The 144,179-nt window shown below is 40.2% G+C and overlaps 4 protein-coding genes across 6 annotated transcripts; 2 read left to right on the top strand and 2 right to left on the bottom strand.

The window, feature by feature from the left end:
* Positions 1-847: 847 nt before the first annotated feature.
* Positions 848-25,049, top strand: LOC310961444 (E3 ubiquitin-protein ligase RNF19A). 3 transcript variants are annotated; one of them, XM_083933502.1, is made up of 10 exons: positions 848-963; positions 10,228-10,899; positions 11,619-12,091; positions 16,072-16,277; positions 16,435-16,582; positions 19,826-19,988; positions 20,978-21,092; positions 22,622-22,753; positions 23,235-23,505; positions 24,332-25,049. In XM_083933502.1, exons 2-10 carry the CDS (start codon positions 10,747-10,749, stop codon positions 24,612-24,614), a joined length of 1,944 nt encoding a protein of 647 aa, XP_083789628.1. In that variant the 5' UTR covers positions 848-963; positions 10,228-10,746; the 3' UTR covers positions 24,615-25,049. The 3 variants fall into 3 exon arrangements, with proteins under 3 accessions (XP_083789628.1, XP_083789630.1, XP_083789629.1); XM_083933504.1 differs by having other exon boundaries at positions 23,256-23,505; XM_083933503.1 differs by having other exon boundaries at positions 16,441-16,582.
* A 2,313-nt stretch (positions 25,050-27,362) lies between these two features.
* Positions 27,363-68,472, top strand: LOC310961785 (low density lipoprotein receptor adapter protein 1; the record flags this gene model as incomplete). The annotated part of the gene is made up of 10 exons (XM_083934015.1): positions 27,363-27,478; positions 46,631-46,773; positions 48,863-48,975; positions 59,262-59,376; positions 59,814-59,886; positions 60,246-60,332; positions 62,783-62,910; positions 64,380-64,414; positions 67,611-67,639; positions 68,426-68,472. The coding sequence occupies exons 1-10, from the start codon at positions 27,394-27,396 to the stop codon at positions 68,470-68,472; spliced, it is 855 nt and encodes a 284-aa protein (XP_083790141.1). The 5' UTR covers positions 27,363-27,393.
* An 8,785-nt stretch (positions 68,473-77,257) lies between these two features.
* Positions 77,258-98,147, bottom strand: fndc4a (fibronectin type III domain containing 4a; the record flags this gene model as incomplete). The annotated part of the gene is made up of 6 exons (XM_083934700.1): positions 98,062-98,147; positions 89,658-89,773; positions 88,054-88,258; positions 82,696-82,785; positions 79,813-79,946; positions 77,258-77,299 (listed from the first exon to the last, which is right to left on the bottom strand). Exons 1-6 carry the CDS (start codon positions 98,135-98,137, stop codon positions 77,258-77,260), a joined length of 663 nt encoding a protein of 220 aa, XP_083790826.1. The 5' UTR covers positions 98,138-98,147.
* A 10,947-nt stretch (positions 98,148-109,094) lies between these two features.
* On the bottom strand, positions 109,095-118,433 carry blk (BLK proto-oncogene, Src family tyrosine kinase). Its single transcript, XM_083934554.1, has 14 exons — positions 118,396-118,433; positions 116,635-116,725; positions 116,399-116,471; positions 116,211-116,241; positions 115,694-115,784; positions 115,509-115,607; positions 115,289-115,392; positions 114,965-115,114; positions 114,360-114,512; positions 114,084-114,263; positions 112,931-113,007; positions 111,953-112,103; positions 109,918-110,049; positions 109,095-109,765 (listed from the first exon to the last, which is right to left on the bottom strand). The coding sequence occupies exons 3-14, from the start codon at positions 116,468-116,470 to the stop codon at positions 109,563-109,565; spliced, it is 1,443 nt and encodes a 480-aa protein (XP_083790680.1). The 5' UTR covers position 116,471; positions 116,635-116,725; positions 118,396-118,433; the 3' UTR covers positions 109,095-109,562.
* Positions 118,434-144,179: the final 25,746 nt, after the last annotated feature.

The raw sequence follows: 144,179 nt of genomic DNA on the forward strand, positions 1-144,179 counted from the left end.
TGTCATTCATGTAACTAATTATGATTTCTATTTTGTGAAACATCGTTATTTCCTGTGACAATTTCTGTTTTATTCTTCTGTTTTTTACATGTTCGAAATAGAGGTTTTCATCAATCTATCAATCTATCTATCTATCTATCTATCTATCTATCTATCTATCTATCTATCTATCTATCTATCTATCTATCTATCTATCTATCTATCTATCTATCTATCTATCTATCTATCTACATCTATAGGCTTCTGGACTTAACTGGGACTTTGTAGACAACCTCACATCTTTAATGTGTGTCATATTCAACATAAACAATGCTGTGTTTTTTGTTTTGTTTTGACAACTGATGCAACAGGCCCCTGAAGTTGCTTAATATGGATCTTTTAGGAATACTTGGCTTTTATTTTTACTGGAATTAAACTTATTATACAGCTGCAGAATATAAAGAACCTATCATCGAGTATTGATCCTTTACGCTTTACCTTTTGATATTAGACAAAAAATACTGACACATATGGCTGACTGTGGAAAATAGATGAGATGTGTGTGTGTAAATATGGCAGTGAAAACATGTTAGAACCACTGTGTTTTTATGGCACTGGGCATTTATGAATAGGAGATCCTGGGATCCTGCGTCATCCCATTGGTTCATGTCACTGCAGTGTGCCTCCCCTCAGGCCGCCGCACAGCGAAGCCATCAGTCTGCTGCTGTACCGGGGTGGGGGGGCGCGGGGGGACAGGCTCTCCTCACCGCGGATCTCCTCTCCTCGGCTCTCTCCTGCACCTGGCCGCCGTATCCAGCCTTCTCTGCAGCTTTGGACGGTCAGACATGTTTTGTGTGCGGCAGTAGAGGAGGAGGAGACGGGGGGTGAGTGGGGGGGAGAGATTTCCGTGCTACTGTTTGGTCCTCGAGGGGAGGAGCCAGTTGTTGATTCTACGCTGCAAAAGAGAAGACGCCGCACACAGAGGTAAGATACCCTTTACGTAATGGAAATGATTGTGTGTTTAATCTGCAGACTTTGAAACCCGCACAAAGACGGCGTTCATATTCGCTATAAGTCGTGTTCATGAGGGTTATCTGGAGGTGGCGGTAAATGCGAATACGTAGCCTATTAAACATGCCACTCCCTGCAATATCATACTGATGCTCTGGACCCCTATTCAAATGAAATCATATGAAAGTATACAAATGTGTAAATTAGTTTTTAAATCAGCGTGGAGCTAAGCAGCGATCAGTCCGCTTTTATAACACCTTTAAGTTTACAATTGCACCCCCAAATATGTGGCCTGCCCTTATGGCTGTTATTTGGTTGAATATACTGTTATTACATCTTTAGTTAAAAACATATGGATCCGTGAGTTATAATATAATATCATATACAGCACTGTTCTGAAATAGTTCATTTAAATGGCTATATTTCTATATATCTATCTATAATATGATATCAAGTGAATAATAATCCCTTATAATGTGTTTATTCAGCCACATAAAGTAGCCCGCAGGCTGCCAGAGGTCACTGAGGCTCAGTTTTGAGCGCCACATGGTGCAGAAACAGAATATTTTGTCAGAGAGTGCAGGAGAATGTGTGTGTGCGTGTGTGTGTGTGTGCATGTGCGTGTGTGTGTTTGGGCAGACTGAGGTCACTCTCATGCCTCTGAAACCCGCATTGCTGATGTAGGCTTGTGTCCAGTGAAGAGGTATTTAATAGGGTGTATCATCAGGTTTCCCTCCTCTAAGGAAGAACTCAACATTGGACATCCTCTCTGTTCAATGATTGCATAGCAACAGCTAGGTAACAAGTGTCATTGAGAAAATAAAGCGAGAAAAAAACCTGCCTCAAAACTGTTTGTGATAATACGGTTCATACAAAGGACAGAATTCAGAAAAAAGGTGTCCCGTTTCTTGCCTGTTTGGCTTTTCAAAGGAGGGAAATGCTCCGGGGCAGATGCTGGTTGTGTAATAATCCCATCTGTCATTGACATTTTATCTGTCATCAAAAGAGTGATGCACTTTAAACCCAGTCACATGTGAAATCAAAAAAGGCTTTATTTAATCAATAATAACTTTCACACGCACAGGATTTTTAGAATGCATTTTGTCCACATTTATTGCAGTAAAGGTTTAGATAAGATGAGTAAGACTTGATCTGATACAGTGTCTTGACACATAGTCAGACATATCTACAGGTCAAACATCACAGTAAAAGGGTATCAGCCTTTTAAAGTGTTTACGACTTTACATCTTTCTAATTTGAGTGTATCTTCACCTGTGAATGAGTTAATAATAGTACATCTTCAGTACGCGCTGCTTAAAGGGCCACTCCGGGGATTCAGCATTGCACTTCCATGAAGTTGGGAGACTCACAAGAGACAGGTCAAACATGGGTCAAGCTTCAATAACATTGGATCCTACATTTCCTATAATCCAACCAAAAGCATCATTTCATTTGACCGTGGCCTGGAAAATGTAGCCTCGTTAGACCATCCGGATTTTGCGAGCTCCATTGTATTTCACAATCAGATCAGTCAGGTATCGTTGGGCGGAGAAAATTTGGAGAAGTTAGCCCAAGCCACTGATCAGTGTTGGGTTTGAGGTGGGTTTAAGTGTGACGAAATGAGAAGCGACTGTTCAGTGTAAACAAAATGGCAGATGAGATGAGTGCAGCTATGAAGCAAGCCACTTGCTAACGCTTTTTTCTCTTGGATCCTTCTGTTGGAATATGGACCGGACACCGGAAATTGTGCCTTCTATCCATAAATTTGCGTTAAACAAAGCGCAAATATCCTTTACTGACATGTTGTTTACTCTCTGAGCTTTGCCCGGCAGATCATTCGTTGATGTGATTGGTTGATTTGGCCTGTATGTTGGTGATAGACAGATGGTTTATCCAATCAGTAGCCAGTATTTCCCCCTTCCCAAAAGATTTCCAAACGACAGTTCCCAGATGGATTATGCTGAGCAAATGAGAATCAATCCATCTGGCGGAGTCAGGTTATGGAAAATGTCTGTGTCTTTCAAACTTTGTGCCTCCAGTTTGTAACACGCGTTACGACAAATCTAATTTCTGTTAAAAGTTTCTAAACCCGATCAGAAATCAGGGTTAAACTGTTACTGATGTGTAAGATTGGTGGAATGCCCCTTTTAAAAGTGTAGGATAATCCGTGTCCTATTTTCTGTAGGAATGGGTTTGAGTGTGTGCTGCTTGTGTTGTCTGATTGAAATTGGTGTGAATCAACATACTGAATCATGTCAGTAAGAAAACAAGACTCCGGCCAAAGTCTTTGTACATTGTGTAAAGATATCCGCTGATGCTTTTGGCACCAGGGATCAGTTTTCTTTTGCCCGTTGGAAATAAATAAAAAATGAGGGTTTGCCGCTGTGAATCAAGACTGAGACGTGTGGTTGAAACTTTTTGTGTTTGTGCTCTGGAATCGCTAATAGTACACAGAACTATAAGTGTCGGTCAGTCGTAAAGTGCTGGTCACAGGGTCAAACATCCATCTTGTTGAGGAACCACCTCTCTTCACTGTCCTCTGTTGCTGTTGAGACATATATGTGTAGTTCCTTAAAATTGAATTATGAAGCTTATATGAATGTTTTGTAGCATCACTGTTGACTAAATTCAACATGATCCATTTTACTCTCAGAGGAGTAGGAGCCTCCCGAACCTTTGGCAGCAGGTTACGATTCACGTTGCAGTGTTACTCATAAGCACGGTGCAAAATTTAAATGAATACTCACAGTGTTATCATAGTTTAATCTGATATTTCGGTTTGAATTTTCCAAATGGATGCAGGGTGAAACAGAAGTGATTTAAGCCGTTTGTGCCCTGGCACCAAAAGAAAATTCTGGGACAGATTTTGAATTTGTCCTCTAATTCTCTATAATCCCTGAAACGCCTTAAGAATTTGAGTTTCTTTTAAAGGCTGTGTTACCGGATTGTTCATTCTCTGTGCCCAAGACTTCTCTAGAAAGTGAGTGAAGTATAAAAACATCAAAGCAGCGGCAGCATCCTATAGTGTAAAAGAGGTGAGGTCAAATCTGTAAGTGTGTCTTTGGCCCTCACGTGCATTTTACAGTGTACTGTACACACCTTTGTAGGAACCATATTATCACAAACAGTTTTGAGGCAGGTTTTTTTCTTTTTTCTTCATCTCGAGGACACTTGTTACCTAGCTGTTGCTATGCAATCATTGAACAGAGAGGATGTCCGATGTTGAGTTCTGCCTTAGAGGAGGGAAACCTGATGATACACCCTGATGATATTAAATACCTCTACACTGGACACAAGCCTACATCAGCAATGCAGGTTTGAAAGGCATGAGAGTGGCCTCAGTCTGCCCAAACACACGCACACACACACACGCACGCACACACACACACACACACACACACACACACACACGCTCATTCAAGAGAAAAGAAAATCATTAAGCTGTAAGCTGAAGATGTACTCTCTCTTTCTGAGAAACATCTGTGTCCGTCCCTTGTCTCGTTAACTCCCTTGAGCCTCCCAATGGATGACATTAAAGACAGCAGGACTCTTCTTTCCCCTGGCTCATCATATTTAGATAGAGGTCATTAAGTTTGTTTAACGTAATCATTTCCAAGATATATTGTCATGCATTAGATGCAAGTGGATGTTTAGTTTTTTAGCTCAGCTGTCAGTCTGGATGCCTGTTTTGGGCAGGAAATTCTTGGGTTTGAAATCCGAGATCACAATGTTTTTTAGACGTGTGTGTGTGAATGACACCGCTTACATTGTATCTCACTGTAGTTGCACTTAGTTCAGTACTTCAATTACGCTTCTCTTATTGCTTTATTCCTTTTGAATTATTGAATGTTTTCCCACTTTGAATCAGTGGGAAACCTGAGTCAGATATATGTCCCAACATCACATATATATACAGTAATGTTCATCTGCTTGATCCGACACTTAATTAAAGCTAAATGATTCTAAAACTATGTAAAAAACAAAAACAAATCAAAGCAAACTTATGGCTGCACCACCATTACCTCCAATGGAAATATACCCAGTATGTGTTGTGTTCACATTTTCACAATACTTGGTAGCTAAACAAGGAACTGTCTGTCCATAAACATGTGTTTGTGATAACTGACCGTTTGGCGGGCCTGTGAGGTTAAAGAGGTTAAAATGACCGCAGCTTAAAAAACGATCCATGAGCGCCTGTTTTGTTGTTACACATTTGCTGGTGACTTTATTCAGTAGTTCTCACTGACTTCAACTCAGAGGCAAGAAGCTTCTTCTTCTGTCATTTCCATCTCTGTATCCACATAATTCAAATGTGTGTGCGCATGTTTGCATTTTTACATGTGTGTGTGGGTGGATGATCTGATTCAAGATGACGATGATCTGTAACAATGCAAGGGTGCTCTGCACAGACAGCTGGAGTGAAATAGCATCATCTGTAATAAATGCAAGGTTGAATACTTGAATACTTGGCTGATTCTAAGGGCCACAACTAGTCCAAATATACTCTGAGAAAGTATCTCTATCTGGAACTGATTTCGGTCCAAGCCTGAGCCCTGAGCTATGGAACAGAGCCAGCTCACATATGGTTTATAGATTTGGTGCCAAAACACAGCAAAGAAAGCCTGTACAAGGTCACCACCTGCATGCATATCTCTTTATCTTCGCTCAGCTGTGTACGAGCGGTGAGGTTTGTGCAAAACGAACATTTTTGAACATACTGATGAGCAACTTTCCCACACAGTGACAACTTGTCAAAGTTTTTAGGCAGTGAATTGTGTTGCCTAATTACTTGGCTAGCTTTCTAATATGGAGTGATAAGCCTTGGTTGGCGCCTACTGAGCTATGATTCAGTGTGTGTGTCTGTGTATGCTTGAGCGTGTATATGTGAATGTGTAGAAACACTAGCCACCAGAGACAGCAGGTTCATTTCATGCAATTTCAGCTCTTGAATGTGTTATGTGTGTGCTTTTGATGTCTCCATATGTGGGAATTATGTCTATAAATAAACAGCATTAAAGTGATGTGTTCATCACAGGGGTCGGTGCTTTGGAACCAATGTTTAGGCTAAGAAACTCGGTCCCCGTGGAATATGGATGTTGGGGTAAATTCAAGCAGGCGCATCGTTGCTGGGTAACAGATGCAGAGAAATTACGTTTGGTGAAAATGAAACAGGAAAGATGTAGAGGGAGGACTAAATCATAAATAAATGAAGCTTAAATGCAAACTTCTTTACTCTTAGAGATGACTTAAAAAAGGATGCCTCCGCAGTGTTTTTTAAAGTCTGCTAACAAAGATGTTCACGAGAGATTTGAGTCTTAATTTAAAGTCAAATCAATCTTTATTTATATGGCACTTTTCTTTTTACAGTAGCACATAGCGCCTTACAGAAAGTAAAAGCAAACAAAAAACGAAACAAAACATGAACAACAAAGAAACACCATGAATAACCGAACCTCCAAAAATATACACACAGAGATACCCAAAGACATGCACACACCCACACACATTTACTAGCTGTTGCTGAGGAGACATGGCTAGGCGGCGAGATCTGAGGCGAGGAAGAATCTACTTTTGGGGGCCGCGCACACTGAGAGGAATCATGGTCCATGGCTGCAGGGGGCGCCGCCACAGGGACCACCCCAACCCAGGCAGATAGGAGGCTCAACACCACGGTGTAGAGCTCTCAAGCCACCCGGGACAGGGCCGTCCACGGGACAGCACCTGCATCGGTGGACCAACTCCCGGTGTGGTCGGCCCCCAGGAGGAAACACTGGAAAACCAAGGGGCTCAGACAGGAAAATAAAATAAAAGGTATAGAAGCTAAAAACTGAGGGAATAAAAACAATCAAACAATCAAAGCAAAATAAGATAAAAGGGACGGAAGATAAAAATAATAAAAAATATATAAGAATCATAAAATGAATTAGAAAGAATCAAACAGGTCAGTTAAAAGCCTGATTAAAAAGGTGGGTCTTGAGCCTCTCTTTAAAAACATCAACACTCTGCGGCCCTGAAGTTCCCCGGCAGGCTGTTCCACAATCGGAGGCCATAATAACTAACTGAATCCCCATGTGTTTTGGTTCTTACTTGTGTTATGGTTAAAAGGCCAGCACTGGAGGACCTCAGGGTCCGCGAGCGTCGATAGGGTAAAAGTATGACAAATAAAAAAGAAGGCTCGAAACCATTAAGACATTTAAAAACTAGTAAAAGAACCTTAAAATCAATCCTCAAGCGCACAGGGAGCTAGTGCAGCAATTTTTGCTTAAAGGAGCTGTTTTTACACACTACATGTGGGAAAAAGTAAAGTGGACCTTAGAACAAACACCACTGGACTCCAAATGTTTGTTGATCAGGTCACAAAGAATGAACCTTTTATATGGAAAGATAATACCGAGACCCTAAAGCTCATTATGAAGTGCGCTTCTTGAAAATGAAGGTTTTGTTGAGAGAAGCTAAAAATGGACTTTATTAAACAGCTGAAATTGCTATCGTAAACACATTTAACATTACTGTTTTAAAGTGAATTTGTCAGCGCAGAGAACAGTTTGTAAGAGTTGTATGGATACTGTAGCTGTGACTTTGTCATTCTCCTCCGTGTTGTCTGTCTGTGTGTACAGTAGTCTCGCTGCGTCAGCTCTGGAGAATGGTTGACTATTCATTCGGGGGTAGGGGAAAGAAACTCTCTGGGTTGTTTATATTTCTCCAAACCAATCAAAATTCTTCGGTGCAGGTATAGGCTCTGGAGGCAGCAGTGGTGCCATTGCAAAATAGAAAGTATAAGGGGCCTGACGTTGCCAGATGTCAGGATTTATCCCAGCACTGTACATCCTGTAAGCCAGACTAACCTGTGTGAAAGAGTACTATTGAGCGTGTTCTCAAACACCTCATGATCTACAGTAGCCAGAGAAGATGAGGACCGCTTTTTATCACCAGAGCTTTTTTGATTCACATTTGTGTTTATTAGCAATATTTGCTTTGCTTCTGAAGATCTACAGTAGATATGTTCTCTGAACCCAGGACTTACTTACACATTCAATACAATTACACAGTCAACTTATTTGAACATTTGCGTGACACATTTTTAGAGAGACAAGAGTGTTCCTTAAAGGGTGCCTTTAAATGTTGCTGGCACAAAGGATAAGTTTGTTTTAACAGGTAGTTCCAGCAGAAACAAAACATAACTAGACAAAAACAGCTGAATGCGATGTTCTGTGCACTTCCGTACTCGTTTTGTTTTTATATGGTGTAAAGGCCAAATTGTATCTCAGCAGAAACTTAGATCTACAGCGAAATGCATCTAAAATGTCAATGCTAATCATCAGTTTATGGAGCCAACTTTTCAAAGGGCAGGAATGTGTTTTCCTAACTCTTAAATTACCATATTGTGTGTAATAATGTGCTGCTGCAAGGAGAGCCTGCTATTCATGTCGATTTGAACATATCCACAGGCAGGACTAGAATATAAATACAACTCTAACTCTCAGTCTCTATGCAAGAAGGCAGGTTAGGTACTGCAGTGTTACATAAATCCAGACTCTTTGGGCATCCCTGTTAAAAGAATGATAGAGCATATCGTTCCTGTAGCCATGCCCTGTCTCTGGCTGTTGAATTCATTTGGTATTATAAAAAAAACAAAACAAGTCACTTTCAAATCTCATAGATTTTAGTTTACAGTGAAACGTGTCTTGAAACTGCCCTAAATAGATAATAATCTACCATCACACCATATTTCAAACCGTATTCCATGGTCCGATTTGACGTAGTGTCAATATGGAGACAGTTTTCTTAATTGGTCTGGGGTCACATGATTCACTCCGCGCTCTCTTTGCTCTCTGGGCCTGATTATGAAAGCTCCCCACTGCCTAATGGAGACAGAATGAGTTGTCTGTGCTGTCTATCGCTGCCTCTCCTCTGCCTCACCCTCCCTCTCCCCCGATCCTCTCTGTCAAGCCAGTCACAACTCTCTAGCCCATCTGCTCTTTGTGTCTCATGGCTGTGACCTTATTGCTCATGTCTGAGTCCGTATGACGGTCCCCCGAACCCCTCTGTCTTTTCAGTTTCAATTTTATTCCATATAAATGATTCACATGGAATTTTAAATAAAGATGCAGGAGTTTAGTGGCTTAGCTTATTTTGAGAAATTGCTGTTTTTGTGACAGTGTTGAAAGGCCAGATTTTAAGGTTGGTTCCTGCTATTATTTTGACACTGAGCACACTATATTCTTGTATATGTTGTATTCACGTGGAGTAGTTTTGCAGTAAATAAATGTTGGTCCGAACACCTGTTTGCTGTTGTTCATAGAGATACATGTATTTGATAACATTTATATTCATGTGCATGGTTAACAGAATGTTTTTTTCTACATCAAAAATGTTCAAAGGAGAATAGAACAGGCTGTGACCAGTTGAACCAAAGCGTGAATTCCCTTACTATTGCTAATAGTTTTTGTTGACTTGTGAAGAAGTGAAATTACTCCTGAATTTGGGAGAAAAGAGCAAATAAATCCAGTTAATCATAAGTCATATAAATTATAAATAAGTCAGTGTGGTGTACTCTGTAAAGTGTCCTGAGATAACTTTGGTTATGATTTGGCACTAGAAATAAAATAATATTGAATTTAATTTAATTTAATTTAATTTAATTTGATTGAATTGTGACCCCCAGTATGTCATGACCCCTTTTGGGGGTCCTGTTCCCCAGGTTGAAAAACACTGGTTTAGATCTATATCATAAGATTAAGTTAATATCCAATTACAGATGTAGAATCTTTTTGGATATAGATATACAGTATACCAGTGAAAAGTTTGGACACGCTTTCCCATTCAAGTGAATGAAAAAGCATGTCCAAACTTTTGACTGGTACTGTATATATCATAATATGGAAGATTTATGTGTATTTACAGATGTCGAATGCCATGTATTGTTCTACTACTGTAATGCATTTCATTTAAGAAACAAAAACTTTCATTCAGTTTTCATATTTTCCTTTGAATCACGTGGGAACCCCCCCCCCCCCACACACACACACACACACACACACAACACCCAAATAATCAAATCATGACGCCATTTCACTGGATGTTGATAAATAACTATAGCCTGTGATGCAATGAGCAGCTCCACTTTTCATGTCAGGACTTTTTGTATTAACAAAATATTTCCGGGCAAAATAGCAGAATATGTATCCCATCATTTCTGATTCACCTTCAGTCCTGATCGTGGTGTTTGTTTCCCAGGGTAAAGGAGCGCTCGCAGTGAAGAGGAGGCCTGAAACGATGAAGGACAGTCAGCCGGATCAGGACTAGCTCAGACCGAGTTTGCTGCAGTGGAGGTGGTGGAGGAAGAGGAGGAGGAGGGGGGAAAGTAGATCGAAGAGAGACAAAGTAAATCACGTGACCAGGCCTCGGAAAAGCTCCAAATTAGTGATGTTCCCCTCGGGCAGGGATTGCCTCCTCCCCGTCGTCTACCTCTCCATCTCTCCCGCTCTTCCTCCCTGGCACGGCAGAGCAGCCGCCCAGCTCCAAGACTCTGAGCCGTGAGAGCTCTGTGTGCTCACACATCCACACACACACACTAACTCACACACACCCACACACACTCTTTCTCTTTCTCTCTCTCTCTCTCTCTCTCTCTCTCTCTCTCTCTCCCTCTCTCCCTCTCTCCCTCTCTCTCACCCACCCACACACACACACGCTTTTGCATCCTGCTCATGGTCGCTGGCCTGCCCTCCTCAGCTGCTGCTCTAGTCCCAGACCATGAAGAGGCCCAAGCAGCAGACGGGGCCGCTGAGCTTCCTGAACTTCTTCAGCAGGAAGCCCAAAGCGGAGCCAAAGCCCGAGAGGCCCGTGGAAGCCTGGCCCAGAGAGGAGGTGGCCATCACCCTGACACCGAGCGAGCATCCAGAGCAGGTAAGAACGAGGAAGTGGTCTCATTTCCCTCGTATTGTTACTCCTAGTTTTGTGTTGGCTTCTGGTAGAGTTTAAGCAAAGCTGTTTTTTCATAAATGTTTGATCTGGGATGTTCCAGTTTGAGCTCTAGCATAATAAAACCAGTTTATCAGTAGTGCTGTCTTTGTAAACACACTGGCAGAAATGTTCATTTGAATGAAAATGTAGTGATGTGTCATGTATCTATGTGTTTTTCATTATTTTTTCTCACAGATTATTTTAAGCGCTTTTTTTCATTATCATAAAACATACTCATATGTATTGAAATGATGCACATGCTCGTTACTAGTTACACATGTAGAGAGTTATATGTTGTGTTGCTGGAATCAAAACGCCTCACAAAAGAAAGAAGAGGCTGTAGATCATTAACTTGACGTATTAGCTTCTGCTTCTGCTTCCCTCTCTCAAAGCCCACGTCCATTAGAGTGTTTATTTAATAAACTGATAATTCCGACAAATTGTTGCCAAGAAACCAAGTAGCCTACACCAAGTATCCACCTCCATACACGCTCAATAATGCTGACTTTGACATGACATGTTAGGATGTTCCATTTGCTTTCATTCTTAAAATAAACCATTTTCATGAACAGCAGCAGAATATCCTCCAAGTCTACTGTCTCTCGGTTTCACCCTGTGCAGAGAACATCTTTAAAAGACTGGATTTGGTAAATTGTTCACAGGACCTCAGCCTCACAGCAGAAGAGGCTGGAGGAGAAAGAGGAGAAGGAGGAGGTCCCCCAGCAGCGGCGGAGTCAGGCGAAGACGGCGCCGCCAAAGCTGAGTGCGCGGGCGGGGCCGGCAGCGGCTCCACCGGCGTCCTGTCCCTCTCCTCCTCCAGCCAGGAGCAGCTATTGGACGAACACCTGGAGGAGTGCCCACTGTGCCTGCTCAGCCAACCGCGTTGCCACTTCCCACGACTCACCTCCTGTTCCCACCGAACATGCTCCGACTGCCTCCGCCAGTACCTGCGCATCGAGATCTCGGAGAGCAGGGTCGGCATCGCGTGCCCGCAGTGCCCTGAGACACTGGCGCCACTGGATGTTCGTGCCATCCTTGACGACCGGGCGCTCCTGGAGCGGTTCGAGGAGTACCAGCTGAGGCGTTTCTTGGCTGCTGATCCAGATACACGCTGGTGCCCTGCGCCTGACTGCAGGTGAGAATCAGACCATTACACTAGAATGTTTCACTTCAAAATCATGAAAAATAATAAAGACCTTTTTGTTATGTAGATAGTTGAGAGAAGACAATTTAATAAGGGAGAGGAAAAAGCATAAATGAAAATAATGGCTTCTCTAGATTGTCTAAAAATGATGGAAAAAATGTTCTTTTTATTGACATCTTGAGTCCCACAGTAGCAATTCACTGTGCTGTAATTATCATGTTACAATATGGCAGCTCTCGTCAAAACCCTGTCATCCCACCAGCAGCTTTATGTTGTGAAACATAAGACTCGGAGCAGTTTGTGTCAGAATGATGAGCTTTGAAAAGATGAACCGACAGTAGTTTGAGCTTAACTCTCTCTACAACTCTTAAAGACTCTTATTTAAAGTCGGGAACTACATACAGTAACACCAGATACATGTTGCATTGGGAGTTAAAGGACGAATTCAGCTTACTACAATAATACTTAGATATATAGTTATTGGTGATGTCCTTGGCCTTTCTGGGGCCATTTGACTTTTTCTTGCTCCCTGAGGATAACTGGCTGAAATGTGAATTACATCTTGTCACAGAGATATTCAAAGCACCCTAGTTACAATGTAATTTCATTGCAGAAATCAAAGACACATTCATAAATCATTCAGGAAGAAATCCACAGCGGAAAAGTCATAGATATGTTCACCCACCTCCCCCTCCGTAAACCACAATGCAATGCAACCCCAAGACACGTTCTGAGTTAACTCATCTCTTCTGCTGTTGTTTACAACATGAGCAGGCACTGATCCAATGCTGGATCACCTTCATTTTCACAGAGGCGTAACAGGATAGGGTCGCTGATGGGAAATCCTAATGTGTGTGCGTTCAGGGAATATTTGTGGTCAAAAAGCTCGTACGCACCAGGGTTCAAGACTCAGTGGTAGACTATCCGTCTCCCCTACTGTCAGTGCTCACAGCCTGGTTGTGATGAATGGGGGTGAGGGGGAGCAGAAATCAATACGCCGATCTGTCTGATGCGGTGGTGAATTAAATATAACTCACAGAAACAAGATCGGATTTCTAAACTATCCACAGCGGAATCGGCAGAATTATGAGTTCCACAAATTCAAACATGTTTACAAGTGGAGGTCGGTGAAGTTTTGAATTTTAAATGACTAATATTTCCGAGATAGAAGACCCTTTGAAGTGGTGACCCGTTATGTAAACTGGTCACAGTTATGGTTTGTGTATTCCTGTGCTCCCAACATACACACATTCCTCGAGGTCTTTGTGACAGAAGCTTAGCTGGAGATTATGTCGGCTCTGAGAAAGTGTGGCAAAATGTGGTGCTGGTACACGCGCTTGTGTTTGTCATGTATTTGCCGCATAATGTGATGCTACTCTCTGTGGTTTCAAATGCTGCAAGGAGTTTTTCAACATACAGACAGAATCCACAGTTCTGCGTCTGTGTTGATGTCACACTGTCATGGGTGATATTTTTTTTTGTATACCCCAAAAGGAAGTTGTGTGTGGATAACTTACAAGAGAACCCTTAAAGCTGGGGTATGCCGTTTTCAAGCTAGCTACATGTTTATAATAAAAACATACGTCAATATTGGCATATAAGTGTTTCAGGGATGGAGAGGAAATGTTGCTGATAGTTTAGCATTCTGCTAACCGATGTGCACGCTCATCTGCATTTGTAGAACTGCCATTAGGAACATCCAAGTCTCATGTTACGGTCTAGATGTTACGGTCTAGATTTTGAAATTTTTAGTAAAGAGGAGGTGCAGAAGTCCAGTTTTTCTCTCAGAACAATTGGACTATAAAATCTTGAAAGGTTGTTAAAAGAAGTGCCAACCCCAGTTTAATTTCTGTTCCCACCGAACATGCTCTGACCTGCACATCGAGATCCGCGTCATTCTGCGAATTTCAGCAGATCTCCGCTGCTCCGTTCTGTGGGGATTTCATCCACAGGGACTGGCCAAACACCGTTCATCTAAATACAATGCTCACATTAGCATGGCACCGACCTAGAATAAAATGGGTTAAGTATCTCTTTAAAGCTGGGGTGGGCACTTTTTTACTACTAAACTTTCAGCATGTTATAATTCAAGTGTTTCTGACACCTGCACCTCCTCTCAGCTCTGTTTCAGGCTTTAGAAAACACTGGCCATCTGGGCAAAGTATCCCTTTAACCCCAGCACTTAAAATATTTGCAAATCTATAGATTCAGATACAAATTATTATTCAAGGGGGGATGTTAAGGGGGGGTCTTTAAGAATGTCTTTTCCAGCTTTGATCTATGATCTATCATATGGGCAAGAAATAAAAGTGCAGCGTTGCCTGTCAAGAATGACTTGAATGATTGTCAGTTTGTGTTGTGTGTGTCTTGTCAAACTCCATTAAACCTCTTTGACACATGACACATGAAAAGATGCTTAATATCTATATAATCAAATTAGTCATGCTTTCTTTGATATTCAGTGATACCTGGACATGTTTATATGCATGAGCAGGTCCACGCTAGCTTTGTTGTTCAGTCAAAAAGGGTTTGACTTGAGAATCAGACACTAGCAGTTTAAATCTACTCTGACACTCAAGTGGGATCCAGGCAGCGGTCTAATTGTATTTGTACAGTATGAAGTCCTCAGCCTGTCTGATCCATCAACACCTGAAAACCACACACGGCCGCATACTTCATCAGTACTGCCTGGATCATAAAGGCCTTTCACTTGTACTTGAACGTTAATCACATGATCTTTTGAATATTAAAATGTATGGTAATGTCCCCTCCAAGGAGCGTGATAAAGTCCACAGACGTCAAGCTCCTAATGACTCCTGGAGATCTAAGGATGGGATTATTTCTGGTTCAGGTGTTGAACTGTGAAAACCAGTCCCACAGATAATTGTGTCTCTCTTTCAGCTGTGATCCGCTGTGGCCCACAGTCAACAAATGTACTTTTTGTGAGCAAACCTAGACAACAATGAACAACTCTCGTTAGTGTTCTCCACCAGGCTGAACGGATGAACAATACAAGCAGATTAAGCATTAGATGAGAGACTAACTGCAGCGTTTCATAGATACATATACATAGATTCATAGTCAACGAACCAAAGCTGTTATATTTAAAAGTTCATAGGTGTATTTTGATTTTCTACTAGAACATCTTTACATGCTTCAATGTTTAAAAAACACATTCTTTTTTATCCCGCTCTGCTCTGATTGGTCAGTGTTGCCGGCAGCACTTAAAACATATATAGTGTAGAGGGACATCGCAACCGTATAGAAGCCCTGATTGCTCGTTGAATGGCTGTGTGGAGGTTGTGTGCAATTTTCTGTAGATGAAAGATTTTTAGGGCTTTTTTAAAATTTCCATATACAGGGTGTCCCACAATGGATAAATAATTGTTAAGTAGGTGTCTACTAAAATTCTAAATTGAAAATGTAATAGAATTTAAAAACATCATTTTATTGTTTTGTCACCGCATGTTCTCAAACTGCCATCATGAAACAATCCCCCTATATATATGTATATATATATATTTAAAAATGTAGTTATCAGCTGCTAAAGTTGAAGAGCGACAGAAAAGAAGGGACAACACTCAGGACTGAGTCCATATGGGGATGGCGCTCTATCTGGTTAGCTAGAGGACACCTGAGATTGAGTGTTTTGACGGTTTCACAATATTTAGCACCTTGACCTGCTTTATAATCAGTATAGATGTCATGGAAAAGAAGTCATGCAAATCTAATTTTTTACAATATAGGACCTTTAAATGAAACTGCAATCACTGTGAGTGTCAGCTGAACATGTAATGGCAACACAGTGGAAAAGTGAGTTGGAGCAACACCTGGCTTTAATCCTCCCATGATGCCTGAGGTGTTCTTTAATAACCATCCCCAGCAACAAAGAATTCCTCCTTCAGAGATCTATGAATATATTAATGATGTCCACTCTATCCTTTTTATCTGTAGTTTCTCTCTCTCCTCAGCTATGCTGTGATAGCCTACGGCTGTGCAGAGTGTCCCAAGCTGAGCTGTGGCCGTGATGGATGCGACACGGAGTTCTGCTACCACTGTCGGCAGCTGTGGCACCCCAACCAGACGTGTGACCAGGCGCGGCGTCAGCGAGCTCGCCACACCTCAGGTGGCAACGATGCCTCCACGCTGTACGTCTTCAATGAAGAACCTGGAGGAGGTGAGGCAGGCAGCTGTTATCTTCTTTTTTTTGTCTATATTCTGAAGCTTTTATGCCAGAAACCAGAAGGTTTTTTTTTTTCAGCATACTGTTTTATTTTTCCTGAATGAATAAATATTGTGTGGAGACCCCTCACACATTTACTCTGTTGCTGAAGATGCAGAGGAGATCAAAGCGTGCCCTCGCTGCGGTGCCTACATCATGAAGACCAACGATGGCAGCTGTAACCGCATGAACTGCACTGTGTGTGCCTGTCAGTTCTGCTGGCTGTGTATGCAGGAGATCACCGACGTGCACTACCTCAGGTACCCCCTTCACACTCAGCTTGGGAACACGTTAACACACAAAACCAAAGACGAAAGCCCATATCGAACTAAACCATGCAATTTTATTTACCTTGAGAACAGGCAATTACTTAATGAGTAGATGGAAAATGAATTAACACCGAATACTGAATAGAAATCCTTTATCGTTATTATAATTTTTTTTGTATTAGACATTTTACAACAAAATTAGAGTAATAAAAAGACACAGGAAAACACCAGAAAAACAAAACAACTGAACAAACATCTACAGCAACACATGTTCTAAAAGAATAAGTAATAAAAACATTATATTTTTGCGCTAGAATAAGAGTATTTATTGCACTTTAATAAATATTATTATTGCAAAACAATACATATAATAATTATACTAGTATGAATGTAATTATTGCCTTACAATAAATGTAATAATTGCACTAGAATTAATGCAATTATTACACTACAATAAATCTAATAATTGCACTGGTATGAATGTAATTATTGCACTACATTAAACACAATAACTACACTAGAATGAATGCAACTATCACACTACAATAAATATAGTAATTGCACTAGAATGAATGCAATTATTGTACTAGAATAATTTAATCATTTCACAAGATCCAGTAGGCTTGCCCTTGAAAGACAGTGAACATATTGCACATGAGGGTCATTCCACGCCTTTTGGAGTTGAGTGTGCTTTTGGCTTAGGGAAAAGAAAGTGTTCTTAAGTCTGCTGGTCTTTGCTCTAATGGTTAGGGTGTAGGATCTGCCAGAGGGCAACAGGTCAAACAGGAGGTGTCGAAGATGAGAGGAGTTCTGTAGACTGTATGCAGAATGTTGAATTTAGTACTTGAGTCTTGACTTGAGTCCACTTTTTGGAAGTCTTCCTCTGTCTTGGTCTTGTGCCCTGTTGGACTTGGAATTGTCTTGGACTTGGCTATTGAGAGCTGGTCGTGTTGTTCCTGGCTGCTGATTCAGGTCCAGAATGTTGCCTAAATTCTATGCACTGATTAGTTTCATGGTAGAAGACAGTTCAGTCTTGTTTAGAGATCCATCCTCACTCCTTAATCACTATATTAGCACTGGAAAGACACAATGCCTGTCTTGAACAGGACTCCATTTGCTCTGGGCTTGGTCTCCACTTGTTCTCAACTACCTTTGGACTTGGACTTGACTGGACCTGGCTTTGGACTTGACATAGACTCGATTAAGTTGGTCTTGACTACAGCCCTCGGTTACCCTAACCCTATCATTTAGAAATCGTCCAAGTCATTTATCAAGCAAAAATGCTGAACGTTCGCTGGTTTCAGCTCCATAAATTTGGGAATTTGCTGTTTCATTCTGATTGTGAAGTAAATATGTTTTGGTTTTGAGCTGCTGGTTGGTCAAAACAAGATATTTGAAGCCGTCTTTTGCCGGCATTTTTCACTGTTTTCTGGCATTCAGTAGACCAAACTAAAATCTGGAAAATAAATAACGACATTTTTGACTCTAAAATGAACCATTAGTTTCACCCCTACAATGAATTATCTTGGTGGTTTGGACATATACAGTGGAACTACTGCACAAAAACACAAGAGAAAGAGCAGCAGAATAGGAAAATTGTCTCACAGCAGCGAGAGGTGAGAAAAATGCTCTGTCATACGAGTCCATCTTTGGCGTAAGACCCATAAACTGTATCACAGAGAAGATGCTGAAGAGGTTCTTCAGTTCTTCCTAAAGTTAAAAAAAACACACAACTAAAGTGAAATATACCTGTTCACACTACTGTTCCATCTGTATTAAAGAAAAACCCAATCTGTGATTAAAAAATACTGAGCCTTTCAGCAAGTCACGCACAATGGTGTCATTGTTTAGAGGCTGCACTACTTTAAACTGTTTGTCTGGGTTTCCATTGATTTTTCCAGCCCTGGAAGGGCGTCACTGCTGACTTGTCATCAATTAATCAGCTCTATCTGCCTCCATATTTCCATGCGGCAGAATATGTAACCCAAGCTATACGATGAGCTAGAAGCTGATAAGCTAAATTGGAAGAACCAGTTTAATCTTCCTGCTGGCCAAGGTCCATTTTAGAGCTACAGCATGTATGTACACCTCTCTCCCTCCTCTCCTTTTCTATCCCCACATCCTCGTCTGTCTGTCACACTATGACAGTGAACCTCCTATAGAAGGGCAAAGCTTTTAGCACATCCCAGCAAATCTGCCTTCAGAGCAACAGAGCACAACTTAAATATCTCTCCATAATTCCCCCGCTCAGGCTTTTAGAACCGCAACGTGACATTCACTGCTGCAACACAAACACATGTTTTGAGAAATAACATAGCCCTAAGGAGCTATTTGTGATGTGCATATTGTCACTGCTGCTCCGACAAGTTAATTACTGCTTTATTAAGACCAAACAGCATTAGTCAGTGTTGTACTGTTCTCCTTGGCAGTTAGAATTACACTGCAACACCAAAGGCTGATACCACGTTAAAGAAGCACTTTAAGGCAACACTTGTCATACCAAACGGCATGTCAAGTGACAAAGTATAGACGCCTTGTAAACAGATTAATGTAACCCGGCTTTTCCATTAAGCATACAGCAGTATGTTTGATACAAAAGCATGTTAATAGTTGCTTTAAATGACTGTAATTGAGGAAGCGAGGACACAGGTAGAATGATGAATGCAGATGGGACAGGTCGTGATGACTATACTTTTGTGATGATAGCAGTGGAGGGGATAGTTATGAGTGTGTGAGTGGACACATTTTTTTGCATTGAATAGCTAAATGCTAACACGTTAGCAGGTGATATTTAACATTTCCATTATCTTAGTTTAGCCTGGTGGGGATGCATCAGTGTTGCAGGTATTTGGTCACAAAAACAAAGGATAATTGACTCAATGATGTCAGTAGAAGTAAAATCAGAGGATCACCAAGGTCATGAGAATGTATCCTCTTGGGACCTTGAATATTTGTTGCAAATTGCACAGCAATCCATCCAATAGTGGTGAAAATATTTCACTCAACACCAAAACTGTCAGCCTCATGACGGTGCTAGAGAAAATATCAGGAGATCACCAAAACTATTAGGATTTATTCTCAGGGTCTTTGCTAAATGTCATAGTGAAATAGTTATTATGATACCTCAGTGTTGGCCGAAGTGGAGGACAAACAAACTTAATCTACCTTTTATTTTCTGTGTGCATGATGATAATTCAAATCACATCTCCCCTTCTTGTCTCCGGTGTGTCTCAGTCCCTCAGGATGTACATTCTGGGGGAAGAAGCCATGGTCTCAAACCCGCAAGGTTCTGTGGCAGGTGGGCATGTTGCTCGGAGCACCGGTGGTCATCTCTCTTATAGCGGGCATCGCCATCCCGGTCATCATTGTGGGCATACCGATCTACATGGGCCGCAAGGTACAAAACAGCCAGTAAATCCTGTGTTTTGTCAAAAAACTGTTGGAATGGATATGCTTACCTTTTGAGCGAACGGTTGAGTACGTGCATGCGTCACTCAGCAAAGACAGCAGACAGTGCAAAATAGGCAAACTGTTCCCATATGGCTGACTCAAATGTTTAAATGTCAATATTGTAAAAAGTGAGATTTTAATGTCTTTTTTTATAAATAAAGCAGGTTGAGGTGCTACATAAATACTAAGTATCAAAACGCTCAACCCACAGAGAAATGCACACAGCCCGTATTCAGAAACTGTGTCTTTAAACGAGCTGTCAGGACTTCTTTACGGTTGTGATGTCACAGCTATACTAGTAAGTGCCCCTACAGTGCAGTTACAGTCACTCCCTGGCTGCAGTGAAGGAGCTGAGACCTGGAATCACCGACCAATCACAGCAGACTGGGCTTTTTCAGGAGGGGGTCTGACAGGCACTAAAACTGAAAGTTACAGAGAGTATGAGAAAAATAATAATTCTTTTCTACATTGAAGCATGTAAATATGTTCTAGTAGAAACCTTAAATTCACGTTCGCATCTGAAAATGAGCATAATACCTTTAACGTGAACAAATGAATCCTCAAATAATAACTTATCTTCCATCAGATACAGAAGTATCTACAATGTCCTGTTAATTCTACATGTAATCAGCAGATATAAAATGAGCTCATCATTGAAATCATGCAATTCAGGTGAATTGGAAACTAATGGCACACCAAAGGACAACTTAAGTGTGCACTTGATATTCTTCATTAAGCATGTCTGTCCTTGTGTTCGAGGTTTGTGATAGTCTGCAAAGGGCTCACATGCTGTTTTCCTTTCCCCTCATGCATGCTGGAATGCATGTATTAGTGGACATGAATAAGTGACAGGAACAAATGGTTGCAGAGAATGAGAACAAACGGAACACATTCAATTTCCATGATCTAATTTATATTTTATTTATTACCTTCCAGGTCCATGGTCGCTGTAAGAAAAACAATATCTCAGGAAGTAAGCACTACTTGACTGTGGCGAGTGGGGTGATGATGTCAGTGTTTGTGTCGCCCGTCATAGCAGCTGTCACTGTGGGTAAGAACACACAACAGCGTGGCTATTCTCATAAAGTTACCACTTTCATTTTAGAGAACATCCTAGTTCTTTTCTTGTAACTGTACGACTTCAATCTTGAGTTTTCTCTCGGAATATCACCTTATCCCCTGGCTCCGTAAAATACAAGTATTTCCCATCATGTCACACACAAACACACGCAAACACACACACACGCACACACACACACGCACACACACACACACACACACACACTCACACACACACACACACACACACACAAACACACACACACACACACACACACACACACACACACACACTCACACACACTAACACACAAACACAGAGTGCTAAGAAGCATTTTGATGACTCATGCCACTTCCTGCTGTAGGTAACATTCAGAAATCCCTAAGACTTTGGCAGCTACTCAGCTTGCAGTGTCACAACCAGCCCTTAACCGCACACTGATGGGCCCTCCCTCGGCACACACACACACACACACACACACACACACACACACACACACACACACACAGAAACACATAGCCGCATTGTACTTTTCACCTGCATCTCCTACTCTGTGTATCTCTCCCTGTTTGCTTACCAGTCTCTACGCCCCTTCTGTCTGATTTCTCTCTCTCACCACACTACAATTGTTATTTTGCTCCCTGTCTCGTTGTTGTCTTTTTTTTTGACTCGCACAGAGACACACATCCTCTCGTGTTCACTCCTCTCTTTCTGTGGACTGTTTGGCTTGCAGGCTCATCCTCTTGCCCTGATTTCACCCCGTCGCTGAGTCAATAGTGTCCCAGTGTTCCCCCTGATCCCGCTGTATTAATGATGTCCCTTTGTTTGGTCGGCACTCTGCTTTGTGCTCCCGAATTCCTATCTCAATCACAGGTTGCATAATCACTCAGTGTAGGGTGACTGCTGCTCATAGAGTTTGGGGAAGTAGTGATGGTTATGAAAGAGATTGGGGAGAAATCTAACTTGTGAAATAAATTAGCTTTGCTAGCATTGTTATGCACTGCTTTAGTCTTATTTTGACTTACAGTTGATCTGTCGGATTGAATATTATTGCATTTATTGGATTAAAGAGGTTGCGGGTTTGCTTCTAACTCTTCCATTTCAAGTATCCACTGCAGGGATGTCTGTGCGTCTCTAATCATAATAAATGCATATTTACATAGAACTTTAATTGACAAGGACATATCCTTAACGAGATTCAAAATCTGCAATGTCCCGGACTATAAAGCAGCATGAAACAGATGTCTCAAAACATATAACACAGACTTACAATGACTTAGAATATGAAGAGAATAACCAAGATTTACCAAGCACACTTGATCAAAGGCATGAAAGACGATTGATAAAATAACCGCAATACACCCAAAATAATTCATATAAAATAGATATGCATGAGATTACAATAAACACATCAGGGGCATGCTGAAGGTCCTCGAGGCAGCTGCCACGGGTTCGTCTCCAACCTGAGTCAATGTTGTCTCTCCCAAGTCACCTACAATAAATCACATGTTTTCCTGCAGGTGTGGGTGTGCCGCTAATGCTGACTTACGTCTATGGGGTCGTCCCCATGTCGCTCTGTAGGAATGGTTGGTGTCGACCGCAGAGTGAGCCCCCTGAAACACACAAAATCCAACTGGAGGACTTAGCCAGCTGTGAGTACAGAATTTAAATCAAAAGTTTGACATTTTGGGAAATACGCTTATTCGCCTTCTTGACAAAAGTTGTGTGAGAAAGTAGCCACCACTTTCATTTTTCTAAGTTAACCATGGAGCTGGAGACAAGGGGAAATTAGCTTAGCTTAGCATGAAGGCTCAAGCGAGTAACTGTTACTGTTTTTGTAGTGCAAACAAGAAACACTGTGTCTATTAGTAAGCTTTAGAGGTGCTGTTGGCATGTTTTTGAAGTTGGTTGAGAGCCAGATTAGCTGTTTCCCCCGTTCCAGGTCTTTATGCTAAGCTAATTGAATAATCTCCAGGCTCTAGCTTTATATAATGGACAATATATGAAAGTGAACAAGTGTATATCTCAAATTATTAAGCTATTTCTTTAACAACTTGTCATAAGTAAGAGGTGCATTGTAATTTTTACTCCGAAGCATGACCTGATCTGATGAAGTTTCAACTTCTCTTATAGATCTTCTATTCTCTCATGTAGTCAGTGACCACTGGACGGGTCAGAAAAACCCAACACTCAGTGACACCAGTGTCCAGGAAGTCAGAGTCAGTGTACAGGAAGTGGGTGTCCTCCCCAGTACAAGCACCACACCCCCGGAGCTAGATAGCTATGAGGAATTGGATGAAGCCACAAAACACCGCGGATACACCCAGCAGGACAGCCAATCAAACTGCGAGGTGGTTATTGTGCCTGACGGCAAGCTCGATGACACACAAGCGCTTCCTTTGAGGTAAATGTTGCCTCTGACTCTCCTCTTTTCTGTTTGTACCCCTCTCTTTCTGTTTCTAGGCAGATATTTTAGCCATGTTAGGGAAGGCAGCGTTAGTCTGTCTGTCTGTCCAGACTGAAATGTCTCGACCACTATTGGATGGATTGCCATGGAATTTTGTACAGATATTCCCCTCAGGATTATTATTGGTAATAACTTTGCTGTCCAAAAAAGCCAATGTGCAGTAACTACAAAATAATTTAAACAGTAAAATTGGCTCTAAAGTTTGTTTACTGTCCCAACAAATGAATAGTTGGCACATCTGTGATAGATTATGGTTTACTGGTTTGCCATGGTGTCAATTTTATCCAAATCAGTACTCAATACTTTCAGGACCAAAAATGTGAAGAACTCATGTTATTATTTTATTTCATAGTTACTGCATTTAGGCATTATAGGGCAGTATAGTGATCCTTTTACTTTTCATATAGCACCACCCTCTGGTCAGAAATGTACCTGAAAAACTAATTACGTTACATTCTGCCTCAGATGCATTTTGTGTTTAGTTCTAATAAGCAAATGTTAGCATGCTAGCAACCTTAAGTAAAGCTAAGCATCAGCATGTTAGCATTACTTTTTAGCATGTTAGCATTCACTTCAAACAGCCGTTTGCCCTAAGTGCACTTCAGTCTTTATTTTGATTTATATATAAAGCATATAACCCTGCTGTTGATCGATCATGTGACTGTCTCCAGCAGATTTTGACTCAGCTTCCTTAAGTCATAAAGATTTTGATTACCTGGCAGCTTTATATTAATTTATCTCCGTATCTCTACTGTCACCACAGGGAAAGAACCAATATTGAGGTCCGTGTGGAAATCGAGACACATCCCAGAGGCGCCCGCCAGTCCAGCCTAAGTAGCATCCTGTCTAGTCGAAGCTTGTCAGTGGAATCCCTGGGACACCCGCAGACCCAGTCCCAGGACTACCTGTGTGCCTCAGAACTGGAAGAAAGACGAGAGGGGGGAGGAGGAGAAGCAGAGGAGCAGGAGGGAAGAGAGAAACCAGGAGGGGAAGCGGGAGGACGCGAAGGGACAGTTTACCCAGTCTTTGAAATAGACGGTGTATGAGGTCCTCCAATGCAGGCACAAGATTGACCTGAAAATCGTGCGCCAAGGCCACCTCCTGCATCCAAGACAGGCCCTCCCACCAGTTGCCTTCTAGCTCCAGCCTCTAAGGAAGACGCGGGTCAAGAGAGAGCAAATGAAATGTGTGTGAGTGTGTGTATGAGACAAACAGCATGAGACTATGACATACAAATTGGAGGGGGGATAGACTTTAAGGCAGACAGGATAGCATCCATCAATGAATATAAAACAGAAGTGAGTGAGAGCATGTTAGCTGACTAGTTCAGTGTGGGTTTTCTTTCTGTTTTGTCCTTTCTGGAAGAGACTACCTTACACCCCCTCTATCATAAAAGTATTTCATGAAGCCCTCTCTTCTCTGGATGTATTCTTACACTTCTTTTAGTAACCTCACCTCCCTCTCCCTTTACAAATAAAGAGACCCTCGCAAGCATGATTTGTTTTACCGGAGATACGTGTCAGCGAGTAAATATCAAATGCTTCCCAAGCCAAGTTGACAGTAGGGATGATTTTTTTTTTTACCTTAAAGAATATCTCCTGTATTCCAAGATGCAGTGGTCACACCTGAATTGGGCAACCTTAAACAGATGACGCATGCTGCACTACTCTGGTGTGAACCATTTGAAAATGACATCTATATACTGCTGTTCTCTATTGGAGTAAAAGGTGCTCTGTGACATTATGGCAGTGATTGAATTGACTGGATGGCTTATATATACCATTAATTATAACTAATAATTTCAAATCCACAGTCTTCCATGGAAGCAGACAGAAGGCAATGTCACGTGTGTGTGTTTTAGTGCAGCTTTTAGCCTCCAAGAGGCTATACACTGGAGAGGAAGACATGTTTTAGTTTGTAAAGATGCTCATTTTAATGCAGATACTTGCGTACATTAGTGACAACAACATGGCAGCGACACTGCGGTCTTTTTTCTGATGAGTCTTAAATTTAAAAGTAGCTGCATGATTCTACTACTTGCTGTGTATCAGGATCACACTTATTTGCATAAACACACACACCCACACATCCGCACACAAACACACACATATGCCCACACGCACAGCAGTCAGTGTAGTGTCAGTAGTGTGCTGAGAGCATTAAATATAAACTAAAGACCCTCTTAAATGATCACAGAGCACCAGAATTACAACAGCATCATGCCACCTCAGGCTAAACTCCTATAACCCCTGCTAGAGGATTTATGAGGAATACATGATTATACATGCTCTGCTTAGCTTCCTGAGTGTGAAATATTTGTGAGAAATGAACTCGGACATGACATGCTGGGTTGTGGAGAGAACTGAAATAAAGATTTCACCATGAAGGACGAAACACAATGCATGTTTTGTGTCTGTCACCAATTTTTCAGAGTTCCCTGTATGGTACAATTACATTTTTGGGTAGTTTGCCCTATTTTGTATAGCTTTATGGTAAAAGTACAGAAAGGAAACTTTGGCATAAAGCAAAGGTCATACAAAGGTCCCCAGTAGACGATGAACTGGGCATGTTGCAGGGTATCATCATCTTAGACCTGTGGCTCGTGACCTCTAATCTTCTTGTGACCCTGTGTAACTGGTTCCTAGTGTAATTCAACTTTTTTCTAGTCTCTGCTATTTGAATAATTTCTGAAGTAAAATGATCCAATAATTCACAAAAAAAAAAAACAGATCATCATAAAGTCAGCAAATATTAACATAACTTTGTGTGACTAAGCTACGTTTCTCTACTGTCACCTTGCTGCACCCTTTGTGGGTGTCCTGATCCTCAGTTTGGGAAACACTGTCTTAGGTTGCTTATTTTTGAAAGAGATGATTTAAGAATCAATTTCTAGATTATTTTGTGAAAAGAAAGAAAAACTACTGACATGCCTAAACATGACCATCATTATACCGTACAGTGTGTGCACTAAATGAAGACAGGTAACAACCACGCTCTAATAACTGGTTGCAACCGGTAGAGGGCGCTAACATACAAAAGAATAAAACACCAAGCATGTGCCTAATGAAGCCCAGTTTTAAAGTTGCTAATTCATAGTTTGTGCCATAACATAGCCTACTGTCAGGTATTATGGCACTTTAAAAAAACAAAAAACAATTCAGTGACTTTTTCCATCCTGGAAAAAAACAGGAAGTTATGGGAGAAAATGGCATTAATAGGGTTTTAACATAGTCCATCACTGAATGAATGATATTAAATATATCATGAATTAAAGAGTATCAAGAGTATGTTGTCTCTACGCATCAGACATGTTTAAAGGTAACACATTAACAACACAGTGTATCCACTAAGGGTCAATAAACCACAGGAAGTCCTGTGAGACAGAACAAGTGCAATTGTAAGCTCATTATCCGTGAGCCCGTTAGTGAATATAAGTCCTTCACACTGCAATGCTGTCCTTATTCTTCCTTAAGGTCGCTGTTTGAACTGTCAGTGTCAGCCCACCAACGTTAGAGGGACACGCCCTTAAGTTCGGAGACGGTGCAGTAGGTGTGTGTGCATGTGCCCGTCCTCGCCAGTCTCTGTGGGGGGAGAACACGAGAGCGGGATTCAGGGTGGGAACTTCTGTCAGTGCTCTCTCTCTCTCTCTCTCTCTCTCTCTCTCTCTCTCACTCTCTCTCTCTCTCTCTCTCTCTCTCTCTCCCTCTCTCCCTCTCTCTTCCCTCTTTTGGCGCATCCTCTGTCGAGCCCAGCCTGCCGTATTTACCTCCCCGTGGTCCGGATACTTGGGGAAATCCACCTGCCGGAGAGCACACACACCTCGGGATGGATGCCCTGAAATCCGCCGGCAGAGCGATTATCAAGAGCCCCGGAGTTCCGCGGCACACCTGGGGAACTTCAAAGCACGAAAGTGAGTGAGACAACCCGTGCGTTGTAATACTTGGATTTGATACAATGTTGCAAAGATATTTTTGGCGACGTAGCAAAGGCAGTTAAATGTACCAAGAGAGGAGAAGAAGGACAATATGTGTCTGTGTCCATTGGTTGTAAGCTAATGGACTGTTGTGTTTCCGTGCTGGACAGCGTTTGTTTTGTCTAGTTGCCAAATGTAGCTGAGCTGGTTTTACTGTAGTGTCAAAACTGAACAATTACAGGCTGTAGAGTATTGTGTAGTTTACTTCCTACTGAGTGAGCCGGTTTCCAACTGTCCTTAACTAAAACAACTATAGTATAAATTCAAACTAGCTAACTAATGATGGAAATTAGTCGAACAACCGAACAGTCGATCCACAAAAGCAACAGTTTCACATTTTGATTGTTTAATCAACCTAGAAATGCAACATTTTTAGCTGGTTCCAGCTTCTAAATTGCTGTTTTCCCTCCACCACTTCATTAAAGATATATGTAGGTCTAAATATGGGACAAACACACACACACACAAACACACACACACACACAGTGACAATGCAAGGCCCGGGGGTGGCCTACAGGCAAAGAGGACAACATGTTTTTTTTGTTTAAATCAAAGCACCAATTTTAGTCCAAGATGTTCCCAAATATCAGCACTGCAAGGTCACCAGTTAATAGTACAGTCCGAGTAGCTCTAGAGTTCTTTGAATGTTTTAATCCGCCCAATTTGTTTGGTGTGTTTTTAAAAATATATTTATATATTATTAGGTTTTGGACTGTTGTCTTAGAGCTTTCAGCATGTCTCTCTTTTTTGATATTTCATAGAGTAAACGATTCATCAGTTCAATAATTTACAGATTATTTGAAAAATAAAGCAAGTATTTGTTGCAATCCTAAAATTAAATACTATACTAATTCTGCCAATTTGTACGATCAAATCCCACAACTAGAGATACATCGATATTGATTTCCCATTAGGTTTGTCACTTTTGTATCTCACTAACGCACAATCATGAGGTAGCTCATGGTAAAATTCTGTGCCACTTCACTTCAATAAATTCAAAACAATATTAGGCATTTGTTAAGTAAACCTTATGTTTTTAGGGTATTTTTTAAAGAATAACATAGATACATACGGTAGATAGATAGATAGATTTCAACCATATATCATCCAGTGATAAACAATACTTATATACTGTACTTTATACTATTATTTGCGCTCTGTTTTTCAAATGATTCAGAAAATGTTACACAATAATGTGCAAAGTTGCTGCTCTGTTACTAAATAGTGAAGAGCAGGAGGTTGTGAGTGTTGAGTGAAGAGTCAGAGAAACAGACCTTGTCACACCAGCAGAGTGAGGGGCTGTTTTGCTGCCTGCAGCTCTGCTGCCTCCCCAATGTGTGTGTGAAGTGTTGCCTTGAAATGCTCCCTCTCTGTAGCTACTTTGTCGGTTGCTGCTGTAAACGTTAGCATGCTGTTTTCTCTTTTTTTTTTTCCAGCCTCATCCTGAATTCCTGCTCAGTGAATAATCGGCAGCCCATGCCAGCTTTAATTAAACATGACTGATTAATTTCACATTTAGGTTTATGTGCTTGGTATCTTTAATCTCTCTAGGAAATGTTCTACATAAATTATTGAGTGAGGGATTCAAAAGTTTTTTCATTGGATTAGGGCTTTAATGAGGCTCTCTGGTGGCTTTGGATGCATGTTATTAAGTGACAGGTCGTCTTAAATGGTGTGAGATGTTGGTTGTTGATGGCTGCCACAGTAAAACTTTTGATCTTGGTTTCTGTGCAAACATTGATGGATGAGTGATGGATTATTTCCCTTAACACCCCCAACATCACATTCTCGGTCATTACCATGGTGACTATATGCCAACAAAAGCTGACAAACAAACTGTCAACATCTTATATTGAAAGATATTGTTTGTGTCACATTGTTAGCAGAAGCCTCTGCATTGTGCTTTTCTTCTCTTATTGTTGTTTGCATCAGGAGGAGAGTGAAGAAAAGCCGAATGATGTTGCAGCAGAATCCAGCAGTATGACAGAAGTAGTTTGTGTCTGAGAGCCACCAGAGGAATCAGGCTGGGAAAATGTGAACATAGCAGTCACAAGCAGACAGTACAGACAGGATGACTGCTGATGTCCAGGAGCTACTTAGTAGGCAGTTTGGAGAGAGGACAGTGTCTGTATGCCAGCACGTGGTGATGCATCAAAGCTGGCTGTGAGAATGCATAATAAGGCGACATTGCAGCTGCTTGGCACATTCAAACAAATTAGTTATCAAAGTTGGAAAAAACATAAATAATTAACGTGTCCTGTCTACGGATGGGAGGAGCAGTCAAATAACCACAATTAGTGACAATATTCAGTTTATTTGTGGAAAAATTCTGTATGGTAACTGTGCCTTGACAAGTTGTTTAATAGTGAGATTATGTCGACATAATGGAAGGGCTTGCTTGTTCTATGATAGAAAATCAATATCACAATACACTTGTTCTACCATCGGGGCCGTTTCTAATGAAAGATCATGCATTAGCATTAATGCTTTGCTTTAAACGAGGCTGTAGTGTGAAGGTGAGATGAGACAGGAGAATATGATTGGTTGATGATGTCTTGGGTATTGTATATTTAGGGGGAAGCGCCACTCAAATGCGTGTGGAAAAAGCTTTTTGCTAAATATAACAGCATGATTAATTTGGTTACCACTTGACCTTTCTGCTGACACCACTGTAAGGTCAAACTTCCCCCTTAACCAACACTTTACCCAATGACTAATGTGTCTCAAAAGCCCCTTTCAGATACCTACCTCATTAGGGTAATGGATATTTTACATATCGGTCCAATGTCCGAATGACTCTGATGAGTCCCTTTTATGTGTTAAAGTCATGACAGCAATCTTACTAAGTCTGACCAAGTAACACATCCGACTCCGCAGAAGTCCAAGTTGAATGCTGTTAGGTTAATGGAATGGCTGCAGCAGTAAGGTAAAATAAATTAAAAAATAAATGCATGTCTCTATTGCCTCATTAAGAGCGGTGTAATGAACCCATCCCTTAACTATCACCTCTTATGCAGAAAGAAAATAAAAGTGGGCCAATTTTAAGTTTTGGAGGAAATTCGGTCTAAAAAAAGATTATTTTACCCATGTGGAGCAAGAGACGCTAACACTGCAGTATTAATCAGACCAGCAGTCGCTCCATTATTTTCCTTCTGCAAAAGGGATGTAAGAAACTATTCATTCATCTTCAACCGCTTGTCCCTGTCGGGGTCGCGGGTGGGCTGGAGCCGATCCCAGCTGACATCGGGCGTGAGGCGGGATACACCCTAGACAGGACGCCAGTCTATCACAGGGCACATAGAGACGAACAGAGACAGATAGCCATTCACACCTACGGGCAATTTAGAGTCATCAATTGACCTAACACGAGCATATTTTGAATATCCAGCAAAATGCTTTTCTAGAACCATGTCCCAACTTAGTATAATAAGCACTCTGTGCCTGGGTGCAGAAGGTGTTATGAAACTTAAATGGAAGGAGTCTCTGTCTGACGGTCCGTTAATTTTCTCAACAACCTGACCTGATCGACTTCACACTTGGCAGGTGCATTCCTAAGGACCCAAAGAAGTGCAAAAGTGTGTACTTTTTTATGGGACATAGTTATTAGCAGTGCGTTATGTACACACTGTGCAGTGTATTGAGAGGGGACCACCATTAACTGTTACACCGCTGAATGGCATGCTGGGTACAGCTTGCTGCAGTCACTAGCTACAGTAATTTAAGAACAGACGAAGACAGAGAGAACGGAGAGACAGGAGACGCTACATTGTACTAAATGCGAAGCTTTCAAAGCTCTCAAGCATCCACCATGTAACCTTGTCACTGAGAGTTTTTTTCTCGTTGATATACGATCTGATCAATCGGCGCAAGCCTGGGTTAGTGTCCCTCACCTACACAACGGTCTCGCTTTAATGGCAAAATAACTTTTGATATGCAGCACTGATGCTGCCTGGGATTCAACAAAAAACACTCTTCTCCGTGATACCGTTTCCTGCAGTGTCACTGCTCACTTGTGCAGCAGGTGCCAAACATTGCCCAAGCATTGTGGCTCCTGTTACATTTGAATGAAGCCACAAGGAACATGTATTTGATGGCCACCTATGCCTAAACAACCAAAAACCATTACTTCAACGGATGGCTGAGGCCAACAATGTTACGTGTTTCCTTTTAGGTTCTCAAGTACTTTACTGTCACCATGGCTGTGGTATTCCAGATGCGCCTTTTGTATTCTGCTGACTGCATGCAAGTTTGACTAATCCATTAGTGCCTGTGACAACTATTACAACCAAATCTCTTCTCTTTTGTATGTACACAGAAATAAGTCAAATACATGATGATCGCTTACTTTATTAGGTTACACTAGCCACTCTTAAGTAAGTAAGAAAACCCATGCAGAATTATATTTTTACTAACATGAGAAGATCTATTTCTGGACGTATGAGATCAGTCTTCAGTTTCATTTGCCAGCAGAATACTGACATGTACCACACTTCCCCATTCCCCTTCCCTTGTGGCCGTCCGTTGTCATCTGTTGAGGTCAAAGCCACTGGCAGGACGGAAGAGGACACAGCATGTGCCTGGAGTAAAGCCTTCCCTTTGGATCACATCACAGAGAAGCAGTGTGGACCTTTTCTGTATCTCAGGAGTCACACACACTTGCCCTTGGCACCAAGGACGTCCGTGCTGTACAGTCTGCATCAATTTAAAATCATGTAGCTTTGGGACAGACTGAGTTGAATCTGTGTCCTTGGGTCTGCGTTTTTTTCTTGTAATTGTTTTAGGGGCGTAACTGTCAAAGCTTAGTTCTGCTCAAACTGTAGCTTCTTCTAGTTCTTGAATACACATCTCAAGTGTGCTTTATTGCTGTAAGGAAAATATCAGAATATGCAATATATTGCTGTGCTTTGCAGTGCAGAGAAGAGCTTGATCTGAAATTAGTGTACTCAACAGTCGATGGGTTCGACTGGATGGAAAGTCTGGCAGTGAATGCAGCCTCCGGTTCTATTAAAGCTGACAGGGGCTTGACTGAATGACATGCAGGACGCAGTGGTGTCAGTTAGCACTGACCCTCGAGGAGCAATTATCTCTCAATGGCTCGTTAAAACTCAGGGACACGCCGGTGAAAAGCAGGAAGAGCAGAAGCAATGGTGGGAATATACAGTACAGAATAATGATGGAGGGGAATGTGTCAGCAGTACATTAGGAATGAGAGGAATGAATGCTGGGATGATTTTGTTGCAAAGGGGATCCCACTGCTTTCATTGTGATAAGAAAGATGCTATGCTAATCGGGGACTGATGGAGCATTTGTACATGTGTTATGATGCAGAATGAAAGAGTCATCAATGATCCTTTGAGTGCCAAATGCGGTATAATCTGTCTTTGTAGACTGGGAACCCATTTAAAAAGAGATTTTCCCCAAATTACAGAAAACATATTTTTCTGCACTTCAGTGGTATCCAGCCAAGCAGACAGCTTTTTTCTTCTTTTTTTGAATCTGTTCTTCTCTGATTTTTACATTTTTTAGTTTTCTGCTGCTACCACAATCAAACATTGATTATTTTAAATGTCCAAAACAAGTGAAAAAATGTCCAAGGTGACATCCTCTAATGTGTTGTTTGTCTAACAGTCCAAAACCCAATATTCAAATGATCAAAATAGATTATTTTATTGTCAGTTGACCAATTGTTTTACCTCTACTTGCCTAAACAACTGTGTCGGAGCCAAAATGTGGAGGTGTTTATTTAGTATGTGGGCATTGGTTGGTTACCTGTCCCCAGGTGTATATAAGGCAGGAAGTTAAATAATTTCCCCCTGGGATTATTAAAGTATTTCTGATTCTGATTACTGTTGTTGTTAGGTGTTTGACCTGGAAGACCAAATGCTTTTTGACCGCTGTGGCGCTGACCTCTCTGTTACATGCATTCATTAAATTAACTGATGATATCCGAAAGACTGAACTTTGTCACGTTGCATAGTGAACTACGAAAAAACGATTGTCATACAGCAAACAAGTCATCTCCTGCATCTCCTTGAATGCAACACAAGGCAAGGTAATAACAATACAGTGCGTCAGGCAGGTCATTCTGGCGTTAAGTCACCTCAATAGCTTGCAGTACTAGACTTTTACTAGACCTTTTAACACACTGAAAAATGACTTATTCATATTTTACTCGGGATAACACTCAAAACTTTGTTATGAAAAAGTTTACAGCGGAACTGATTTGCATTGTCTTTGCATCGCCCGAATGCTATATATGCTTTCAGTGGCATGGCTCTGGATTTATTTAACATGTTGTCTAAAGGAAAGGTTGAATTTGCATACAGTACATGACCTTTTACTGCAATGCACTGTTTACAGTAACACACACAAACAGACACACTCACACACACTCGCACACACAAAGGATGAAAGAAGAAACGAAAAGCAAAGGTCCAAGTTACAGAGCGTATACTAAACTGTACTGTAAGTGTTTTCATTTTTTGGTCGGTGGCTTTGTAGAATATTCTGCAGTAGTATGATAATATAATGCAGAAATTTCTAAATTAGTTACAGGGTCTGGCACCAGTTTAAGTCATCACTTCTGAAAGATCTGGATCATCTTTATCAAGCACGTCCAAGACTTTCAATAAAACCATTGAAATAATGCAACAGTGTGCTTTCTAAAACCATGCATTAATAAGCCAGCATTTCCAGTGTAACAAAGAAACAAAAATGTTTTGTCTTGCACTCGATAAAATATGTACACAGCCATTAATAAGACCAGTGAAAGTCAATATGTGCTCTTGGCTGAGCTTCAGTGTATCAGGCGATGATTTAACCGAGCAGATTTCCCACCTATACGCTGCATAATTCCTGCTCGCACACTCATCCGTCTCACCAGTTGCAGACTGAGGATAGATTAGATGATAAAGTGCTGCTAATGAGTTTTCATGGAACGTGCTTTGAAGTAAGAATTCAATTAGACAGGTTACTTTTATCTAAGATAAGAAGCTGCGAAAGTTGTACGGTATTGCTTGCATTGCATTGATGATGCATTGACGCTGTGTTACCCTCGGGGTGAAGTCATGAGACAATCAGGTTTTTGTCTTAAATAGATTTAACAAACATTTTTAAGCAAAGTGACTCTGTGAACATGATGTCCAAATGCAGTTTTATTTAGTCGTAAGTAGGGAGCGACTGATTTCTTTTCATCAGCCGTAGTCGTTGACCGATACGGACTGCCGTTTTTCTTGAGCTGATATTTGGAGCCGTTAATACTTTTTCTCCCTCAGTTTACATCATAAAAATTATGCAATGATGATAACACATGTAATTTTGTCAGGACCTTGTGTGTGTAATTCATGGCACAATTAAAACAGAATAAAAAAATATATTTCTCTCTCGCTCTTCACTACCTACATTATACATATCTTTTCGAAATAACATTTTCCCATGGTGGTCCGCCGGAAGGGGAAAGACTTTGCATCTTGGTAGTCGCACTATATACGCTTGGGGCAGCTTAAATTCAACTCTGGGGCCCTTTTGCGGTTTGTTTGGGGAGGTGATAATAATGCTATTCAACCTCACACTGACAAGTTGACAAGTACTTCACCACTCTAAATGCTCTTCCTCACACAATTCTTGTGTTTTTAAACCTGCGGTTGCCATGGGTATTTTGAGATGTAATAATGCCCAATTCTTTTTCTGTCACAGGTCATGATTTAATCACAGCTTAGCGGGAGCCCTTCTGTCCTTTATTCCACAACTATAATGTCTGTATTAATGCCTTAAAATCCCCAATGTGCCCAGGAGATTCACCTTAATTCTCCTTGTCGTATAAGGATAACAGTTTCGGAATAAGGATGTATGGAGGATCTTACAAGATGTGTGTTTGTGTGGCTGTGACTATCAGGGGGTTAGGTTTTAATCTTTTAAAACCTACTTTATTATTTTGTTGGAAAGGTTACTTCAAATGTAACATCAGTGTATTTAGGAACAACAACGGCTTGATTTTGTTGCATCTTGGGCAGAAAATTATCCTCCAATATCCAATTTCAACTAAACACTTCATGTACTGGATCATTTGAAGCTGCAAGTATATTTTCTCCACTGTTGCACTCCTCAAGTATTGATTTTAAAGCCTCAGCCTCATGTTATTAAAAACTGTTCCACATCATATTCTGTATTGATTTTCTTTGCGAGACCCTTGGGAGCTGTGTTATGGCAAGTGTATAGTATCTTCTCATAACCCACAGTACATGTAGTAAGTGATTATGTTTGTTACATCTTCTTTTAAAGCCTTTAAGTTATCTAAGCCTTACCTTACCACTGTTAGCCAGTTTAACATGAAAGCTATGAGGTCATCATTAACTCCTACACTCTAACAAAGACTAATGCATGCCGGGCTTCTTGTTTCACCTCCATAAACGCAAACACATGTAATCAAACCGCTGTTTTATTGTCATATATGTATGGCGTATTATTACTCTGCTCTGTTGAGTCTCCCTGGAATGTTTGCAGCGTCAACAAGGTTCCCAGGCCCGAAGTGAATTATGCAATACAAGGAAACTGAGAGACCCTATCTTTGTAGAGCTGCTGCAAACACACACACAGGCACACACCCCATCCAGCTTCCTGTTTAGTGTTTACGGTGAAGTCCTGACATTGGAGTCCTCTTTCTGTTGGACGTCCGTGGCAGCTGTCTGTGAAATACGATAGGCTGTCACTCCACGATAAGAGTCTTTCTGAGTACGTTTTTGATTATTATTGTGTGTGTGTGTGTGTGTGTTTGTGTGTGTGTGTGCGTGTGTGTGTGTGTGTGTGTGTGAGCGCGCACATCTCAGATGAACCTGCTTCTCTGCTGGAGAGCTAAATCCCATCTCTGTGTTCTGTTCCTCTGAAAAATTCAAACTCCCCTTCACCATTTCTGACACACCATGCCCCCGTATGAGCTCAGTACCAAGATCCGAAGAGCCCACTCCTAAAAATACCTTCTTACTGTCAAAGTGAAAATGGAAAACTAATGTAGGGCTGAATAGAAACACAGCATGCATTCCCTTACGGTTAAATCAAAGCACAAAAAGCCCAGTAGAAGTTGTCTCAAAAGAGGAGTAATCTTGATATAACGGTTGTCGAACAAATTGAGATGAGTTGTTGATGTTCAAACCAGCTGAGATTAGTGAATTAGCTTTTAACGGTTTACTCTGATCGTCTTGGTATAAATTATAAAGCCAGATGATGACGATAAACTAAAAGCTGCTGAACATTTAAGTAAATTGCTGCTGATCTTTATTCGTCGCAAATTTTTGTCTTTATGATATAATTTATTCACATCTATTATCCACAAGTTGGATAAGGTCTTACCATGAATACAGGGGCCACTTCCACTGGGAATGTTCGGATAATTTGCAGACTTTTTGCCCTATCTAAAAATAGATATCTGTGTATTAATGCAGTGTTGGAAGCATCAGGGTTTAGTGTGAGTAGTTTTGAGCCATCAGGTTTCAGTTGGCTTTGGTTGCATTCAGGTAAACAGTCTGTGTAGAGAGCAAAAGAGGCGGAACACATCACATCAGCTGTCGTCTCAGGACCATTTAGCTTTTGTACTGTATTAGCTTTTCACTTATTTGTTTCCATTCATATGCAGATCTATCAGTTTATAAAGATTAGCTGAAATGTCATCTGTACCTAAAACGTAATTGTCTCCGACTGTAAACAATGACTGGCACACGGATGAGGAAGTGTTGGCCTGGATATCCATTATCTGGATAGCATGGCTATATGGATGCCAATGTCAGTTTGCCGGTCAGTTTGTTCACCACACTGGTCCAGACATATCGTAACAACTATACAATCATTCACAGATATTCATGGTCTGCAGGAAGAAGCTTATTGACTTTGGAGGTCTGCTGACTTTTCCTCTAGTGCCACCATTACATTTTTATGTGAACCTAATGGACAATCATTGGATGGATTGCCACAAGTGTGTCCCCCTCAGGATGAGTATAGCTGTAGACTCTTAGGGCATTTTGACACCTGTGCTTTTAGTCCAGTTAAAATGGACTCTGGTTTGTTTTCCCCCTTGTTGCGATTTGTTTGGCCAGGTGTGAACACAGTAATCACACTCGTGTGTGGATCAAAATAATTGCACTGAAACCCTTTGGAGGAGGTGGTCTCGGTATGGTCCAAAATTAACTCTGAAGAGGTTGGTTTGTGGTTGATCCAATCCAACCGCCAGGTGTGCACTGCAAGTTTGAGATAAACGGCTCCTGTAGCCAGGTGTGCTTTGCATTCTGGGATGCAGCAGAGCACACAAACTGTAGCAGCTTGCATAGCCGCAGTAGTAGTAGTAGCAGTAGTGGCTAACCGGAGAATTGCACAGAGCACAGGATCCTTTTCCTGTATTTGTGTTCTTACAATCCAGCCCAGGATCTCTAAATTCGCATGCTGACATTAAGTAAAGGCAATAATATACCAAGAAAATGTGTAGAATATAATTTGAATGAGTCATTACCAAACACTCGCATTGATTACCCTTTTAACACCCTCAGATACCCCAGAGACATGAGACCTGAGAAGACGATGTATCTGGCTGTGTCAGACAAGCATTCATCACTCAGCTGGAAGGGTCTAAAGTGTGTTCCCGCATTAGAGGGGATTCCTGTGGGAAGCCCTCATCCGTTAAAGGGGCACTGTCTCAAATGAGATCAGCTCTCGAAGGTGACTTGTTTTGCTTTGGTGTGGTAATGAATGGGGAAAAATAATGATCGCTTTCAGTGTTGTTGTTCTAGCGCTCAGCATGAGATCAGGAAACCTCAGAATTCTGTTTTTCTTTTTCAAGTCGCAGCTTTATCCTTGAATAGAAAACAACATATTAGATGTAAACCATTGGTTTCATGAATTGATTTTTGTCAAGGGAGCTATTTATAGTTGATGAAGATGTTGAAATGGGAGCCAGCAAGTTCCAGGGGGAAAAGATATGTATCAGCAAGGAGAGAATCATGCCCTGTTTGAATTGCTAATGAAAACAATCCTTCCACGGTGCTGAGCAATTATGCTTTATGAATAAATAGCTGCAAGGAAAGATCTCCTTCACTATCTGCATTGTTAATGTGGTATGGCACAATTTCCTACTATTTTTCTATTAAACTTCACTGTACCTGATAATATAGGTGTTGATGGAGCCCTTCTTCTCTTCATACTTAACGTTTTATATTAGATTTTCTCTTCTACATATAGAAACAGTTAACAAAATGTTAACATAATAACTACAGGAATAAATATTCTATCTACACGTCAAACATAGATAAACAGTGGCTGCTGAGTCGGTCAATAAAAATTATACAAGGCCCTTTCAATGAACATTTACTGCGCAAGTCACCTCTGTATTTAATACCCTTTTGTCAATGATAAACTATGACTGCCGGGAGATTGTAAACAGTCTGTGTAACGAACAATCTCTCCTCTGGCAGTGTTGTGTTTGATTAATTGGCCCAAGTGAAGCAGATAAATGAGCATTTTAAATGGCTTTACACAAGCTTTTCTGAATAAAGCCCTCATTTGGATAGGCCAGCAAGTCCTAACAAATATTTATATCTGATTCTCTATGTCTGAGGTTAAGGTTTCCCTAAATTTAGGGAACTAAGACTATTTGGTAATGGATACCGTATATGATTACGTTATGATTAGAAAAAAACATTTTGTTGTTGTAACTTTGATTATCATACTATCACCAGATAAAAGCCATTATGGCATACGTGAAATAACGCTAAATGCTCAGTAAAGCTGAGGGGAACTGAAGAGGCTCATGATAATTCTCTCTGGGAGTATCAATACAATTCCACCTGCTCTTACTTTGTAAATAGGATATCCTGCCTGAGTAAGTGATAAGTGCTGTTAAACTTTTATGGTGGTCACATCATCACCTCCACTGTTATGGACAGGTGCTGCTGAAGTGACATCCCTATCTACTTTGATTATCATTTGCCGTCAAGCGCATATACAGTACACATCAGCACTATTATACCTCCGTCTTCTGGGGAGAACTGATACTGGGTAATTACTTATGATAACTGAACAAACATTAAAAATGCCATTGTGTTTTTTTGTTTTGTTTTGAAAGAGTCATTGTGTGCTTATCTGGCTCAGTCCTTGTGCACAGCATCGAACCAACCGTCACTGTCTGCAGTGCAAATATTAGCACAAATTACACTATAAAATAGACTAAAGAAAGTCATTCAGTAACAACATTAAAACATCTTTGTTGACCTGTAATTCGAAGCGTGTAATAATACCTGCCTGTAAAATAACCCCAGTGCTAATCCCATTTCACTCTCCTGATACCTTCTGAGAAATAAATGATGCTTCTTAGAGTAGATAAGTTTTACTGCTCTATGTGAGAACGTTGGTCTGATGCTCTCTCTAATTAATGATATACAGTCAGGGTATGGGGGGGGGGGGGGGGGGGGGGGGGGGGGGGGGGGGGGTATGTTTTGCATATCTGCAGTCAAAGGAAATTTGCATTCAGGACATAAAGTCTTTCATCAACTTGTGATTGTGTTTTCGGTTATCATTTTTAATAACTTGGCCAACTCATCACATATGCTGTGTCTTTCATGCTTCATGCTTCATGCTTCGTGCTTGCAGGCAGACTTAAAATGATGATGTTTTATGTAGGAAAAATGAACTCCATTTTTTATTAATACCATAAAGTCCTACATGTATTTTACCTCCACTTCTTGCTGTAGTTGAAGGAATAGCTTATCATTTTGGAAAACACGCTACTGCAAGCTTTTTTTGAGAGTTAGATGAGACAATCAATACAACTCTCATGTCTGTATTGGGAGTGTACCTATGTTCCCAGAGTCCTATGTTCCCCGCTGTATATGATCGGGGAACATCTGACCCTTTTTTAAGAAGTTAGTGTGAGGCCTATGTAGACCCTAACACTACCCCCTAACCCTGACCCTAACCGTAACTCCTAAACCTAACAAAATGCTGAATGAAATCAGCGGAGGCAGAGGCTTATGCGACTGGGGAATACAAGACCTTGGCAACATAGGACCAAGGGAACATATGAGTGACCCCTCTGTATGCTAAATATTAAGCTACAGCTAGCAGCCGGTTAGCTTGGGTTAGCAAAGACTACAAACAGGAAAATAGCTTTCCAGCTCTCTCTGTCCAAACCCTCAGTAAAACCACACCTTGTCGTTTTCACACTTTGTACAGATAAAGAAAGTTTTTTAGTGAGTAGTAGATGTGGAAATCTTAGTTGTTTGTTTCCTGTATTTGTGCTAAACTAAGATAAGATAGCTAGCTAGCTAGCTAGCTAGCTGAACATATTTATAGTACAGATAGGTATCAGTGGCGACTGCTGGTCTTTAAGGAGGGGGAGCTCATTTTTCCGGCATACATCTTAAATGTGCTTGTTTATTCATATGTAAATTCTACCCTTCGTTCCCTTTCAAGAAAATGATCTTTGACCTTGTCCTACCAACCAGGCATCTTTTTCAGGGACTTGACTAGTGTCGTCTCAATGGCCAGCAGAGCTAGGCTGCTTAAACGGCCTTTGCCCAGCTGGAGCTGCTGCGCCAGGCTACTGTGAGTGTGACCGCCTGTGAGTGATCTTGACGGGGGAGAAGCTCTGCAGCTGCCGCTTCTCGTAGGGGAAAGAAACTGGAGAGTGACAGAACAGATTTGCCAAACACAACGCTAGTCGTTTTTAACAAAGACAAAGTCGCTGGGGATCGGTAAAGTCTCCGGATCAGTTCAGAACAACGGAATGAAAAACTTGGAAAATGCTCTGATGGCTGTTTATTCTTCAAGATCGCTGATCGCTAGGTTATGTTTGATGTCTCTGTTAATAATATCCTCTTATTTCTCAGTTTCTGTCTCTTTGTCAAAAATTTCATATTCTGTCCTAAGCGGCTTCCACTTTGTAGATGCTCTGTTTTCTCAGCCATGTATATACTAGATATCTCACATCATCATTATAATAACTGCAGAGGGGGTGTTTGAAGTGAAAGCATTTGAGGTTTTGGTGAAACGAGGATTAAAGATGAAAGATCCACACCAGCGCTGATTAATTGAAGGACCTCCAAGGCAAATAGTGGTTTCATGAACCTGAATTTTTTTTACGTCGGAAAGTCAGTGAAAATAAAGTAAAAGCTTGATGATAGAAGCCTCATGACTGTGTGGAGATATATAACTCCACTGTATCTGAGATGCTACACAAAAATGAGGTTGAAGTGAAGCAAATACCCTCATCAGTTACTTACACATACAGTACGGACTAGAGCTGAAATGATTAGCAGATTGATCAATTAGATGAGCGACAAAAAAAGTTATTGCCAACAGTTTTGACAAAACTTAGTAATTAGTTAATAAGGGTTATTTTTAAAGCAAACAGGCTTAACCTTCCTTAGTTTGAGCTTGTTATTTGCTGCTTGTTTTAGTTTTATCAGATAGTAAATAGAAAATCTTAGGATTTATGAGTGTTGGTCAGACAAAACAAGAAATTTGAAGTTGTCACCTTTGGCTTTAGGAAATTGTAGTTTGCATTTTATAGAGGGGCTGCAGTTTTTGCAACACTACTGTATCTTAAGGCAGCAGCTGCTCTGTAAGATTACTATTATGTCAGGTTTATGTCAATGACTGTGAAATGAAGGGAGTCAAAGTTGAGGTGGTAGCACTTTGAAATAGCTCGACATGAGGTTTGGTATTTGGGCCCATTGGATGTGTTATATTCAGTTCCAGAGTCAGGAGTTGTATGAACTGCTCCAGTTCAGGGTAATTCCACTGTTATCTGAGCACTTTGTACGGTTTGTACACTTCCTTTGATGCCAAGCCAAGTAATGTTCAGGTACCACCCCCATGCTGCTGCTGGGCTGTTAGTTATCGAATCTGTGGTTGCTTAGTAACATAGGCAGTTTGATGTTATGAGTCCATCTTTGTTATTGTTGACGTTTGAGGAGTGGCCTGTACTGTTAGCTCTGATTGACAATCTGAAATATTAATATCCCCGAGCCCCTTTAATAAGCCAGTCTTATAGATGTATGTGAGGAGGGGGATTTCTTTTTGATGTGTGGGTTCAATCAGAGCCAGAGGAAGTGAAGATACAGCAGGTGAGAGAGGTGAGTGAGGGATAGAATTAAGAAAACAGTCTTGAAAAGGAGCTTGAAAGGAAGGACTTAGCTTTACTTGGTTTCCCTTCAAGGCAGAATCAGGAAACCAGTTACCCCCCCCCCCCCCCCCCCCCCACACACACACACACACACACACACCATCCCAGCCCACTGTCTTCCCTGAATGTGTGGCCTATTTTCCCTGTCAAGGTGGTGTCCTAGATTCAAAGTTCCATCGGATGAGTAAAACAGTAAGGCAAAGAGATTATATTATAAGGATGTGGAGGATGGGAGTGTCACTTGGGTCTAAAAAAAAACAACCTATTATTTCCAGTAAGTGTGAAAGCATCCGACACAGAGAATCTCCTGTTGTGTGCTGCATGTGTGCAACAGAAACTCTTGATTTTCCTCATATTGTCCGAGGGTTCATATGTGAAAATGGCTCTATATTGGTTTTTATAGTTATTACATTGGATTTCAACCAAGACAGTGTGTGATAAAGCTTTAGGAAAAAATGCCCTACTTACTGACCTTTAGGGAATAGGGAATGCTTTTGACTGTCGAGCGAACACTCTCAACCATTTTTGCAATTAACCCTGATGATGGTATCTTCGTGTAATTGTGTTCCCTGTTGTTTTTTTTTTTTTTTTTTTTAATTAACTGTCCATGAAGGTTTTTTAGCCAGAGAAGAATTTACCCGGGTAGGATTTTGACGTCTCAGTGCAAATTAAATTACTGAGCATGGAGCAGCTGGTGATCACCGCATGTAGCTGAAGGCGTGCAGAGCACATGGTACCTATTATACTACGACAGCCATATTAGCTAGTGTGAAATGGCTACAATTGTCAATTGTTCATTCAACAGTGAGTGTTGAATATTTGAAAGTGCTCCGGGCAATGGTATTATAACTTGCATTATAACTTTTATGTAAATACACTTGAGGCTCAGTGCAGCAAATGTCATCAAATTGCTCTGTGCCTTCATTGTAATGCATTGGTTTCTTTTAGTGTGTCCCAACTGTGAGGCTTTTGTGCGTTTGCTGCAACATGGGTGTGAAAGTGTTGCCAGACATCAGTTTAATAAAGATTCAGGCGTCATCAGTGCACCACCACGGCCTCGCCCTCCCTAATCTTGTTTTGTGCTCTTTTAGATTAAATTACCCTGACACACACTCGTACATGGACATACACTCACACAGCTGATAAACAGCACATAAGAAATAAAAGTTCAAATTGCAAATGCTCAGTCTTCCTCAGTACTTTCTTCAACATGTGAAAATCCAATTAGCCTTCATCCGCTTGTGCCTGTCACTCTTATCAGTCCTGGTCCCCTCTGTAGACTCACAGGATTTATTAAAAATTTAAGTGCTCCTCTTTTAGGGGGATAATATATTGGAAACCCTGCAGCATCAACATGAAGCCCTCTTTAATAATTCATGTGTGTAGCCTGGCGAAGACACAACATGGACTGTAGCACTTCAGCTTTGTACTGCTGTGACACTTTAAATAATGCATCCATGCAATAAATCTTTTGACCAAGAGTTGTTATATCGCAGCTTGTGACGACCCAAACTATACTGAAGGATTGATATTGGATTTGATCAAGGTGTAGCATATTTTCATTATTTGGAATCGATTCTTCATAACTTACTATCTATGACTGTCAAGCTTTTCCATTCTAGCATGGTGCGTATGCAGTTTACAATGATGGCGCTAAAAAATCGTATTCTTTTCCTAAACGATGAGTCTCAGATTTTACACAGAAGTACACAAAACCTTCTAATTTCTAGGTTATAACCATCGATTTGGTCACCTATAATTATGACTGTTGCCAGCAGATTTGATCAGCTACTGCAGCTAAGTAAGGATAAATCCATGAGTTGCTTCACCAGCTTAGTGCACTCAAACCTAATTGGTGGTGTAGACGCATGTAGAGAGTCTGGGCTTTGTTTGCAAAGATTGTCAATTTTCCACTGCTGACAACTTTGTTTTTTTATGATTTTCAAAGCCTTCAAAAAATAATTTTGAAAAACTTAACAGTAAAATGTCTTTACAGAAATAGTGCCCCTTATTTTATAACTGCACGCCTATTACTCTATGTTGCTAGAGTGTTCTTCAGTAAAATAATGACCCCCCCAGTGGCTGAGCCTGGCCTCTGACCTCCACTACAGAGGACAAAAAGAAAGGATGAATTTTCTCCCTCATGGATCAATAGTGCATTACAGAACCCTTCTTAAATGGTAGTGAAATGGCTGACTCCGAACAATGCATTGCTCTAAGTGTCAAAGGCACCACTTCTATTAGACAAAACATAGACTTTTAATCATCACACACCTCTCACACAGGACGAGTCGAAAGCAGCAGACAATGTTGCACACCATGTACCTAAGCCTTCACATTTAATAACCTCAAATGCACTCTCTGGTTTTGAATCACAGTCTTCATAGTATGATTGAAGATTAGTTAATAATTCAGAGTTGTTGGACGCGTTGTAAGGGCATGGTGTTCTCTGCTGTTCGCCTTCACAGCTGCATGTGGCCTGCCAGTGACAGATGGCTCAGCCCATGTGGAGAATAATTTGGTGCCAGTATTGCCCAGGAGAATATCAGACATTTATGGTGTATGTCTTTCTTTCTCTCCCTACACGCTCCTCTTGTTCATACTCTTTGTCAATCTAACTCTCATTACTCTGTGTGTGTGTGTGTGTGTGTGTGTGTGTGTGTGTGTGTGTGTGTGTGTGTGTGTGTGTGTGTGTGTGTGTGTGTGTGTGTGTGTGTGTGTGTGTGTGTGTGTGTGTGTGTGTGTGTGTGTGTGTGTGTGTGTGTGTGTGTGTGTGTGTGTGTGTGTGTGTGTGTGTGTGTGTGTGTGTGTGTGTGTGTGTGTGTGTGTGTGTGCTATAAGCAGAAATAAAGATTCCACAAGCCATTTCTCAGTCGATTATGCATGTGCTGTGTGATTTGTCTTTATCAGCGACTCTGGTGTTAAAAGAATGCTATGAAATGGATCATGTTTCACTTATCGCCCCATTAAGTTTATCATGGAATGTGGTCTGCTGCTGTTTTGTAAGTTATCCCTCTCCTGATGCCCCACTGCAGGGTGTCCAGGTGTTGTTGGGAGATATTTTAGGCTCTCTGCATGGGTGCATTCCCTCTCCCTGCTTACAGTAGTCTGCTAAAAGACAACTTGGTGCTACCTAGCCATTCTGTACAGTCTATCAGAGCCCAGCTGATACTGGGTTTGTTTGGCCTGTTCAGATTTTTTCCTCCGAGATCCTTGCGGTTTTCTGAAACAATAGTGTCTTACCGGGATGAGACGGTAACAGATCTCAGTTGAATAGGATGTATTCAAATTCAGAAAACTTAAGCATAGGGTGGAATGCATGGATCACTGATTGATAGCTCCATACACAAAATAAATCATACCATGTCTATTTTTTTATCTAATTCTTATCTTCCAAAGCAAGAACACAATGTTTTTTTTTAACTTTTCCTATTACACAAGAGAGACATTTCAAGCACTGTAACAAAATTCATTTCATTTCAAAAAGATTAAATGACTCATAATTTGTGCCAAGTCAGACTGCATAGTCTCACCACTGTCTGCTCAGCTGTGACGTTACTCTGGCAACCCTCATGCTTTCTGTGCCGAGTATTGTAAACAGTCTGCTCAACAAACAATGCACTGAAGATTTGAAAACCAATTCTCACAGACTTTTAAATCTAGTTTCTCTCAAGGTGATATTTCAAGGGGAATCACTTGTCCCGATTATGCAACATGTTTGACATTTGCAAGCATTCAAGCTATTCATTCATCCACATCTTTTTAAAAAGATGATAATAGTTCTGGGTTTTCATTTAGTGAAGCACAATTATCTATAAAAATCTTATTATGTTCTTATATTATATTATATTATATACAGTACTGTATGCTTGTTTAGCTATATCGGGGCATTTTTGGTGATTTCCTATGTCTTGTGTTTTTGTCAGAACTGCCAGAGAACTGGACAGACACCAAGGAGACTCTGTTGGAGGGGATGGTGTTCAATGTGAAGTACCTGGGTATGACTCTGGTGGGCCAGCCCAAAGGAGAGGACATGGCCTCTGCTGCCATTCGCAGAATTGTTGCCACGGTGAGTCACTGGTCCTTTTCTGACTCATTCAACCTTCTAATGGAACTCTATAAATAAAAGCGAATCAATTTCATGTTTGCGAACAATGTAGCGTCTAATTCTGTAGGCAAGGTCAGGACCTTCAACAGCAATATGACATTTCAAGAGTGACACTGTGAAGATTTCCATTACAGCAATGCTTTTTATAGAAATTCTCTTGTGAATTTAGGAAATGACAGCCTCAAACTGCAGTGCACATTATCTGATTTTCTGATGATCCATGACTATTCTGTCAGGATGGTCAATTGTTGCACCATATCTACTGTAATATACAACTCGGGGTACCACTACTGACAAAATTTGAATATAAAATGTCCTTTTATGTCATTAATTCAATCACTCATAGATCAGATTATGTATTCTTATGGCAACAACACCGCTGTGGACAGTGTCATTATCAACCAATTCAGTGTCTGTGGATCAGTGGGGCCTTTCAAGTTGCATGCAGGACAAACAGTCCATTCTAGTTGCACAAGAAGGTTAAAAAAATGAGCAATCAGTGTCATTCACCTTCAGCTTTCTGTAATTCGCTTGGCATGTAATTGTTGGGTTGTGTTTAAATCAAGGTCAGTATGGCTGCATGAAAGCGTAGCTTCTAATCCATCCAGGATTATCAAGGGTTGCATATGTGCAGCAGTCAAATCAGGGCCAACAACACTGAGCCCCACAGGAATTTCTGAATACCTTTTTTTTTTTTTACATCAATTCAGAAACTTCACGAGACTGTTTTGAAAACTGCAAACAAACTTGCATTTAAACCAGTAAGTTTGTAGACACACAAAACATTATCAACACTTATCCGTTATATTTCCTTTTCCCATACTTTTTCCCTGCTCACACACACATGCACACCTTTTTGCTGAGCGCTGCCAACATAAAGAATGTCTAATCTGCCTGAAGGTTTCTCTGCAGAAAGAAAAGCCCGACGCAGGCAGCCTAATCATAAACCCCCCACTTCTCAATTAGAGACTGAACCGAACCTAATGGCAGGATTAAGATTCAATTGATTTACACCAGGACAGGAAAAGCAAATCAGTTGTCTCTGTCTGTTCCCTTGGTAACCAATCGAAACTGAATGGGATTACTGAATACGTTTGTGAGTTTTCCATTTTCTACATGCCTCAGTCAGGCATGATAAGACAAGACGAGGGACCAAACATATAGAAAAAGACTGAACTTGGCCTATCTCAAACTGACACATTGGTTTTTGCCTTGTGGCACGACATGAGTAACATGATGGAAGAAAACGTGGTTGTTCGCACTTCCAACATGAATGAGCTGCCACAGTTAACCGCGACGCTCCATTCCTCTCTATTACAATGTCAGTTTCCCGTATTGTAAGTGCTGGGGGTTTAAGGAGAACGTGATGTTTCTTGTCACCATCTCCAGGGCATTTAGGCTCCTACAGCAAGCCACGGCACCATTCCTGTTGTCCTTCAGAAGTCCTAGTTTTTGTTTAAGCAAAGATTCCACTCCTTTTCATCCTCAGCTTCTCTTCATCGTCGGCATTATTTCACTTTCAGCAAAAATGAGAGAGTTGTCATGCAGAGGGAATGTTGAAATAGGCAGTAAACAAAGAAATCTTCAGTCACTCTGACTGATTCTTGACCTGATATCATTTGGATGTGAAACAAAACTGCTCTCTTTTGCTAGCTAATTACGTGGTAAGGAGGTCATTGTCATTGTCAACAGGCGCTCTCACAGACCACAAGCTCAGCACTATGGCCGTATTTTCCTGAAACTCCAGATGGAGCAGAGCGGCAGGGGGAGTGAGCGGCTGCCAGCCCGACTTTGAGTTGCAATGTGTAGCACTCATTCTGGGCTACACATTGCACCCCCTCCCTCAGTTCTGTCACCTTTTATAAATTCTCCACATTTCTGGGACAACTCATGCAGGCTGAATAATTTTGCTCTGCAGCTACTGTTGCATTTGAAGGTTTTGGGTGTTTAATCAGGTGTAAAATCATCATATATTTATGTCAGAGTGACAGGGCAGCTCTGATTTTAATGTGCGTATGAATGTGTGTTTTTTTATATTTCATATCCACAGGCCAGAGCCAGCGCTAAGAAGTTTCGGAAAGTAACACTGACCGTCTCACCTAAAGGCATCATCATGACAGACACGGAGACTACAGATCTCATAGAAAATGTCTCCATATACAGGTAAATAAAATGCACTTAATCAGATAGATTCTTAAGAGAGACCTGCTCAGTGGCTGGGATGATTGAGGCAAACACGCTAACAGAGTGCACTTTTGTGCCGGTCAATATTCAATGTGGATTCCCATTCAATGCAAGTATTTTAATGATTTTCAGTGTGTCAAACCATTTATTATTCAATATAGTAATACATTACAAGTGGCAGTGGCTCTGTTTATGTCTAGTGCCTTCATGCAAATAATAACATGCAAAGCATTAAAGATTCCATGCACTGCATTCAGAGTCTAACTTAAAATTTTCATATTTGTTTGCCTCAAAGAGTAAATGCCTGACTTTATAAGGATGGAGTGTCCTCGGTCACCATTTGGGGCTCAGTTTAGCTGCTGGTGTGGAAGTATTGGTACTAGTATTTGGTACCCATGAGTCTCCCCTTTACAGACATGCCAACTTTATGATAATCCCTTGCAGTTTCTGGCAAAAAAAACATGTAGTCTCTGTCATGCAGGACAACTGTGTTATTTTTGTCCTATTCTAAAATGGTGTAATTGCATTTTTCTACATACTGTGGTCCCTAAACAGTCGCATAAACTGGGACCGGAAAGCTGAGACTGAGACTTTTGAAACTTGACCTCATGTCGTGGTGTGACCTATAGGATAATCACAGCCTCATGAGACTTTACTAACACAAATAAGAAACATAGGGCGTTCAGAGGATTCAGAGGCGTTTTCTATATTGACAATAAGGGGGTTTCTGTACAGAAGTGCTTGCCATCCAATTGCTGACAAATACAATTCTTACAGCAGGGTTTGAACGGGTGCATGGAATCATTGAAGATGCTTGAATTTTAAAGTTGTGTTTTCAAGGTTTGAAAAGTGCTTGAACTTTGGATAAAGTAGTTGAAAATGCTAGAAGTTGTATCAGCATTTCTTTCACAACAAATGGCTTCTTGTACTATAAAACACAATACCATCTCTTTTAACATGATTAAAAACATTAAATAATCATTTTTCAATATGCAGGCTATGTATTTGTAAAAGAAGTGGAATTTACCGCAGCTCTAAGGTGTAGGAAACTTTTGAAAATGAACCTTGAAAGTGCTTGAATTTGACCAGGGAAAAGGTGTACGAATCCTGTTTCAGAAATCTCCAAATGTCAAATGTTTTTGATACAAAATGACAGCATGATTTTTCTATGGTGCTCCGCAAGGTCTGCCTTTCTTGATGTGGAATTTCGGAGGGATTTTTGAGCATTTTTTAGGTGGTAAAAATGGTTTAATTTAACACCAAATCTGTGTAACACATGGTATGAACCCCAAAACTGCTGCAACAACTTATGAGACAAAAAAGAGCATGAGAATGGCCTTCTTATACTTCATACATACTTATAGACCTTGACACAGAATGCTGAGCTGCATCTAAATTAATCTTTGGATTCTCAGCTTCCAAATGGTGTACACGGCTTCTATGTTGCATATACTGCTGACCTGAACATCCACTTCTTCCCCTAAAAAAAGACAAAAAATGGTCTATGGAAAATAGTGAAGGAGTGGAAGAGGTGAAATGAATGGTTCATTAAGTAAATTGTTGCTATGTTTAATTGTGGTTCCTCACATATGCCTAATAATGCTCGTAATCCAATCAAGTTGAGTCCTAAAAACAAAGAAATGGCTTCATCTGATACATGAACAAACTGATATCCTCTTATAAGGATCACCTTCCCTTCTGTCTTTGACTCCTTTTGTCGTTTTCTGCTCATAGCTGTTGTGAGTCTCATGTTTGACTCAGAAACCAATAATGGGACGGCAGGAGGGGGTCGCTGGGGGGCATCTGTCTGTATCTCTTGGTCGATGAAAACTAACCTTTTTCAGCATGCTGGGTTTCAGTGAAGTGTGTGTGTGTGTGTGTGTGTGTGTGTGTGTGTGTGTGTGTGTGTGTGTGTGTGTGTGTGTGTGTGTGTGTGTGTGTGTGTGTGTGTGTGTGTGTGTGTGTGTGTGTGTGTGTGTGTGTGTGTGTGTGTGTGTGTGTGTGTGTGTGTGTGTGTGTGTGTGTGTGTGTGTGTGTGTGTGTGTGTGTGTGTGTGTGTGTGTGTGTGTGTGTGTGTGTGTGTGTGTGTGTGTGTGTGTGTGTATTGTGATATGTTTGGCTGGCTTCCCCTTTATGGATATTGTCCTGTAGACTGGGCCTTGTGACATTGAGGATTACAGTCTACATATCATAAGGCTGGGCTGTGATTACAGAACTGTGTGTGTGTGTGTGTGTGTGTGTGTGTGTGTGTGTGTGTGTGTGTGTGTGTGTGTGTGTGTGTGTGTGTGTGTGTGTGTGTGTGTGTGTGTGTGTGTGTGTGTGTGTGTGTGTGTGTGTGTGTGTGTGTGTGTGTGTGTGTGTGTGTGTGTGTGTGTGTGTGTGTGTGTGTGTGTGTGTGTGTGTGTGTGTGTGTGTGTGTGTGTGTGTGTGTGTGTGTGTGTGTGTGTGTGTGTGTGTGTGTGTGTGTGTGTCTTTCTGATCCACCTTATCAGCGGTAACAGACCACAGGCCAGGGGAATCATCCTCGTCTTTGATCTTTTTCTCTTCTCCTCCTCTCCTCCCCCCTACTCCATTTTTACTGTCTAGAAAGAAATCTTTCTTTTATGCTCATATTAACATAAACAGAACTCCGAACGCAGGAATACCCACCACTATGACTAATTGCCCACTTTGAAACTCACGCTGCCAGTCTTTGCCAATACTACCCTGAATAATGATACAGGAGAAAAGGGCCACATGCAGCGCTTGGGGTTGACTAAGGATTGATTTATCCCCTTTATGAGACCCCAACCCCACCCCCACTTCCACTTCCACCTCCTTACAGCCCCATTTCTCCTCTTCCCCCTCCTTTCTTATGTCTCATTTTAGTTGCACATAATCCACTTATTGGCCAAGACAGCAAGTGAAGGGTGAAAGAAAGTGTAGATGTAAAGGAATAAAAAAAACCCTGACTGTTTATTGTGCATAACAAGTAAGTGAGAAAGGAGATATATATATATATACAGTATATATATATATATATATATACACACACACTGTATGTGCACATATGCAAGGTGTGTGTGTGTGCTTGTGTCCTGGCACGGATGGACATATGAGCATTTAAGGATGCATCTCTCACAGTGAGTGTATGTAAATGTGTGTGTGTTTGCAGAGTTAATTGTGTATTCACACTTACTGGAAGCCGGGATGTTTCCCTCAGGCGAAGCTTAGTGTGGAATAGAAAACAGAGAAGAAGGCATCGTACCATCGCATTGGAAATAGGATCCTTGCAGCCCCATCCACCCACACCCAAACAATGAAATATCAATCTGTATCAGTGACAGTTAAGTTTTTCACAACCTGATAATGAATTCAGCAGCCTCGACAGTCACTCAGGTCCTGATGGCACATTTTACAGTGCATATAATTTGCAGCATCGGAACCTCTGATTATATTATCATGAGCTTGATCTTCTAACATTAAGCCTGCCTTGTAGTTCTGCTGTAGGTCTAACTGCGGGCAGGGATAAGGACTAAATCACACACACATTATACGCTGTGTATATATATATATATATATATATATATATATATATATTTATATATATATATATATATACATATATTTGTTTTACCAGATAGGGTATCAGAATATAAAATTACAATATGTTGTATGGCTTAGATTTATACACAGAAAAATGTTGACATGATGATCCAACATTAAGAGGCATTTGCTGCTCATTTCACTAGAACAGGCAATAAACTTTAGAAATAGTGTAATTTAACTGTAAATAGTTCTCATTAAATGTACATTAGGATGATAAAACTGGTCACTCTCTGCCTCCCCACCCTCACAAGTGCCTGAATAAAGGACTTTGTCCCCAACCGGCCCCAGACTGTGCGAACTCAGCCCCCACCTCTCCTCCTCTCGCACGTTGAGTACCGGCTCCCCACAGGGCTGTGTGCTCAGCCCCCTCCTATACTGTCTCTACACCCACGACTGTTCAGAAAACAACCTGGCTCTGAACACCAAGAAAACCAAAGAGATCATTGTCGACACCAGGAGGCACAGCACCAACTTAGACCCTCTGTACAACAACGACAAATGTGTGGAGAGGGTCCACACTTTCCGGTTTCTCTGCGTCCTCATCTCCGCTGACATCTCCTGGACGGACAACACCACAGCGATCATCAAGTAGGCTCAATAGCGGCTGCACTTCCTGAGGGTCCTCAGGAAACACCACCTGGACTCCAACCTGCTGCTGACCTTCTACCGCTCGTCCATTGAGAGCCTTCTGACACACTGCCTTACAGCATGGTATGGCAGCTGCACCAAAGAAGACAGAGAGAGGCTTCAGAGGATAGTTAAGGCAGTACAGGAGATCATCGACTTCCCTCTCCCCTCCCTGATGGACATTTACTCCATCACCAAGGACAGCTCCCATCCTGCATCTGTCCTGTTTAACCTGTTGCCTTCAGGGAGGTGCTACAGATGCATTAGCACAAAAACAAACAGACTCAAGAACAGTTTCTTTCCCAAAGCCATAACCACCCTGAACTCATACAGTACATGCACCGACTTCATACTTTCTTCTAACCCCCGTTTCTCCGCACTTCCATATATCCACCTACCATGCAATTTGTTTTCAATATTTGCAATATTCAATATTGTTTATCATTTTTTTCAATCTTCAATTTGTGCAATATATTGTGCATACTGTAGGAATCCTTTATTCTTTTAATATATATGTATACGGCGCCATGGAACTCTGCACCTTTGTTTTGTCTTTTGCACTATTTATTACATTTTCTGTATCTTGTTTGACTGCACTGAGCTAGAGCTGCTTTTAATCTCATTGTACAGTGTATAGTGACAATAAAAGGCATTCTGATTGTGATGATATCTCAATACCCTTGATAGAGTTTATCATAATTTAGCTATCTTAGCTTAGCATAAAGACTGAAAGTAGGGGAAACCACTTGCCTGTTGCTATCAAAAAGTGGAAAAAAAGGAAATCTGCAGAAGCACACAAAACCACAACACACTTTTGTTACACTTCTGCTTTTGTACATATGGAACAAACACTATATTACACATATATTTGTAAGCTTTAGAGGTGACGGTAGGTACATTTTTATGACTTTGGAAAGATCCAGGCTAGCTGTTTTCCCCGGCTTCCAGTCTTTATGCTAAGCTAAGCTAACCGTCTCCTGGCACTAGCTCGACATGAGAGTAGTTATGTGTCGCTCACTAAAGGTAATAAGCGTAGTTCAGAAGATGCCGGACTATTCTTTTGAATATGAAACCATTCAGAAAAAAATACAAAAACATATTAATCAAATCTTATATTTCATGGCTCTGACTACAAGTTAAGTAACGACTGTGAAACAATCCAAACAGTAGCACATTTTTATGGTTTTGGGGCAGATTGAAGTGTTACTCTGGCGAAAAACCCTCAAAGTAGCACCAGGTGCAGTAGAGAGAGAGTCCCTACACATAAAACAAAGAACCAACAACGTAGTAGGCGAACCTGAAGTTTATTTAAAAAGACTGTTTTACAATGCTACAAACCCTAGCAGCTGGTAACGTCTATATTGAGAGGCAGCCCAAACATGTCAGTTATCGAGTTCAGTTTTATTGAACTTCAGTAAAACTGAACTTGGTAATCAACTTGTTTGGGCTGCTCCAGGTTCACCTACTATGTTGTTAGTGCTTCGTTTTATGTGTGGGGACTTTTATTATGCTACTCTAGAGGCATGGTGTTATTTTGAGCAATATTAGTGATTAAAAAAAGCTGTTTTGGATGGTTTGACGCTCTGCCCAGAGCTACGCAGTGTTAGCCATGTCTGGCTGTTAGCGAGTCTCCAGGATTTCTCTGTTAATAGTTCATGTATATTCATGCCAAAAAGAACGTGGGTTTGTTTTCCACCGAAGTTACACTTTAACACTTACTTAATCAGGAGACAAGTGGTTTGTATTGATGGGCTTTTATGTACAATACTATATAATCCTGAAACCAGGTATTTACCTTACTAAATAATGATACAAAGAGGGATCCCTTCACCTCCCTATGAACAGAGGGTTGTGAGGTGTGTTAGCTTCCATCTGGACTGATGTTACTGATTCATATTCTGACAGGAGCTCTCAGAGACCGACCAGCATATCAATCGGAAAAACATAAGGGTCAGAAAAGGAGAGCCGAGGCTGTGACTGACGTTTCGCCTTTTAATGATGTACGTTGTTCTGACATACCTTTGGATCTTTGAGATGTGTCTGTCGGATCCCCTGAACACTGTTCTACCTTTGCTCGAACATTCACGAATATATTTGCCATTTTCTGTCTATTTTAATTCTCTTTTATCACCATTTTGCATGACTGCTTCCCCTGCAGCAAAAGCAAAATGCTGTTTTTCATTAATGCACCTATGTCGGATAGAAAGTTCAACAAAAGTAGTTCATTGGTGTGTTAAACAGCATACCTTTATTCAGTGTGTTTGACGCTTTGATGCATGAAGTTCTAGCCATGCCTTGTACTGTAAATATTTAAATATTTTCCATTGATATTCCCTCTCTGCTTCACAAACACACCAGCGCTCTACACAGTGAGGAGATCAAAGGCTTGCGGTACACAGAGTCCCTTTGGAGATATGATGCAGACTGACAGCTCAGCTTCTGTTGTTCAAGCTTAGTGAAAACTCTGTCAATTATTTTGTTTCCTGTTGTTGTTTCAAGCTGAAGGCTTATTCTGTGAATATGATCCATTGTGTGGCACATTGGTAGCAGTCATTGGTTTAAAAGCAGTCGTCTTATAATGATATAATATTATAACGAGTGAAATCCGCATGCACAGGGATTTTTAAGAGACCCCATCATGCTCCACGGAAGTGACTGTAAACGGAAGAAGCAGCTTGCATGTCTTTGTGTGTCCAAAAAGATGAAATATTAAATGTGTATTCACTCCAATGAGATGTCTATATTCAGACATTCACATTATTCTCACATGGATGCTATGTTATAATGAAGAATTGTGTGAGTAAGCCATACTGCAGGATGACTGCATAGTTGTGAATCTCTTGCTGTTGATAACAGAAGATTCATAATGTCTGCATTATTCACCACCATTGTGTCATTCTGTACACAGCTCAGTGTTAAAACTACAGCCAGCCAGCCTTTTGAGGAACTGCAATTTTTGGCACCTCGGCTTCAATTTCCAGCCCTGGAGGTTGCTTCTTGGCTGAAATGCATTTGTAAAACTCTATCTTAGAACTTCTGGGTATCTCTACACTGCACTATACGATAAGAGAGAAGAGTGATGAGTTCTAGGCATTGGCTGTGTTTGCAGACTTTGTATTTTCAGGTTACAGTCCTCCTCTTTATTTAAGTGTACAACAAGCTCAGGGTGGGACCTTTAAGTAGAACTGTAATACGTTATGTGGTGGCTTTTGAATGACTTTTATTTTAATACCTTCTTCACAATATTTTCTGTCTCTTTCATTTGTCTTTTGGAAACACTAAAACATTGATTCCCTAAATGACACAACACTGCTTCACCATCACTACAGTTACATCACTACTTAATGCTGCTACTGTAATACTGCTGTCAAAGCAACAGTATGCATCATTGTCTCATCTCATCTCATCTTCATCCGCTTATCCGGGGTCGGGTCGCGGGGGCAGCAGCTTTAGCAGGGGACCCCAAACTTCCCTTTCCCGGGCCACATTAACCAGCTCTAACTGGGGGATCCTGAGGCGTTCCCAGTCCAGTGTGGAGATATAATCTCTCCACCTAGTCCTGGGACTTCCCCGAGGCCTCCTCCCAGCTGGACTTGCCTGGAACACCTCCCTAGTGCTAATGCATCATTGTGCAGTATAATATAATGCATTCATTTATTATCAATTTCTGTACAGTTATTCATAGTATTAAAAAACAATTCAGAGTGCACACACAGAAAGACGCTTATCTGATAAAAGCCCACTCAAATAAGTGAAATTCTAAATATTCTTGGGAGAAAGAAGATAATATCTGAATAAGATAACTGAGTTTTTGTTGAGCAGTTTGGTTACATCACACTTGTTTTCCAAACCTAAATAGGTCAACTCTTTTAACTTTTTCTCTGCTAATTTTTCTGCAATTAAGCCCAAATAAGTTCGAGCATGGGGGATAGGTGGGGAATGCAAAGCTGGGTGTCCTGGGCATTGCAATGTGGGTCAGGCATCAGTGGGGCAAGCTCGCAAACAATCTGAGAGGGAGATCCGAGCGCTGGTGATTTCATGCTTGTTGTGTGATTGAATAAATTACTTTTATTTTTAGTGCCCCTCTTGAAGCGGCGCAGCAAATGAGTGGCTTCCAGCTGCCGATCCTTTTTGTATACAGTTTACAAGTAACTGTAATGATGGCAGATTATGCAGACATCCATACACCGCTGACTGCAGTCCCTCACTAATGATGATGACTTGTATTGAGCGACCTATTATCTCAGTCTAATTTAGAAAGCATGAATTGATGCGTTATATTCAGCCTGTGGAGTTCTATACCTGCATAATGAGAGTAAAAGGAGTCAGTCTGTACCTTATGCTGCTTATAACAAATGATGTGTGTATATTATAGAGACAGAGATCAGGTGAATCACTCACTGTGCTTTGTTTTCATGCTATAAAAGCAATAAAACATGGTGCACTCCGCTGATTCAGGTAACAACCCCAGGAAGACATATGGAGTGACTCAAGATCGCTACCGCTTCTTAAAGCCTGTTTAAAATCCGACGAAAGAAATCCATCGGTTTTGTGTCAGTCGTGTCAGTTAACCCATACAAGCTGTTGTGGGGGAGTCGATGACTCGGTGGACTTTGTCTAGATTGGTTTTAGAGAGCAACTGCAAATAACTGGCCATGGAAGTCACTGGATTTTCAGACAATTGAATTCCTTGAAAACCAGATATTAGATCCAGGAGAGATTCAGTGTGATTGTTGGTAATGAGGTTCCAAGCGCAAAATGGTCACAGCAGAGATCAATTCATAATCCAAGACTTTCCATTTATTTATGACAGAAAATTGCAAATTCAGACAAAAGTTGCAATATATTATTATATTGGCGTCCACACCTGATGCAGTTTCACATGTCTTTTCTATTGTGGCTGATGTTCTCAAAAGACAAATAAGACTAAACAAATTTAGCGCGGCAAGTTACCTGAATACATTCAATTCAACAAAACCATATACTCTTTAAAGTATGAGTTACTTATCCAGTACTGTATTACATACAGTAGATGGAGACGCAGAAAGGAGGACCGGCATGGAAGCAAAGCAATGTTGTGCTGTGGACGAGGGCAGTGCGGACCTGTGTTCCGTGAGGTAAAATGACTGTTTTTGTCAGTGGCTCTGAAAGAAGTATAGATAACTGCTTCCATTCCCCCAGTGTAAACTTAAACAGGACTGTCTGACAGCAAGATAAAGCAATGAAAATAATGTACTTCGACTGATATAATTATTTTTTTAAAGTTGGCCTTTTTTAAGGTTGCTAAAAATACATTTAACAGCTGCCCCCTTCCACAGCAGTACATTTCTTATCTTCCGTGTCTTTCCTCATCCCTGCATCTCCAAACTGGACGTGTACCGACTGCCATCTACTGTAGGTAATAAACTGACTATTGATAAGTACCTCATACAACCCCACTTTAAAGCAACTGAACCATCCCTTTAAGCTGGCATACTCCCAACACAAAATGAGTAAAGGTTGTGCCTTTGCCTACATTATCACAAATTTTCATCTGACCCTTGCATTGAAAAACCTCAAATCCCCACAGCAATATTATATCAGCATTTTAGCCGATGTTTTGCATAAAACATACGCTTTATTTGAAAATATAAAGCACTAAAGAGCTCGAGCACAGCTTCAAGCATCTCTCATGGATGTCACTGCTGCTCATTGGTCTCCTGCTCCACCATTACATTCCCAGCTGTGGGACTTAATTAGCATACTATTTGAAAACCAGCGCTCTCTCATCCTGCTGTGATTGGTTAGCTTATGCATATGGAAAAGGTTGAGAGCAAAAGCAAAGTTATGGTCTAAATTGACATGTATGCAGTGTAGCTGATGTATACGGTCTTATTAAGAGTGCAGATTAGCAGCCAATGCACTTTACATGTTCTGCATGCGTGTCCTATCATTAAACAGGGTTGCCTTATTCATTCATTCGTCTACTGCAGTCGCTCTTTTATGATCATTAATGCACTTGTGTCAGGTCGATTGAGAGTGTATTTTTTTTTCTGCATCTTCTCCTCCAGAATCTCGTACTGCACAGCAGATAAAACTCAGGATAAGGTCTTCGCATATGTCTCTCAGAGTCAGTTCAATGAGACCCTGGAGTGCCATGCATTTCTCTGCCAAAAGAAGAAGATTGTAAGTTTGCAACACTTGTATAGACCTGTGTGTGTAGATTTGTATTTAGCTTGACATATGGAATACACACGCTTAGACTTAGGAAGTCTTAAGACCAGTTTGTTTGGGAACTGAGTACATGTAACTGCATTTGAGGCAGCAAGTAGCGTAAAAGTAGACAGTGTGTAGCTCCATCTTGTGGCAGGACACCTCACAGCTCTCCAGTCTATACTTTGTACTCTTGATCCAACATTCTTTTGATTGCATTGTGTTCAATTGGTTATAATTAGAAAAAGAAAAGAAATGTAAATATCAATGTAGATGGTTAAACAATCAGATTAAAGATGTTTAAACAAAGACAGTTTCTGTCACGCCATAATTGAATCCCGACTATTAGTATTTTATCTTGCTGTTCATATTTAATTACTGTTATTCTTCCCCCTTCCTTTTCTCTACAGGCTCAGGCTGTGACATTAACGGTAGCCCAGGCCTTTAAAGTAGCCCTCGACCTTTGGGAGATTGCTCAGGAAGGTGAGATTGAGACAGTTCAGCTTTTTCTCTTGAACTGTTTAGAGTAGTATGAGTGAGGAAACGCTGTATTCCGTCCAGCCTGTGAGTAATCTAACGAAGAATCATTTTAGTTTTCAAGCCACTGTTGTTTCCTAAACAACCAAAGGGACTGAAGAAAAATACTACACATACTCAGCAACCATCCTGAACTCCACGATCTCCACTGTGCTATATGAATGACACACTACTGTACTTCCAGCATGTACAATTGCAACTAAGCTTGAATGACTGACAAATTCAAATACCAACTCATCCACATCCTATAGTTTTATTCAGGCTAAGTTTTGAGAACTGTTTATTTTTTTCTTTTCCGTCTGCAGACAAAAGCAAGAAAGCCAGGACTTGCTGTTCTTGTGCAGCAAGCAAAGTGCAGACCGAGACAACAGACACTCAGTGTGTTCCAGCAGGTAAGTTCTTTTGATTTTATCTGCAGTGCGTCTCTGTACATCACATCAGGTTCAACAGCAATGACAAGAGACGTGATTTTATTTGTTAAGGTTAAAGAAATTAAACTGAACACGGTGGAATGTCTCACTGTTACTACAACAAGGTTGGTCTTTATTTTCAGCCTAAAGCGAACCATTACTTTTTTCTCTTAGCATGGCTTTCTATTTAAGAAATTGCACCACACAGTTCGATGAACATTAGCAGCCTTTTCCTGATAAGAAGGAAACATTTTGGGAAATATGCGTATTTGCTTTCTTGCAGAGCTTTAGATGAAGATATCATAACTCGCATAATGTCTGTACGGAAATCATAAAGCTAGAGCCTGAGTGTGCTTAGCTTAGCTTTGCATAAAGATTGTAAACAAGGGCAAACAGCTAGTCTGACTCCGTCTGAAGTAAGAAAATTCCATGTACCTGCAGCCTTTTGAGGATTTTCAGGGGGTTATGTAAGTCTGGCACATAATCCCCCGCCGGTAAACAACATGTGTTGTTTTTACAGTCAGTCAGTTTTTATTTACCATACAGACATGAGTGGTATAGAGTGGTATTACTGTTCCCATCTAGTGCTCAGCAAGAAAGCTGATAAACAGATTTCCCAATTAAGCAAACTAATTAATTTACAGTTTCCAGAGTAGCTGATATACATGGACTTTGACAACTTGCTGAAAAAAAACAAGTTAAAAAACCTTTTTAGAGGCACATTTGTATGCAGCACTTATCTTCACATTTTCAAAACACTTACTATAAGTCATAGCGTATATTCTACAGGAAGTAAGAAATGACCTGTGTGTGTGTTTCCCAAACCATCAACAGGCAGCACAAGTTAAAGCATAGAAACACACACACATGTTAGCATGAAAATAGATGCTGTTGGACTGCTGCACAAATGTACTCATCCTGGTTATTCATAACATTAGCTTGTACTTTATGAAAATCCTGCTGTTTCCTCAAAATATGCCAGACACTCTGTATTTGCCAGATGTATATAAAAATGTATATTAGATGACTGCAGTATATAACTGACTGTGACTTGATTGCTAGTTATCAACATCCACACTGAGCTAACTGGAACGTATGCTTTTTGTGGTAATGGACATTTTCCACCCATCACTTTGGGGATTTGTGCAGTTTGAGGCACAAAAACAACTTCACATGTTGATCTCTTCATAAAGCTGTCTGTCATTCAGGTTTGTTTTCTATTCAACACATCACACTGTTTTTTTTAACAACTTTAACTTAGATTGTTGCTCATTTAGGTATAATATATAATGTTCTAGAGAAATTCTTAATATTTGACATATTTCTTGTAGAGCCCGACGTAGTTTTTGAGCTAGAATGAAAATATACCTGTTCTTTGTAGAGTGATACATGGAGTGACCTAAATGTCTATGCAAAGGGTGCTTTCTAAAACAAATAACTTTACTAAATAATATTTAACATTATTATAAATTTGACATCCAGTGTATTACATTGTCAACCAGTTCTAGAAATGAACACTAATAAAATAAAGATGCACATACTGTACAAGGCTGGAGGGACAGAAACTACTCGTCACTGACAAGATTCCCATGATTAGATTAACTCTATAAAAATGACAACGGTAATATGTCGCAGCCACCAAAATGAGACAGCAAGTAGATGCAGATTTAGAGTAAGCAAAAATTAAAATTGTCCAGACTTGAGGCAGCTATTTTCATAATCCTCACAAACCCAACAGTTCCCAGTGCACATGATTAAAGTCAATGCTTCTGTAGTCAGTTTAACGACTTAAAAATGACCTTTCTAGTGTTGGTGTGTACACAACAATGAGACTTTTGTAGTCTGACACGGCACACTCACACACAAATTGAACTGCTGTCAATCACGCTGACACTTAGGACAAATCACCTAATTATACTCCACTAATTAGTCATTCAGGGGAGCAGTAAGTTTATAAGCACTTCCCAACAGCTGTGACATTTATAGGTCAAAATGTTTTCATTTCTCAGGGGTCAAAGGGTCTGCAAAATGAGACTTAATCATCCATTCAGTTTGTTGTTACTTAAGGGCTGACTTTTCCAGCTTCTTTCAATTAAAATTGGCTCCACTTCCGGGGGTAGTGGCCCGAGGACAGAGAGAAAATGTTATGTAAGTGAAAGCCTCAAGGACCTCGGGAGTAACCGGGGCGCAGAGAGGCGCATGAAAGTTTTACAGAGATGTTTTAACTTCTGCCCGTTGCAGAGAAATCTGTGAGCGCCACAGGCTGGAATTTGATGTTTCACTTCTGAGTTAAACAGGCAGAGTCAGCTGACAGGTCTCTCTTTCTCTCTCTCCTCCGGTGTGTGTCCCATCCTTTCTTTACTTCCTGTCCCCGTCCGTCTCACCTACCGCGTCCCTCTCAACCTCCCTTCCAAACCTGCCATATCCCTCAGATCCCGAGGCACACAAGCCCGTTGGGATGGAGGAGAAGCTGCGGAGGCCCTTCTTCTCTGCTTCACTCAGCTCGCCCTCGCCTCGCAGTAACCCTACTCGAAGGCGACCAATCAAACACGACTCTTGGGTAGGTCACACCATCTATCTCTAAACTGCTGATCGGGCCAAAAATAATGGTTAATTCAGTTGTATGGTTATCTAGGTGACAGATAGATGCGCTGATCCAGCTCTTTCTCTCCTGATAACAAATAACAAGCAACTCAGCGTATCGATACCATACTCTTACTGTCTTTTTCAGATTTTAAATATGTACATCCTCATTGCACAGAACTCTTTAGAAAGACTTTTATGTAAGCTAACATTAGGCCATCAACGCTTTTGACATGAGCTCAATAAGGCCAGTATTTGTGCTGATAACAGTCCGGTGTATCAAATATTTTTTTATGTTTACTAAATCATATCCATTGCCTTTTTCCTGGTATTAAAAAGTATATTTATTGAGGTTTTAAATGATAGAAATACCCCACGTGGTGTACTGTACTACAGTATTTATCCAAAAGCAGGGGTTGCCTACAGTATGTGGAGAGCAGTGTGTCCATTGGCAAACCAAATATTGGCAAATAAAAAAATAAACCTTGATCTATCATGATTATAGGACACTCCCTGTGCCTTCTGAATTCCATTTTCTGAGACACAATAGAAGCAAATATTCATGACAGATGTCTTGAACAGTTAAAAGAAGCCGCTCCATGCAATTGGAAAGACCGAGAGTCAGTTGAATGTAACACATTGTGTATTTTTGGCCGGGCTGACGGATCAAAGTAAAATAATATCCACCACAGCATGATGCTGTAACAATGTTGTTTTACATGATACAATAAAGTCTTGTCAAAGGGTGGTTAGTTGTTAACAGTTTTTTTATCCTTTAAAATGTTTATTCTTATCAAGCTTTTATTGGAGCATTTATACGTGGTTTTGAATCATTTTTCAATGTTCATGCTGCAGACGCTCATCAGTCACCATCTTGGTGCTCACTTACAGATTCTGAACACTAGGTGGCACCATATTCATGAGAATGTCTTTCCTACGGACTGATCTAACACAAATTTATCTGCATTCATTGGTTCATATTTTTCTTGATATATTTCTCTCATAAGGAGAAGTTATGCCTTAATTGAGTCAAATGTGTTTTTTCATAACCCCTTCATGTTTGCCTTTCATCATGTTAAATGTGATATTTTCAGTGTAAATTGTTCAGAATTATATTTAACTTCTCAAATCTATTAGTGTGTCAAGGTATACAAAGGTAATTTAAATTGGTTGGCTCAAAACTAATGCAGAGAATATAGAGTAAACATACCATGCAATATACAGTCACAGTGATTGGAATAAAAAGCGTGCATAAAAATATCTGCATTGGGCATCATTTGATCCTTTAGCCCATTAATTCATTTGTGTCACTTTGTGGGTAAATAAGTTTGCAACAAACAGCTGACTCAGTGAAGAGGCACATGAGCTTGAAAACAGAGAAGCAGCAGGATTGTAATTTGAAATAATTTATGTGTGTATTGATTGATATTGTTCATGTCCCAACAGGATGTAGACGATGGACTCGATGATGCGTTTTCAAGGTAACCTTTGCAAAAGTCTGCTGAGCACGGGGGGAAACATTCTTTAACTCATGAAGGGAGATGGGATTGTTCTCACGCACAAAACACTTCCCTGTTCCCTCCTAAAAGTCAGATTTATGAAAGCATTTTTGTGCTTTTATTATTTACAGTTATATTTTCCAGTTTCTTTTGAATGCTGTCGAGCTGTTTTGGAGGATGACAGCTGCACTAAGGGTGATGGTCAGCTGTCAGTAACCTTTCAAATAAGAAAACCTTCTTTTGACACATCGACTGACACATTTTTATTAAAATTCACATAAACGGACACACACACAGCGACATGCAATAGTCTTCTTTTCTCAGGTGACTCCAAAGATGACATTATATTCATGGCAATGAGGTGATGTATAAAACAACTGTTTCAAGGTTACAGATCAGTAATAACTTCATTTGTGTTCAAAAACACATTTGTAGAAGTCATCATTGACTGGTGAGGTGTTAAAAAAATGACAACAGCTTTAGTAAGATTTTAAAGAGGTAGATTAGTATAAATGTTGTGTTGTTAGAAAGAGAAATTATAAACTTAACAAAACAAATGAGTGTAGTTACTGTAGGTGTTGTAAAGCTCTGGTGTCATTAAACTAGAGCTGATTAAAACAAGACCGTCTCCGGGCAGATGACAGCAAAATAAATAGCTAGTAGTTGGATATGACTTGATTCTCTACCTTGTACAACACTAGGGGGCATATCATGCTGATTTTCAGGTGCATACTACTAGAACATGTTTATATGCTTTATTGTTCAAAATACACATTCATTTTCTCATTCTGTCTGTCTGAATATATCTGTCTTCACCTTCTATCTGAAACGCTTCGTGTTAGCGCCTGTCTCTTTAAGACCCCCCCACCCACCCCCCAGAGATAGCCCAGTCTGCTCTGATTGGTCAGTGTTTCTCTCGGCATCTCTGCACCTTCGTTGAAGTCGGGGAATGACTGTAACAGAACTCTAGAGGCACTTTCTACCTGTTTATAGTAGAGCTGTGACATCACAACCATAGAGAAGTCCTGACAGCTCGTTTAAAGACACAGTTTCTGAATAAGGGCTGTGTGCATTTCTCTCTGGATTGAGTGTTTTGCTGCTTTCACAGTATTTATAGTATATTATATTATAGTATATTATTTATAGTATGTTACACAGTATATTTATATGGGAGCTTTAATAACATAGCCCAGTTCTCACAACCCAGTGCTACTGATTGCATTTAAAAAAAAAAGTTATTTTGTTTGATTTGGTTCTGTACCATATTATATATCACTATACTGTATAACAATGCATGTGAATATACTATTATAAGCTTGTGTTAAATACTAAGCTGACTGACCATAGCAATCCAGTGAGCAGTTTTGTGAGATCACTGTGTTACTCTTGAACCAATGCAGACGATAGAAGTGATTATTTACTGTCAACACCATCGTCTCTCCCAACAAAGCTGTCAGGAGCACAGTGGCTGAAGCCAGGAAGGCCACTTCACAGTGCATCAGCGTTTTTATCTCTGACCTAGGATTACAATGCAACACTTCTTTTCTTTTCTTCGAGAGTGCGACTGTCTGTGAAATTGCGTGAGATGCCTGCAGAGAGGCTTAAATGTGAAATGGGAGTCTCGAGGGTAAAACGTGTTTGTGCTGTAGCCTGCTGCTACAGAGAAACACAACATGATACACATTTGGCCCCCTCTGACAAACTCTTTGATAATGTGCCTCCATGCACAACAAAATGTTGGAAATGTAGGCCAAACAGTCCAGTGAGTGTCTGAGCCCTCTGTGTCTGCGTGGCTTTTACTTTCCTCATATAACCAGATGAGATGTGCGTATGTGTTCTGCAGTGCTGTGTTATCCCTCTATAAAGAGAGAAGAGAAGCAGAGGGATGGTGCATCACACATTAAAGAGATTGCGGCTCATTAAGTTGTGTTGCCTGCGGCTACTAGATCTTTGGTTAAAGCAAAATGGGTAAATGACAAACAGAGATTATATACAGAAGTGTATGTAGAAGCTGGCCGGGTGTGGAGGGAGATCAGAAGAAGAAGGCAGGTCATCCCTGAGGCGGTTCTCAGCAGGCACGAGGAAGTACTGACCTCAAGTGGGGACGTCAAACGGAGGAATGTGGAACACTCGAAACTAAATCTGACGTCCCAGAGAAAATGCTTTAAAAAGGATTTGGAGAGCAGATCGCCTCTGCAGAGGTCAGCAAGGATGTCAGGCTCTACTACTGCCAGGGTTTGCTCTCGCCAATGGTCAAGCATTAGATTTATCTCTGATTACAAAGCAGTGCGCCAACGTTTTAAGGATGAATAGATTCTGAAGATATAATCGGAGCTCGCTTATCTTGTCTACCTTTTGTTCTCGGTTCAACGGAGCTTTGTGCAGCTTTGTCTTCTGACTTCAGCTTCAACTGATGCAGCCAAATCCACTTCAGTAGAATCATTTTTAATTAACTATCAGCACGGGTCAGGGTTTAGGCTTCTGTAAGAAAAGAAAATCTAATTATCCGAATAGAAGATAGTTATTTAAGTTGAAGCTCAATGCTTATAATGAGGGCAATAAGTGCTCCCAACTATTGACATCTACTTTAGTTCATAATGGGTTTGATTAAATGAATAGTGACCATGGAGAAAAAATTACTATTATGCAGTGTTCAGCTTCATATTAAGGTAATTCAGATGACAGACTGTCGCTTCAATAATTGTCTGCGATGACATTATCTATAACTGAATGAGGTAACAGTGATGATAGAGCCTGTGGCCCACTGTTGAACTGTTTTGCAGTGTCATGGACTGGGTGTATGTGGCAACATTTCTGAGAAAAACACAAGTGGGACACAGTTAGCGACTGTATTCCACTTCAGAGGGTAGGTGGCGATAACTCGAGACTCGCTTTTTGGCTCACTTGTGCGTTTATTTCCCCGGCTCTACTGGCATTGCACACAGACCATACTGATCCTTGAGATTGTAACTTTAAATAATTAAACCTTGTCTAAATGTGACAAGTTCTCTTTTTAGTTTTATTTTAAGCTTCTTAGAGTGTTTGTTTTTCCATGGTGGCATCAGGAAGGCACATTCATACATACACTTGTTAGGGTCCTAGAGTGTTTTAACATAACTTAGCCTTTGCAATTTAGTCACGTAGTCATGGTTTCCTCTGTCTTGTATCTGGCATGCAGCAACATGGAAGTAGAGGAAATGGACACTGGTAAGTGATGTGACTGCCATGTTACTTACTTACTTGTTATTGCATGTTGCATGCTGTCTTACATTTAGAATACAATTCATTTCTGTACAGTACTATTTTATTTGTGCACCATCCAGATTGTCCAGGAAGCAAATTATATAAATCGGTTCTGATCCTTGGACTCTTTGTAATGAGCTGACATGCCTTAAGGAGCCCCTCCACTACTGACATCTGCACATTGTGCCTCCCCCTGTACAGGAAACATATATGGAAAAAGCCACATTCAAGTCATTTAGCTTGAGTACATCTGAAATATAAACAAGGCAGGCAAGACTATATTTTCCCTGCAAACTTCCATTATTGATAAGCCATTTGTAGGGGGTGTTAGTTGTGGGGGTTATTAAAAACAATAAAAATAAATAGATGTGTTATTTCTAGCCTTTTATTTTTTGGAAACAGCGATTGAAATCATCACCTATTTCAAAGTTTGTATTCAGGCACATCATGTACATTATAGTCCTTCCTTATTCCCATTTTTCATCAGAAGCTGAAACATCAACGTAACGTATTGTAGAGAGTATCAGTTCAGTTCACTGTGCAATAGTTGTCATGTGGTTTTGATGGTGACAGTTGTTTGTTCGTGTTCGTATGAGTGACCTCATGGCTTTTGAAATGTTCTGCCACTCTTCTTCTCTCAGTTTTTAACCTCACGCATCATGTGCACCCTTTTGATGACTAAATATTTGGAGCTTCTGACCTCTGTAGCAATGTTACTTTTCTCTCTTCCTCTCTTTCTGTCTCTGTCAGACTGGCCGAGTCCTGCACCGAACCCTTCTCTGACAATGCAACTCTGAGTCTTCAGGAGGTCTCCAATGAGAATCTGTTGTCTGTCTGCAACAATCAGTTTGAATAACACATGCTGGTAATAGCTGCCCACCTTACTGCACCACAGAAATGAGATGGAAACCATATCCCCTAGGCCTCAAGACGAACAACAAACACAAAAACCGCATACATTGTTTGAACAGACGGCTACACCTATCACACTTCTCCTGTTTGAATTTCTGTGCAGAGAAGACAGAATGGATACCCTGATATTATAAACTACCCTTTCTGTGAATGCCTGCCAGTCAACACACTCCACTCGATGTAAACAGCCCTCTTCAGCCATCTCCTGCCATATTCAAACTCTCACAAACTGCCAGATAGAACGGTACACACAGGGTGCAACATAGCAACACAGGATAAAGAATCACATATTTATACTCAAAGAAGTTCCTTTTGTAAAGAAGAAAAAAACGCTCACGCACGGAAACACTTGAAGATCACGAGGAAGATTTTCTCAGCATCAAGAAGTCCAGAGACGTGCGTGTACATAAAAGGCTGCCGTCTCTTTCTGCGAATGTGAAATCTCCGATCTTTTGTCCGATGCACTAACAGCTGCCAGTCTCAGCAATCACTGGACGAAGACCAGTGTTAGAGGTCACCAGCAAGGCAAGAACAAATCTCCAGTCATGATATTTGTTGAATCATGCGTTCATCGTTCAGTTTGGTGGGCTGATTCAAACAGTTCTTAGAAGAAAGGAACAGCATGTGTACCCACTTTTCATCTTTTTGTTGATTGCAACATAAGTGTGTTGTAAAAATAAAAAAAAAGTCCACCTCGGAAATAAAAGAAACGTTTCCGAAAGAGGAAAACATGGAACAGTGTATACTTTTTATTATCTACAAATCAAACATCAACACAAGGACTGCTTTACTTTGTGTATCCGAGACTTTAAACCAAATCTCTTGTCTTTCCTCAGCAGAGAGATTTGCTCAGTTATGAAGTTTGTTACATAACACGTGGGTGGCATCAGGTTATAAAGATATTGCATTATCAAGTCAAGTCAGTTATATAAATATATATATATATATATATATATATATATATATATATATATATATATATATTCAGTTCGACATCACAAGTCACAAATCTGTTTCAAGGGGCTTCACAATCTGTGCAGATTACAACACCCTTTGTACTAAGACCCTTTGATTTGCATAAAGAAAACTGTATCTAAATGAATTATCAGAAGACAGAATTTAGTTACCCATCTTTTTCATCTACACATTACCATCACCATGACAACTGAGCAACTCTGAGTGTCTGCTGAGGAAGGCCATGAGATGATAAAAGCTTTGGAAAGTCAAGAATGATGAATGAACCTTAATTTTGCTCTGGCGTTCGACACTTACGGTCACATTGGGGTTAAAACAATGCATTCAATAAATGCAGTTTGTTTATTAGTCTTTTATTCAACCCTCTCTGCCGCATAAACACCCACATATTCCAAACTCAATGCTCCAAGTTTGTAAGGCAGGCTTTGAGTTAAAAACAAGAAAGATGATATAATCTTGAATCCATCAGAAAACACATAAAAAACACAAAAAACAAGACAGCCTCACTGTTGTGAGAAATGTGGATGATCAGTAATCAAAACTTAATAATCCACTGATAACCCCTGTGCTTGCTTGCTTTCTGTTAACAATGCCAATAGATTGTGTTTTGTAAAGTAAAGCAAAAACAACTTCATCACTCAAACTTTTTTCCTCGGCTGACCTTCCTGTAACAATTGATTTCAGCGCCGTCTTATGAATATGGCTTATGTAACTGGAATATAATGACTATTTCATATTCTGTCATCTTCTCAATCAGTCAGCTGCCACTGTACATAAAGATGATGTTACTGCTAAAGAATAGCAACAACGTAAGATCAAGGGGACAATTGTATGGCAAGGCCAAACAATTAGAGTAAAAAAAAAACAACTATTTCCATATGCTGTATTTTTTCAATGTCAAAGCTGTGTAACTTATGTATGCATATTGTATCATTATAGAGGAAGTAGGATGAATAGAATCAGGGCTTCACACAGGTTGTTTTGAAAAGTAATTATCACTCTTGTGTAGATGCTTGTATGTTTTGCATTAGGGTTAGACAGTTTGTACAAATGTAATCGTATGTGGTTTTTATCATGGCAGGAATATCTTTATTTTTGCAAATTAACCATTAGTTACCCACGCACAGTACACAATTATAAAGTCCTGTTCTCAAAGTCGGTAATGACCTGTTACAGTGATCGACACAATTCACATTTTCCTCTCTTAACTGAAATCTGTGTCTCACAACATGTCCCTTATCTTCAATCTTATTATAGACAAATTATTGCTCTCCTTAAACACAAATTATTTTCGTCCAACGCTCAGATGACGTTCGTTGTCAAGAGGATATTATATTGTGCCCCAGTTAGGCTGAAGTTGTCCTTCTCTCTGTATTCATGGCATCATGACTGAGGTGGGTGGAAGTGGTGGTGGTGGTGGTGGTTGGGGTGGGGGGGCTCAGTGTCGTTGTCATGACACCCTGCTGCAGAATAATTGGATGGCTTATCAGGTTACGCCATGAAGCTTAATTGCATTGTTTCGTTCCTGAAATAATAATAAATACAGACTCCACTGCATCTCCAGTAGAACGCTCTATAGGCTACGTTTTTGGGTATCATAGATAGCCTTCAGCATGTGTATGGAGGACCCACATATTATTGAGTGCACTGTCAGAATGCAACGTTTTCATTTCTGCCTTACCTTGAACACCTTTCCTCTCGGGTAGAAATGATTTTGAACACTTTCTCACCTTTTTAGCTCCATCATTGACTTGGCTGTTGATGATCGATGTGTGGTTGCTTCAGAATCATCTGATTGACTGAAACGTGGAGATGGGCTGATGTCCAGGAGCCCCCAGACTCACAGTTGCTTTTCAATAAGGAAAACAGTAGTAGTGTTGAAGGGCATTTACTCATAAGGATAAAATAAATATTAATATCAGACATATACTATACTTATAGCAAAAAATTATAATAGCTGTATTTGTAATATGAGCCAAGTCCCTCTGGGTTATAATTTAGAGTTGATCAATCCCTGTATAAACTGTATTATGGCACAAACTGATCCGCTGCACTCTCATTCAGCGTAAATCCTGAATGGATGCGGCTCTTTGGTGCACCCGAGAATTTTCAATGCAGGGGGGAGGACAAACCTGCACTTGGAGGTGTAACATGCCAATTTGAGTCTGGAGTGCACTGAATACAAATCAGCCTGCGGTTGTTTGAGGCCAGAAGACAATTGAGGCTTTCACAATTTTTCCGATAAGCTATTTTTGCCCAAATTAACCACTGATGTTTACATGTATCTGTTTACTTTTCAAAGAAGGTGCTTATTTTCTATCTATGCAATTAGTGGGTTTCCAATAGTGTTGTGATATTATGATAATAGCAATTTGTGTATGAACCACAACTAGTTGTCCTAAACTGTGTAAAAAGGTGTACAGAATCTGGAAACTGTTAAGGTTTGTAACATATTTATGCATAATAAAAGCCTTTGTACAAATATGTCATTGCACTAATTTTCTTTATGAATCTAGAAGGACACAAACAGAAACAGGGATAAAGCTTCTGTCATACACAATAGGATTGCAAAGATATAGTTTGGCCCTCAGCACTGCCACACAATACGATTGCGATGTGTCTTTTTGTAGCAAATCAATTTGATTCCATAACTGTTCTTTAGTTGGATCAGTAGTTTCAACAGATCAACTAAATTGAACCACCAGTGCAGACGAGCACTGTCATCTGTTCAGAACATTCCAGGTTAATCATGACATTTTAATCCATAAAGTTTTTCTCTCAAACATTTTCCAGCTCACTTTGGTCGATCCAAAGCAAGGACAGTCTCTTGTGTGGAGGTCTGACTGACACAATCGCATTGATGCGTCTGTCCTTTCAGCCCACAGAGCGTCCTCACTATTATAACTCTGTATAGGTTGACTGTGCGTCTTATTATGACCACTGTTGTACGTTTGTTGTAAAGTGGCAGCCTCTAGAGGCCATAGTAATTATGGTGGGAGCAAAGGAGGAAACCAGGTGACATAGCGTAAAGAGCACCAAAGGCCGCATAGGGATGGCGTCCTGGTGCAGGGATGGGTCAAACAAACCCTTGACTTTCACCGAGGAGACCACTGTTTTTAAGTTGGCCATCGTAACTATGTTAGTACGTAACCACATCATTGATATAACTATGTCACAGACTTGCGTACATAACAAACTTTCTAATTTGAACCCAAACATGATCTTTTACTAAACCTAACCAAGTAGTTTTTTGTTGCCTAAATTTAACCAAATAGCTGCTTCATAAAATTAAATATAACCATCTTGTCTTTTTGGGAATCATTAGCAAATTACCATGCCTGTCAGGTATTCAGGTATAGGGACAATAATTTGTCTCAGTCATGAATAAAAAGATATCCATATGAACATTAATTCCTGATTGAGACAATTCAATTTTAGGTGGTTTAATATTTCTATAGCTGCACCTGTAACTCGTTAGAAAGATTATTTTACTGCAAACCTGATTCATTTTTCAAAATGATTATTATACAAGAACATGGCGCTAAGGAGGTTTTCGTTTTTGTTCACTCGCACCAAGCAGAGCTAGTTCAGTAAAATGCATTTTAACAAACAGAATTTCCAAATGCCGTTATTACAGATAAAGACCAAACCTAAAATTAAGAATGAACAAACAAAACCACACGTCCCATTCATAAAAATGTGCTTTAAAGAACGAGTATTGACGTCCCACTGGAACAGAATAGTTACCAAGAGTTCTGAGAAGAGTGGTTCCCCCCTCATAGTGTGCACGTGTAAAACCCAATCTAATTAAATGTGTGCGTACGTGTTCTGTTAAACGGCAGTGCTTTCTGTGAGTGTTTGTCTGAAGACTCTTTATAGAGGAATGTAAATACCATTTTATTTTCTAAAGGCATGGAGGCTGCATCATGGCAGGGTGCCTCTAATCTTGTTGTCACACTGTGAAGCACCAACAGCGGGGAAAAACACAGACAAGGGTTGAAAAAATCTTTACCAAATACATACAAATGGCTAAGCAAATAACTAAATATTCATATTATATGATTAAGAATACATTTATTTCACATTAATCAGCCAGTCAGCGACCGTGCTTGGAGCCTTCACATGTTTTTTCTGTTACGGCAGTCTGCAGATAACATCCTGAGCAGTGTCCTCAGCCACCTCTGGTCTGACACATTGCAAGATTATTCTCCTCACACATTCTAAACTATTCTCACAAGACAAGACAAACTACCTTTTATATGGTTTATAATTCACTCTCTTCTATTTCAGGAATTCTTGTTTAACTTTTGGGGCAATGTGTTCATTACCAATGTCTAATTTGTCCGTGGTGTCCCGGGATCTGCGGATGAACATCTCATTTGGTATTCATAACTGTGTAATTAATTGCTAATTGGCTATTTCATACAACTTTGGAACGGCTAATTCTCTACTGATAAGGTGTTTCATGCTGCTCTAATGCCTTAATGTTGTGTTGGTAATGGCTGTACCGTGTGATATTGAGATTCTATTGAAACTGGCTTTTGGAGGTCAGATACACTAAAGGTTTAAATACTGCATCTGAGAAGAATGTGGAGGGAAATGAGTGCTGTGAATGTTTTCTATTGCACTTAGAGGTGTGGCTCTGCAGGCTATTTTAAATGTAGCAGTGAAGCATCTGATGTCTACTTCCTGCTATTTTTTTGATGTATTCACAGTGTAAAAGTGCTGTAAACCATTTGTTTCATGTACAACATGAACAGGATATATGACTGCTATTCAGTTGTTGTTTTTTTAATTAATTTTAGGATTTAAAGCAGCAGCAGTTTTTTCAATAAACCTTTTTACCTCTGAAAAACTCATTTAACATTTCCAGTAACAGGTGGATTTTTTGAATTGAATGGAAATATGTAAATGTTTACTTGTATATGTCAGACCTTTTTGTTCATCTACTTCCAGGTAGAAATAAACTACATATGAAGAACAGAGAGGCTTATTCTGAAATTGAACTCCTATGCAAACTCTTTATCTATACATGTTTTTATTTATAGATGCGGCATATACTTAGACCTCTGAATCACATCCAACCAAAGCGTATCACAGCTTTAACAACAGCCCATAAATAAACTCAACACCTAATGAAAAGCAGTCTGCAGCATCAGTTAGGAAAAAAAACAAAGGGAGGGTGTACAATATTACCTATTAATCCCCTGATGGTGGCTGTAATCACTTTTTATTTTAGGATAAGTTTTATTCTTAACTGTAAAGGGACTTGATGAATTTGCACTGCATCAAAGAGTTACCATTATATTACACCCATTATATTACACCCCCTTCCCCCAATGCCCCCCCCCCCCCCCCTCCCCCTGAAAGTCAAGTTAATTTGTATTTTGTATTGTATTTTCTGAATAGCGTCAGATCCAAACAAATCATTTAAGGATCCCTTTTCTATAGAACAGCTCTATACTTTGTTCTTTTAGTAAACAAACTAAATAGCCTTCTGTTGTTTATCTTATTTGCACGATGGCATGTAAATTCTGTCTCTACATGGTTGAGTTTTTACAATTCTCAGAACTCAGAGAGCGTTGGAGATCCACTTATTCAAAGATCGTTTGTTAAGAGGCTCCAAAAAACAACTAAAGCACAATTAAACGATCTGAAATTTTTTATTTATTTTGTTGTGCTTGAAATGGAAACGTGACTTTTTTTATTTAACTTGGGACTGTTTCTGTTGGAGAACATTATTTGGACCTTTAGTTATTTAAAAGACATTTAAAAGACATTTTCTGATGCCGAGTGAAGCTCATTGTGCAATACACTGATTTAAACTGAGTTCCCTGTAACCCTAGGGGAAACACTCTTCGTAACTGCCCTCTAGCTATTAATAGAGGTTTTATTGTTGAGTAAAGTGAACACATTTGCTACAGTAGCTTCATATGTGAACCGTAGGAATATACTGTAGATCGGTTTCAGTCCTACTCTCTTTGATTTACATGGAGCTTCCTTCTGGCCATGTTCACAAAACAGCATCATTAAAAGCATCAAGACTCAACTCGACTGCAGAGCCTTCTCTTGAATTGAAGAGCTTTAACAAGACATGAGTTGATCTTTAAAAAATCCCCCCCGTCATCCCTTACATAGCATCACAATCCCAGATGCAGAACAAGGCTTTGTCTCCGGTCTCAAACCTGTGAGTTAGAGAACACTTGCTTGGTTTGAGAATAGGCTAGCTCATAATATGAAATATAAACCATTACATGAACAATGTTGATACTTTAGTTTTTGAATAGGGTTATAGAAAAACATTAAAATGATTGCTAAGTTAGCTTTACACTTTTAAGAAGGGGAGATCTTTAAGAATATGTTGTGGTTTGATTGTTCCGGGTTTCTGTTTATGCATATTTGTGCACCACATGGTCTTCTTTAAGGAACATGCACCCACCAATTGTGTGTATGATGCACCAGGTGTCACACAGAGAGTACAGTACACAAAATACTCTCCACATCAGGATGTAATGTGTCACTGTTCATGCTCTATATACATTTTGCAATGTGATGATCATTTTAACTACCATATCATCACCTAATTAATGTGTAACACTTTGTGACACGACTTGGCAAGCAGGTTGTGGATGAAGTGCATTTTTCCACTGCTCCGTATGTCTCAGCCAGCATTTGATGCACAAAATTCACCTTTATGACGGTTGATGAGCGGTTTGCAGTGTGAAAAGTGTGAAAGTGCATTTTGTGCCCAGCTTTGTAATGGGTTCATCATAAGAAGGTCAATTTTACACTTCAGGAAATACAGTTGACAGGAAATAAACAAGATCGGAAATGAAACGCTGGATGATAAAAGATAATGTCCCGTTCTACAAGCGGGCAGAATAAATGAAAACATGAACCGACTTCACAGGACTGTAATCATGTTTATTTCTCGATTTTTTGGCATCTAACTTCAAATGCACATCAAATGCTATTCTACAGGCAAATGACCTGCATGCAAATTTAGTAGATGAATGGACTTTATACAGACATACATGTTTGTTATATATGAAAATATACAATGTTATCCAGAAAATGGTATTCAAATATTATTAGAAAAATCAAAGCATGTCGTTTTGGCGGGTATTACAAATGAATACATGTATATATGCTTTCTCTCCTGCACACAGAAGTCAGGTAACATTACTCATGAGACGATATATTAACACTATTTGCAATGGAAAAAATGTGGAGTTATTTAGAGCCGAGTTGCCTGAACGTGGTGTCTAATTGCACATGCTAATATCAAAAATACACTGCGTATTTAAAGTCATGAAGATCCCCCTCCCAGAGATGATTGTGTGTTTTTGTATTGCAATAACATACCAAGCACCTGGCAAAGTCATCAATGTTAACTGCACCATGGGTTAACATAAGTTTATGTATACTATCAACCTTTTGTTAGCTACTGCACTGACTGTGTGTGTGTGTGTGTGTGTGTGTGTGTGTGTGTGTGTGTGTGTGTGTGTGTGTGTACGCCTGTAGATCAGTGTTTCCCTACAAATACTATGTACATGCATGTGTGTCTTTTGCAAGGACAGCTTTAGCCAGCCTTATTCACTCGTGATGACCCACAGAAACAACATTTTTACAGCTTTTTTCCCCCTAATCAATGAGAAAGGTGGAAAAGATGCATTGACTGCGATCTCCTTCTTCTCAAACTTCAATGATGTTGATAGACGGCACAGAAGCATGAAACTGCAACAGAAAAGATAATAGAAGAAATCATGATTAGTTATACTTTCTACAATAAAGGCACACTTTGATCACAGAAGACACGTACACTGTTAATGTTACAGTAAACAGAGGATGCCATGAACACAGGTGGTATCATTTGAATTGAAGATATTGATCATCTGCATTCCACTTTAACAGCTGGGACATTTTGGCATTGTGAGAAAATAAAAAGGTTTATTTATTGTTGCCTTTTACATCATTATTCAGTTGTATCTTTTTCCTTCTCTTTTAGAGCCTTGGTTTGTGTGACTTGTGGAACATTTAAAATGAAAACTAGTATCTATCAAAGACATTTATATTCAAAGAAATACCAGCCCTATGTCTTAAACATGACTTCTTCATACAACAAAACTGCATTCTCAATTAAGTTTTGAGGAAAACGTTGGAGTGGATTGGTGGGTGAAACACAGGACTTTCACCAAGGAGACCGCTGCCCGTGTCCCCTTAAATTAAATAACAAACGTACTTATTTTAACCCAAATCCTCCTCTTTTTTTCTAAACCTAACCAAGCTATTTCAATTCACAGCATTAACCATAGCTGTGCTGGGCTTGTTTCTACTATTCTGCTGTATTTACTGCCATAACATATGTCATATTCACATTACTATAGATATTATTATAGTTACTGGAAGTGTGTCTGTCTTTGTCTCTCTCTGTCCATCTGTCCGTCTTTTCTCTCTTTCTCTCTCCTTTTCTTCCTCCCCAACCGGTGCAGACAGATGTCCGTCCTCCACAGAGCTGCTGTTAAAGGGAAGGTTTTCGTTGCCACCGTACTCTACGGGGGAATTGTTGGGGCTATGTTTATCATAAATAAGTCATAGAGTGTGGTCTTTACCTACTCTGTAAAGTGTCCTGAGATAACTTTTGTTATGATTTGGCACTATAAATAAAACTGAATTGAATTGAATTGAACCATGTGTATAAAAGAGCGACTGTTTTAGAATGTGCCCCGGTCGCTTTAAAATGTGTTTCCCTCTTAACGTAATTCAGAATGCAGTTTGGTTGTATTGGAAAATTATTTACTACATGGTTGCATCGAATTTAAAGTAGTGTGTGTCTTTCTTTTTGCAACACCCTTTTTCTTAGTGTTCAAGATGAGTTGTTTAACTCCAATTCTACTTTTTATGAAGATGTTTACATCCATTCATCCACTCTTTTGCACATTTTGTCATCAGTGAGACTGAACATGTACACTATTGACTGATGCTGGAGAGAGTTTTCTTCATCAGAACTTCTCTGACAGAAACCTTACACCAACATCTGACCCACCGATGAGCACGGGAAGGAGAGATAAGCCAACATAATGAGGAAACCTGCAACGATTGCCCCTCATTTAAACAAGAGAACTCAATATGTTGCTGCGTTAAATCCCAGCCAGAGGTCAACACTCACAGAGCAAATGACCTATGGATGGGCATGAACTCATTACTGAGCTGTGACTGCATGTATCTGTCCACTGCTTTTACATTTTTCAAGACATTTAAAGACTTTTCTTTTATTTACCACTGAGCATCCAAGGGTTTCAACCTTGCACCGACTCTATTATTATAGAACATGCATTTTTATAACAGTCATGCTGCTTGTATGTTATTGGCACTGTACATAGAGACCTCAGTTGAGGAATTGATCCTTGGAGATTCCTGTTATTACATCTGTAGGAAAGATACCATTTCCTTCAAGTGCTTTTTTTGATGTATATTTTTTGCCCAGTAGAATATTATGTGATGGAGAAGGTTGCATTTTACACATCAGATTTGCAGCGACATATAAGAAGAGTTCTTCTCTGAAAAAGAAGAAAACTGCCATACAGTATGTAAGGACAATCGCAGCTATTTTCTAATTAAACATACATAGGCATTCTCCACATGTAAATTGCAATTGCTAATCAAATAAGTCAGTGTATGTCTTGCATTTTAATCATGGGAACAGCTGGATGCTTTTAATCTATTTTATATGAGAATGTGTGGCTGAGGAAAGCTCAAGAGAGAAGGTTCTAGTATGACAGCATGTGGACCTGCTACATACACAGTCACGGGACAATATCTGAGTTATTGATCATACTCACTCATTATATCCATTATTAATTAGGAAGACTCTTTGATTTCCAGCCTGAATAGCAGAGCCAGATGTCCATTCTACAACAGTAATCATGTTGATCATGCATAACCAAGTTTGCAGCTGTGAAGAGCCAAAAAGGTGGGCACTTCATGACAGTGTGAGTTGGCTGAGCTCATAGATTAGATTACATTAATGTTATTATTCACTAGAGGAACAACACACACAAAAATAAGACATTTTGACATGTCTTAGTAAGGATAGAAAACGTGTAAATAATAACAAGGGCGGTGGCTGAATTCAATTTAGCTGCTTCAGTTGTGGTTGTGTTATTGTGCGTGCTGGCTCACTGTCACACAGAGATAGACACTGTTTGTGTACCTTTACAAGAGCCTTTATGTGGGCCTGTATTACTTGCCTTGCTCCTCAGCAGCCCTCCACTGTGGTGCTCCGGCGTGCTCCTCTCCGACGACGGCTTGGCCTTCTCCTTATTGTTGCTGGAGTCGTTGTCCTTGATGATGTCATACTGCCGGCAGAATAGGGCAATAACAGCTGCCGGGAGGTGAGAGATGGGCACGCGCACACACACACACACACAGACACACAGACACACACAGACACAGGAAAATAATTCAATCGTGAGGATGCAACTGTCACTCACAGACACCACTTCCTCTAGCTGTGCACCTTGAAAGGCCATGTGGATAAAGGAATTCTGCTCCCATGGGAGTGTGATGACTGTGCCTTCCTCTGAAAGCTCGAAGACAGTAATTCTCCTTGGAGTTCGCTTTGCTACAATATGCAATCTGCCAGATGCAGTTCTGCCTTCAGTTTGGATCATACTGCATGCTCATAATTAACTTCCTTGCTTCACTGAGGTTATGCATTTGCATGAGAATGCTATCATTAAATATTCAGAAAGTGATATGGAGTTCTCGTAATGACATCTAATGTAGCTGCGAGAGAGAGAGAGAGAGGCATAATTAATTCAATTAACAAAGTCTCATTCATGCATCATGTACTGTTAGTGATCCGCAATGTGTGAGCTTCATGTCTTTGTATCTTTGTAGCAGAGAGACATTTATCATGGCTCGTTTCGTGGTTAAATTGCAGCAGATTTCATCGTTTGTATGTGATTTGGCTGCATTTAAATGGTTTACATTGCAGTTAAATGTAATTTTGTTTTAATGTGACACTTTCCTCAAGATGTCAGTGAAAATGTGAGCTTCTCTGCAAATTTGGTGATTTTTCGTCACTACACAGAAATGTTAATTAACATAGCAGATGAGATCAGCTAACTTCCACATAATTTAGTTGACTTAAATACATTTAACAAGGGCCGAAAATAACAAATGAATGAAAAAATATGGAAGTAAGCAACTATCTTCTGCAGACTGTGAACGTTTGAAGGGGCCTGATGCTTCATAAAATGTAGGGAAAAAGGTGACTTTACACTGGACTGGCTGCAAATGAGCAGTCCATTATGAATGTGCCACATGAGGTGTTTTTATTCTTTTACTCCCACTCTTCACAGTTACTTTGGTTTCCCTCATTAGCATTGTTAAACATCTCACTCTGGGGCTGCTCAGGGGTGGGGAGCCTGCTCCTGGCAGCTTGTCAGATATGCCACTTCTCATTGTGCATCAACACTTCATTAATCAGCACACTTCCTCAAAGGAGTAGAAACTCATACATGCATGGAGAGCGTAGATGCAGCGAATGCTCTGAGATGTGTGATGTTGATTTGACATCGCTGTAGCACAAAAGCCTAAAGGGGGGACGTTCAGAGTTGGCAGATTCATTTTTCAGTCAGACTTACTGTACTCAGGTTTTTGCCTCCTATAGTCCTTGTTCTGGATGACTGTCCTTTGATTAGCAGCTTATTGATTGTTGCGTCAATGTATTGATGCAACTACAAGATAACCTACCGTGTGAAACCTCTGTCAGACATGCACCATTAGTCTATTGAGGCTGACAATAAATGCAAACAAGTTGCAGTTCCAGTGGAAAAATCTAATTATCTTTTTTTTTATCAGGATTTTAATGTCATTTCACCATTGACAACAACTGATCAATAACATCTTGATTTATGAATATTAGACCATATTGAATTTTCAATCTGACCATTAATAACTCTGATATAGAAGTAGGGCTGGGCAATATGAAGAAAATCACATATCACAATATTTTATGACCATATACCTCCATCAATATTGCAGCAATATTGTAGGGTTGACTATTGATGCTTTCACAAAATATCTTCTCTTTTCTATCTACTTTCGATAAATAATTGCCAGTAATGTGGATATAATGATTAAGTGGCTAAAGGCATATAATAGACCAGCTAGAACAGTCTGGTAAGTTCAGAAAATGACATCACTTTACTGTAATGCAGCCTTTAAAACTAGGAAAAAACTATCCAGTCTCATATCACAATATAATATCCATATGTTGCCCAGCCTTAGATAGAAGACACATTGAGATATATGCAATTGCGGCAGCACAAAGGACTAGTTGCTCTTTATAGAGACAGCATGTTATATTAAAACTTAAGAAGTGCAATTAACTTGTTCAGTAAAGACCTTAGCAATGTGCAAAGTGGTTTCTAATTGGAATCATCTGGCTACATCCAGACAAAAGCAATCACTTATGTAAACAGGAAGTAATTGCAGCATCTCATGCAGATGTGAATTAATGCACAGGCTGACCTAGGCTGCAGCCTCGGGGGCCCCACATGTGCATGGGCCCCAGATTGGCCGGACTATTTAATTTTTTTTTACCTTACTACTTTACTTTTAATTGAAAATGAAACCTCTACCCATATTGGCCCATAAGAAATCCTATCACCTGTTCCAATGGCCACATCATGTGGTCAGGTTCATAAGGTCAATTTGATTTTCAAACTACACATCACTGTTACTGAACAGCATTGTGGCAAAAAATGCAATCTGAAAAAGCAGAAAGGGAAAAAAGAAAAGCACAATGGCTGAAAGAACACATCTCTACTAAAGAAAAATCTTATTTAGATAACAGAACAGGGTTGTTCCGCACTACTGCAGATGTCGTACCTGTTGGTTTAAAAAAGCTTGAAGGTGCACTATGAATGCCGTTTTCTGTAGCAATACTGTTTATAGTAAAGGCTGTCTCAATGTGTGCGCCAGTGCACACTGGCATAAACACTTGCTTTTGCTCAATACTGGAACAACTTTTAAAAAAGTTGTTTTTCCTCTTCTTTCACTTTGATTCCTTTCTCTTAAGACTGAATCATTATTAACCACACACACACTGTCTGCAAACCTACCCGCCCACATGACCAAGACCACCACAATTATGATCATCTCTCCTGTTTGTAGATGCCGGGACTTGTCCAGGCCCTGCACAGTGGGGTCATCTAGAAGAGAGAACAGACAGGACAGTTGTAATCAATACTGTTTTCTGAGCACTGAACAGTTTGTCCTGCCCTTTGTTTATACGGAAGGGAAAACACATGAAATATACTGGGCATTGATATGCAGTCCAATAGACAAAATCACAAACAAGAATTGAAATAACATCTTGGCCTAGCGACAGTAAAAAAGCAAGATTATAACCTTCACAAAGGTGGTTTATGTTGCAGAACTTCTTTACTGGATTTCCTGATCATTTAAGACCTTAAACTCACATCTTGTCAATAAGGACTGGCAAAAGTGGACTCTCCCTTTATCTCTCATGACTGTTAGGCCATTTAACAAAAACCATAGTAGTCAGAAAATGTGGTGGGCATTATCACCGATCAATCCTGTAGCATTAATCCTCCTTTAAGTGGATTAACTATGAGCCAACTGCCACTCTCCAAACTATCTCTAAACCCGCATGGATGGAACTCTTCCAGAGCACCACTCTTCCCAATTGCCCCTTTTAGCGGATCAAGTTGTCTAGAAACTGGCCCCGGATGCCGGATTGTCAGCTCTCTTCGCATGATGACTATTACGAGGTGGGGTCAATTATACTGCCATGTTTGTTTTTTAGTCCGGGAAGTAGTGTACATGGGAATGTGAGTGGGGAAAAGGGATGGAGTACATCACAGTGGTAAATTGAAAATAACTGCAAATCACAGAGAAGTGATTGATATTTATGTTTAAAGGAAAAATATGTTGCTACCTCCTACAAGGACGTTAGTTAAAGACAGCTGGCCTGGTTTTACGAAACTGGGAGGAAGGATGCAGCAGGGGCCAAGTATGAACCCATCAAAATTCGGAGTGGATCCGAATCACTGGGAGGTAACACACATTGCATCATAGGGCATGGCCTTGGCGGAGATCTGCACTCCCTGAGTAGTCTTGTAATTTGTCTTGATTGTGGACATTCTGACTGTGGGCCATGGCTGCCACTTCTGTTACAGAGATTCAGGAAACACAAACTCTAGTGAAACAAAGTATGTAAGGGCAACACACCTCTCCTAGCTTGGACATTAGCCCCTTTTATTAGCCATTAGCTTACATTTTGGGATCTGCTTCCAGGGCAATTTACTGGCTAACAAAGTTGGTACTTTAGATAAAATTTCATCTTTTTGTTTCCCTGACAACTGTTATCTTCCTAAGCCACAGTTGAGGGACACATCTTGGTACCAACATGTAGGTTTGTTGCTGGCAAGAAATACCTATATTTTGTATTTCTGGCAATAAAGCTACACACAACTGCCAGGATGAAGCTATTCACTTGATTTGGCCAACTGAGACTACTGAAGCTTCATAATGCTCTGCCTATTAGCAACTGTGTAGCTTCTTGTTATCAATTCTCAGCCAGTGTCAAGAGGAGAAGCGATCACAGCGACTCTTTCAACCTACATATGACATGTGATTGTCGTATAAAGATAAACTTGGAAAAAATCCCAACCAAAACCCTTGGGGAGCTAACGTCAATATATCCTGTCTTGCACAGCGAGCACTAGAGTTGATGTTAGGCTGCACATTACCCTTAAATGCCAGGTCAGGACTCAGGTCGACACTAAGTACGACTGGCGCTCCTTAGAGTTGCTCTCCAGTTATTTAATCCCACCTATATTCTGTCCGTCTGAACCCAACCCACTGAATCAGAAACTAGTTCTGCCTACATGGTAAAATGACTTATGTATGCTGTTGTTGTTTCAGTAATGAATTTAACCATTGAGGCACTTGTTTACAGTTTTCTTCTTGATCTAATGACCCTGATTAATAATAATAACAAAAGTGTTTTGGTACATGCATACTGTTTTGCATGCTGACATACAGTATGTACATATTTGATGTGATTGGTTGAAACCTACTGCATCATTAACATAGAGTGAGTAAACAGAGTGGCAGATGACCTGAGAGACCTGTCCTGCTGCTGTATCATATATATTTCATGTTGTGGCACCCCACTCAGATATGCATAGGGATTCTCTTCTATAGTGGAGAATGGCCTGATTGTGGTGCCTCCGTTACAAACTGAAAGAGTTGTTGTGTGTCGAGATAATTAGTCGACCTTCCTTCTGCTCACCTCAAATCCCACGGTGCTGTTTGTGGCTGTGAACTGTCAGGAAACTATGTAAGAACACACTAGGGGTGCTGTACTGCTGTCACAAAGATGTGCCATGTGATTTATTCTTGCATTCTGAGAGAGAGACTGTCTTTTTTTTTGGTTTCATTGCACTGTAAAATATTAAAGGAAAAGCGGTTGAACTAAAATAAAATATAAGTTTCCCTGTTGCCTTAGGCATGCGAGTTATACTCCAGTTGATTAAAGTGCAGTATTAACTTATTAAGTATATAAAAACATGACCTAAAGATGGACAATTGTTAGTATCGGTTTAAGTCAAAAAGGATATTAAACAGGGAGCAAACAGTGTGTAGTGTACCTTTATCTCAGTGCTGTTAATGGGAGAGCCTACTGTAGGTGAAGCGTCTGACTCAGCAAAGACAGCTTAGCAGCTCTTTGAAGTATCACAAAGTAATTGTGTCTAAGGGGACCACCTCCCTAGTTAGATTGACTGCTCAAGGCATTTTTTGAAAATCCTATTATTTTGCTGTCCTGTGTGAAGCCGTTTGAGAGCATAGTGGCACTAGGTCACATTTTTAAGGGGCTTCATGTCCTTTTCTGAATGACTAATATAACGTATATGGTGATTTTTTTTTTGTATTTGCTGCTCAGGCGCCGTGCCTCATCTCAGTTATAGAGCAGTTTTAAATTCAGATCATAGAGAATTCAATACATTGTACACATTTCCCCCTGGACTTTTCAGGCACAGAAGTCGTATTTTTGCTCATATTTCAAAAGGTACCTCCATTATTCTGTAATTACATCTCAGTGAAATACATTCAATTGGTGTTCTTCAAAAATATGTTAGTATTAGCATAGTCACTGCTTAAATGAATGGAATACTAATAATCTGACGTACAACAGACATTGATCTCAAGGAATACCTAACTCTCAAAGGGCAGGCAAAGCACACAAATATAGAGTCAGATTAAAAGCTTTCCATGAAACTAATGCAGTTGAAATAGACTTTGTAAAGACATATTGATCCTGAAAACCAAAGTAGCTTATTTATATTCAAATTCTCCTGCAACACGTGGCGTATATCTTGCCAGAAAAAGCTTTATATGAAATAGATTGTTTCTGACTCTGGCTCAGACCAGGTGTGCATTCAGTGGCATATGCACTAATATGTAATCACATTATCAAAGGGAATTGCATTGAGAAAAAAATAAAAGGATTATTGATTCATGGGTATCAGTGCTATAGCTCCTTGGGACATACCTCAAATCAATTTAGTTTCAACAGGAGGCGCTAGACTGTGACAAAAGGTCTCTGAAATGGCTCTGTGATGCCAGAGCCAACTAGATTAAAAAGCTTTTTTAAGCAACAATGGTCAGCAGCGACAACAAAAAATGTCACGTTAAATCACGGTGCATTAAGGTTGATGATGAATACGTTGCCATTTTTAGGAGGAAGCATTGCAAACATCCTTTCAGAGGGGGCAAAAGCCTGGTAAGAGACAAATGTGATTTTTTCAAAAAACAACAGACATTTATTTTTAGGGGTTATGATTTATTATTGTTGCTAAAAGGTGTCTCAAATGAGTATGTGGAACAATATAGTTGCTTATATTGGCAGTGGCCGGAACTTTGTTTAGACATTAATGGATAGTTAGATTTCTAAAATTCATTGCTTTTATCAAGAAATATAAGTGAAGAAAATAATTCCCTGAGTATTTAATGCCAAGGAGCTGGACAGAAATGTAATGCCAGTGTCTGTATTAGCCTAATGGACAGTGCTCAGGCTCTTGTGTTGAACTTGCCAGCTTAACTAATGGTAACAAACCTGAGTCAGCTGAAGAAAAACGTCTATGATTCACTTGCCTCAGCACTTTCTATAGTCAGAACCTCAATCAAACTGTGGTATAACAGAGGGATTTTTTTTTTTTTAAGTATTAGGCCTGTTTCTAGACCACTGTCAAATGCAAGGGGCCATTACTTTAAAAGTAAATGTGTTTGGCTCATCCCATAATCATGGATGAACGAGAGAGAAGATTTGCAAAGGTTTCTTTTGAAATGAAGCCTCTCCCCAGCTGCTTAATTATAATAAACAAATGGCTTTTTCTCACTCTTTCCTCTTCTGTACCCTAAGAAACGGAGGGCTACTGAACCTATTCTTTATTGGTCATGGTCTTCATATTTCCCCCAGCACATGAGCCCAGACACTGAATCCAAAGTGCCTCAGAGTGTGTGTCAGAATCCTGATTAGGCACCCGGAGTGATATAGAGTTGCATAAATTCAGAGAGGCTTGCCTGCAGCCATGCTTGAAGAGTCTGTCAATAATGAATTGGTTTCTAGGAGAAAATAAACCTGCATAGAGCCCCCACAGGGAGATGCCATGGGAGGAGACCTCAGGTTACTTGCACTTATGTCGGCACTAGCCTTTACTGTACCTCATTTTCAATGCCAGTGTATTTAAAAGCATTCAACAGCCAGAAGAGGCTTTATAGCAACAGCATGAAAAAGCATCTGTAATGGGCTGCTCCTGTCTGTGCCTAGGGGGAAAAGGCCTGCGGCTGCACCATGTGCTGTAGAATGTACGTAATACAGTGACATGAAACACTGTGAAAAGATTGCTGCTGTACAATGAAACAATGAATTTAGCCTACTAACAAGTTTTTTCTGTGTATCTAAAGCCTGATGAAGCTTATACGTCTGTGCCATGGATTTTGGGCTATGACCAAATACCAGCTAAATTTGTGTCCCATCAGCCTCAGCTGCTTTGCGCTGAGTGGTAATTACCAAATGACAGCATGCTGACACACTAAACTGGGATAGAGAACCTAGTAAATACGATGGCAATTAAAGAGCAGCTGACTGTAGTCTCTTAGTTTTCTTTATAGTTTTTGAACAATTATGGAGTTCCATGGCAAGGAGCTACAAACTATATATGTGGCTACACAAACAGTTAGCAGGATATATTGATTGATGGTTTTGGTGTCTTTAAAGGACTTGATGAAAAGATAATGCCAGCCATATGCTTTCATTTTAAAGGGGAAACACAAGCCCCTCCTCTTTGAATCACTCTCTATTTTGTCCATGAACACAGTTAGATGTTTGTTTTTTTTAAATTACCTTTACCATGGGGTATTATTGATAACTTTATCTCAAGACAGCTTACCTTGATTGGAGCTGTTGGAAGGGAAGCGGTCTGTCTTCTTGAGGGTGCGGAAATGGACTTTCTTGCTGGCTTGGCTCTCCCCGTAGAGGCCGATTGACTGGACCTGGATGATGTAGTCTGTCTCTTCCTCCAGGTCCCAAAGTACACAAGAGCGGCTGGTGGTGTTGACTTCCCGAATGAATCGTTGCATGTGTCCTTCCTGCCTCTGGAAGAGGAACAGAGAACAACAGAATGGATTGATTTAGTGAGGGGATATAATAATCAATACAGTGGTCAATGAGGTGATAAAGGCGGCCAAACAGAGTTAGCAGCCATGCAAATGTGTCCCTTAGGAACACATTCTCCACTGTAAAAAGTCTTAGTGTAATTTTTGTATCTACAACATAATTTAGAAACAAGGCTAGAAACAAGCATGTACTTCTACAGTATGTGGACCATGATAATGTGAGACGGAGGCGACCAACCAGAAAATATTCAAGGTGCTGGAGAACGACATGCTGAGAATGTTATTATATTAACAGTTGGCACTTAGGATTCGCCATATGGAGTCTTGACTTGGAAAAAGTTATGGAGTCAATATTCTGTTTAATTTAGACTCACACAAGCTTTCAGACTTTGTCTTTGACCTTGCAGAATGTTATTGAACAATCAAAGAATGAGAATTGAGTTGAGAATGACTCCTCCTGCTTGCATGCAGAGCTCTCTTCTTTGCCTTCCCTCTTGCCTATCTGCACTTGAAGTAGCATTTGGCCAGATTCCTGTTTGTATTGACTGAGAGATCTGAGAGGGACAAAAAGCTTTTTATTCCCCTTGAACAATGAATAACCGCCATTTACACGACCAATTCCTAAACGTGTTCAAATTCAGGTGCATAACATGATAAACAACTGTCTGGGTGTCCTATACAGCCCATCGGTGAATAGCTAAATTAAATGACTGTATGATGTCTTGAGTACAGCAGCATATGGCATTCAGTCATTCAGTGTTAGCATTCATCGGTTTTCCTATTTTAGGCCTTTGAAATCTTTAAAAAATGCAGTTTGGCAGCTTCACATAGTCCCGCTGCACCGCCTTGTTTTCTCTTGACGAATCAAGCATGCCAAGTTTTATTCCGACTCCAGGCTTGAAGGCGAGATTTAGTCAGCCTCTCTGCATGCTAAGCAAAGCTTTGAAGAGTTCCCAAGAATATACATCTCAACAAAAACAACTTTCTTTAACAGGGATCTTGTGCATATGTGCTATTACTTACTCAGTATGCTGGACAAACTATTGATACGTAGTCAGATGTTTGCTGAGTATACAAAATCTCCTCTATATAATTAGAAAAGATCATTTCATTTTTCGAAAAATATGTTTTCTCCCAAAGCCATTTTATCCCAACGTGTTCCACAAGCTGTCACAAACTGTGACAGGGTAGAAAATGGATTCCAGCTGCACTTCTTCATACTGGCTGTTTGGTGTGCCAGCAACATTTCAACAGGTCATGATGAAGGCTCAATGCCAAACCACAAATGGCTAGAGCCAAAAATAAAAGTAATGTAATTTTCCTTTTTTATGGGACTGTCCATAGTTTCCCAGATTTACAGTACAATTTTAGGACTTACCTGTTGCGAGATGGAGAAGCCAATTATTATATCTCCCTCTGGAACCTCCCAGGATACAGTTGCAGAGTCTGCCCGCAGGTGCATGACGGACACATTGACAGGAGCTGGTGGCCGGTCTGAAGACAATGAAACAGGGGAGGGAGGGTCAGATCCGTCAATGAGCAATACTATGAGACACCAGGTACGTGTCATTATGTTACAGTAAACTGTTGAGTCTCATGTGTTCAAGCACTGGTCCATAGACTGTATAAAGTATGGACGTAGGCTCCATGACATAACCCATACGTTTTTTTAAGAACCAAAATGAAGCTTAACGTGGGCGGCTCCGGCCATCTCCATCTTTGCATTGCCTGAACTCGGCTAATCCAAAAATGGGCAAAGAGGTAGAGCATGGATAGAGCTGTTGTCTTGAATGGGTATATTAGCTATAGTGACCAAAACCGTTTTTTTGTACAAGGCTGTAAACATGTTAATTTCAGCCGTAAAGTTTGGAATTTTAACAATGGTGTGTGTGGAGATGAACTCTCTCTTGGAGACAGCCTTAAGTAGCCATTTGAGGGACTAAAGTGTTTGGCACTTCCATGTTGGCTTTCATTCGCAGCCCCGGAGGTTGCAGCATGGACTATACTAAAAAAATACCATGTAAAAAAAAGGGCAACATCAAGTTTAATTTCACTCAAATACATTACTGTTCTTCCTTTCCATCTTCACTGTTTTTATGTCCTCAGATCAGTAATACAATAGGTCGCCATCTTAACTGTCATATCACATGACTACACTGGTGTCACTCTAATTACTCTCCTAACCATTGCTACTGGATTACTTAAACTCAGTGCTCATGACATTTAAGCAAACTGTCTGGTTCAAATAGAGGGACATAAAGTACACACAGGACATACTTAATACAACTGTTTTTACATTTAGGCCACTGATAATATATAATACATAATACAACATGATTAAAACACAAATGATCAGTTAGAAGTAAACGTGGTCAGTTAACTGGTTAATAGCTGCTTATAAATAAACAGTTTGCTTGCATTTAATTGTGAACCTTCAGAGTTAGTCAAAATGATAAATGTGTATCATTCACCACAGTCTCTAGTTCATGTCCGCCTCCCTCAGACAGGGCTCCGTTTCGTCACCCTGCCACTTTGCAGCCATCTATCATGACTTGGTTGCCGGTGGAAACGTTGATTGAAAGGTGGGACAGAAGCATGAGAAGTAAAAGGGCAGAAGAAACGGAGGGCGACACATCTAATAGAGGAAGCAATAAGCCCGGGTCAGATGGATAGCTAAAATGGGATTGCCTGGCCAGACGGGGATCTGGAGGCCATCCTCAGGGCTTTTGTCGTTACCGGGGGTCTAATGCATTTTGTGTGTTGTCACAGAAAGTCACTGAAGGAATGTTGAGAGGGTAAAATGAGTGAGAATGTCTTGAGCTTTTAGATATGTGAAAGAATATTGACAAAACAGCTCTTATGGAGATGCGCCAGAGAAGACAGTGCTTGCCACACACTTAAACATGTGTCCTAATGAGATGTAACTACAGCTCTTTAAGTACCAGTAGTAGGATGTTTTTGTCACAGCTATTGTCACAGCTCATTACAAAGGGAGTGTTTAATGACAGTTGTGCAGTCAATTTGTATTTAAAAGCGCTTTTATTAACTCACAGAGCATGACAAGCATAACAACACATAACGTGGTTATCTTGAGATGTCAACAATAGGCATGTGCTAATTCATTCTCACTGTTTACTTGAGAGAGAAAGATGAAACAGAAAGGATGAAATTGGGAGCTATTTCAAACGATTTGCTGCTTTTCCCTCTAACATCCCTCTATTCTTATCTCAGTGTCTCTCTGTTATCCATCTCTCTCTTTTGCTTCTTGTACTTCTGTCTGTTTTTATCTCAGAGACCATCAATGATGGCCTCTGCATTGGGTGCAAAAGGTGACATTGAGGTAGATTTCAAGACTCTTTGGTCAGCCCTCGTGGCATTTTGAACCACATTGTGTGTGCGTGTTGGCTGGTGGGGTGTTATGGTCTGACCCAGCCTTGACTCTCAGTTCCTCGAGCCCTTGACACGCTCAGAGATTGGCTTGCGGAGGGGAGCGAATGAGACGAACAAGAGGGCAGACTAATGCTTAGCCTGTGGTAGAGAGCATAAAAGGAAATTAATGTTCAAACTGTTACAGAGAGTGGGGAGGAAAGAGGGCTTGGGTGTTGCTGACACTGGTATCAAGAGGTTTAGAGGTTACGTCTGTCTCATTTTGTCCATTTAATGAAAAGATTATTTATGGTGGTAGGTACTTATTTGTTCAGACAGATGTAAGGTTAAGAGGGAGTTAAAGTCACATATAGTATGTCCTTGATCTTTGGAGAACGATGGGGATCGAGTCATACATATAATTATAGTAATGGCTCCTGTGTCCTTGTGTCGAAACGACTGCAAAATTTGTGTCATGAACATTCAATGATCACGCTAATAATCTTATAATTGAATCTGTTATCAGTAAACTAAACATGCTGGGACATAAATTGGCTGAAATCTAACAAAGCTAATCCTTATATACCTCCTGAGATGTTGCTTATGGCTTTGACCATTATTACGTTTTTATACCTCTACGACGGCAACAGCCATGGCTGGAGGCATTATGTCTTTCGGATGTCCGTACGTACGTCCGTCCCATTCTTGTGAACGCGACGTCTCAGGAACCCTTGGACGGATTTTCTTCAAATTTGGAACAAATGTCCACTTGACTCACAGATAAACTAATTAGATATTAAAAATGCAAAAGATGCATTTTTGTCCATAACTCAAGAATTCTTGCACTTATCATGTTAACATTTCACACAAACGTCTAATAGGATAAAATGACAAAGTGATGCTATTTCATTTTTAAAAGGTCAACTTCACTGTGACATCATAATGCCAATCACGCAACACCATTACTCAATGACATTGATACACTCAATACCTTTTTATAACATTTCTTCGAAGTCTTCACCACAAATACATACGTCTGTACAGTTTGGATGTAAACAGCAACTTGACTGGTTGACAGAGGCATACAACATCCAGGCGGTAATTCTAGTTTTTCTTTATATCTCATAATAAAAATGCCCACAATTGACGTCCTTGCATTTCTCAAAGACTTACAGATGCTGTTCTTCCTGCAACTGCATCATTAGTTTTTCACTGAAATCGGATTAGTTAAGAGATAAAAACTATGAAGCTTAGATTGCCACCAGCATGTGTCTTAAGCCCTTTTTCACATTTGAATTCTGGACAATGTCCAATGAATCATGAGTGAAAATTGTCCAAGTTGCCCTCACACATATAGCACACAACCTGAGATTGTCAGTGTCAGACACATTCTAACTGGAAATGCTCAGTTTGGCTGTCCAGTAAGATTTTTCTATGTCCTTGTGTAAATCGTTCTCCTTCTTCACCCTCGGATATTTGTATATTTCCTGTTTTTGTGTGAGCCGCGTGATAGAAACGTCATCAACACGCCCACTTGCTGGCTGTGAATTCTCCGGACAATGACCTGCTCTATTTGAACATGGGCTCTGAGATTACATGGACTATGTACTAGGAAACTGGCTGTGTAAAGGCTATGCATGTGCTATAAAGTGCACACACACACACTTCTGAATCAGCTGCAACATTTATCAAAGACAGCACACATTCATTTCTCCTGAAGCTCATTGTCCTTTAGGTAATGGGGGTTACACACAGCACTGCATGGGCAGAAAAGTCAGCCAGTAACCATGATGCATTGTCTGCAGCTCATTTACTGGTGATGGAGCAAGTGACGGTTCAGTTAAAGCAGGTCATGAATCATCACTAATGTAGAAGTGCCCTCTCCCTATATGATGTTGTTGCCACTGTGGGGGGTTGAGCAGGACAAACATACAGTATTTTTAACTTGATGTACCTTGGTCAGGTGACCTCTTGGACTGTATAAAAGTAACACTTATACCAGATGAAGCCAACTAAAACAGTGTTGTATTCATTAATTTCATCTCTCAATATGATAAATAGGAAAATAAAAAAATCAGTAGTTCAGTAGTCTTCTCCATGCTTCCCTCTACCTTGTTTGATGTTCCCTTCTTCAGTAGTAAGTGTCATTGTGGATACTTCAATATTTGTTATCAGCCACATGTCCTGAGTAAGCCCCACTCCACACAATGTGTTAAACAAGATCTGAAATCAAACAGCAATAGGTCACAGAAGCTGAGGCGTGTGTCAGTGCAAACAAATGGTAAGACTCCCTTGGGGCGTGGGCGCACTGCCAGGTTGAATCCTAGTGTATCGCCAAAGCCCAGCACATTGGCTACTCCCCATCTACCCAGAGTGTACAGAGAAATAGCGAAAGGGCTTGTGGATCTCTGGCTGACGAGCCACATGGAGAGAAGCCCAGTTTGATTTGTTGGAGCCAAGTATCTCATATGTTGCCCTATGTTTGCTTGTGATGCACAATTACGCAATATATCCTGATTTATGCATAGTTTATCGGTTGCTTATATTATATATTCTCAGCAGATTTATCATACCAAGATAGCCAGTGCAGCTTTTGATGGCAGATGACCTTGGATAACCATGACCCATCGATTAAACTGAGAAATTGAGATGTGAGTAAATAAATGGAGATTACATCACCTGTCTGATTTACTAGGAACCTAATTTTCCAGGTGACATGTCATCTTCATTTTGCTTATGGTTTTAATGCAACCTGGAGAAAAGTATTAAGGTTGAAATGTGTGGCTGATGGAATGAGCATTACATCTGCCTTTTTGTGTTTGTTTTTGAGTCTGATGTGGATTATTGAATGATAGCACTCACAAGTCAATATAATTTAGCACCTGGTTAGCTCCAGTTCAAGTTACTGTTTAAAGTCCTGTAAATCTATCACTATTTGTAAATAGATATTTTATCTGAATGCCAAGCAGACATCCTCATTCAAAGTGTGAAAAGCACAGTCGGTGACCTGTTCTTGCTCCAGTTCGAATTAGAAATCCTTTGCAGATTGAATTCTTTCAACCTTTTAGACCGTTTTGAACCCCGTTATTTCTTTCAAAAGATTTTTCTAAAGAGCTCATGCAGTCGTTTACAGTGAGAAGTGTGACAGTTTGTTCTATAACGCGCGGTAAATGTCCCGGATAAAGACAGAAGCTGCTACTTCTCAATTTCACCAACAATGTCGAGTCTGACATGTATGAGTGCTCAGCTCATTAATCATCAATAAATATTCAGAAATGTTCCGAATGATTGATCGCACAATAAACTCCAAAGGTGCACACTTCAAAAACCCTGGCAAACACTGGTTTACCAAGGTTGTGTGCCGTATTATTGACCATATTTCACTCTCAATTACCTCAAAGCTGGTGACAGTTTGAAGGGCTGCTTGTAATGTCATCCTTTTCTAATACTTATAACGCCTAAGTCCCTTGAGAAATAATATACTGACTTCTTATAAATAAAGGCAATAACTCCAAACAGGTGCCGTGAATTTTGAAGTGTTGCCCACTCGATCTTCAGACGGCTTCATCTGGATGTACTATATCAAATCCAGTCGAGGGAAGTCTAAATGTTCTCATGTGCAGAGCAGGAGGTTGTTGTCGCACAGTTGCTCGCAGGCCCCAGTGTTGCAAATCGTCCAGTAATGTAGATCTTAAACAATGTATTGCTGGAGCGGCGTGCGTTGGCACTTATGATAACATAATCTAGGTAATAACTAAAGATCTTTACCTTTAACATATCTTTGTTTATTTGAATATTCTTGTGCTCGTGGATGATTTCGCACTTGTTTTTTATTGTAAGTTTTTTATTGTGAATTGAGCGTGTTATATCCTATTTTGCTGGTTATATTACTGCTGCAGCACTGTCTGCCCCCATATTACGATTGAAGACCATTTTCTCCTTGTTGTTCTCCATCTCTGAACCCTTCTGAGATCCTACTCTTCATTCACATTTCATGCCACGTGGGAGCAGTTTCTTTATGCGGTCTTTTATTAGATCTCTACTTCACTAGTATCTTTCTAGAGCAGCAACAACAGTATGAAGGAGCTACTGTATGCGGGTGGATACAGATAGAAGGACTTGTCCAGCCAGGCGTGGCTGAATCCTGAGCCCCCCCCCCTACATTTCAGAGCATCTCTAAAGTAAAGGCACTTACAGTCCCTCCCTTTAGGTACACTTTGTGTTCTTTCTCACTGACTCAGAGGCTGTGAGACGTCAGTGGGACCAGATGGGGCCAGGTGCCTGTCTAAGGTTAATGTAATCACTGGCCAAACCCCAAGGTTTTCCAGCCGCAAGCTAACATTACTTCATCATCCTAAAACTGTAAAGGCTAGCATGCAGGGGCAGATTTATGAACAAGTCGTTCTTAGCATTCATTTTAGTGGCTTCAGCTGTGTGTTTACTGGTTCTATAAATGTCTAAAAAGAATAACATCTAGGACTGAATAAAATCTTGTTGTGTTGGTGTATGCCACACACCATATCTGTATCTCTTTCTGTGTATGTGTAAAATGTTTGCCATGTGACAGCTGATACAATTAGGACTACACAAGCAAATACTGGCCCGCGCTCTGATGGATTCAGCTCTAATACTGAACATCTATTTGTCAAGACTGTGTCACCAGGTTTATGAACAGCAGATTGCCAATTTGAAGAACGATATGAGCCTGGCCATCCAAATAAACCCAATAACTTAAAATGCATGTTTGCTGAGTACCTAAAGCTGTGGTTAGTGGGATTCATTTTACAGCAGGCTTGTTTTCAGGCTGTGAATGTAAATATTGTTACCCACATTCAAGTATTTCTTGTCATCCTGGTTTGCACTGTTTTCATAACACTGGAAAATGTATCCATTACATCTAAATATTGGAAGCTCAAAGGTGACTTTAATACATGATCATCTGGACCAAATGTCATGTTGAAAAGCATGATTAATGGATGAAAGAAACAGTCCACCATTACATCATTTTCAATCAATATTTAAGCAATATTAATAATAGTAATGGTAAATATAGCAGTGAAGAGAGACTTTACTGAAATGATCTCTTTTCCTTCTTTGTTTAAATTGTGATGGACGACCTCACTATGAACCAAAGAAGCTTACAATTAATTTAGAGCTTCCTCTGAATGTCATTGTGACTCCTATAGTCTCATAACATGCATGAAGCTGGCAGTAATGAATTCAACATTTATTTTAATTTATTTTGAAGCTCAGTGCTTCAAACTGACAAGTCTATATTTGTGAGTGTCACATTTGTTATTTTAATAGTGGCCTTTCCTGCTTCTGACAGCTCCATGCAGAACTCCACTGAGATCAGAGATGCTCTTGCATTTCACATGTCAGCGCAGGACATGCCAAAAGCTCTGAATGTTTGTCTCAGGCACGCACCTGCAGAAGACAGTGAGCTGCCAATCTGATTTTCTCGAGACGCTATCACACGTAGGATTCAGTTCCCTTGAGAGGCGATGGTGGAAGTGATAGAGGTAGACAGGTAGATAAAGAGACAGGGATGCCGTAGATGCACAAATGCAGAGGCAGACAGAGAAGATGTCTGCCACAGAAAAGGGAACAACTCGTAAACAGTGCGCCTGAAGCTGAGCTCGCAATGGAAGGAATGCAAAAAGAAAAATGATACAGAGTATATACACAGTTGCAAATTAGACCACCTACAGCTGAAGCAATCTCAGGCTCTGCAACTAGTGTTTCTGCAGAACATTATTATAGAAAAGCGACTGCCCCTGTGGTAATAAATGTGCCCCCTCATGAGAGATTTTGCACAGTTTCACATTGGTCAGTAGTGCTGTGATTTATGAATGAAATGGTCTTTCTTTAGTCAAACAAGATTGAGAAAAAGTGCCCTTTAAGTGATCTGATGGTGACAAAATGCTGGATGTGGCTGCAGTGCAGATTCTCTTTTAAGTAAATGATTGACATATTTCTTTCTGAAAACGCGCTAACATTATTTTTATTAGAGACATAAGTAGGGCAAACTGCGAGGTTATTATTGTGGCAATGATGCATTTGTGAATTTAAATATGAAACACAAAGGCTATTTTAAAACCATGTCTTGTTTATGATTCAAAGAAAGTAGAGGTTTAACATCCTATCTCGTGCTTTCAATCTATTCCACATCTGGTTAAACAGGTGTTACTGGCTGAGCAACAGTAGACCCGAGCATAGAAACATGTATTATGTCTTGTTTGATGCATATGAATGAAGGGTGGAATTAAGTGCATCATCAGGTGCAGAAAAGCCTCGTTAGACCCAACACAGTGGCAGCTTTGAAGTACTTTGAGCGTGGCTAATGGCGCATTTTACTAGGCTACAAAGTGCACAGTAATTGTTTTGACTCCTCTGCTACGGAGGCTCATACTTACTTGCTCCCACCAAGAACACGTCGCTGCCAAAAAGCAGCAGGATCACGGAGTTGACCAAAACAAGCAGACGAGCCATGTCTCGGCGGGTATCGATGCTTTCTCAGATGTAAACACAGATCCCTTTTGCTTCGAGGACAGCTAGATGACAGCAGTTCATTGTTTTTTTTCACAACATGTTGATGACTGAATGAACGGTTACTGACTGAATCGGGCTCGAGCTCGTCAGTAAACAGATAACCAGTTAAAGTACGTGACAAATGATGTCTTCAGAAACATTGTGTCGAGCCGCGGCGGATTCTTCATTTAGGGCTTTTTAAATCCACAAGTCCTTTCCATGCTGGCGACCCGACTCAGATGTAGACGTCCATCCTCCCCGGGTTCAAGGAGAGCTCAGGTGTGAAACGGCTCGTTGGAAAGAAAAAAAAGGAAAGATGACGCTCACAGGCTCGTCGGTCCCCTCTCACAGACTGAGGGGACGCAGCGTGGCGATTCAGCACCATGGACAGCGCCTAAGTTTTTCCAGACTGCCCTGGCGCTCCCGCAGCTCAGTGTTTCCGGCTGGGGTCGGTCATTCCTGCGGTGCTTTCTTTTCAGTATAGATACAGTAGACCCCCACAAGTAGCATATGAGACCCTCAGGTTTCTAAACACTTAGCGTTTTCAGCTCGAGCGCACGCGAAGCATGATTAATGTTCCACGTGCGCAGTGGCGGCTATTATTATACCTGGAGCTCCAGCCACCACCACTCACACTGTAGCTCCAGCTGCTTTAAATATTTCATTTGCGTTAGCAGAGGCTAACACTGACCACAATAAGGCTGTTGATATGACAGGGTTTTCGTGTCCTGTGGAATGACATATGTATCTCATGTCTTGGTTTCTTTGTTTTCTTACCTTTTTTAGTTTTCAAGAAATGGTTTGTGAGGATTTTTGAGGGTTACAAATGTGAATAATTGATTTGCTTGTTTATTTACTCATATCTTGTTTTTTAACCTTTAATCTTTGCGGTGGGCAGATTGAATTGATAAGAAAATAGGAGAGGCATAATAAGCCTATTCAGTCACTGTTTACTGCTTGAGTTTACAATGTGATGTGTTTATAATGATTGTTTTATGATGACTGAAGAAACAAACAAACAAACAAAACAGTGGTATTTTGAGGGACACCATGTTTTCTATGGCTCACAGAAAAGACGTTGAAACATAAATAGATGCAATAGTATTGCTCTGCTACACCCACTGAACTTGGGGTTAGAAATGTAGTAAGGATTAAGTGTTTAATATTCAGCCCCCCGACCTCCCAGCCCCCATCCCCTCCTGTGTGTTCTGCCTACACAGCAGCAGCAGCAGCAGCAGCAGGTCGCTGTGCTTCTCACCCATCATCCACTGCAGCACCCCTAAGACACGCCGTGTTATCACAAAGATGAATCACATTGATAAGCTCAGTGCATTGCCACATGGGACAAGTGTTTCACATCAGATTGTTTGTCTAAAGGGAATCTGCCAGCACATGCGGGCTACTGCTGTCTTTATTCATGGCACAATGAAGAAGTCATCAAATGTGTGGGAGACATGGGAGAATTATGAATCAGAAGACGAAGGTGGATATGGAAAACACATCATGCAAATCTGATTTTATAACAGCAATAAATGGATCAAAAATAACTGCTAAGACAGAAGTGTGTTGCCCCCTTTCAAAACTTTATTCTCACATCTTTTTCTGTTAAACTAACCAATCAAAATCTTTAAGTGGTCAATAAAAGATTGTTTCCCCTTCTTTGAGGTGTTGCCATGGTTTCTGTGTGCTCAGCAGTCGTCTGTTAGCCGGAGGAGACAAAAAGGCTTCAGTAAAAGCGTTTAAGCCGATATTAGATATTGAAGTTACCATGACAGCTGTCTATTTGTAGCTGACATTTCTTTGGCATTTATCTCAATATGAGACATTGAAACGTGGGGTTATTGGGGCTATCATTCACTTTGTTGACTGTATCCTATCTTTTTATGTTAAGTCAGCATATTATAGAGGCTCACTTATGACACAAGGCTTTAATGTCCAGGCTGTTCTGTTTCTTCTCGACTGCTTTATCAAACTCAATTTTCTTCCAGGTTTTTATTGACCTCATCAGTAGTACAACATCCATTGCATTTTCTTTGTGTAAATGACACCTTACAATTTAGAAATGTGCATTTAGAGTTAAATAGTACATGCACAAATAACCAGCTGTTCAAATGAAGATTGATAATGACTCAAAATCAGGATAATATGATTTTGCGGTGGTGGACATCTTTCTGCTTCCCTTTTCTTCTCACAGTTTCTCATTTAAAATGAATCTTCTCGCCATTAAAGCAACTTTCTCTTCAGTTACAGAGAGTTTAGTTACTCTAGAGTCCACCTCAATCAAAAGGCACTCAGTAAAGGCATCAGTCAGCTGCAGGTACCGCTGTAGTATTTCGAATTAAAGTGTTATTCCGGCTCAAAATTATCCCATGGTCTTTTACTGTATATACATCAATTAAGCCATTGAGACAGTAACAACTATTAATGGAGAAATCCTGGTGAGTCGCTAACAGCCGGACGTGGCTAACACTGATTAGCTCGAGGCAGTATGGTCAAGGCATAAAACAGCTGATTTGAACCACCAATACTGCAGTAGCATTATTAAAGTCCCTACATATGTAACGTAGCACCAGCAACGTAGTTAACAAACCCAGAGTTCATTAAAAATAGTGTTTTGAAAGACTTACCCCCTGGCCCCGGTACCAGCTCCTCTCATAGTAAAGTTCATTCAAGTCAATTAGCAAATGCAATCCAAAAGGAAGGAGCCCACTGATGCTTTGTTTAATGTGTAGGGACTCTTATCAAGCTGCTGCAGAGGTTTGGTGTTATTTTGAGCTGTATTAGTGGTTAAAAAAGTAGTTTTAATGCCTTCACTTCGGAAACATTTTGTCGAGCCGTGGCAGATTCTTCATTTAGGGGTTTTTAAATACACAAGTCCTTTCCATGTTGGCGACCCGACTTAAATGAGGATGTCCATCATCCCTGAGATCACAGAGAGCTCAGGTATGAAATGGCTCGTTGAAAAGAAAAAAAAAAACAGGCTCGTTGATCCCCTCTCACAGACTGAAAAACAGTCTCGATGGCTGATGGCTTCATGTATGTAAGAACCGCAAAAAATCTATGGGATTATTTTGAGCCGGGATTACAATTAAAGTGGGAATCAAGGGCTGAGTTTACACATGGTTTAAGCTTGAAGTACCTCATGATATTTTAAGTTTTCAAACAGGTCCATAAAAGTAATTCATATGAGTGGAAAGTAGAAAATATTTCATACTAGGTCGAAGCAGTGGATGCATTGGCAATTATTTATAGGATCATTAAAGAGAGACAAATGTCGGAAAGATAACAAAAGCTTCAATCAAACTGGAAAGTGTGCTATAAAGAATCCAATGAACGGCTTACAATGGAGCCGGAATGATCTATAGAATAAGCTCTCAGGCTTATGGCTTTTTAGGTTTGCACAGCAGCACTCAACACGTCCTGCACTTAAGTTCTGCTCCATTCTAATTTTGGATTGGGTTGTTTGTTTTCGACATAATTGCTCCACTGCACCAGAAGCCTCTGTTGCTCAGCTGTATACTGCATGAGGGAGAGTGTCCTTTCATTTTGTGTGTAGCCTGTAAACATGGAGCTCTGTTAAATGAATTCAAGCTGTGTGCAGAATTATGAAGTTCACCATAATGGATGGATTTTTCACTTTTGTGATAGTGTGTCAGATACACTCCTGGAAACACATACACCCCTGCAGATTTTTGATTATTGAATCGGAGAATTTCTTTATAATGTAACACACGTGGTTCTATGTTATTAAAAATCAAGACATTATGGACACTGTGACCGCAGGCGAAGGGATGGAACAACTGCAGAGTTGATGTCTCATGTTGCGCCAAAGGTTAATCTTGCTCCTGCCCTGAATTGATGTTTTTTTTTTCATTCAGAGTCAGATGCCGACTTCCTGTTTGCAGTAAATTCTGTATATTACAGATTGCATACAGAAGCAGTTTGTCGATGTATATGTGGTTGCTGTCGGGTACTTTAGAAGTAGACATGGTGGCGTTTTCTTATGGTGTTGGAATCACCTCTGCATCAGAGACATTTACCTGTGTACTGACAGTAGTTCATTAAACCTCATGTTATTTACCACTGTGATACTGTCTCAATTGTTTTTAAACATAGGGATCCTGTGTGAGAGATGTATTGTAACATGAAAACATTGCCACTGTATACATTAAGTAATATGTCACCTTCTGATTACTGGACTGTTGGATTGATCTCAAATGCTGGGAGTCACTTAATGCACGTGATGTCTTAAAAGGGAGTTTTTAATGAAAAACGTAAGCCAGCAAAAGTGCAGAGGACCTTGAAAAAGACTGAGAGTCACCTTCAAACCCCTCGTAAAAAAAAAAAGTAAAGCTTCCCCGCTTTACGTCATATTTTCATCTGTATTCCTTAGTCATCAGTACATTTAAAAAACTTTCTAACAGGGTCTCGTGAGGACAGGGTTAGAAATACTAAAAATAGCTTCACCTGGCAGCAGGAAAGACTCAAAATGTTAATTGCTCGGTGTTCAGTGCCCAGTAAAAGAACGTTATAAGTAATGAGAAGGCTTTAATAATTGACTGCAGACTCTGACTGTGCATAAATCATTTTGATCATCCTCTTGATGCCTCTCAGATACTTACAGTGTAAGATCGGACACATTATGCTGGGTAACACCTTCAAAAGTTGGAAAACTTTTCTGGCGTGGAGGTGAAGTATTAGTAACCATTAAGTGAAACGGCCTGACATGATAAAAGCATTGTGCATACCTCCTACAGTATATTATACACTAATTACACTTTATTTTTAATTAGTTGTAAATGCAAAATACTTTAAAAGAGAGGGAAATCAAGACATTTCTGGATTTCCCTCTCTTTTTGACACTGAATGTAAACACAGGCAGAGAGAGAGCATAGCAGAAGACACCCCATCCAAGGTCAAAGCCACATATATGGATATTTACGTTGACATTTGGTACACACACACATGGTTAGGAGCACAGCGCTGCATACTGATCAGGGATGATGAGCTGTCCTGTTGCTGAGCTAACAAAAGACTCATATGTCCATGACACAAGTTACCCCGTGTTACGTAAGTCCTCAGCTGTGTTAAAAATGTAGCGGTGTTTTTACTATCCACTGAAAGGTTGATGTGATTGTATGGAGTCGATTTAGCTGAGAGACAGATGCTCGTGCTAATACCAGCATTTTTAAATGGCTGATTCTTCGTATTCTCTTAAAACTGATCAGATCATTTTGTCAAGTGAGGCCTAAGACTGGAGACAGAAAGTCTAAAAGAACATTGAATGGTCACATTTCAACCCACATTGCGTAGGCCAGCAATATCCTTCAGTATTTGTTTTTTACTGCACCAGCACACATATAATTAAATTTCCCTGTAGTTACCGGTGCCCTTGACTCATCATTGAGAACAACCCCAGTGGTCAATTACCAGATACATTTGAGGGGGTGGTGGGGTTCCTGCTACCTCATGGCGTTAAAGCTTCCTACAGTAAATTCACTGACATTGACTCATATATCAAGAGAAAATATCAATCTAGCAGAGGGTACCTACATCTTTCCCCAGGCAGCCCAACGACAAGGAAGCGGGCCTCTATAAATTGTGCCTCCCGTGTATACTTGTTTTTGTTTTGGCTTCACCAAAGAAAATTCCATTAGCACAAATGGCCTTTGCATACGACTTCAGTTTGGTTAGAAGAGAATATAACATAACAACATATTTATCTACGCAGCATAAACTCTGTAAAGAGTGCTCTCTTTTCTCTTTTGATCTTGATCTTTATCTAGTCCTCATTGCTGTCAGCTGATTGACAGATTGACCAAAACTGTTGGAGATTTTCAACTTTACAGGTGTATTTGTGTTAAAGCCTGAAACAGTTGGCTTATCGAGACTGTCAGTGCCGCATAGATTATTTGTCTGATATCTATCTGATGAATGGTGTTATAAGCACTATCCTGACATTTAGTTTCTATAGTAACTAGGGGATTGTTGGCAGTTTGGGGCGCGTATATACTGTAATCCCAATATTCCCACTCCTTTTACCTTTGTCTTGCGCTCGCCAAGCCTTGTGGGAGGCTCTTTAGCTGCTCAATGCTTCACCAATTTTGTCTGTCCAAGCGTATTTATGAGAGCTTTTTTTAAAGCAGGTGCCTATTGTTTCTGAAAACAATACTGTCACTGATGAGCGATTCAGAACAGTTGTTAAAGATGTTAAAACGCTCCGTAGAGCTGAGTTATAATTATCTATGGGTTTGTCACAATTACACATACTGAAGGGGAGCTAAACCCATTTTCAAAATACAAACATGTTATTCCTATGGTCTATAGGACAGTCAGAAAATATAAGTAAACATGAACAACTGTCTCCCAAAACTAAAAAAGTGATATAACTTAAATTTGTGGTATCAAGTATGAAGTGTGTCATTGCATGGACAATGCATTGTGAATGATGTTACAGATGACACTGAAAGATCCCAGATGATCCCAGAGATGTTCTGAATATATGGGTACATTTACTGTTTCACAACTGAGAACACTACTAGATAATAAAGCTCATTCAGATATAAAAAAAAAAAAGAAAAAGGAAAACCAGTCACTGATTCATTGCCTGTGGAGCAGCTCCAGACTTTGAGAGAGTAGTTCATATTCATAAATATTGATTGAACCGTCCTAGGCCATAGAAATAACATATTGGAATTCTTAATTCAGTCGGTGTTCAGTGGTGACAGTACACACCCATCAAAGAGCATCCTCACTGTTGATTTAATAATTCTGTAATAAATCCTCTGGATGCATGTACAGAACAGTACAGTACTGTAGGTTGTAAAAAGCTTCACAGAGATATAACAGAATTTTAAAGTAACTCTTACCGCATAAATCTGTACAGTAACCACCCCCTCAAGGTGACTCGTCAGATGGTTTGTTTCACAGAAACATCTGAGAAGCCACCATTGAACGTTCATCCAGTCACTGCAGCAGGTATTGCAGCATCTATACAAACCTCATTAGAAGCCGCAATTGGACGTTCATCCAGTCACTACAGCAGGTATTGCAGCATCTATACAAACCTCATTAGAAGCCGCCATTGGTGTTTTGATGAGATATATAAAACTTCACATTGGGAGCAAAAGAGCCCATACATTTTTTTTTCAGTGAGTGACAACAGTAATTGTTTTCTCTCTTTGTATCTTTCCTTTGTCCAAGTCGGAGAATAGATTAATTCATTGTGTATACACAGGCACTTAAATAATCATTGAAATTGGTGAATTGTTTTGTACATGAGTTTACAAGCCCTTGTCTCCCTCTCAAAAAACTGTCATTCATCCCCTTGTGTTATGTCACAATTGCTCATTTTTCAAAATGGATTCGTGGACATCTTCTGTCATCGTTTCAAAAGACATCTATTGGACCAAACAGTCCTGATTGATGGACTCCATTAACATAATGACATCAAAACCCAGGAGAGAAAACGTTAATGAGGAGCATAATCCCAGCTGAACGCCCATTGAAAACAGCAACATTATTGAAAGATGAAAGCACATCTCTTTTCATCCGTGGCGACGTACTCATCTTTGTCACAGAGGAGAGCGCGGGGTTACCCTCAGAAGATGCTAATGATGTGTTGCCTTCTGCAGGGATCACTCATCAATCTGTGTGAGCCAACATTTGCCGTCATTATTCCTCCAAAAGGCAGCGGAGGGGAGATGGTGATTAGGCCTAGCAACCCTTTACCCCACATGTCTTGTCATCTTATGTTAACATCGTGGCTCATATTAAGGGGATGCTGCTTATCAATCAAAGGGCGGCGTGGGACATGATTAATGGTAATTCCCTCAGTTCATCACCTGACAGGCTGATGTTATAAGGATCTGTGCCTGTGGGTAAACTTTTGAAAACAGTGAACAAATATTAGCTGCGTCCTCTAATATACAATATCAGCTTATGCAAAACAAATGGATTCTTATCATATTAAATATATAATCCACCACTGTTTGGTTAAATACTAGAATAAACAAAGGAAATGCATTAATTAATAAAGATGTAACAAGCAGGGTAATGTTATTTTTCTACAGTAATGAATACTTACTATTATAATAATTAATATTATAATTATTGTTTCTTTCGAGCCAGGTTAACTATATTTTAAATAAAAGATCTGCTCTTCTTTAGTGTCTTCTGGCTCCAAAAACACTTGTGATGTTAGATACAGAGAAAGCCAGGCAGATAAATACCAAATGAATTCAGATAACTGTGATGGGAACAGTGCGTGACATGGTGGCCCAGTGGTTAGAGACCACAGCTGTAGTGAAGCAGATTACCATGCAAGATAGGATACGTGAGCTTGTACACAGTCGGACACTCTAGCACATGGCAGAAGGCTTGATGGTATACCAACATAGGATTTTGAGGATGTTTTGAGGATGAATTATCCTGCTGTCCAGATGAATGCTGCATCCTGCTGTAGCTCATTAGTCAATGAAAACACTCTGTGAGAGGAACATAAATGGGTTTGCTTCCGGCAGGATTGCATGTCATTTCCCATCTCCCTCTCTCTCTCTCTCTCCCCTCATTTCCTGTCATGAAAATGCCCCTGTTTAAAAGTATAAAAATATGAGATACAATATTGTGTCAATACATCATTTGAAGTATCTGTAAAATTTGACAGATAGATTTGAATGGGAATTGGACTTTTCTTAATTCCTCTCTCAAGAATACCCTGAATTGAATTGACCTTGTAGTAACAGTAAGACTGCATCATTTGAAACTGTGTGACACTGACCTCTGCAGGATGACAAGAGTATAGCAATATCTGTAGCACTGTGCACCTTTTCTCCTTTCAGTTTTCTGCATTTGAAATCCGAGGCTTTCCTTTGCTCACACCTATGCATTTATATGTTTTGATTTACAATTTCAGGAAGTGAAAAGGGACACATTACTTTGGGGGAATTTTTTAATTTCCATAATTGATGAAGGGAAGACAGCCAAGGCAACCACAGGTGTTAAACAGTCCAAACTGCCATTAAGCTGTCTTTGCTAGCATTCTTATGAAATATGGATATTACACAGACTGCCAATGTGGCAGCTATCTCATGTGGTGCATTTAATGGAATTACTCTAAGTCTCCAAAGTTTTTTTGCAGACTTTGGAGAGCAATGAGCTCATTCAAATAAAAACCTTTCCAATCTGTGTTACAGACTGTTTCGATGATGAACAGGAAATCTAGCCAGTGATGCATAAATATGACGTCACTCATTAATAACAACTATTTAAAGTAATAATACCTCTAGACTTATGGCATACAGTACAACATGAAACATACCATGATGATGCTGCATCTTGTGTGTAGTATTGATTTATGAGAGTTGAGAGTATAGGGTGTTTTTATTTCTTTTCTCATCTTATTTGCAGTAGATATAAGACAACATAGAAAATAACACTCACCCTCGCAGTTCAAAGGTGATTTGTTGACTATAGCAGAATGTCTCTCAACCACCAAATATTTAACAGATGTTCTTAAACCAAAAAAAAATGTGAAGACCTCAACCAGTTTGACATGTGGGGGTGTTCATCAAGCTGTGTGGCATTTGAGGAATGCTGACTTACGCTTCCTGTTTCCTGTCCATTCAGGAAGTGGCTGGGTTTAACTCCTGGCTGCTGCGGCCATTCCACTCTCTTATCTTCAAGATACTGTCTGGGCCCAAGGGATGATTTAGCTAGAGGATCAAAAACGCTGTAATTTAGTACAGTCGGTTGTTTTTAAAGGCTTCCTGTAGGCAACTGTTGTCTCTCACAAGAACTTGTCATAAAGTTGCTTCACCTTTAAGTTCTTTTCACTCGTCACTGTTGCATTTTCCTCCATTCACCAATGTTTTAATGCGATTCAAGGTAAAATGGCAGAATTTTCATTTGCAAAATTAGCAAACGTGATTATGTGTAATTATTATGTTTGTATGGAACATCTTGAGACCAAGACCGATCTTGCTTAACTTCACTGGTTACCAGTTAGATTGAGGATTGCTCAAAAGTTTTTGACTCCCTAGGCTTTACGCCCCTATGTCATTATTGTCCCTAGGTCAAGGCTGGTGACTAAAGGTGACAGCACATTACCCGTTTTTAAATCATTGCTAAAAACATATTTTTATAGGAAAGCCTTTTCGATGCCTGATTTTTTAATTGTTGTGTTATTGTGTTGTTCTTCCTTCTTTCTTATATTGTGGCCTTGTTTAGATGATTTCCATACCAATAAAGTTATTATGATTATTATGATTATATTATCCTGTGTATGCAAACCCACATCCAGACCACCATCGCCTTAATAATGTTCAAAGGGGGCATATTATGCTCATTTTAAGGTTCATAGTTGTATTTTTGAGTTTCTACTAGAACATTATTTAATGCTTTAATGTTTAAAAAACACCTTATTTTTTTTATATATACTGTCTGTCTGAATGTATACGTTTTAGTGCCTGTATAAGCCCAGTCTTCTTTGACTGGTCAGTGTTAAAAGGTCTTCCACATCTGCACTCTCAGCATCTCTGAACCGTCATTGCAGCCGGGTAAAGACTGTAACTGCACTGTAGTGGCACTTTCTCTCTTGATATATATATATATATATATATACACATCTATATATAGTACTTTATAATCTAAAAAGCCATGGAAATCTCAGTTTTTACAATATGAGACATTTCTCATATGAAAGACGTTGAGCGCACTATAGGTGCATGATAGAGTAGTTCAATAAAAAGTGATTGTAGGCTTCTGAAGAAAGTTCCATGGCACTTTAATTAAACCAACTGGAATGAGATACAAGAACAAACTAATATTTCTAAATAATGTAAATATGTTTTATTTACAAAAAACAAAATACAGGTATAAATTCTCTTTCTTCTTATTTATGAATCCACTGAATGACCGAAGCAATAAAAAAAGATTTTAAAAAAAGTGCAAAGTATTGTGCATGTAAGTCTCAGGCTGCTGGGTTTTGTACCATGCAAATGTTTCATCTGTAACTGTACCTGTGTCATGGACTTGGGTCCAAAGGCTTTTTTTACATTATGCATGTACTGTATTTGTATTTCCATATCCATACTTCACTCCTAATTATGTCTCAGTATACTCAATAACAGAGTACAGGCTGTATAATAAAGTTTCAGATGTCCTTAGCTGCTAGAGACAGAAGGAGCCATGATTAGCTTTTACATTCACTGAGAACTTAGGCATAAAAAACATGTCCATTTGAAATGTTTAAAAAACTAAATAGTTTCAGTTATGAAAAAGATGTTTGGTTGGTCCTCATCCTCTCGACATCCAAGTCTCACTTCTCTCTTTAGGACGTTTTCTCTCGTTGTCAGGTCGGGTTGTCAACAGGAAGTCACTTCTTTAATCACGGCTGCATCTCATATTGTCCCTCTGTGGCTATAAAGAAGTCGTTGAGAGTGTTCTGCAGAAATTCAAAAGTGGGCCGCTCCTCAGGCCTCTGCCTCCAGCACATTCTCATAATGTCATAGAGTTCCTCAGGGCAGCCTTCTGGACAGGGCATCCTGTACGACTTGTCCAGGCTCCTGATTACCTCTGGGTTGGTCATCCCTTTTTAGGAAAAAGAAAATGCTGGCAGTGTGAGATTTTGATGTATTTTTATTCATCTTGTGAAATTGACTTAGCTGCAGAGTAACAATGCAGCATTTGCAATGGTTTCTAATGCCTAATTTCTTTTAAAATGTATTTCTCGCTTCTCGTACCTGGGTAGGGTATTCTTCCATAGGTCACTATCTCTGTGAGGAGGATCCCAAAGGACCACACATCCGATTTGATGCTGAATGTGCCAAAATTGATTGCCTCGGGAGCCGTCCATTTGATGGGAAATTTAGCGCCTAGTTGTCAGAAAGAGTGCGGGGGAAAAAGCAGAGGAAATTGCGTTATGACTGTAGAGAATACGTGTGTGTGGGTGTTTAGTCTTCTTATTGTGGGACCATTTGACAGCATGTAGACAATTGAGATATTACTTTACCATTTATACCCAGGAGGAAATCTCTTTATTGTGTTTGGTTGTATTTATGCAATGATGGCAAATACGTTAAGTGTGTTACATTTCTCAGGTATTTAATCCACTGGATTAACCAAAAGACAGATGTTCCAATCATCATTATATTTAAAAATGTTTTTTTGTCCGATTACATTTCTCATGTATTTACTTTGTCACAGTGTATATATTGCTATCAAGATTCTATCCACTGTGATGGAAGATTATATCCATAGCGTACACCGTCTTTTCAGTATAGCATAGGAAGTTTGCATTAGAAGCCCAGCATGATATCAGAATTTAGATATAGTGCATCTAATTTAAAATTTATTTCATTGCATTCAGTGTATTTCATTTGAATGAAGCATTCAGGGTCACAGCCACAATTGAGGACACGGAGGTTTTGAGTATTTTTTGGGGGAAAATAAAATTTGGGGGTTTTAGGAGAGGTAACATTCTACCCAACCCCACACTTCCTCTTCCATTTTGTTTTGCTTTCTCACTCCATCCCACCAACTGCCTTCTTGACCCAATTCCCTCTAACCTCGCATCCCTCACCACCTTCTTTTCCTCACCCAATCTCGTCAATACCTCTTTGACAACCGCTTGTTTTCTGAACACTCATGAAGCAGCGAGAGTGAACCCTCTTTTAAAGAAACCCACACTCAACCCATCTAAGGCGAGGAATTACAGATCAATCTCTCTTCTACCATTTCTTTCCAAACCACCTGAGAGCGATATCTCCGCTCAGCTTTCTGCACATCTCCGCCAGAACAACCTCCTCAACCCTCTCTATTCTGGATTCATGACGGGCCACTCAACAGAGGCTGCCCTCTTAGCTGTCAAAGAGGTATTCACACTGCTAGAAAAGCCTCCCTCTCCTCTGTAGCCATCCTGCTCGACCTCTCAGTAGGCTGTGACAAAGTAAAACCACCAGATCCTCCTCTCCATCCTCCGAGAACTGTGAGTCTCAGGCTTGACACTCTCCCTTTTTGCATCCTACCTCGAGGACAGTGCTTACAGGTGCTGTTATTCACTCACATTGCTTTTTCCTACCACAGCTATGCAGATGACACACAGGTAATACTGTCTTTTCCACAGTCTGAAACCCAGATGGCTGACATCTCTCAGTGGATGCCGACACACCGCCTTCTCTTCCTTCCAGGGAAGGCGTCTCCCGTCAATGACCTCACCACCAATGACGAGAACTCTGTGATGCCCGCAGCTCAGACTGCAAGGAACCTGAGGATGGTACTGGATGACCAACTGTCCCCGCTTCTGCAGATTCATACTCCACAACATCAGGAGGATACATCCAGAAAGCGATGCAGGTTTTTAGTCCAGGTTCTATTCATCTCGCTTCCAGACTACTGAAACTTCCTTCTGACTGACATGGTCGAACCACTGCCCATCCAATATGCTCTGCTACTACTCCCTTGCTACAACAATATCCTGTTTGTTTGCTCTTCTGGCTCCACAATGGTGGAGAACACCCATCTACACAACTGTAAAGTTTTGTGACTCTATTGCGGTGACACACACACACGCGCACACACACACACACACACACACACACACACACACACACACACAACGCATCATACTGTGTCACACATACTAGCATCGCTGTAAAAAGTGAAAACCCCTTTATTGGTGTTTGATTAAACTAGGGGGTGCAGGGTGCATTTGGGGATTTGAGCTCATGACCTCAGTATTTCTGAATATCTTGTACGGAAATGCTTCACATACTGCACCTTCTTGAGCTGTGTATTCTGTCTCAATGATCCTGGCCAGGCCAAAGTCTGCTATCTTGCAGTGCAGGGTTTCGCTGACCAGGATGTTGGCCGCACGCACATCTCGGTGGATGTAGTTCTTCCTCTCGATGTACGCCATGCCTTCAGCTATCTGTCGTGTAAGGGAATTATCAGATCAAAAGCAAAGTCAGAAAATGAAACATTAATTTATCCCAATATATAAGACAACTACAGTTATAGGTTTCACAGCACACTGAACCTATAGAATAAATTGTTCACGTTCTGCATGTGTTTGCTTCCTCTGGTCAGTGTGTACAGTGGTCTCAGTTGATCGCATGCAATCATGCAGCTACATGTGTGAGTACTTGTGTTTGCGTGTACGATAATGGCAGCAAAGTGGGTTTAACAGGATGTGCCAACTCTCAGGAAGTCAAAGGCTTTTTTTTTCTTTTTTGGAGGGGCAAAGAGTTCTGAGGGAGCTCACTGTAAATGGAAAAATAGCATGATTTCCTGTCCGGATGTTAATAATTGACGTAGGGCGAGGCTTTCAAGCCAGACGAGCAAAAGCCCCACCACAGAAACCACACAGCTACTGCTGACAGTTTCCACGTGTTGTCACATCGTAGCTGGTGTCAAAGCACAGACTATAACAGACACTCAAAGTTGTAGGGAGCAGCTTGTCTGTGTATAAATAGGCCCTGAGGTCACTGAGAAGAAGGCTGGTGTTTTTGTTTTTGTCAGAAAATGCTAATACTAATGTATCGTTGTGGTAAACAGCAGCAGTGGAAGTGAAAGAATTGTTTAGAAATAAAAAAGAAGGAAGCATTCACAGGCAAAATGAAAAAAAAACGTTCTGTATTTATCAGATTTTCTGAGAAAAAAAGCCTGTAATGAAAAGGTCACAGACAAGATCGGATTCTGCACATTCACAGAGATCACGTTGTTGTAATGGTGCATTTACAATCAAAAGCTTCCCACCTGCGCTGACATATCTATCAGCTTATTTAGCTTTAGCTTTTTTCCTTCGTCTGACTTAAGAAAGTCCAGAAGACATCCTGCAAATGAGAAAAGGACAACGATAACTCCATCACCACAATAAATGAAAGATAATATTTTCAAAGAAGACGTTTTATAGAAACTTTCACAATTACACGGGTTACGTAGCAATACATATTGTGCCGTCAAATGCTGAAAGCAACTACAGGCATACTGCAATTTTAGTGTTGCATGACACTAAGGGATAAGGGTAAAATCATTGCTTTAAATACAAGAATGCAAATGCTTTTTTTTAAAGATCCTACATCGTAAAAAAGTGAGATTTCCATGTCTTTTTTGATTGCAAAGCAGATTGAGGTGCTATATAGAAATACTGTGAAAGTTTTAATATGTTCAATCCACAATGAGAGAAATGCACACAGCCCGTATTCAAAAACTGTGCCTTTGAACAAGCCGTCAGGACTGTACCGTTGTGATGCCACAAATAAATACTGAGCTTTCAGACTGAGATTAAGCACTGTCATTTTAAGACAGACATTACGAGAACATTAGAGCATACAAACATGAACATTGAATCTGAACATGGTTTTCCGGTCCATTTGTTCTTTCCCCAACAAACACTACTGCATAATGTAATTAAATTATATAACAGTTCCTAATATTGACTCAAAAATGTCCATAGAATTAAATCAGCTCTGTCACAGTCTCATAAATTAAATATTATAAGCTTCACAAATTTTTCAATTCCTTAGAAATGATTGTATTATATTGTACAGGTGTTTATTTCATTGTAGCCACTCCATGCATATGAGATCTTTTTCTTAAACAACATATGACAAATTAATAGTTAATGTCCATATGTTAAGTAGATCGTTTGCCCACATTTTTAAATTGCTTTGGAGCAAGAGCTGCAAGGACTAATCAAATGAATCAATTGTCTGATTGACTAACTATTTTTAATTAATATCTAAAGTCATCTTTCAAGCTAAAATGCCAAATATTCTGCGGTTCCAGCTTCTCAAATGTGAGGTTTGTTCTGCTTTTCCCTGCTTTTCACCATCACCATATATCTGTAGCCCAATTTATCATTCCTGACTTTAACCATCAAGAACCCCCTTCTTTTTCTCTGTCTTACCATTGATCATAAACTCGGTGACAATAAGAATGGGCTCCTTAGTGACCACAGCATGGAGGCGCACCAGTCGTTCATGCTGCAGCTGCTTCATGAGGTTGGCCTCCGCCAGGAAGGCCTCAGGCTCCATCGTTCCCTCCTTTAAGGTCTTAATAGCAACCTTCTGGGTGCTCTTATAATAACCTGCAATGGGAATTAAACAGGGTGCTTAACAAACTGGACTCTTCTCTCTTGGTTAGTTAAATGTTTCGTCGGGAACAATTGTTAGCTTCCTCTCACCCATCCACACTTCTCCAAACTGCCCGGCCCCCAGTTTCTTCACCATTTTCAGGGTGTCTCTGGGAATCTCCCATTCATCGTGTGCCCACGGCTGCTCGATTGCCTTAGCCCTACAAGGGGCATACAGCCGCTGACACAAACCGTCCGCTGTACCTGCACCCAAACAAAAATGATACATGTGGATCTACAATAATAAACAGTTTACAACTTTCTGTACTAAATTTAGTCACGGAAACAGTCTGATGAGCTGTTGTTTCCTTGAATGCTTGTTTGTGTGTACTTCTTTCACAAGTTGCTGTGCATTGGCAGCCATTCTTTTTGGCCCCTCTTATCTTGTGGTTTAGTCACGTGAGTGGAAAGACTATCACTAGTCTCAAACAGGAAATGCACAATGTATCTCAAGGTTAACTTCCCCATTCAAAGTCAATGCAGACATCTTGTAATTGACAGCCGAATCTGAATCGAAATCGACACACGACGCGTTTTGTATTATCACGGATTAGGAAGCATTTCAAAACCTACATGCAGAGCTGTTCCTTTTTAAATGCTGCAGAATTTCATCAACATTTTATGCATTGATAGAATGCATTCTGTTTAGTACTTACGGGTGTAGTATTTAACCAGTTCCTGTAGGGATGGGAATGTGTTGGAAGGGGAGATGTAGTAGCCACCTTTGTCCAGACAACGGATCTTGTAGTGTTTTACCACATCTCCTTGCTCTGGTACATGATCTCTGACTGACAGTGAGAAGGACCCTAGGAGAAAAACACAGATTGCACAGTTACAGGTTGAGTTTAACACTTCACATGAAGCCTGTGGATGTTCTCATTTGTCCAGGTCATCGTTATCTTCACATGATAACTTCACATGAATTCCCTCTGAAAGTCTGATTTGTGGCATGATCACAAAAAGAGACCGGGGACATTCACCTTTACTTGTCTCACTCTCTCGAACCAGAAAGGCACCCGGTTTATTTCCAGGGGCTAAAAGCAGTCGCTCAGTCTCTTTCCTACTCATGTCCCTGAAAAACCATCTGCAGAGGAGAGAACAACAAAATCCACTTGATGTAATTCATTAAAGACATTTACAAATTTATCTAACAGTCCATAAAATTTTGATTTTGATGAAATGTATGAAATTGTCTCTTACTTTTCCATCTCCAGTGTATCTGCTCTGGCTACATAATTACATGGTATGAAGCCCTCCTGTCCTGTCGCCAGCGATTTAGCCACCCACCATTCTCCATTTCTACAAACAGATAAACATGGCAGTCATTTCTTTCACTGCTGCATTCGCATGCTGTATACTAGGGACACTAGGACGAGGCTACTTACTCTTGTAAAACCTGAAGCTTGTCTCCCTTTTTGAAAGGTAGATCATTGTCGTTGGCCGCTTTGAAGTCGTGTTGTGCAACAAACACGATGTCTAAAGACAAGGGAAGCAAACGGTAATTTCAAAGGAAGTGATCTGCCAATAATAACAATAATTTATTTTATTGAATTATTTAATTCTGGGAACTCTTTTTTATTTTTTATTTGGATGCCGCGCTGCACTTAAAAGTTCATATATTGCAAATACACAGCACAAGCATACAGATAAATTCAAAGTACACTCGTACTAAAGCTGTTTGTAGCCGAGAAATGAGGATTCTGCACTTTTGTCTGTGACAAGAAAATGACTTGATCTTCTCCCCAGAAGAGAACAGAGGAAACACAACCAAGATTTCAATCGCTAAATGAAGCCTCCTCTCACTGCTATTAATTTCTCTCTGCACTGCAATTCACTGCATAAACGCAGGGAAGTTCTTTTTTTGGTAGAAAGTTTCTTAAATGTGTAGTGTTCAGTCATTACCATTATCCAAATAGGTGTTTCCACTTTGTACCTAGGGAATTAGAAAAAAATGTTATACTCAAAATCTGAAGTAAGTCACTAAAAAACACAGACAAATAAATAAAAAGTAATGAAACTACATTAATTTCAAATCACAGTAAATGACTGTACTTTGCACTTGAGCTTTTTCCTTTAAGTGGTCTACTTACTATGTGATTGGACGATTTGGAGTCCCGAGAGTTGTTTTTTACTTTTTTCTGGCCACTACAACTGCAGCCCATCCTGCATGTGCAATGGCAATCAGTTATACTGCATGCTAACAATATTTACTAAATGCAATAGTAAAATACAATGTTAGTTCATTTTACATTATCAAATACCAGCAGTTCCTGCTAACAGCCTCAGATCTCAGATAATTACAGCATGTTCATTTCTGTGCTCTTACCTGATAAAGAAGATGAGCTTTACTGAAGCTGTTTTCACTCTCCTCTCCTCCCGCGGCACGGCCTGCTCTGTGAGTTCATGCCCGCCCGCTGCTGAAAAAAGTAGTTAAACTCGCTCAAAATTAGCTAAAATACCAGTGGAGGTCAATTGAGTTTGATGTCATGGTTGCAAGTGTGCTTAATACAAATGGCTTCCCATAAGAGGAAGTGGAAAATGTGTTTTCATGTTTCTTAGGTAGCATTTGCATGTACAGTCACATTGTCACGTCATAATTAAAATTAGAGGAAAGTAAATTGCTTAAAATAAGTTTACAGGGAGGTATTTAAATCAATGTGAAAGCAGGGTGCACTTATTAATGCTGTGTCTAAATCTATTTGAAGAGACTGTTTCATGAGGTGTGTATACAGTATTATACAGTATTAAACGGTTTAGATAGATGGTGAATTAAAAATAAAATGCTTGACTGAACATCAGCCGTAAGGATATTTGTAACAGCCAGTTTAAACTCCATTACTAATTGTCAGGGTGAGAACTACAGGGGAGCCTCTTAATAAGACATAAGCTGAAACAGTTGTGATTTATTTTTCGTCTGGTGTGGTTTCTAAAATATTGACAATATGCTATTGCCTTATTTTCTGCATCCTCATCATCATGGCTAATGCATAAAATTGGGCTATTATTAATCTACGATTCATGTATTCATGTTGTGATTATTATCTGTATGGTAATATGGATGGGTAACTGGAACTGTCGTTGATGAGGACCCTTGTAGGTACCCTGGAGTGCTCTGTTTTTGATTTAATGCTCATATATTTCTGTGTTTATAGGCTATTTTGCTATTTGAACTATCTGTGCCTTATTTGTGTCTAAATATATATATATAAATGTATAACATATATACTGCAGCGTGCTTTAGTTGGCCATATCACAGCCTATCACTACTAAACTTGTGATCATTTACCGAATATTATATATCAGATGTGCTCACATAAAGCAAGTGGGCCTACATGCTTGCAGTGTCTCGCTCTGAAAGAGCTGGTCCAAAAGCAAGGGTATAGTGCGCACACTTCTAATAGTTGAGTAACCTGAATGGATTGTTTAAAAATGGTACAGTAACAAGGTGCTTTACAGCCAAATTCTAGGAGGCTTGGACTGGCATGTTCGTGTCAACACTGAAACAGGAATATTGAATATATATATAGTTTCAATATGCCATGATTTAATATATAAGAATGAATTGTGTAATTTAAACTGTTGTGAGAATATCATAAGAAGTCCCAAACTTTCTATTCTTTTTATTCATATTTAAGTGTAACATTATAATCTTGACTGTACATCCCATATCTTGTTTTTTTCATGTGATAATTTAAAGGAAATTAGCTTTATGTTTTTTGACCTTTGTTACCTTTCCGTCCTTATGAATACTTAAAGCACTAGTAATTCTATTTTCCTTAGTCTAAATTTATTTTCATGTGTAATGTCACGATACTTTGTAATCTTTTGTAAGATTAATACTATGTTAACAAGTTTGTGTTGATTATCATTACATATGTGACTTTACAGACCAGTAGAACTCTATTAGTGTTCAAGTATTTAAGTTTTCTATTTGAAGCATTATCCAGGTTTATTAAACTAACGGTTTATTCATGAGCTGTAAACTCTACATTTTATACAATTTAGTACGATTGTTCATTTTACCGCCATAACATTCATTCCACTTCTCTTCATCTTAATCTGTAGTGTGAGATTAACGGATAAATACCTTGAACTCGTCCCCTGCCTTGTGTCTTCAAAAGTACTCCAAATGTGAATTGTTTCACAATTTCCTTATTGCATGTCAGTGTGTCACTCTCACTTGATCGTTTTGTAAAGTCTCTCTCTCTCTCTCTCTCTCTCTCTCTCTCTCTCTCTCTCTCTCTCTCTCTCTCTCTCTCTCTCTCTCTCTCTCTCTCTCTCTCTCTCTCTCTCACTTGGGCCTCCCCTGGGGGACTAAGCTGCGTTTACAGTAAACAGACAGCAGTTTGTCTATTTATTTTTGTCCCATAATTCCCTCCCTCGACTCATCATGTAACAAGACAGTACAAACACCACCTCACGTGATTAAACTTCAATTAGTCCATTAAATCAAACTTTCCACTGGCTAATGAATTAAGTGAATGATTACAACTAATCTGTAGTCATGAGCCACACAAATGCAGCACAACCAATACAATGTCAAATTACTAAGAGAATGAAGTTTCCTCATTAATACGGACAGTTGTATTTCAAAATGTATTATATGTAACTGTTATATTTCTTTCGATTGTCCTCGCATATCATATGAGATCTGCAGTGTACTGTGTGTGTCTACTGTGTATGTGTGATTAGTGTTGAGTATGGGTGTCGTCCATTGCTATATAAAAGAGAAAGCATGGTTTCCATGACATATCTCTCAGTTCCTCTGGTGGTTTAAGTTCCTCTATCGTTTATCTCTACAATTCTGAGCAAAGTGTAATACAGTACTTCTGTAAGGCAGTTCTCCCTCTTGCCACAAGATGGACTGGGGATCTGCTCTGAAACTACTCTAGTGGAGAAACAGTATTGGGAGTAGCTGTGCATGGGAAGAATGGAAATATTCTCCACCTCCTGTCCAAGGTCAAAAGTCCAATTGAAGTTTAAGCAAAAGTGTTTATAAAGTGATAACACTTTGGTACAATCTTTTAATGTTGCAGCTTTTTATATCAATAAGTGAAAGGTATCATTACCCAGGGTTAGTACTGTATGTCAACTCATGTCACATTTTTTTGTGTCACCACTGTAAGCTTTGTGAGGTTGGCCATGGTTGTCATGATAAAGGGTTAGGGTTAATACATGACATTAAACAATGTCATGTAGAGGACAGTCATTATTAATACATCTTTAATATTCATTTGTTATTTTATTACCATCTTATAAAGTACTGCTTTTTGTTATTCTCGGTTATTTACAGAGTCAAATGCGTGTGAAAATAGAAGAGCGTTTGTAATGGGAAATGACAAATGTTTATGGTTTGAATTCTGTAAACTAATGAACTAATGTATGTGTACGCATAGTAGCAGAGGCAAAAAGCACTAAGAATTGTGTTTGTTTATGCACACAACATGAGACAAAACCATCTTTTTTGGTATCGTTTGACACTAGTATCAGAAGTACACAGTCGATCCACCCTTCTTTTACACTTGCAAAACAAGTGCACTTTGAGGACTCATACACAAATTTCTTGATTTGTGTACTTTTTTTGTTTTTATGTGCAAACACATAATCAATTAACAATTAAGTAACTCTGCTCTGGATTAGAATTGCAAAATGTATTCAAAGTCTATGTACTGATTCTGTATTCACAAATAGAGCTGCTCATGACTGAGGTTTACTGTACTGTATGTTGTCTGCTATTGATGTTCCCCAGTTATGACACTAGAGGGAGTATTAAGTCCTGTTTTAAACCCTGACTCTCCTAAAGTAGGTCCATTCCAAGACACTTTGCCAACTTTCCCTTAAATTCATGCCATTTCTATTAATAGTTAACCCTTCAACTGGCCTCCTATATGGAAATGATTCAATAGCGTGTTGAACTTTGGGGATATGAATTGCGTAATACCCGTCTATCTGTATCTGGTGCAGAGGACAGTGTGCGGATGTGAATACAGATGCAAAGTCAGTGACATTGGGGGAGTGGGGGAGGCAGACATAAGCTGATGTGCGGTCAATCTATCAAAGTATAACAATGCTCTGGGTTTTCACACCGTACAGCACAGTTAACCAGGTCTTTCCTATTCTCACCGCACAATGCGCTGAGGAGGGAATTCACCCCTCTTCTTCAGCGGTGGAAACGATAAACACAAAACAATATGTCCTTGTGTTATCTAGCAGTAATTATGACCCTTTTGTTTCTGGTTTGCATGTTAAATGACTATTCAGTGTTATTAAGTATGAATCAAAGAACCTCGTGAGGAAGATATCATTCACAGTATGGTGTAACCTTTAAGTGTAGGAACAATAAATCTTACAGCACCGGAAGTGTTTGTTTCCTATGGGGGGCTTTATACAACACGTAACGTGGGGACATTACTCCCTGGGCAACACTTCACAGGTTTTTGTTTGGACCACCTGTGCTGTGTGTGGGGACTGCGCTGTGCTGTAGTTCTCTGAAGGAACAACCTCACTTCACTGCGCATACACATACACACAAATATACACACACACACACATACAGGCTGCAGGTGCACGGTGAGTGTTATTGAGTGCGTCCTGGTTACTAACTGCTGTTTCTCTTCGTGCTCCCTTCTTCTGGTTTTCCATCAGCCCTTGTTTTCTTCCCAAGGCTTTGGCGGATGCTTGTGTAGAGCCCTGTTGGGGTCCCCAGACATTGCATCCTGCCTGCAGAAGGGTCATAAGTGGCCCCACAGGATAACCTGAACAACGGTGGGAAAGAAAGGGAGCGTGGGTCTCCTTTACTAACGCAGTCCTGGCCAAAAGCATACATGCTGCCAATGAGCATTTCAATTCCCCTCATCATCAATGTGAGTGTGCACTGCATGTGACTGAAAATATGTGCTTATGTGTGTGCTGAAGATGTTTGTGTTTGGGTGTGTGAGATTCTTTATACAAGGTTCCCACACATTGTCAAGGACCAAATTAAAAAAACAAAAAACATTTCTATTACTTTTCAAGGACCCGTAATAACATTTCATGACCATAGAGTCCAAATGCTAATAAAATTAAACAGCAAACCTTTTCAATCTGTACTTGGTTATTATCATATTCACTCCAAATACTTCAAACTACATGCACAGTCAATATATTGGCCTTCATTTTAAAACAAAATGTTTACAAGTACTTCGGTTCAGCACTGGCTGTCAGGCATGAGGAGAACCTGAATTCGTTATACTAGTGTATTCTTAATGTATTTGATTATAGACTCATTTATGGATGCAAGTCTAAAAAACAATCTAAGTATGTGGCCTATATTTCATGGCTCTCTAAAGCAAACTTGCTCGGCATTATTCAAACATATAAGATTCAAACTCTATTCAATCATAATTTCAGCTAGCTCTCCTACATGAAAGGAGAGACGGAACACAGAAATTAAATAATAATAATAATAACTTGGACTTATATAGCGCCTTTCATGGTAGCCAAGGTCGCTTAACAAATGGGGGCGGGGGGTTAGGGGTCAAAAGACTTGGTGAAAAGAAATGTTTTGAGGTGCTTTTTGAACATAGGCAGGAACGGGGCAGAGCGGACATGGAGTGGTAGGCTGTTCCAGAGTGTGGGAGCGCTGACAGAGAAAGCCCTGTCCCCCAAAGTCCGCAACCTAAGAAATGTGATATGAAACAAGACGTTGGGCATCTATGCATATTAAAACCATGTTAAGTCAACTGGTGATGTGACTTTTGCGAACTGTCTGGTTCTTTTGAAATGCTCTTTAGTATGAAAGAAAGGCTGAGTCATACTTGAGAGCCATTCTTTGTATCGTTGTGCTCAAACTGCAGTGCCTGCCTTATAGCTGCAACACCAGCTACATGCTTGCATGCTTCTCGACATTTCCACCTCCTCCTTTGGCTGTGACAGTGACAACAGCAGCAGCACGTCAGAGGGCTGCAGGATGCACAGACAGCTGTTACACTAAAAAAAACACATCAAACAAGCTATTGACACTGTTATCCGGCATGCATGAAAGGCAGGCACACATGCACAATGCCTGATCGATATTTGAGGATGAATAGTAACCCCCGCCCCTCGTAAAAAGTATTGAAAAAGAAAGATAAGCGAATCTTTTGAACATATTGTGGAAAGGAACAGAACCAGGAGATCCAGCACCCATAAAAGAGATTGTATTCCCATTACTTAAGCCAACAGCTATAGATAATAAAGTGGGCGTTATGTTACGTTACGTGGAAGGTAATTACTGTAACACTTAATCTAATTTAACACAAAAAAAATCCATCCAACTTTAAAGGACAATTTTACATATTTCTTAACTTTCCCAGGTCTAGACAATTCAGGTATTCCACGATCAAGGAATCCTCGACGATATAAAATATGGTCCAGAAATTGAACATTTACTAGAAGTTGCACATTAAGTGCTCAGTCAGTGTTTATCAAAGCCCTTATTCTCTCTCTCTAACAAACACACACAACACACACACACACACACACACACACACACACACACACACACACACACACACACACACACACATACACATACACATACACATACACATACACATACACACACATACAAGAATCAACACACAGGAACACACTTTTCCTGATTTTTTGATCCCCCTCTACATCACCAGAGGCCCCTCTTTGACTTCCTGTCTGTGTGGGAACCATTTCTATCGTCTGTCACACATGGAGTGAGAGAAGGTCTCGCTCCCGCATTTGCCTAAAAAAGAAGAAGTGATTGTCAATAAACAAGGAACAATTGAACTCCCCCCATGCATTCATCAGGCACTCCTGCTATTCCTCTGGGATGTTCATAACTTTTGGGAGAGCTTCAGTCTTCCTATTGCTTTCCCTCCATTATTCAGCAGACATGAAGCATGCTGGTGGAACTGTATTGTTGCTTTATTCGCGGGATGTATTGTAATGGCAGCGCTTCCTGCGTATTTAAAGGCATTGTAGTTCAAGTATATACTGATTTAATTTGCAAAATGTCTTCTGTTATGCATTCTTATGTGTGTTTCTTAACTTTCACATGTGCAGCAAAACAATCCCTTACTAATGATATTTTTGGAACCAAAACTCAATTTTCCCGTGTACCTGTCACCCTCTTTGTTATAGACACATCTGCAGTTGGGTTTGCAGTAGGCCTATTACAGTTGGGAGCAGGTCTGTGCAGCTGTTCCAGAGGCAAATTGCTCTGAGGTAAACATGGTTGCGGGAAAGCCCCCTTATTATTGTGCTCCGGATAACGTTCCTCACTCTTCCAATGTTTGGAAAATAACTCTGTGCCAGCGAGCAGGTGCTTCCTCAGAAAAAAACCTCTCTGCTTTTCCAGAGGATTTGATGATTAAATTAATCTTGCCAACTCAAACATTAGTGCAGTATAATATAAAAGAGGCAAGGATTCATTAATTAGAAGAATAGTAGTGGTATATTTGCATTTCATTTAGGAGCGTATTTACTTTTAAAACAGGTCTTACTGAGTATTGTTAATCACATTTCCTCCTTGAGGAACAATGTTACATTATGCTCACAGCAGACCTACATCCACATGAATGTAGTCTCCCAGTATCTTGAGCCTACTGGCAATACATCATTCCGTTTTGTTGGGGGTTTTTTGCCTCATTTTTGGGTCCATTTTTAGGTAAAAAAAAAACAAACAATAATTTAGGAGCCTCATCACAACATAGTGAGACTATTCCATTTAAACCCATACACACCTATGCTCCTGATTAGAACTCTTGTACATGTACGTTTGATTGACATCTTCCTCACTCTCTAGTTAGTTATTTTTGCAAATATTAGGCCGGAACCATATAGCCTACACCATTTTAATTCTTATTGGTACATACAGTTTGGGGATATCCTAGAATTCCCAACATAGTTCCACCCACTTTTGAGAATCAGCTTTTACCTAACCCTAACCTAACTAAAGTGTGGATGCTTGTGAATAATGACAGGGTATAGCATTGCAACTTCCTCTATTACAGGAACACACTGTCTATAACACAACCTACCTCTGATTTAGTCATCAAATGTTATTTCAAAAAATTCTTGAAGCTGTGTTTTTTTTAGCCACAAGGGGGCATGAGTTATCCAAACAAGTTAACAGACAAACTGTTAGCTGGAAGGTATTTAAGGTAGCATGTTAGCCTAATGACAAATCCAGAAAACATGGTAGTAACATGACCATACCATTTGAGTTGTGTTTCTGGAATAGCATGAATGGAAGTCAGTCTCGTTCAGCTTTGCAGTCTCTACCCACTTAGGAAAGAAGATGTACAGCTCCTAGATAATTGGACTTCAGCTAGCTAGATGCCAAATAAAGTGCCGGCTTGTAGAACTAAACAATGAGCTTCACATGGTTTAAAAACTTTGATAAGGGGTATAACTGGACCTCTCTGACCAGGTGATTCTTAGATAGGCTACAGTATGTTTTGGTATCTTGCTAGCTAACAAATGATATAAATAAGGGGATTCTGGAGTTTCAATAACTGTTTCCCCTTGAATGTTTTTGCAAAGCTAAGCTAAAAACAATCTTATTGATTGTTTTTTTTCTCTTCAACATCGATGGCCGGGAAATAAGCATACTTAATAAAAGTTTCTACTGTTGCAAGTAAGCAGCATATCCTGTAAAAAAAAAGACATGGAGGCTGCATGACATGTTCTTGCGTTCATAAGAAAGCTTGCCTTGCAGTCAATCAGAGTGACACCAATTATGTATGTCACATGACCACAAGAGACTGCAAGCGGAAACTCTGAGAGAGGCACATCCATCAGCTCTGTGTAATGGCGCTCAGACTGAATGAAGTCTCAATAGACAGTCTCACGCAGCCTTTCACCGTACCTTTCCAAAGAAGCTGATTATACTTGTGTGTGGGATGTATATTATGTTTTTAAGTATATTACAGCCCCCCCCCAAAAGAACCTGCATCATTAACTGCAAATGTAGTTCTTTATTAATTTTCAATAAAATAGGCTGTGGAGTCTCTCTGGATAATACTGCTGATCAGCAGCTGCTCAGTGTCAGTTTGTAAGGAGATATTTTTGTTTATGGTGCATTGTTGGTCAAAGCTATTTAAAATCATGGCTCATGTGCTTTAAAGTATGCATTAAGTTTTCACTGACTATAATTTTGATGTGGTTGCGGTTCTGTTAATCACTCACTGTAATACACCTTTTAAAAACAATGTTCAATATGATCTTTCAAATTACTGTAACATCGATATTCATGTTGTACTGACTCAGTGTGTGTGTATGAATTCAATGCACCAATATGTTTTTCTAAAAATGTTACATGCCTACTGACACATTGTCACACGTTTTGGTTTTTGAATTATGTGTGTTCTACAAAAGAACAACAAAAATGACTTTTAAGTACTTTTATTTCAGAGACACAGTACAGTACATTCAGCAAAGGTTATAACCTCTTTACTTCAGAGAAAAGTGCAATTTCTTACTGATAAATGGTCTTAAATACGGACCCATAAGAGAACCTGTCATGATGCATAAATGATGCCATGACCTTTGCTACTTTCCAGAGACATTGCTGTTCATCTGCTATAGTAGTTAATTCAATTTATAATACAGTTATCTCATAGATTTGTGAAGATGACAACACTCATGTTAATCCAGTCTTGCTCTTTACAGTCAACCCAGCACTAAAATACTGCCATAAACAGTGCTTCATTTTCACAATTAGTTAAAAGTTAAACATTCAAAGTGAATAATACCAGCATTTTCTGGCTTTCCAGAAATATGAACTAAAAAAATATAATACTTTATTATTATGCTTTTATTTAATTTTTTACTTTTATGTTTATTTTTACTTTTTGGAACCAGAGAATACTTTTGATTTGAATAAATACAGATACTTGCTTAACCTGCAAATAAATGATGAGCAGCAAAAATGGTTTAAATATACGACAGTAACTTGAAGAAAAGCTACAGCATATGTGCATGTATGATATTTTTAAGTCATTGTGTAACAGTAGTAGATTGCCATTACCATAAAGCATAATTTATCATTAGTGCCGTGTGTCTGTCTGAGGCTTAGAGTTCCAGTACATGTAACGAACAATCATAATACATGATAACAAGTTTAGTTTTGCATTAAAACTATGAAAATCTCCTACATAAAAATATATACGTTCAAGTTTTTAGAATTCCTTTTTAATACAACTGCATGACCAGTAGTTTTTGTGCGTGTGTTCAGTTGTAACAAAGTGCTTGTGTTTTTATAGTGTTCGTTTAAAAAGAACTCAAGTTACAAAGTAAGAATAATCTATAATCATTCCAATTTGACTTTACAGTTCTTGTTAGGTCTCCTCTGGAGTTTGTGACTTTGAATGACAAGAATGAATTCAGGCTGCTATGCTCCTGGTCTGGCTGCATCTCACTCTCTATCAATTTCTCACAGACTTTGCAGAGTCACAGTCAACTTATGATGCAATGTTTTTCAAACTCTTCGACTCAAGGCTTGATACTTCTTCTTGGCTGTTTATTTCAGTCTCAGAATCCTCAACATCAGCATAAGTGCCATCCTCAGATTCGGCATTCACTTTAATTGAAGTATTAAGTGGGAATAATGTTGTTTTCTCAGCTGCTCTTTTAGGAGCTTCTTGATCATCTGTCTTGCTCGAAACAAAATCTTCCGCTCCATAATCGCTTTCTTCCTCTGGTTCATCTGAATCTTCCTCTGCTTCATCTTCTCCGTCAGCTGAATCTCCCTGGTTTCCTCTCCAGTCTTTGGATGTTTCCAATTCCTCCTCTTTTTCGGAGGCTTCAGGATCTCCATCTCCATCCCGATCATTATCATGGCTTCCCTTTGGGATGTTAATGCTATCGCATTGTGTCACATTTGTTCCTCCTTCATCATTATCTTCATCTACATCTTCCACTTGTTCGTCTTCTTCATTGTTTTCTGATACTTTCCCCACATCGTCGTCTGGCTTCAGCTCCACCACATCATCAGGCCCTTCTGTTTCATCATTTGCCTCAGTGATAGCATCTTCTTGGTGCTCTTCAGTCACGTCGCTCTTTTCTTCTCCTTCTGTTAGCTGCTGGCTGTTATCTGCGGATTCATCTTCTGAGTTATTGGTGGATTCTTCCCTTCCTGCTTCTCCAACCTCCTCTCCTGCAGATACACCTTCAGCGCCAGACTCTTCTCCATCATCACTTTCAGTAATCTCCTTCCCTGACATTTCAGGCTGTTCAGATTCTTCTTCCGCTGTTTCACGTTCTTCAGTCTCTTCTCCTGTTGTTGCGGCTTCTGTGCAATCGTCCCCTGTTGCTCCAGACTCATTTTCAGCAGATTCCTCCCCATCATTTTCAGACTCTTCTGATCCCTCGCCACTTTTTTCACCTTTTTGTAGTTCCTCGTTGCAAGATTTACAGTCATCCGTTTCACCTTGTGCTTCTTCGTGAAGAGCATTTTCAGCAGCACTGCTTTCTACACATTTTTCAGATGATTCCGTGTCTTGAAGTTCAGCAGATGCAACTTCAACGTGTTCTGCGTCGCTTAAAGTCTCATCTACGTCTTCACCTGCACTTTCATCTGCAGTGTCGTTATCAGGCTTGGTTTCGGAATGCTCTCCTCCTGATTCATTATCGCTTGTAACTTTTTTAGAATCCTCTTCTCCTGCCGTCTCATTTGCGTCTGTTGTTGCATTGTTTACTGAGTCATTTTCATCTGTGGCTGTTTCACCGTCCTCTTCCTCAGAATCAGTTTCAGTCGCAGCTTTGGAGCTTTCGTCTGTTGCAGATTGAGGTTCAGCTTCTACATTATCATCCTTTTCCACAATTTCTGCGGTTTCCTCCTCCTCTTCTTCATTTGAGTCATTATCAGCTTTACTGATTTCCTCCTTGACTGAATTTTCTTTTTCTGTGGCTACCTCAACAAACTCCTCTTTGGCATCATCCGCATCCGTGGTAGCAACCTCTTTTTCCATAGTGACCTCATCTTCAGTTGTTGCTGCTTCGGATGATGCTTTTGACAGTTCGTCATCATTTGAGGTGGCATCCATGCCTTCTGCAGAATCATCATCTTCAGCAGCAGTTTCTTCCACATCTTCAGTTGCACTTGCTTCGATAGCCTCCTCTCCGTCAGACTGATGTTCACTTGTGGCGCCCACATCTTCCACTGCATTCTCCTCTTCAGCTGCCGTGGCTTCACCAGCTTCTTCGTTCTTTTCATCTTCACTCGTGACAGCAATCTCTTTCTCTTCAGCAACTTCATCTTCGCTTGTTGCTTTGTCGGTTGTTTCCTTCTCATCTGACTCATCCTCACTTGTGGCTTCCACAGCTAGATCTTTGTCAGATTCTTGTTCAGTTGTAGCTTCAATGTCTGCCTGTTCTGCCGCGCTGTTATCTTCAGCTTCATCTTCACTTGTGATATCGATATCTTGTTCTGCAGCGCTTTCATCTTCAGCCGTTGCATTTTTATCATTATCTGCGGTTTCATCTTCATCTTTGGTGGCCTCCTCGTCAGATTCATGTTCACTTGTGGCTGCCACGTCTTCTGCAGTGTTTTCTTCAATGTTGGCATCTTCTGCAAGCTCTTCCTTTGACTCTTCTTCCACAGCTTCCTCGTTGGCAGATTCGTTTTCAGTTGTGGTTGCCACAGCAGTCTCTTCTGCTTCAATTTCATCTTCAGCAGTCTCTTCCTTTGATTCCTCCTCACTCGTGATCTCTTTTTCTACAGCCATGTCATCTTCAGTCGGTGCTCCTTCAGCTGATTCTTTGGATGATTCATCAGCTGTGGCCTCGTTCTCATCTTCAGACTGATCCGCACTTGTGGCGGCAATAGCCTTGTCGTCATCATCGGCTGTCTCCTCTTCCACAGCCTCGTCTTTGTTTGATTCAAGTTCACTTGAAGCTGCCATAGTGGTCTCTTCTGCATCTTCATCTTCAGCCACCTCCTCCTTAAGTTCGTCCTCACTTGTAACAGCAATCTCCTTTTCCTCTGCTGCATTTTCATCGTCAGCTGTGGTAGCTCCAGCAGCCTCTTCATTCAATTCATCTTCAATCCCCTTTTCTACGGCAATCTCATCTTCGGTTTCTGGGTTTTCAGATGTTTCCTTTGGTGATTCATCAGCTGTGTCATCGTTCTCATCTGCAGACTCGTCAGCAGTGGTGGCCAGAATGTCTTCTTCCACAGCTTCCTCATCTTCAGTAGTGGCTGCCACAGCAGTCTCTTCTGCTGCAATTTCATCTTCAGCAGTATCATCCTTTGATTCATCTTTTTCTAAGACCATGTCATCTTCAGTTGTTGCCTCTTCAGCTAGTTCCTCTGACGATTCGTCAGCTGTGGCTGTGTCAACGTTCTCATCTGCACTTGTGGAAGCAAGCTCTTCTTGATCATCAATAATCCTCTCCTCCACAGCCACCTCTTTGTCAGATTCATGTTCATTTGTGGATGTCACATCAGCCTTTTGCTTCAGCACATCTTTACTGGTGGCGGCAATATATTCCCCATCGACTGTCCCTTCTTCCACAGCGTTATCTTTGTCAGATTCATGCTCGCTTGTGGCTGACATAGTTGTCTCTCCTGCATCTTCATCTTCAGTTGTGGCGGCTTCAGCAGCTTCCTCAAGTTCACCTTGAGTTGTGACAGCAATCCTTTTGTCTGCAGCAATCTCATCTTCAGTCAGTTCATTTGATGATTCATCAGCGTTGGATGTGCCGTCATTCGCATCTATAGACTCATCTGCACTGGTGGCAGCAGTCTCTTCATCATTATCAACGATGGTGGATTCCACAGCCATCTCTTTGTCAGATTCATGTTCACTTGTGGATGTCTCACCAGCCTCTTCCGCTATATTTTCACCCTCTGCTGTGGTGGCCTCAGCAGCCTCTTCGTTTGGTTCATCTTCACTGGTGGCAGCAATCTCCTCTTCCTCGTCAGCTGTCACTGCCTCTATGACCTCATCTTTTTCTGATGTTTGCTCAGATAAGGCTGCCACAGCAGTCTCTTCTTTTTCAATTTCATCTTCGGTAATCCCATCCTTTGATTCATCTTCACCTGTGACGGCCGACTCATCTTCAGTTGTTGCTTCTTCAGTTGGTGCTTTAGATGACTCATCAGCTGTGGCGTCATTCTCATCTACAGACTCATCTGCACTCGTGGCAGCAATCTCTTCATCATTATCAGCCATCTCTGCTTCTAAAGCTGTCTCTTCTTCAGATTCATGTTCACTTGTGGATGTCACACCAGCCTCTTCTGCTGCATTTTCACCTTCTGCTGTAATGGCTTCAGCAGCCTCTTCGTTTGATTCCTCTTCACTAGTGGCTTCAATCTCTTCTTCATCATCAACTGTCTCTGCTTCCACAGCCTCGTCTTTGTCCAATTCATTCTCAGTTAAGGCTGCCACAGCAATCCCCTCTGTTTCAATTTCATCTTCAGCAATCTCATCCTTTGATTCATCTTTCACATTATCATCTTCATTTGTGGCTTCTTCAGACAGATTTTTTGCCAATTCATCAGCTGTCTCATCATTCTCATCTGCAGACTGATCTGCACTTGTGGCAGCAATCTCTTCCTCATCAACCACTGTCCCTTCCTCCACAGCCGCATCTTTATCAGAATTATGTTCACTTGTGGCTGACATGGTGGTCTCGTTGGCATTTTCATCTTCAGCTGTGGTGGCTTCAGCAGCCTCTTCCTTAAGTTCATCTTCACAGATAGCAATTTCTTTGTCGGCAGCAATCTCATCTTCAGACATAGCTTCTTCAGCTTGTTCTTTTGACGATTCATCACCATCGTTCTTATCTGCAGAATCATCTGCACTCATGGCAGGAGTCTGCTTGGCTGCCACAATATACTCTTTTACTGAAATTTCTTCTGCATCTTCAGTATCATGGTGCACTTTATCCCATTCCACTTCTCTTAAAGCTTTGACAATAACTTTATCTACAAGTGTTTCTGCTGCTTTTGTTTCAGTATTTTTTCCAGAGTGATATGTACAGGTAATTGCCTGTGTATTGCCAGAACCACCATTCTTCATCACCAGAATTCTCTTCAGGTCAAAGTCCATCACAATAGGTGCAACATTCATAACTCCTGCTGGAAGTGGCGGGTTAGATGTAATTGTTTTGTGAGTGCATGTTTCACATGGGCAGCATTCATCATCATTTTCGCTGCGCTGGTCACTGTAAGATGTGCCTGTTGCTGAATCATCACTTTTTTCTGCTCGGGGATCATTTGATTGTTTGAACATCAGCTTCCGTCTTCTCTCTTCTGTGTGTGTGGTTGAGGCACGGGACATTGGTTCTTTAGGAGGTCTTGGTAGGCCTGCTTGACCTTGAATTTTCCTCAGTTCTCTGTTTATACTTGTTTGGATTCTTTTGTGGACCTTAGTTTCAAGTTCATTTATCATCATGTCAAGCTGCTCATTATCATCCAGGTTCCATCTGATTTTGAACTCTCTCATTGCATTGATATAATGCCTCATAAACTGATTTTCTATTTTAGTTAATAAAGTTAAGACCCAAGCAGGATCAGTTTCTTGAGAAATCCTTTTGCTGTCATTTCCTGAACTCTTGTCTGAGGAAGATGGTGTTTCCGATAATTCTCTTGGACTATCGTTAGTTCTGATTGTTTCATCTGTTGCTGGATCTTCTTCCTTTTGCGTTTCATCGCACCTGTCTTCTACTTCTCTCTCATTTTTCCAGTGAACTTCTGCTTCCTCTTCATCTTCACAGACTTCTTGTACTTTCCTTAACGCATCTGCATTTGTATGTGGTTGGGACACGTTACCATTTTTACCGTCACTACTGTTCCCAGATCCTGTGGAGCCACTGTTGACATCCACACCAGAGGACGATGTTTGATTGAAGTCATCGTCCACCAAATGGTGATCACCCTTCTTTAACACATGTTCATTTTCTGGGGGATCACAAAGCCAAAGAGATTGAAGAATATTCATAAGCTCTTGGTATCTTTCATCCTTTTCATTGGCATTTTTAGGGTTATGGTCTATCAACTGCAACTTCACAAGACAATCCAGAAGACCTTTAGCTGAAGTACTTAGTTTACGTCCATACACTGGTGACATTTCTGGTAAACTGTTACATCTGTCGAGCTTTGGATTTAAAAGTACTCTCATTACCTGTATGGAAGAGGGAAATATCTTTGAGGCATCATCTCTCTGAGTACATGTATTATCTGCATTTGGTACATCTGTGCTTGTTTGGCAGTCATCATTAGGGACACTGTTCATCACAACTCCTTCATTTGTGTCTTTTGTATTCTCGTCATTGCCATTATCCTCCGTGCTGTTCGTTTCCTCCGTTGCGTTTTTTTGTCCGTCACAATTTTCAGTAAATTCCTCCATGCCATATATATCACCGTCTGCTGGTATTGAATTCAGCCATTCATTCACAACCTCAGTAGGGGATGCATTGGGAAGGCTCGATGGGACAATCTCAAAGTCATCGACATTTGTGTCCTTGTGTCTGCGTTTACTGCTTTTGTCACTTTTGCTATCCTTGACACTCCTACCAATGTCTGAACCTCCCAGAGGACCATTTGTTATCCTCTTAGACACATTGGATTTTGAATCTCCCATAGCTGGACTCTCTTTGACAATATCTGAACTGGAAAGAGTTTGTGACAAATCACTTTCATTTTCTGACACAGTAGATCTGGCAACAGACTTTGTTTTGGCAGTAACATCTAGAGTTGCGTGTTTTGTGTCTTGCCTGCTTGACTTGCTTGTCTTAGAGTTAGAACTCTTCTTATCAACTGTATCTTGTTTCTCCTCTTCATGCAAACTAGAGGTGGGCTTATTTTTTTCTTCAGGATTCACAACATCATCTGCAGTTATCGGAGAAATGCTGGTATTTTCCTTGACAGGAACATGAAGGGATTCTTCTTTGTTTTCCACACATTCATCCATCAAAATCTCAGTTGCTCTGGATTTTCGAGATTTCACAGAGAGATTCGACTTAACAGATAAAGAGCTTTTTGGCCGCCCTTCACTTTTCTTTTCTTTAACCTCAGATGCTGTTGATTTATTTGAACGCACTGAAACCTTAGACTTTGATGACATGGATGTAGGGGCTCTGTCTTCACTTTCCTCAACTGTCAAAGAAGGGATTTCAGACGTGCCGAATGTTTCGGATCCATTGTATTTTGTATTAAGTGTTCTCTCTTCCTTTTCGTGGGTATTTTCATCAGCAGGAACATCAGATACTTTTGATTTCTTCGATCTCACTGACATATCTGACTTTGCTGACATTGGACTTGAAGTTCTCAGAGATTTCTTTTGAGCACTTCCTTCATTTCGAGTGTCCGAACCTTCTATAGCAGGAAGTTCAAAAGATATTACTTTGTTTGATTTTGTTGAATTATTGGATTTCGCTGATCTAGTTGACATTGCACTCTGCGGTCTTAAATTAGTTTCTTCATCATGCGCAGTCCTTTCACTAGGGAAAATTTCAGATACATCAGATTTCATGGTTCTTGTAGAAACATTTGACTTTGCGGACAAAACACTTGGAGTCCTCTCCATTTGATCTCCCTCATAAGTGTGTCTTTCAGTTTTATGTTCCAAAACTTTTGATTTCCCTGACCTCAGAGACGGATCCGACCTCAATGATTTAATTGACATGGGACTTGAGGATCTCTCTTCAGTTTCCTCTGAATCAGCCACATTTCCACCAGCGGAAATTTCAGTTGTTATCAGCGGACTTGACATTCCAGTTGACTTTTCAGCTTTATTTCCACCATCTTCTTCAATGTTTACATTCTGAGTGCTGTTGGAAGCTTTTGATCTTACAGATATTGATGTTACATTTGACTTCGCTGATTTGGCAGACATTGAGCTCATTGCTCTTGCTTCAGTTTCTTCTTCAGTGTTTTTATCAGCAATGCAAGCACCATCTTCCACAGTTTTTGATTTCTTTGATGCTGCCGAAGTATTTGACTTTCTTGATTTTGCCGATTTGATGGAGGTACATGTACTGCTTGGCGCCCGCTCTACAGTCTCCTCATGATGCTCTTTCCCTTGAGTATTAGAGGCATTTGACTTACTAGACTTTGCTGAAATATTTGACTGTGTTGATGTGGTAGATTTGGCAGATATGGCTGATTTAGCCGACAAGGTGCTCTGTGGTCTTTGTACAGTTTCCTCATCATCTGACATGTCTTCTTCGGAAGGAACTTCACAGACTATGGACTTACTTGGCTTTACAGACATGGGTGACTGTGTGGATGTGGCTGACATTGCATTCTTTGCACTCTCTTGAGCTTCCTCATTGTCATTCCCTTCATCAGAAACATTTGACGTTGCTGTTTTTACTGATTTGATTGATGTACTGCTTGAGGCTCTTTCCCCAGGAGCACAAATATCAAGAGGAGCTTTAGAAGCATTTGATTTCATAGATACTGTAGAAGCATGTGACTTAGGTCTGGCAATTTTCTCTTCAACTGGAACATCAGCTGAACTTATCAATCTACTTGATCTTTCAGAAATATTTGACTTGACTGAATGTATAGACATTGAACTTTCTGATCTGCTTTCATCAGACTCCTCTTCATTTTCCTTCTCAGGAGAATCAGCTATGTGATTAGTAAGCATGTCAGAGGCTTTTGATTTCTTAGACACTGCTGACATATTTGACTTTGTTGATTTTGCTGATCTCACTGAAATATTACTTGGAGCTCTCTCTGCATGTTCCTTGTGATCAGATATATTTTCCTCAGTTGGACCGTCAGGTCCTTTTGACTTAGTAGACTTTGCAGAAATAGTTGACTTTGCAGAAATAGTTGACTTTGCACTCTGTGCTCTCTCTTGAGCTTCTTCTTCATCATCTCCTTCATCAGGGGTGTCAGTACCTTTGACAGAAGACACTTCAGAGGCTTTTGATTTGATAGATTTTGTAGAGGCGTGTGACTTAGCTGATTTAGCTGACAAAACACTTGCTCTCTTTTCAGACTTTAAAGATATTTCAGAAGCATGTGACTGGACTGATATGGCTGACATGCTGCTTGCTGCTCTTTCTTCGGTTTGCTTTTTATAATTTCCTTCATCAGGGCTCTCAGAGCTTTCTTCAGCTGGAACATAAGCAGAACATTTGGACTTATTTGATCTTGTAGAAGTATTTGATTTAACTGACTGGACAGACATTGAACTAACTGCTCTCTCTTCACTTTCCCCTTCAACAAGTCTTTCTTCAGGATTGTCAACAACATCTTCCAAGGCAACTTTAGATCTTCTTGATGATGTGGAAACATTTGACTTTGTTGATTTTGCTGATCTGACTGATAAATTACTTGGAGTTCTCTCTGCATGTTCCTCGTGATCAGATATATTTTCCTCAGTTGGACCATCAAGTCCTTTTGACTTAGTAGACATTGCAGAAATAGTTGACTTTGCAGTTTGAGCTGACATGGCACTCTGTGCTCTCTCTTGAGCTTCTTCTTCATCATCTCCTTCATCAGGGGTGTCAATACCTTTGACAGAACACACTTCAGAGGCTTTTGATTTGATAGATTTTGTAGAGGCATGTGACTTAGCTGATTTAGCGGACAAAGCACTTGGTGCTCTCTCTGCAGACTTTAAAGATATTTCAGAAATGTGTGACTGAACTGATTTGGCTGACATGCTGCTTGATGCTCTTTCTTCAATTTTCTCTTTATCATTTCCTTCATCAGGGCTCTCAGAGCTTTCTTCAGCTGGAACATAAGCAGAACATTTGGACTTATTTGATCTTGTAGAAGTATTTGATTTAACTGACTGGACGGACATTGAACTAACTGCTCTCCCTTCACTCTGCCCTTCAACAAGTCTTTCTTCAGGTTTGTCAACAACATCTTCCAAAGGAACTTTAGAAGCTTTTGATCTTCTCGATGATGTAGAAACATTTGACTTTGCTGATCTAACTGATAAATTACTTGGAGTTCTCTCTGCATGTTCCTCATGATCAGATATATCTTCCTCAGCTGGACCATCCAGTCCTTTTGACTCACTTGACACTGCAGAAATAGTTGACTTTGCCGTTTGAGCTGACATGGCACTCTGTGCTCTCTCTTGAGCTTCCTCTTCATTATCTCCTTCATCAGGGGTGTCAATACCTTTGACAGAACACACTTCAGAGGCTTTTGATTTGATAGATTTTGTAGAGGCATGTGACTTAGCTGATTTAGCTGACTTAGCGGACAAAGCACTTGACGCTCTCTCTGCAGACTTTAAAGATACTTCAGAAACATGTGACTGGACTGATATGGCTGACATGCTGCTTGCTGCTCTGTCTTCAGTTTTCTCTTTGTCATTTCCTTCATCAGGGCTCTCAGAGCTTTCTTCAGCTGGAACATGAACAGAACATTTGGACTTATTTGATCTTGTAGAAGTATTTGATTTAACTGACTGGACGGACATTGAACTAACTGCTCTCCCATCACTCTCACCTTCAGGAACTTTTTCTTCCGGATTGTCAATGAAGTCTTCCAAGGGAACTTCAGAAACTTTAGCTCTTCTGGATGATGTAGAAACATTTGACTTTGTTGATTTTGCTGATCTGATTGATAAATTACTTGGAGTTCTCTCTGCATGTTCCTCATGATCAGATATATCTTCCTCAGTTGGACCTTCAGGTTCTTTTGACTTAGTAGACTTTGCAGAAATCGTTGACTTTGCAGTTTTGGCTGACATGGCACTCTGTGCTCTCTCTTGAGCTTCCTCTTCATCATCTCCTTCATCAGGGGTGTCAGTACCTTTGACAGAACACACTTCAGATGCTTTTGATTTGATATATTTTGTAGAGGCATGTGACTTAGCTGATTTAGCTGATTTAGCGGACAAAGCACTGGGTGCTCTCTCTTCAGACTTTAAAGATACTTCAGAAACAAGTGACTGCACTGATTTGGCTGACATGCTGCTTGCTGGTCTTTCTTCAGTTTGCTCTTTGTCATTTCCTTCATCAGGGCTCTCAGAGCTTTCTTCAGCTGGAACATGAGCAGAACATTTGGACTTATTTGATCTTGTAGATACACTTGATTTAACTGACTGGACAGACATTGAACTAACTGCTCTCCCTTCACTCTGCCCTTCAACAAGTCTTTCTTCAGGTTTGTCAACGCCATCTTCCAAAGGAACTTTAGAAGCTTTTGATCTTCTTGATGATGTAGAGACATTTGACTTTGCTGATTTTGCTGATCTGACTGATAAATTACTTGGAGTTCTCTCTGCATGTTCCTCATGATCAGATATATCTTCCTCAGTTGGACCTTCAGGTTCTTTTGACTTAGTAGACTTTGCAGAAATAGTTGACTTTGCAGTTTTGGCTGACATGGCACTCTGTGCTCTCTCTTGAGCTTCCTCTTCATCATCTCCTTCATCAGGGGTGTCAGTACCTTTGACAGAACACACTTCAGATGCTTTTGATTTGATAGATTTTGTAGAGGCGTGTGACTTAGCTGATTTAGCTGACTTAGCGGACAAAGCACTTGGTGCTCTCTCTGCAGACTTTAAAGATACTTCAGAAACATGTGACTGGACTGATATGGCTGACATGCTGCTTGCTGCTCTGTCTTCAGTTTGCACATTGTCATTTCCTTCATCAGGGCTCTCAGAGCTTTCTTCAGCTTGAACATAAGCAGAACATTTGGACTTATTTGATCTTGTAGAAGTATTTGATTTAACTGACTGGACGGACATCGAACTAACGGCTCTCTCTTCACTCTCCCCTTCAGGAACTCTTTCTTTAGGATTGTCAACAACGTCTTCCAAGGCAACTTTAGATCTTCTTGATGATGTGGCAACATTTGACGTTGCTGACTTTGCTGATCTTACTGATAAATTACTTGGAGCTCTCTCTGCATGTTCCTCATGATCAGATATATTTTCCTCAGCCGGACCATCAAGTCCTTTTGACTTAGTAGACATTGCAGAAATAGTTGACTTTGCAGTCTTGGCTGACATGGCACTCTGTGCTCTCTCTTGAGCTTCTTCTTCATCATCTCCTTCATCAGGGGTGTCAGTACCTTTGACAGAACACACTTCAGATGCTTTTGATTTGATAGATTTTGTAGAGGCATGTGACTTAGCTGATTTAGCTGACTTAGCGGACAAAGCACTGGGTGCTCTCTCTGCAGACTTTAAAGATATTTCAGAAACATGTGACTGGACTGATTTGGCTGACATGCTGCTTGCTGCTCTTTCATCAGTTTTCTCTTTGTCATTTCCTTCATCAGGGCTCTCAGAGTTTTCTTCAGCTGGAACATGAGCAGAACATTTGGACTTATTTGATCTTGTAGAAGTATTTGATTTAACTGACTGGACCGACATTGAACTAACTGCTCTCCCTTCACTCTGCCCTTCAGGAACTTTTTCTTCAGGATTGTCAACACCGTCTTCCAAGGGAACTTCAGAAACTTTAGATCTTCTAGATGATGTAGAAACATTTGACTTTGCTGACTTCGTTGATCTGACTGATAAATTACTTGGAGTTCTCTCTGCATGTTCCTCGTGATCAGATATATTTTCCTCAGCCGGACCATCAAGTCCTTTTGACTTAGTAGACTTTGCAGAAATAGTTGACTTTGCAGTTTGGGCTGACATGGCACTCTGTGCTCTCTCTTGAGCTTCCTCTTCATCATCTCCTTCATCAGGGGTGTCAGTACCTTTGACAGAACACACTTCAGAGGCTTTTGATTTGATAGATTTTGTAGAGGCGTGTGACTTAGCTGATTTAGCTGATTTAGCGGACAAAGCACTTGGTGCTCTCTCTGCAGACTTTAAAGATATTTCAGAAACGTGTGACTGGACTGATTCGGCGGACATGCTGCTTGCTGCTCTTCCTTCAATTTGCTCGTTAACATTTCCTTCATCGGGGCTCTCAGAGCTTTCTTCAGCTGGAACATAAGCAGAACATTTGGACCTATTTGATCTTGTAGAAGTATTTGATTTAACTGACTGGACGGACATTGAACTGACTGCTCTCCCTTCACTTTCCCCTTCAATACTGTCTTCTAAGGGAATTTCAGAAACTTTCAATCTTCTAGATGATGTAGAAACATTTGACTTAGCTGATTTTGCTGACTTTGCTGATCTGACTGATACATTACTTGGAGCTCTTTCTACATGTTCCTCGTTATCAGATATGTTTTCTACAGCTGGACCATCAAGTCCTTTTGACTCAACTGATTTTACTGATATGGAATCATCATCTTCAGTTTGCTCTCCATCAATTAAATCCTTATGATTGTCATCACTTTCTTTGTTGGGAACTTCTGATGATTTGGATTTTCTAGAGTGTGCAGAAATATTAGACTTCACCGACTTTGCTGATTTGACTGACATTGTGCTTCGTGGTCTACTTTCTTCTTCAACATCCCCAACATCTGAAATGTCAACACTTTCTCTAGCACAAAGGTCAGACCTCTTCGATGATCTAGATCTCACAGATGCATTGGACTTAGCTGACATGGCACTAGTTGTTCTCTCCGCTGATCCTTCAACATTTTCAGCTTTGACTTCATTCATTTCTTCACAGCCTCTTGACTTTCTAGATGCGGCAGATACATTTGACTTGATAGACCTAGCTGACATTGCACTTGATGCTCTTTCTCCGTTTTCTGCCTGTTTTTCCTCTGGCGAAAGATCAGACACTATCGATCGTTCAGATGCTTTCAATTTTTCAGATTTTCTGGACCTTGCAGATGCATTTGACTTCATGGATTTCACTGAAATGGTACTTGGAGCTCTCTCCACAGTTTCCTCCACCCCCTCCTCACTGTCATCTTTATTTGATGACACTCCTGACAAAGCACTAGGTGTTCGTGCTTCTGTTTCCTGCACCTCCTCAGCATTCTCAATATCAGAGATTTCTGACTTTGCTGATTTTGCTGACATGGCACTAGACGCTCTCTTCTGAGTATCTTCCTCAGCATTTTCTTCATCCTGAAGCTTAGATGCTTTTGAATGTGTAGATCTTACCGAGGTATTTGATTTGGAGGACATGACACTCGGCACTCTCTCTTTATCTTCTCCAACGTTTTCAGCTCCATCGTCTTCCTCAACATTTTCTCCAGCGTTTTGTGACGTCTTCTGCTCAGGCTCCTCCCCAGCTTGGTCTTCATCTGGGAGAGGAGGCTTTGAATTTGTAGAGGCATTTGAATGAACTGACATGGCACTTTTGGATCTTTTCTCCTCTTCATCTTCATCTTCAAACTCTGCATTCTGTACTTCTTCAGTTTTATTTGTTCTGCCAGAGGTATTTGATTTGACAGACATGGCACTTGATTGATCTCTTTGTATCCCACCTTCTTCATCAGATTGGGCCTTGATTTGTCCTTTTGCTTCATCTTCAGGGTCTTTAGACACTCTGCACTTACAAGTATATGATTTGTCGGATTTTCTTGACTTACTTGAGTGCCCTGAAGAGTTGGATGCTCTATCTATAGGGCTCAGGGATACATGTTTCGTAAGTGATGCTGTATCTGTTATTGCACTTTCAGTGGTCTCTTCCCTTTCAGGCTTACTATTCTGAGAAGATGCTCTTGAAGCACTTGTTGGGACGTCATCCTCATCATTTTGATCTGTTAATACCTCAGAGGAAATACTAGAAGCAGATCCTGTTTGTTGTTCTTGCTCTGGTATTTGAGCAGATTTGACTTTGACTTGATCATCTGGAGAACTGTCCACACAAACCTCACAGTTGTCTGGTATGGAGGATTGGGCCTTGCACTTTGGTGAGCAAGTCTCTCTCCTGATGGTGCAGTACTCAACAATTTCAGATGACTCAACAGTATGCCTCATACAACTTTCTTTGTCCATCACTTTTTCGATATGCTCTTCACTAGTTTGCCTCTCTACCACTGTCTTTCTAGATACCATTGTATGTGAGGATGCACTTGAGCTGGAAGTTCGAATGCAGCGTGTTGCACCGTGTGTCCCTGGGATGTTTTTCCAGATGTCGTAATCCTGGTAGTGACTGCAGCAATGAGGACAATGCGGCTCCTCTGTATGTCTTGGATAGCGCCTTGTAATGTCATCTTCATCTTGTTCACCAGCAGATATGTTTTCAGATTCGGAATGACTTCTATCACTAACCTGTGCAACATAGGGGTTACTGTGTCCTTGTAGGAACTCACGGGTCCCACCTGTTGTCCTCCTTACTTCTGTCAACCAAAGTATTTTTTCATCATTTTGTAGCCGGAAGCGCACTTTCATTTCCATAGACAAACTGCCATCTTTGTTAACACGAACCCGTTTCTCTATATCATCGTCTCTCATTCCATCTCCAGTTTGTGGGCAGGAGTCCACATTATCAGGAGAGTCGGTTCCATGTGGTAATGACTTGTCAGAGGAGACCGACTGCCTGGTAGATTTGTTGTCAGATTCCAGTTGTGGATTGATGTCACATAGTTTTGTTGAAAATCCTAGGTTAGGAAAAAAAAGAGACATAAAAATTAAAATAATAAAAAAAGGGCTTACATAGCTTATTGTGTGCAACCCTGCTTAGCAGTAATTCATAATTCAGTTTAAAAACATAATTCTGAAATAAAATGTGTGACAATTAACTGTTTCTCCTACCCTCTTGTCCTTCATTACAGCCACCGGAGCGAGACCTCACACACAGCTTCGGAAGTTTGTCATCAGATGTTTTCCGAAAATTCTCCACGATAGACGAGTGACAAGGTTCACGTCCCACACAGACGAGCACAGAGGGGCACTGCATAAGACTCTGAACATTGTCAATCTGTAACAAAATAACATAAATTATTAGTTTTCATTTCAATTAAATTAAATTAATTGAACTTAATTCAATTCAGTTCAATTTAATTCAGTTGCAATTAAATTCCACTTAATTCAGTTCAATTCAATTCGATTCAGTTTGATTCAATTTCAATTCAGTTGTATTAATAGAGCGAAATCATAACAAAAGTTATCTCACCATATTTATTGTATGAGATGCATTGTCTTTCTTACCGAGACAACGCTTGACTACTTTTTAACAAGAAAAGAAAAAAAAAACATTTTGGCTATCAGTCCTTGTCAGCTTTTTTAGGCACTGCAGGTAAGAGCAAAATGCAGAACACTTAAGGAGAAGAAGAATGAGGCATATCTAGTGCAGAGTTTTACAGTACAACCTTACCAACCTTACTGTAAAGAGGCCCTGTGCATTAACAGGGACATCTGTACTGTTGCTTAATAAAACATATGCCATTGGGTGGACATTTGTTGCCATAAAGCTGAGGGCATGTTTATGAGACAGTGGTCATAATAGGGGTTAAACACTGCAGTGTTGGTGCTATAATCTACCCAGTGAGCTGCAGAACTGTCCATTAATGTAGCTCTCTTTTGACCAAGAATTTAAACTTCTGTGGCCACTTTCCATATTAGCCCTTTATTACTAAAATAACTAAGTATTGGTCTTTTGTTTTTAATAAGATTCAATACCACCAAATGTCCAGTAATCAAGTTGTAAAACTGAGTCTGATATTGTCATAATTTGAATAAATTATCATTTACTAACATACAGGAATATAGAAAACAAAAATAATATTTTGTTAACAATTGTTATGATGATAATATTATAACTGGGTCTATGCTTTGTCGCCTATTTTGTGCAGCTGCCCTAGATCCTTGCAAAAGAAAGCTTTGAGTCAAGCAGTGAGTCAAAGACGAGATATTCCAGGATGATCTCAGGGAAACGTCACAAGATGACAGTGCATTATTGCAGCAGCGGGCTGCCATTGTCACCATGGGTAATGCACAATTACAAGCTTGAGATAGCAAGTTTGAGAAAGTAGTAAAGACTAAGTTATACAGTCATGCAAACAAAGTGGTTTGAGCACTGAATCCATGAACACAGCATCATTAATTTGATTTAGTTTGCTTTAGGACACGTCCTACTCCTAAAATGTCGAATGCAACAAAAAACTATAGTTTGTTAGTGTTGCAAAGAGATTAACAAAATCGGATGGCTAACATCATGCATGCTAAACATCTTCATCATCACAGTGGAGTGAATTAAAAATAAGTCTTCTTTCTCACAGGTGATTAGCCTGGATGCTAATCTAAGGGGTGAGTGTGTACTGACCTGTTTTCACTAGCATCTCCATGCAAAGGCCTCAGCTAATGTACTGTATTTTGCTTCCATACTTCCATACTGATAAACACACATTGCCATTTCTATTTTTAATGCAATCTACTTACACCTTACAATAACACAGATCATAATATAATAAATCAATATGTATATATATATATATTTTTTTTATGCCGCATTTCTATTTATAATGTGTTCAAGTAGCAAATAGATTGTATAAAATACGGCTATTTTTTTATTTTATGCGTGCTTTTGCATTTTCATGACTCAATATTTAATACTGCTTCGTACTGACAGCTATGCAACTCAGAGAAACATGCAGACTAAAGTATTGAGAGTTTTGTTGATTTTATTTTGCTTGTAGGCAGTCAGTTTTGATGAAAGTGCATTTTTGAATTTGAAATCCAGTGTTGATGAAGGCAGATGAATGGCTTCATCCTTGATCACACAAAGCACAGGTGAAGATAATTAATTGCCCCCGTGGAAGACACGTTTGTGAGTCACCTCCGGTATCAAAGTAGGGGAGTGGAGTTTCAACGTTGACCTGTTTTTCCTCTCTCAAAAATAGCTCTGATTTGAGCAAGATTAATGGGGTTTGGAGAGATATCCACAATCTGAATGTGTCTGTGAAGGAATATCCCCGTTCCATTCCCTCATGAACACACTCAGAAATATTTATCCCACTAGACTTAGATAACATCAAACTACTAAGTGCAAACCAAATTGAAATCGACATTGTATGAGTGTATTTGTTTGTGTAAATGCACATATCTAGTAACAATGGGGTTTCCTCAGAGA

Source organism: Echiichthys vipera, assembly GCF_963691815.1.
Source record: "Echiichthys vipera genome assembly, chromosome: 19".
Classification (NCBI taxonomy): Eukaryota; Metazoa; Chordata; class Actinopteri; order Perciformes; family Trachinidae; genus Echiichthys; species Echiichthys vipera.

Excerpts from the sequence above, each read along its gene's own strand:
- LOC310961444 (XM_083933502.1), top strand. The coding sequence starts at position 10,747 with ATGAAGAGGCCCAAGCAGCAGACGGGGCCGCTGAGCTTCCTGAACTTC. Across the intron at positions 10,900-11,618 it reads CGAGCGAGCATCCAGAGCAG|GACCTCAGCCTCACAGCAGA; the intron begins GTAAGAACGAGG and ends AATTGTTCACAG. Across the intron at positions 22,754-23,234 it reads ACTGGAGGACTTAGCCAGCT|ATCTTCTATTCTCTCATGTA; the intron begins GTGAGTACAGAA and ends CTTCTCTTATAG.
- blk (XM_083934554.1), bottom strand. The coding sequence starts at position 116,470 with ATGGGCTGCAGTTGTAGTGGCCAGAAAAAAGTAAAAAACAACTCTCGG. Across the intron at positions 115,115-115,288 it reads AGAGAGTGAGACAAGTAAAG|GGTCCTTCTCACTGTCAGTC; the intron begins GTGAATGTCCCC and ends TTTTTCTCCTAG. Across the intron at positions 114,513-114,964 it reads ACTGGTTAAATACTACACCC|GTACAGCGGACGGTTTGTGT; the intron begins GTAAGTACTAAA and ends GTTTGGGTGCAG.